The following is a 141964-nucleotide window of genomic DNA, read 5'->3' as shown; positions in this document are numbered from 1 at the left end:
CCAAATTACGGGTTGGCAGGGGCATACCCCTGTACGGAGTACAGAGTGTTCTTTTGCCGTGTGCCACAGGAACATGACCTCTAAGGTCTTACGCCTTGCAAACATTTACTTCTGTCCCATCGAACCTTATTTGAACACACCGACCTTGGACACAGCTTCATAAAGCCTGCACAATAAACGGCTTCACATAAATGGCTCAAATAAATGACCGTCTTGCACTTTCTTCCTTTTCCTCTTTTTCTACTGCTTCTTCTTCTTGAGCTTGGTTTCCATCCAATTTTTTTTTCCTGCATTACATCATTGCAATGTTTGCCCATGCCTGTGACGGCAAGGCCATGGTGTCCAGTCAGGATTTAACTTAACCAAATTAAAAATAAATGAGTTCGGCTGAATGCTTTCAATGATTAAAATACTAAATCCACTGTAGCATCAATCAAAATTGTTACAAAAACACTGAAGATTTATTACTGGTTGAAAATATCTTGTTGAAATGTAAATAATACTGTTTGCCATTTCATCATATTCAAATTATAATGTCTGTAATCATCCCATCGATTTATTTACACTCTGGAGAGTAGATTAATACACTTGATTATTCTGCAGAACAAATGCTGCAATATCATTAATAAAAATAAGGACAATTGTTATATAAAAGACAGCTAAACAACTGTTACTGCACTCACCCTATCCTATTTCAGATTCCATGGTAGTTGGATGCACGGTGTTGTTTTTGATGTGACATGATCAGTGATGGGATGTCTGACTTCAAACTGGAGAGATTAAGTCTTACATTGGATTCAACACTAAGATGCACCTGACCTGACTGCATCGCACTGCTTCAGTTGGAGCAAAAAATGTACACATGGTAAAAATTCCATTTCTTACCGGTAAACATAACGCTACATGTAAACATAACTTCTACAGTTTGATGTCTCGTTAGCTAGCTAGCTAACACATACTTACCAAGCTGATAACGTTGGTTAGTCAGAAGTGAACATTGGTTAGGCATGTGGATAGTAAATGGAGGTCACATTTGCTGGTTAGATAGTTATTGTTTTGCACACATATTGCTGCAATATTGCTGCTATGTTTTTTGTAAATGTTGCACTTTTCGCTTACTCGGCACAGACTAAATGACACTAAATGACAATTAATTAAAGATAATTACACATATGATATGAATACCCCACCTCTAAGGAAATGTGCTGTAGGCACCTTCACATGGCCCCGATCAGAAACGGCCACAGCCAAATTTCATGAAGTAAAAGTAAATGATCAAAAACTATTTAAAAGAAAATAGCACACAGTATGTACTTTTAATTTCACAGGATAGGTAACTTCATAAAATGTGACATATGTATACCCACATTTGTTTGGTTTTGCTTTTTAATAAATTTCTGTTGACTGTCAGCCCACATGGAGAACTAGCGGTGTGTGGACCACACTGTTAGAAACACTGGCAAAAATAAATTAATGTTGCTATGGGATGAATACAGGAGGGGCCAATGGCGAGATGTGTAAGACGGGGTACTGGAGGATTTGGGGTGGTATAATGCAGCAAGAAAATGAAGACTGCAGAATGAGAAAAGGCAGAGAAGAAAGTGAAAACCAGTCAAAGATTTTGCATTAATTACGTGCCCCTGTGAAGTTCCTGCCTGAATTCTGTGTATTCAAATGAGGTTAGGTGGTACAGAAGTCAAACCTCAAGCTCCTTGCAACACAAAAAAGGCCTAACTGTCGGTGCTGTGTATCTACTGGACATGCCCCACCAACCCCTAATTTTTCAGCATGCCTTATCATCCCTGTACATTGTGAAATAAGATGTTTTGCAATTTTTGCATCTGTGTATTGTTTGCACATACAGAAGTGACAACGGATTGCTGTGATCTCTGACCTTAATGTCTTACCTGCCACTGTCTGTCCCTTTTGTGGGCTCTTTCTGTTACTGCAGTTCCGTCATGGCTGACATTGTGACCCTCTGTGTTGTCACACAAGGTCCACTCTTCCTCACTGACAGTGCTGACAGTATTCTCAGTATCCTCTGTGTCACAGGCCCAGAATAGACACATTGATTAAAACTAAAACATATCAACTTGTTAGGACCGAAGATTAAGAAATTCTAACAAACTATAAACAGGAATGAAATTTTCACATGAATGATACCGAGGCAATACAGTTTGCTGACTGTGAACTAAGCAGTTTTGTTGTGTAACAGCTTAGTTTTTAGATAATAAGTTAAAGCTGTGTTCATAGCTGCCATGGAAGGAACACTTTTGCATGTTGTACATCGTCCCTTCTGTTCACAACATTGGTTCTTAATACCAGTATAAAATAACAATTATCATATCCACACATATGATATGATAATAAATGATAATAAAATCTTATTCTAAATATATTACCTTTCCAGGTGCAATCCATGGAATAGCTGCCCACGATACTTCGGGTTGGTTTAAGCATATAGTGGAATGTAAAACAGTTATATACTAATTACAGAACAGTTCTTGTTTCCTTGTATGCGAGTAACCATGAGTCTGTATACACCTGGTAACGCACTCTGGAACCACGAACTGTGACTGCACATACACTCCTCCTATGAGTGCCAGATGACTTATTTGTTATACCCAGCTGGACATGTTGATAAATCTGAGCCAGATGGTTGCTATGTGAGTTAATGTTAGCTCTGTATCCCATAGCGTCCATATGATTATGACCAGATTGGAGGATCAGTAAATATTGAACATGGCCTTCCCAGACTTCTTTTAAATCCACCGCTGGTCTATTGTGGGCTGACTGTTTCAGCTATTAAGCACAGAAAGCTTGTGTACTGATTAAATATATCTATGCTATGGATTGTGCAAACGTCCTCAACTCTTCATTTTGGCTCCAGGAGTTGCTAAAATCTCCAAGCCCACAACAACTTTAATAAACAAATGAATTGTCGAATTAACTGTTAAATACATTTGACTGAAATAATGTAATGTAACATGTGGTTATTATACCACATTTTTTTTCTGAATATTCTTTTTTTCTAAATAAATGGATGTACACTAGCCAGTGGAGTGTTTTTTTTATTATCTTAATATTGTGATATCGTTTTGTTAGGAATACCATGAGGAATACTTGTCAAACACCGCATCTCACATGGATTCTACAGTCCTTTGTGTCACATGTATGTGCATTGCATACAGGCCTCCAGGTTACAGCCACATACTGCTGATAAAACTTTGAGCGTGGCAGAAAGGGGGGAAAACAGGAGTTAAATGGGGAGTTAAAACAAAGATGATAGCATTAGCGACAAAGGCCAACACTCTCTTTATTCGGTTCTACTCGGCAAAGCAAGACCTTGCGGTCATGAGTCAGCAATCACTTCAGCACTCCTTTGAAGAGCTCTAGTGACAGACAGGGCACACTATGAGTAAAAGAGAAAAAACTGCATTGTGTGTCATGTCTTGTATCCCTCAATTTTACTATTCATATGAATATATACATTTTCCCCAAAACACCCACACCATTTTGCCTTTTATTGAAAATCATGCGATCTAATTGGAACAAGCACAACAGCATAATATTAAAAGGTACAGCTCATTTCAGAGCTGGGCTTTTCCTGCTAAGGAAAGTGGTGCAGTCATTTAAATGAGATTTGTTTGTTTTGTGAGTTTTTTTAACCATCCACAGGGTGGCGACATTGCAGCATTCCTATGAGTGGAAGACAGATGTACCAACATTTGCCATCTTCACAGAGGGAGAGCGACGAGTGAAGATGTATGAGGGAAAGGAACGAGAGAAGGAAAAGGTCAGAGGAGGAATGGAAACAGATGGAAGAGATACAGTATGTCTACAACGGGGGCATGGGGCACAGTGCAATCACAGAGAGGAGAGTGAGTACATACATCAACAGATAAATCAATAGCGACACAAACAGCTGAGTGACACAGCTGGAATGCATGAGCTCATGCAAATGAAGGTGCGAGAGTCCTGATTTGATTCAGCTACCTCTCAGACAAATAAGATAACACATGGATGTTATGAAAAGGGTGAGATGACACTGACAAGGGTGATACAGGTGAAATTAGCCAGATAACCATGGTGTCCATAAAGAATTTAGATTTAGAAGTGTGTAAAACCGCTGCTGCTGCTGTGGAGGTGCTGGATGACGATGTTCATGTTAACCACAAGAGGGAGCCCCTTAGCCACTTTTGAGGTAGAAGCTCTGGCAATGTGCACTAACTGCAGACATCTGAGGAAAGGTAGGTCAAAAAACACAATCTCGTCCCACAAATGTCCGAAGATTTTTAAGTCTAAAAAACAGTGTTTGGACAAGACTGACACTGTAACCAGACCTTATTGTGCAACAGGGAGGGTGAGGGTATCTGTGGGCACATGTAGGAAAGCTTCTGGTTTATGTAAGATTGCACCTCTGACACACATGCCTCTCCTCAGCATACAAAAAATGACGTTATTTACATGTACATATTAGATTCTCTCTACGTCTGTAAAATACAAAATAGGCCTACCATTAAAATTACTGACACCAAAATAAAGTGAGATGCACAAATGGAACAAGCACTATTTCAAAGCAGCGCTGCTATTTTCAAAGCAATGCCAAAGCAAGTGTTTACTGAAGACTTTTCTTTAAGTTGTCCCAGCAGAAGAAAAGGAAGTAGTTGAAAAGAACCCCACGTTCAGGTAAATGTTTGAGGCAAATGTCTGTATGGATTCAGAAAATAGGGTCATCATGGATATGTCAGTAGGATCCCCCTGAAAAGGCCTACCTCGCAATGCTGTATAGGTATAGGGCCATTACCCTGCTGGATGGCAGATGTGATCACTGATAATGGCAGTCCGAAGTCCATGGTTGTAGTATTGCTGTCTTCTAAACCGTTAGGCATTGCCAGGCACACCTTGCTTCATGCAAAAAAATTAGGTCATTGAGAGGAAAACAAGTACTCAGTGTGAGGTGTATGAGTTACTTTCATATGAAATGTATTTATAAAAAAAAAAAAAAAACACAGGGGAAATTCAAGGATCGCTTGCAGAGAAGGAAGAAAGGCCAGAGAACCTCTTCTGTTTTCTCCCTAAGCTGGTTGCTGTGCAACAACAACAGAAAAATGCTGGAAATGGTGGAACAGCAAAACATCAGGAAATGAAACGAAGACATTTGGCTAAAACATTTTTCTCTTCATTTGGGAAAAAGGCTCTGGGTAATACACCAAGACACTCAGTCACTTGTTTTTCATTTTCATGATTCATTATGATGAACCTCCTTCAGAGAGATCTAGACAACTATTTTAGTTTTTTTTAATGAAGAGACAAGTTTTCCTTTGCTTTAAAAGCTTTTATTTCTTAAATTTCAAATCTGATCCCAAAACTTTACCGATGTCAGCATCAGTGACAGCTAAACCCCTGTGTAAATTAAATATCAAAATTCTCCATACAACCATAAATAATGCTAATTGAAAATGAACACAATTGCAGACCATTTATAAAAATAAACTCTTGGTAGCCTTTTTAAACATTCCTCTAATGTATTTTTTCATCTTACCTTATGTGCAAGCATGCACACCTTTATTGAATGTGAATAATCATTTGGTATCCTGAAAAGATATCAGAAGTTATTAGGCTGACCCATAGCTTATTCATATTGATTCCGGTACGTCACTACCACAATCTGATCTGCCCTAGAGTAAAGCATCGAATCTGGGCACCAAGTTAGCCTGAGATAAAATTTGTCTATCTAAGTAAAGGTACTAGTGGATAGACAACTATTGCATATTTAATCAAGGGGCCTTCCTGCCCTCTTAACTAGGCCCCTCTTTAGTGGCATATCTGAATGGATCCAGATGCAAGACACAAAGACTTTTTCGTAAGTTAAGAGGTTTACTTATTCACTCTTAATGGGAGTTGCGGTGCAAGCAAGCAAAGATCATAAGAAGCACGGTCCATGCACTGCTCAAACGATCCCACCTGCAACAGTCTTTAATTTCATTAGCTCACAGTCAATGGAGATCCCTTGTGGGTGGGAACCTTCATTATGTGCAAGTAAAACAAAAAGACTGATGCAACCGAGAGGATTTGAGTAGCGTGGGCGTGTTAATCCCTACTGATTCTTTTCTTGCTTTGCACCTACAATTAAGAGTGGGCCTGGTACTTTCCTCACGACTTTACATTATTTGCTGTCTTTTGATCCCATATCTCTGTAGCGACCCTCATGACCTTGGAAGATTCTAACCCCAAACCCAAACCCGAATTTTCCTCACTCCACACACAGCACATTTTGCGTCACCTTCCGTTGTTTTCATTGATGGATTCTCTGCTCCTTCTCCTTTCTGGTCTCCTTTCACTGCACCTCACCTAGACATGAGGACTCCCTGGCCTTGCAAACACCAAATTTGAGAACCCCACTCACCCAATCCCAGCTCAAACTGAGCATCTCTTTCCCCAGTTGTGCCCACAACCAAGTGTTAAAGAGTGTGTCTGTCAATCAGACAGAAAAAACTGAAGAAAATCATTACATCTTCAGGATGTTCGATCTACATTTGTGCCACTCCCCCGATCCAAACTCAAACTGGACACCTCTTGCCGTAGTTGTGTCCACATCCAAATGTTAAAGTATGTGTCTGTCAATCAGACAGAAAAAAGAAAATCATCAGGATGTTCAATCTACATTTGTGCCACCCAGGGCACTCTGATCTACCCTGGTATGATTCACAGGCTATTAGCCTGACTGGAACCAGCAGAGCCAGACACATCTTTCTAGTAGCTAGCCTCCTGTGGCTGAGAGCTGTGATTCAAGGCACATTTTGCAGCCTGTTGGCAGCAGTCCCGTTGGAGAGTGCATTCTGGTAGGCACTGCGAGCCTGTTTCCTGGGACCGCCCAGCAGGCTCCGCCTCTGCCTCTCCGTGGTGCTCCTGGCTATTATTTTTTTTGGGACAGGCTGTTTCTTGGAGGAGCCCAGTTTGGCTGCCAGCTCGGGGAACTGCTTGGTATAGAGTGCTGCCGTGTATTGCAGCTCGGGTGTGATCAGATCCTGGCAGTGCTTTTTGGTGGCATTGTCCAGCCCGGGGTTGAGGTTGTAGCCCTGTATGACCGCAGCGCCATACTGAAACGGCTTCAAGGCCGAGTCTTTCACCTGGGAGGGATCCACAGCCCCGCCCTCTCTGATGCAGGTCTTCATCAGCTGCTTCTGCCTGTCCTGCAGCCGTGCCACCTCCTGCCTCATGTTCTCCAAACCCACCATCTCCTCCACCTTCCTCCAGAAGGTGGCATTGAAGTGGAGGTAGATCCTCCAGTCCAGGGAGTTCCACTCTTTAATCTTCTCCATCGTCTCAGGGGACAGCTCATGCCTGGTACGGTTGCTCCTGCTGTTCAGCTTGAATGAGACCACGTCATCCAGTGACCAGCAGAGGGCGTTCTTCAGCAGGATCATGGACTCATCAAAGTACTCAGATATGAGGATGAGGTGAAAGTTCTGCTCTATCATGGAGACGGACAGGCTGGTCTGTCTCTCAATATCGACAGCAGTGTTGTTGAAGCCAAAGTCAAAGGTCAGGAGATTCTTGCCATAGTGATTATTAGACTGCGATTTGTTGTAGGTCTGCCAGGCATTGTTGAGGAAGTCATCTAAGGTCCTGGCTTTGTGGAAGGCAGGGATACTCTTGTAATAAGTGAAAATGGACTCCATCATGGGAATTGGATTCCTCAGAATTGAGAAGTAGAAGGTGTCCTCTGGCATAACCTTTTTGACCTGCGGATGGCAAGCAAAACATTTCTCATAAGTCATTTTCAAAACACACAGGGGAAAAAAGCATGACTGTTAATACTATTAACACAGGAGTTGTCTTTTAATGTGAAATGAGTATTATTTCTGATTAACAAAAAATCAGAAAAGATTTTTAGCAAATCTAAACAATTTTAAATACTATACAACAAGTTTGCATGATGTGATTCAATGCACATCAGGCAGCATGAAGAGTACATTGAAAAATGCTATCTATATATACAATGTCTCTATACATAAAAAGTTTATATTACAGTATGGTGTATACATGAAAAACATCAGCTATGTTTATGCACAAAAGCATGCATCACACATGCACACACTGCAATTCATACTGCAATACCCAATACTCAAAGAAAGCTCACCTCCGATGGCATGAACCTCATGTGGTTACACATGATGTCGTACTCCTTCACGGCCTTTGATCTGAAGCCCTCCACAAAATGCGCGGCGAAGTACAGTGGGTAGAACAGCTGGCTGTGCTTGTTCAAGGGCAGCGCAAACGTCAGGTTCCTGCTGTCTCCGTACCGGTACAGGATGTTCAGTATGGTGCTGCTGGCTGTCTTGTGGGTTTTAAGGAAGACGATATGAGTCTTTGGCCGGCAGGTGGTGGCCCCGCGATCCACAGCGACGATGGCTGCGGGCTTGACCACGGCGAAGCCGGTGTCTGCTGTGGAGGGGAGATGCAACGTGGTCAATGCCAGAGAGGGGGACTTCCTGCCCAGAAGCGCCTTGCTTTTCGGCCCAGGTTGTCTCTGTGCATTAGGCAGTGGGTCAGCGGAGCGCTGAGGTTCCAGCTGGATCGACTGAGGGCCGCTGGCCCTCCCCTTGGGTGCTAACAGGTTCCCACGTCCTTCATGTGACATGACTACCGCCAGCCCCACTTGAGGGCGCAGAACACCAGAGGTAACAGAGGCTGCAGGCCAAATGGACTTGGAGGTATTCTTCTGCATACCGAGAGGGTGATAATTTCCCACCTCAGGTACAGTCTCAGCCGCAGCAGGTACCAATTTACCCCGGGTTCCTTTCAGTGAAGGTGTGACTTTAGTGGCCTTGCCGATATGTCCTCTGGGCGGAGGAGCATCGTTAGGGACTCGCACAGACAGAGCCCTACCTCTCTGGGGCTGGACTTCAAGGTGAGGTATGTTTCTAGTTCTCTCAGCTGATTGCTGGTTATGTCTTTCCCTTCTCAGAGTCGTTCCCTGGTTTAAGTGTTGGATGTACTGAATGAGAGGTACGTGGTTAGACTGCCGTCGCTCCGAGGCCCGTTGCGTTGTTGTAAGTGTATTCTGGAACGCAATTGTAAACCTCATGCTGAAGAGCTTCTCATTGGCAAATTCCTTCAGAACTTTGTCATTTCTGGAAAAAAAATAATACAAAGTTTTTTTTAGTGTTTTTTAAAACCACATAAATCCATCAAAAGTAACATATACAGTAACAAGTGTTAAGCCACAGAAACTAGCGTAAATACACAGTGATGATGGGTGTATCGTTGAGCTGTTTTGTTTTTTTGCAACATTATTTTCTGTGTCTGTTGATTACAATAAGAAATTTGCAAATTAGCAAAGCTTGTAATTGCCTCTAAACAATGGTAAAGTCCAGAAACAAAGACCAGTGCAGGTGAGTTTGAGCTACATTGCCTTAATCAGTCTATCAATGGCACTGAGTCTTTCCATGTTCAATATGAAAATTAAAAAAATACACACAAACACACACACAATGCATGTAAATCAAATGAGCCACTCTTGAGCCAGCTACTGGTGGCTGTGAGCTGTGTGACCCACCTTGACTGTCGAATCACACCCAGTATTTGAACGGACACACAGAGGACTGTCAACAGCATGAGGGCTATCCACATAAACCTTAGAGGGCTGCACAGCACTCCCTTCAACCTCCTGCAGGGGGGAGAGTTTAAACATGATATGAGTCATGGGCAGCTTTATTCGCTTTAAGGCCACCAGGTGGTGCTGAGGCTGAAGAAATTAGAGATAAAGGAAATGCTCTTTTGATTATAACAGAACTTAGTCATTTGCTATCTTGAGCAGCATAAACATTATGACAGCATTTTTTCCATTTGCACACCACTTTATTAGAAGTGTTTCCTCATTTGATGGATTTGATTTAATCAGAAACATATGCACTGAAACATACTATAGACCTTATTTGTTATGACACCTATCTTACACTAACAGCCTACATGGGGAACTCTCATTCATTCAGCAATTCTCACTCAATTATGATTTTATTAAAAAATAGGTATTGTGGAAGTGTGTGTCAGTGTGTGAGATTGTGTATGGTGTGTGTGTTTCTATGTGTGTGCACATATACCATGTGTGTCCGTTTGTGAACGTACTGTGTATGTGCATGTATGGATGTGTGTGTGTTTCTACATGTGTGCATATATACTATGTGTGAATGTACTCTGCGTGTGTGTGTGTGTGTGTGTGTGTGTGCGGATGTCTGTGTGCGCACGTGCTTTAAGTGAAATGTTACTAAGGCCTTCTCAAGCCTAAAATGCCAGAAGCATTTTAGAGAATCGTTGACCTTTCCCATCTGTTTGTGAGCTTCCCGTTTTAATTAAAGCAATTAGTTGCCCTGTTTGATCCTGTCCGTTGAACACTGATTTGCTAAATGAGAACTCCTACAGTGCTTCAAGACCTACAATAAAACACAGCTCTTTCCCACACCTATCTGTTTTGTCTAAGCCATTAAGTGATACATTAAAACAAGAGAGGAGTTTACTTGTTCTACATAGATTATCAAGGCATATTAAACCCCAGTGTAACCTAACCCATGCTCAAAGAATTATACAGTTTTTCAAATTATTATTCTTTTTTTTTTTTGAGATATATTTTGAGCTGTGATCTGCAGATGACCCAGGTCAGGTCCTGGTTCCAGAGCTACAGGACATACTCCTCAGCTGTTTTAGATCCTCCTGTAGCAACGCAGAGCCCTTCTGTGAGTCCAAGGCAAGAACGAAGGGAGTCCACATTCTTCCAATATAAGCACCACGAGCATCAACTGTCCACCTTAAGGCCCCAATGTGAAGCACCAGCCCTGTATCTGTGTGCATGTGTGTGAGCATGAGGGTGTGGTGTCTGTATCTGTGTCTGTGTCTGTGTCTGTGTGTGTGTGTGTGCGCGCGTGAAGGTGTGAGACATAGGCTGGTTTGCTGAATCAGTGCTCTGTCCCGTCACTGTCAGTCCCGTCAGACAGCGGGGCCGTGAAGACAGTCAGTGACACTGGCCGTCACTGAATGTGACAAGCCGTGCATAATCCTGCTTTGGACTAACGCCTTGTGTCTACTGGGCTGTTTGTGGCCTGTCCTTGCCAGTCTGGACAGACACATTTGGTCAGACAGGTTAGCTAACTGTCTCTATCACATGCATTCCATCGTAAACCATTCTGTTTTGCATATTATATGTACATAGAATAGACACTCTTCTTTCATGTGGGATGGATTGTCATGCCAGGGAGAAAGTGCCTCATTCATGCAGCAGGTATAGATCATCAAGTTTCTACTGCTGTGTTACTGGATTCCAACTGTCTACCCTTGATTACGAACTTCTTCACTAGTAGAATTGTGTTTTCAAAAGGCAATCCTTCATAAACCGCTTTATTCTATATACTATATGCACACAGAATAGACACTCTTCTTTGATGCGGGATGGACTATCATGCAGTGAGACATACAACAGGGATGTGGAATTTGAAATCATGATTTCACGTGCACAGGTCCCGAGCCATGCATTTTAACCATTATACTAAGAATCCATCCCAACAGCATTTCTGGGAGCAGCAATCAACATACCATTTCTGATTTCTATGGTACTGCGTTCCAATTATCTACCCTTGATTTTGAACTTACGGTGATGCCTGGACTGGAATGGTAGCAAACATCTCAACCACATGCTTTCTGTGTGTTTTGGTGCTGGTCAATTCCATTCTCACCAGAATAATGTGCCGACCCTCCGACTGCTACTACAGGACTACCCATTGCCTTATGCTGTGTATAAATGGCAGGGGGAGTCAGACTTCTTCCTGTGTATTGAATGGGCTTTGGCAAGCTGCCACTAAACATCTTTTGTCTCTCTCTCTGTTACATCTCCATTGCTGGAGGTGTTTGTGAAGTGTTCCCGCTGAATCTACACAGCCTGTCCTGTCCTCACTGATCCTCTTCATAGGGTCTCCCCACCACTCTTTCAACTACATTAATTGCAATTGTACGATAAAATATGTTAAAATGGTGATAAAAGACCAAAATAATGAGGGCTCTGGGTAGGACCAAAAGGAAATAAACCCTCCAGAAATGTTCTAGACAGAACCCTTAGAATATAAAAGACAATACAACATGATATACGGGCTCACCCCTGATACAGACGGAACACTGTATCATCTTTATCCACGCTGAAACTACATATCCTTTATGGGCACACTGACGATGTCACTGTCGCATCAGAAACGACGACAAGCCGCCAGTGTAAAAAATGACATCTCCAGCCAAGAATAAAAATCCAGCTAGACCCATAAAAAAGTTTTACTTTTAAACCAAGGGCCTTGTAAATGTATTCTCTGACATGGTGTTGAGCGGTCTCAGGGAAGCGGCAAACGTGTGGGAAGTGAAGAGTGTGAGTCATGCCAGGGGCTGGGACACAAGAGGCAGTAGTCAGGACAGCTCTCTCACATTACATTATCCTTAACATCCCACAATCTGCATTATTAAGACACCCTGGAACAAACTATGCCATAAGCTCCACATATACCATCATCCTCACTCTCATGCATGTATTTTAATGCATTTTAATTTAACGGAATTGTACTGTCTTTTTTATCATGCTCATATGTACTATGACATTTATGTCATGTCATTAAATGAAGGTGGTGTTGATTGCTGTCCAGCCCTTAAGGGTTTATTGTTCGAAATGGATTTTAGGGAGCTGCACTGGGCACAGGCTGGGGAGAATAAAAGCAGTGTACCACCTCGACTCTAAACCCACGACAAGCAAAATGCCATGACCGCTACGCACACAGCCACGCTGCCCCTCCTGTGCAGCAGGTCTATGGAATGCCCCACTGACCCCTCCCATCTGAGGTCACTTCTTGCAGTGCGGTGGCATTTTCATCGTGGAGGCCCACGTCAACAACTGGACACGCCAGAGGCAAGCAGAGCCAAGCCGTGCATCATTAACAAACAGGGCAAATCTCAGCCGTGCTTAATGTGGATGAGAAGAAACCACATACACCCTCACACACACACGTTCAGGACCACACATGCACAAACACAACCTCAGACTGAGGTATACATATACACAAACACCTTCAGAAGCACACGCACACACACACACAAACACTTTGAGGAGGACACAAACTCACACACAAACACCTTGAGAAGCACACAACCACAAACACACGCTTCTGACTAAGGGACATACACGCACACCCACAAACTCATGTACACAAATACACAAACAATTTCAATGGCAAACAGACACAAACACACACAAACCCTCAGGTGTGTCACCTCATGCACTCAAAAAGACAGGCCCAAACAAGCACACGTTTACGAACGCAAAGGAGGCAGGCACAGGTCATTAATGACTGCATGATATACATTTTTAATGATCAATAAATAAAACAGTGAGGGAAAAGGGTAATATGCATGCCTGTCTGCCACGGCAGACTATGTTCTTGAGTTTGGTCATTGCGGTGGCATGTTCTGTAAATACAGCTGGATTTACATTCCGAAGCCTCCGATGGTGCGTCACCTTGGCTTCGTCACAGAACACCGTGACATCAAACTGGAAATCATTACAGCCAGGAAGAAAACTGAATGGGCCTCTTCCGTTGTTTGTACCTCTTCAGTGTTGTTTGCCGCCAGCAGCAATGAACCAAACAATGGCGAACAGAAGGGAAAAACATTGTGGGCTAGAGCACCCCCCCCTCTTTATATTGCCATTCATTACATGTGCAGGTGTGCTGTTCAAAGGTGCAGTAATTGCAGAGTGCAGAATGAGTGTTGGGGTAACCTTTTGTTCAAGGGAAATTTTCCTTTTCTCTCATTCCCCCAGGTGAGGGAGAATTAGCATTTGCATATGTTGAACGCAACTTGGTTTGTAACAGTTCTTTTTCTGAAAAGATTTTGAATTCATCTCATGCGCCATGACCTAGCCCCCCCCCCCCCCCCCAACACCACACACACACACACAAACACATACACACATCACACAAACACTCTCTCATGCTGCTTCCCACCCCAGTCAGTCACACTGCACACAGTGTCAAATGCGTTCAGAAGCTGTGCACAAACCATTCGACTTAAACCAGAGTTTGAGTGCTGTGCTAACACTGCAATCCTCCCCAAAACACAGCAGAAATTACTCTCAGCACTGCTAAACTTGTACTTATTGACTCATTGACACTGATACCACCAGCTCCTTCTTTGCCAGCAAATAGTAGCTGTGGTCACAAAATCTTGGACCCCCTTCATCATAATTAAAGGTTCGGTTTGGATATCGAATGGAATGAAAAACACAGCAAGGCAACGGGATATTTTGTTTCCTTCTGTCACGCTCAGCATCGTCATAAAAGAATATTTTTTTGTTGCTATTTTCTGAGTGTAGTATTTTTCTCTCTCCCCCCTTTGCTCTTTCACATCTCATCCTTCGGTTCTGCCCAAAAAAACAACACAGAGGTGCACTGTACTGTACCTTGCCAATAACTTGTGTTTTAGGAAAATCGTGTTCTGCACACCTCTCACTAACATATTTCTTGCTCTCTACCCTGAAGATTACATTACTGTACGTATGTAGAGAACAATGCCTTTGGGACCTTACAAGACTCCTCAGGGTGAATTTTTACCATTGTGGAGTACTTTGGGGGGGGGGGGGGGGGGGGGGGGGCTTCAGCCACCACATTCAGCCAAGTAAGTGTTCTGCCATTTGCAGCTGTAAATGACAAAAATGGAAAATGATTCACCGACAGAATCTGGGAAGGCTGCAGACTAGGTAAAATTCCAGCATCATAACAATGCTGAGAGCCAGAACTGGTGTGCTAGAGTTGATCTGTCATGGCTACACTAAAAGTTTGTATTGAGCTGGTTGGTTGAAACTTTTTTGTGTCTTCCTCTGACTCAGTTTCATTGAAAGGAAGTGCATTCACATTTAGGCTCAAACTCCTAGACGTTGAAAGGTATTGTGCACTCCATTTCTTTGCTAGACTGTCCCATGACTGGAAACATGAAGCCAGGGCTTTACATACATATCTCAACAAGCTCTGTGAATAAGTAGAGCATATCACACCATTTAGGACTCAAGACTACAGAACTATGGTCCAAGAAGGCCCAAACGACAGAGCTGAGCTCAACCCCAGTCCATGAGAAGTAGAAGATGAAAACAGCCCTACAAACTCTGTTGATGTACCTCTCAACACTGTTCACTTCGTCAATACAATGCTTCAGATCTGCCCATAACTAGCAATACAATTAATTGTTTTAATTAATGTAATTAATCAAGTCTTAATAAGCAAACTAAAACTAAAAAAAACCCAAGATTTGATATAATGGCTTCATGTTCTTTATTTAAAGAGCAAAGGACAGTCACAAAACTAGCAGAAGTAGTTTCTCTACGCTCTCCTGACTGTTATCACATTGGGAATTACAAACATTGGGTATTACAAACGACATTAGAGCATGTGTGCTGCTAGGATCCAGACTGAATCATAAAGGACTTACATGTGTTACAACTTCATATATCTGCATTGATAAAATGCATCATTAAGCGTTTTCACAATCATGGTAAATTACTTTGGATTGATTTCTTGTTTTAAATCACGCCAACAATTCGCCCTTGATCTATCCCAGGAAGGAGCCACAAAGCAAACCTATTAAACATTGACATGATTCCAGCAAAGTCCAGAATTTAAAAATCTGTAAAAATCCAATCCCTAAAATAATGGAGCAATAAGACAGTTGGCACCTCTATAACCCTGCAGCCTTTCCCCTCAATGCAAAGGTCATGTGACATTCAGCTGACACAACTGCCGTCTGATACATGATGGTGACGTGAAAAGAGTCAGTCACATGTAACCTGGGGGCAGTCATCGGCTTTTCTTCATTTACACAGGGCCTCACAATGACTACCTGAAAGGGGCACATCAGACTGCTTACCTATTAAACTGAGCTATTACCTTACTGTAGGCCCCTTTTAATTGCTCTCTGTGGCCATTCTTTTTTTTCCAGTGTTTGACAAGCCACCTCTATGATGTCACAAGCAACACTGAAAGGTCAGTGCAGTGGATCCAGATAATCCTGGGTAATACCCCCCTTAACATGGGTGTCATTTTGTTTTGAAAATTGCTAGGGACAATGACGGGTTCAAATTGTTCACACCTTTTGTCAGTTTCAAAAAGTGGTGGTGACAAAATGGGCCACGACAAAAAGTGGTGGGGACATGTCGTTTTCACAATAATGGTAAATTATTTCGGATTGATTTCTTGTCTTAAATCATGCCAACAATTTTCCCAGGAAGGAGCCACAAAGCAAACCTATTAAACATTGACATGATTCCAGTCTACCAAAGTCCACCGTTAAAAAAATCTGTAAAAATCCAATCCCTAAAATAATGGAGCAATGACGCCTATGCCCCTTAATATCCCTATCCTCTATCTATAATTTTTTAACAGCTTGGTTTCAATATTACATGACTTTGTCAGTTTCAAAGCCTATTTAATATTCTTAGTTTTAACAGGGTCAGTTCTTTAGAAAAAGTTTCAATGTGAATGCACTGCATGTCAATATACTAACAATGTATAGATAGACCTTTTAGCCACAATGTGCACTTGTAATGTGCATTGGTTGTTTGAAGGCATGCAATTTTCACAAAGGCACAGCAAGAGTAATTTGTATAGGATATAGGTGAAACAACCTAATAGTTTCCAAGCAAATATACAAAAAAAACCAACTGTTTCAATCATTCTACCTAACTGAAAGCCAAGTCACATCAATCCAACAAATGTTAGCAAGGACCGTTTATTTTTTTATTATTATTATTCTCCTGTAGAAAGCTAATGACTTAATCAATTGACAGATTTGTCTTCTCCAAACACTGGTGATAATGAAATTGGAATTGCTCCTTTTAACAGAAATGTCACCAGTTCTCCATATATTTTGAATGCTACTTTCTGATAATTACCAGTGGTAATACACATTAATTTACCATTACCAAGAAATAACACATTCACTAAATGAAACGAAATAAAATGCAGATATGAATCTTACCCAGACCTGTTTTTAACCTACTTTATAGAATACAGACACAGGATTTTAACAGTTTCTGGCTGCACATCTTGAATAACCTTCAATGCATTGGCTTATACAGCCCAGCAGCTGTCACAGTTATTAATTATTCTGTTAGTGTACAGAACACAGCGTAATTTTTGAGTGATGTACACAATGGCATGTATACAAAGACTGTTGTATGCAATAGCAAGTACAGTAATTGCATTGAAAATTCTTCATCCTTTCAACAACTAAATAAGCTGCAGATACTACAGACTTATCTATGCAAACAGGGAAATATACCAGGCCTCATTTAGGTACTTTTTTAGAGAGAACTCAAGACGCATTTAATTCCAGAATGCTGGAGCGCTGCCGTACAGGTCAGCTAAATACGGAAACTCACTTTGCTACTTAATGCCAGAATCTTGTGTTAACAAAATAAATCATTCCAACATAACTTTTCCGAAATAACTCCGCTGTTGCCATGAAAACCACAAATGCAGACTGTTGGAAAATTAAACAGTGTGCCCCTTAGTAGAGGGAGATCTATGATACTACCAAATGTCTGATGGGACACTATTGCCACCAACTCCTGTGCATGTAACATTCCTCCCTCGCTTTTTTTTTCCAGTTTTTCTGGTAGAAAAGAGCACAAAATGAGTGCTTCCTACAACAGTGACTTTTTTTCCAAAATGAAAAAGAATATATTCCAGATGAGTATAACTTGTGCACTCCAAAAATCATACTTTCGTCTAATAACTTATCATAATCCAGTGATGGCATGCCCAGTCCACGAAGACGGCTGTATGTACTTGTGTTTTCTGTGTCATTGTTTAATTTCTTGATTCATGTCCTTGTGATCTTGCCATTGATACTGATACTGACTTCACTTAGACTGGGACTGGTGTGCTTACCCCTGGAATGACATGATGTTTTTTTTTTATCCAGTTCTCTAAAATGGAGATACATGCTCCAAAACCAACAGCATGTCACATGTAGTCAGATTAAAGGCATACACTCAGAGCAGTAAGAAATTGAGAGGAAGAATACTAAGGAAGTGAGTTCCCTTTCTTTTTCTCCAGAGCTATGAAGACCTTCTGCACCATAGTACCTCTTCAACAATCTGTCTTATAACCTGACTTATATTCTGCTCACAAAAAGAGCAGAAAATCCACAAAGGAAGCTGCAAGAGGTAAAAGACTGTACCAAACAGCACCTCTCACTTACCAATAAGAAGAAACACCAGGTCACTGGATTACCTAAAGAGAGACATTTACTCCCTTGTTGTACAGGAATCTACAGACCATCCACAGCTGGAATCACCACACAATCTTTGTATGAACTGAGCTCCAAATTCCAAGCAACAATACTACTCTGCATGTAAGTGGCTGACCGGTTAGGCAATGCCCCCAACAGAAGGCTTTCCTGGACAACCAAATGTGAAAAGTAAGAGTGTAGCACACCAGATAAACAACAGCTTGCTAACATGCGGTATAAATAATACACCCAGGTCTTTATATAAGCCTCAGGTTTCCTCTGGCTGTCTTTGCAGACATTTGGCTCATGGCATGTGCCACTTCCCACTCATGCCCCTGTGCTACCCGAGCCAAATTTTAGATGCTCATTCGCGGTTAGTGTTCTCTGATGAATGACACATACTACTGCATTACACTGCAAAAGTAATTTCATCTTAAGACTTCTGTCTGGTGCGGTGGGACTGGCTGTGGCCTCCTAAATCTCACACATTTCGGCTTCATATATCATTGGGCAAACTATAAAAAATACGTCATTTCCAATACTCCTCTATGGATAGCGGCATGTTATTCAACTTACCTCACATGTAATGAATTGCTTTTGTAGAGCTCCCTTTTTCCATTTTAACATTTATGTATCAATCCACTTAACAGTGAAAGAGAAAACTCACCTCCACCATCACCACCAAATGAGACTTCAAAGTGTGGGCTATTCTACAACTGGTACAAAGTGTGCAGTGCAATATGAGTCTACGATAAGCCTTGATTCCTACGGGGAAAAATCAACTTCTGAAGCTCCAGTCAACACCTCTCTGGTGCTTGTGCTAAAGGGATAAGCTATCTGAAAAAGATAAAGTGCAGAGATTATGTATTTTCCTCTACACTTTTTTGTTTCCTCCATTAGCCTGAGAGCGTATACTGTTCCGGTCTATTTGCATTGTCAGTAACTGTATGTATCCAACAGTATTTGAAACAAGTGGCCACAAATGCAATTATCATTTAACTGTCTTCAAAAAAGAACCCCTTCCACATTGTCTGCATTCCTGCTAGCAATCAGATGTCTACGATGCAGAAATGCTGCATGCAATTGACAAAATGTAAGCCCTCTTCTTCGCTGGAATGAGGAGCAACTGGTGTAGATAATACGTTATAGGAGAGATGCGTTTTATTTTTTTTAAGTGATTTTTTCAGGGACTCCGTTAGTAACCAAGGTTCTGGCGAAATTATCCTTAAGAACATTGCCCCTCATAAAGTGTTATGTACCTGCTCATTGTCAGTGCTTCGTCGTTAAACCGCGAAGATCAATTCCACACGAATAAGCGCCGGTCACACGCTACAGGACAACACCAGTTGTTTTCGCCAGTTTGAAACAGATGTGGCAGCTCTTTATTTCTTCCAGTCGAGATTTCTGTGCCAGGGACTTTTTGTGATACAAATTACAGTTGTTATTATAGATTACAGTTACCGGATTTGTATCCGTCATTCAAAATGCGTATTTATTTAACAGTGGTTTTACCAGTGCTGTGCACATAATTATGTTTGGAGGAACCATTTTAAATATGTGCATTTTACAATACGTAAACTTTTCTTTAAGTAAAGTAAGCTACGCCACTTGCAGCTCTTTCGGTTGGAATTAACTTAAATCAGCATTAACGTTAATTTAGTGAATATCAACCATATATGCTACATTTTAATCGCTTTCGTCAGCGATTAAAAAATCAGATTATACATAATTTGCATTTTGTGACAAGTCATACGTGCTCCAGTCGACATGACACTTGTTACATTTTTCCATCAGATTATTATACCCCCGTAGAAGGACAGCGAGAAGAGCACAGATTTCACAGCGAAAAGCACAGATTTTGCAACGTTACATGCAATTGTGAATAGAAGTGTGATCGAGCTGTCATTTTTGTCTGACTTGCAGTGAATTCTTGTATCCTTATTTTTCCCTTAAACTATTCAGAACACAGGAAATGCGTTTAATTCGCTTAATTTTACTAAACTGTATTTGTGATCCACACCTTTAAGAAAATGCTTTCTTTTAATATCAGATCATTAAAGCTTCCACGTCTAATCAATAAAACACAGTAAACATATCGGAACGATGTTGGTTAGGGGTAGATACAGATGGTGGACATCGGCTAGACGAATGTGTACAGCAAACATACTATCGCAGTTAAACAGCTAGCGGTTTGTTACTATTTTATACCGCTACACATACGCCCAAGTAGCCTGCTGTCTCGGTTCTTTTGCATCGCGTGGTAACACACAGTAAAATACCATACAAAAGCCCATGGTCCCATAGTCCTGGGAGACATGACACAGAATGCACTTACGTGGACCAAGGCAGAGTTGACTTCCAGAAATACAATGCTCTTTCCGTAATTGCTTTCCTTTGCATGGAAGGCATCTCGCTTATTTTAGGTTCGGGCACAGCTAAAGAATGCAGCGAGCTACTCAAGTCGCTTTAAAAACTCAGCGCCAACTGACTTCTCTAGGCGTTCCACGCTTCAGTCAGTCTCCCCGACGCATTCTCGCACTAACAGCTTTTTCTGGTTGTAACTCCCCCTGCTGTCGACTGATTGGTCCAATGCGAGGACAAATATGTATCTCCAGCAAAGGAAAGAGCTTGCAGGGGATGAATGGAGAACAAAAGGCGAAGGTTCTTTGTCCCCAGGTGCAGGGAACCTGCGGCAAGACTACTGATATTTCTGCAAAGCAAATAATGTGATGCAAAAAAAGTGTCTGTAAATGTCATCAGAAGGGTCAGAAAGCTTTTAATAGCTCCAGATAAAGCTTGTAATTAATCAGCCTATATAATCTCTAATTACAAGATCTCGTGTTCTTTTCGAGTAATCTCTCAACATTTTAATTAAAACGTCTCAAAATGGCTATTGTATTGAAATTTACGAAGCCTTATTCAACAAGAGACCACACAAAACACCTGTAAACCAGGCTTCCATGTGAGGAGTAGACTGCAATGGAATATTGTGTTTTCCGTACTATACCTTATAAGATGGTGTCCTATTCAATAAAGGGCAGAGCACATGCGGTAACTTGGTGAAGTAAAAGCTGTTATATTGACGACGTGGGGATAGAATCGATGGTGCCTGAAGTGTCATCGTGGTTGCCTTGCTGCGCATACTCAATTCAGATGCAACAGTCACAGCACAAGCTCATGAGTGAAAGTCTTTTGTATTGCTATGCGAGTAATCCCATTGGAGATGTGTGCTTGAGGTCCACATAAGTAACGTTATGATTCTTTGTGTTCACGGGGTGTTGGACGTTATTTATATATTTAATAGGATATATAGTTATTCATGTATTTATTTTTGAGTGTCTGTGTGTGCCAGCGCTTAAGAAGGGGGTACATTACAAAGCACAGTATTTATTTCCCAGATTGCCAGAGCAAAACCGAACGTTTGTCACATGGTACGTTGCATTGGAATTCTGAAACTGTCTGGCTTTGAAGCAGCTATCTAACGTGGGCGTTCCCTCCTAGTGTCAGTCCTTCTTGAGGCGCAAAGGGCAATTGTACAGAAAAGGCAAAAGTTCAGAAATGGGCAATTGCATTACCACGTGCAAAGCAAGCTCACAGTGGCTTCAGCTTATATAATGTAATTTTTTTTAGGAGTTGCTGACCTAACCAAAGAAAGAACATTAGCCATTTATGATGAATGGGGGAAGTGCAACAAGCATAGCCACACCATTTACCTTAGTGCAACACATTGAAGCTGAACTAATTCTTATTCTCCCCTGGGAGCACTGAACTCATGCAGAATAGTATATTTTCCTGCATCCGCTCAGAAATACTTTGTTAATTGAGCATTTTTTTGTGCATGGGGAAATGGGTGATGGTACTACCACATGCAAAGCTAGTGCTCCAGGGCCTCAGAATGTCACTTTTTTAGGACACTAAAGAAGAAAGGCAATTTGCTATTTACAATGTACAGGGTACTCGCAATGGCCATAGCAACAGTAACTATGTACTTTTGAGTGACATGTTGAAGCCAAACTACTTTTTCTTCCTGTCAATACTTTGAAAATTCAAAGATAGATCAGTGTAAGGCACTGTGCTATCCATCAGAAGGCCGTGGTACCTAATAAATAAATTTTTGTAGGGTTGAGCTGAACTCACTTAGTGCGGTCCTTACATCCTTAATAGAAAACATTGCTCTATCTTTGAATTCTTGCATGAGGTCAATTGTGATTGGTAGATGCAGCTTTGTAAACAAAAGGATTAATTACAAATGATTATCTCATTTGTTTCATTGAATTTAATTTAATTTAATATCAAGAGTGAAGACTGGCAATGCAATTGATTAAAATAAGATTTGAATTTAAACTTCCATTAGACACCCATAGACATACGCCTTGTGAATGAGACCCCCCACCCCCAAATTAATGTTAATAAATTTCATTAAATTGAAAGTAAAGTCTAGCATGAGCCTTTCTCTGAGGATGTCAATCCAGAGAGGAATGCTTAATAAAGGGAGGATTGCAAAAGCAAACTGATTGAAAGGTCGATCCATCAACATAAGCTGTTAAAACACTGCCAGGAATGAGTTAATGGCAACAAAACTGAATTGTGAGATGGTTCACAAGTGGCTGATCTGGCAAACAGCTGTTGGATGTGTGTTGATAAATAGGTTGATGGAATTTAAGTTATTACATGAAATCTTTTTTTTTCCCAGTACAGTCTTTGGAGAGTGCTTTCTCACTCCATCACAGCAAAAGGAATCCTGGGAAAAAACAGAAACAAAGAAGCGCTCAAGTTGCTAACTTGAGTTGGCCGTTGTATTGCAGATGAAGCTTAATGCTGACAAGAATTCCACTTTCCCAGACTTAGACAAGGTATACAATTTGTGAACTGTTAATACAATCCTTCCATTCACTAGAAAGGCTGAATTAAGACCAGGAAACCCAGGTTATCAGTTAGCACTGCTTTATCTGACCTTTGTGTGTGGCAGATTTACTTACATTGTAATCAGATCCATACAGCAGAGAGCATTTGAGAGTTCTTAGGCACTGTACTCAGGCCTCTGTAAACCAACATAGAATGACCAGGAGCAATTTTCTTTCTCTAAAATAAAATCCACACCAGAATGTAGAGCCAAAGACCAAAACTTCTTGGGGATGAATGTCCTCTGTCTGTGATTGAATGATCAGATGAAGGACGAATCTCCAAAATCCAGCACCAGATGGCGACACCTTGGCTCTCAGCCGTGTGGTGGAGCTTGCCACCGCCTGGCATGAGGTTCCTGTAGGAGCTTCAGATGAGCCTCCTGTTCTCTTCCCCACCGATAAAAAAGGCACACTCTGGCACAGTTTCGTTTTTTGAGCCACCCAACAAAATGCTTGTTTCCCTGTGGAACCTTTGCTTCCAGGTCTTCTGCACTTCCCCTTGAAATGTTTGCCGTTATGTGGAAGAACAGCTTTTGCATGGGAGCATGGTGTGGAAGGAGGGGGGTTCTACACTACGCAGTGCTAAATAACATGGTTAACAACAATAATGTTTGTTTAAATTCATGATGCATTTTGCTGCTGAACAGGAAGTGTTCATAAGCGCTGCTGTTACAACATGGTTGCATTGATTGTGACATTGTCAGCAATGGTTTGCTTTCTTTGTATTTGTTTGTTTGCATCACATTATTGGTGTGTAGCAGATGCTGTTAGCCAGAGGTTATGATTATCCATTTATACAGCTGGATATTTACTGAGAAAATTGTGGGTTAAGTATCTTGCCCAAGGGTACAGCAGCAGCGCCCCACCGGGGAATCGAACCAGCAACATTTCGGTTACAAGTCCCTCTCTTTACCACTGTGCTACACTGCCACCCTATTTGATTGTTTGTAAATGTATTTATTTTTTGATGTGAGAATGGTGTTGCTAGCATTCCAAAGACAATTCTTCCCCTTGTCTGGTTTTAGCCTGACCTTGGCCAAGTTACTCCTTCCTCCAACCCCCTGCTACACACCTACATGCTCTCTGCCATTTGTTTTCTCAGTAGAAGTTGCAATAATGCCAGTCTCTTCTCAGACAGGACTGAAGCCTCTCATTTTACCTTGGTGTTTTGGAGACAAAGGACACCTTTGTGGGTGAGAGAAACACACAGCGTCCCCGCATCTTGTTTCGTCCAGCACAGGAGCCCCATAGACATCGGATTAAACGCACACTAATCAAGAACAAGCGTCTCTTATTTGAAAATAACTGCTACATGACATAACCAATGTACATTAACATTACCTCTTGTGAACGTAAGTGTCGGTGTAAACAGCAATAGTTCACAGGAACTAAAATAGATAATTGTATTGTTTAAAATGCTTGTGATATTAGCGATATTTTTGTATGCACTGGAACACGATCATGATTTCTTCACGAGTTAGCATCCAGCCTGTTGAGCCTGGTGAGCATAATGAGCTGAAATGGTCCATGGACTTTATAGGCTGCATCTGCTTCCACTTGATATTATGAGCATCACCCATTGTCAAGGCATTAAAAAATGATCATGGGGATGAAGCCATTTAGTCAAAACCTAGGCAGATTTGTGGTTACTCCGAGTATAGTAAAGGAGCCTCAAGGGGAGCATATTCCGGGTAGAACCGGTGCAATGTACCCCAAACATCTACACTGTCGCTGCTATTGGTTGATGTAGAAAACATAATGTGAAGTAGCATCAAGTACAGGCACTTGGCCTGAAATTCTGCAGTGTGCTCTTGAGTTCTGCTAAGTTTATAAGCTGAGCTGAGCTCATATATTATTACCATCTCTAAAGTTCTTTAATTACTGCAGGACAGGGTTCACGGGCTTTCTGGAGTCCACATCTATGTGCAGTCATCAGGTTTTCAGCATATTATATATTCTGAACAAAGCTAACATCATTCAGCTGAAAATACTCTGCCAAACACAAACACAGCATCACCACCACTGCTTAAAAAAGCAAACCGCCAGAGTGTGTGCTTCGAGTCTGCTGCTCTCTAATTCAAAGTCTTCCTTTTTGGGAAACTCCACAGCGCCAGTGGAGTTGTTCTTTTGTTTTTAACTAGAGTCTAAGCAACTCGACTGTGGAAAGGTCAAACTCAACACTTTGCCTGAGAGCAAGGTTTAATTTGATTTCCACAGTCAGATATATTAATATTCATCATGATGTGCCATTTACACTGTGGTTTTGGAACACATATTGTACAAAGTCCCATTTTTTCTCCTCATTAAGTTGTCTCCAAGGAACAGCAGCAGTCTGATATTTTAATCAATTTATTTTAAGACCAAAAGAATTGTCAGCTACTCTATTGTTTCAGCTACTCCCAGGAGGAAAACAGTTATTTGGTAAACTCTGTCTAATGACTATAATAACATCATTGAAAGCTGGCAACATCTTGAGAGAATGAAGAATGGTCCACATCTTCAAAAAAAAAAAAAACAAACACAAGGATGTTTAGGAAAAGTCCATTGTTCATATAACATGCAACTTGTGTGAGTGACAGTAATCTGTAGTTCTGTTGCCTTTGTCTTGACTGAGGTTTAACCTGCCTCATCCAGCACTTTCCAAGCCACCTCCCCCACAATGAGGCCGGAGTGACCTCATCAGTTGCAGTCCATCTGATCTCACGTCAGTCTCCAGCCTGAACTGAAAATGTGAAAAGCCGGGTGGGCCACAGCATGTCCCAAGGGGCAGGAGGTGGAGGGCTCTCAGCTCCCCAGACGGAGCTGCCACACTCTCAGAATTCACAATAATGAAGCTTCGTACAGTGCCCCCCTCCACTTTCCCCCACTTCCCTTCTGGCATCTGTTTATTCTCCCCGCCACCATCACCCCCCCCCCCCCCCCCCCAAAAAAAAACACATGGTCAGGAGCTATTTTTGAAGAGATGTTTCCTCTTTCTCTCCTTCTTGTGTTTTATTACAGATCACTATTTGATGGATTTTCTTAATAGCTTCTGTGTTTTATCTTAATTGGCTGTAACTTGGCCACTGCAATATTTCAATAACATTTATACACAGACATTTTCAGCAACAGGGCTGTCAGAGTGAGATGCTCTAGATTCACTGGTATCACTCTAAGCATTGCGCAGTCCCATTGTGAAGTGGCATTACGTATGACATGAGATGATGGGATATTCCAAGAAATACTAGAAAAGAAAAAATAATTTCCTTTAAACCAACTAATATATACCAATAAACTGTTTTATAATCATTAAAGAAATTAACGAAAAACAATGCAGTGGAATTTTTATAGCACTAAATATAATTTATTCATGTTCTTTACCACCAGGGAGGAATCTCAGGCTGGAAATAACCTCCTATTAACTGTTTACACAGTTGTGCCGGGACCCGGCTTCTGGGTGTGGAGAAAATTGCTTTGGTATGTTCTGAGCACACACAGTGACGATGCAGTATTTATGGGAGTAATTAGTTCAGAGGGAAAACCCTGAAGCTGTGTGGCTTTGCTCAAAGAGAATGGGATTCAACCAACAAACCCACTGGGTATAAAACAAAAGTCTGACTGCAATTATATTATAAATGCAACGTACTCAGGCATCCTTCTTCAGTGGTCTCAGCTGTCCTTCTGGAAGAAAGTGCAGATCAGGAATAATTGTAAATACTTGGACGGTCCTGACTTTAAAAGGTTTAACTGGAGACAATATTTCCACAGCCATGGGCTCTTAAAAAAGAACAATGCATATGATAATAATTATGTTGACTTAAAACAATAAACAAAAGCATATGTAATCAGTGGGCCACAAGGAACAAGAGAAATTACATGAAAGATCATGTGATAGACACATCATGAAGAGAGCGGGGCAGATGAAAAATCATGTGGGTAATTACAACAATACAAGAGTTAAGGTGTAAAAAGCATTAAACGAGGTAGACATTGCCAAAATAAATAAATATTTCTATTTAAAATTAATTAAACCATTTTACTTATAAAACTGAGAAACAGGTAAATGCCATTTGACAGAGGTATTGCTTATGCAAATATATCAAACTCAATAAGAGACTGCACAGTTTTTGTATAGGTGGACAACTACTTCCTCCATATCAAGGCTGGATTAAGAGACTGGTTGTATATTTTGGGTAGTAAAGGCCTGAGATTTGCAAATCTTGTGAGTGAAATTCACAGTTAATGACTCTTCCATAGGGATAATGACAACATATATCTTTTCTCCTGATATGTGTTCAGTTCTTCACTGCAAAAAATAGCCCTTCAAAAATAAGAAATAAAATAATTAATACAAGGTGTTTTTTGCTAGTAATAAGTGAAAAAATCTGCCAATGGAACTAGTGGAAATACACTTGTTAAGATTTCTTGAAATAAGGTGTTATAGTTAAGCATTTTTAAGATAAGGGATCTTAAAATTAGGTGGAAAAAACTAATTTTGATCCATTTTTAACTGGTATTAGTGTTTTTGTGTCATGCAGTTTAAAAACCTTCTGACTTGTCAAAAAGGCTTGGTTAATTTGATATACCACTCAAAGTAAGATGTTTTCATAGATATTCAAGATGAACCTTATATTAAGTGTAAAGAGATATTTTGACTTGAAAAGAGACAAATATGCTTGGTGAGATTTTGATTTTTTGCAGTGTTCATATATGCATGACTGGGATAAATGTATTAAAACTGGGAGTGGATTGTGCAGATTTGGTTAGTTCTACTGAACTTAAATTTCATTTCCATCTGCATTCATTTCACACCAACATATCCATCTTTAGATCAGTTTTCATTTGATCAAAGCCAGATTATTGACTACCACATGTTTTAGAGTTCTACCACTGTATTCTCGAATCTGTATTCCATCAAAATGATCAGACATGAGGTTGTAACTCTTGTCCCCAAGGACTAAATTCCTGGGCGTATATTTTTTTTCCACATTAGAGACAAGATGGTTTGGCAGCCTGCAACATTGATCTTTGTCTTTTTTAATAGGAATGGCACAATCTTCTAAAATGGCCGATGTGTTATTTTTTGCTGGGGGATCCTCCATTGAGTTATACGTTCCTTGTTGACCTTCAGATAGATAGGCTATTTTATCATCTGTGTTTCCTATCACCTCTTGCAATAATAAAATGTGACTGATGTGATCCATGAAGGGGATAACAGATTTCCCATTTGTGGTATTTCTTACAGAGAATGTAAACTGGCCTCGGGGCATGAAAGAATAACAACCCCAAGATTGAGCAGGCAGCAGACGTGTAAAGGCGTACAAAAGACCTTGGATACACCTGTCAGATACCAAATATCAATAGGCAAGCCAACCTCATTATATACAGGCCTCTATGATAAGGTTGGAACATAAACTGGAGGAATATAAATGATCTGGCAGGTCATTTTAAATCTCCATCTTCAATTTCCAATGTAATAATCACCAAGTGGTTTCTATTTGATGGAGGAATTGGCAAAAGCTGCATGATTCTATCTCACAGATTTAATCAAGAGTGTTTTGTGGTGTTTCTGAGATGTTTTAGCAACAACAAGCGTTACAGAAACCTAACAATCACGGGCTAGCTGGGATGCACAGCATGAATACATGCCACCCTCAATAACATCATCATTTCTTTTTCATAGGTTCTTATCCCACCTGAAAAAGGTCAGGTGTTGTGTTGGGGGAAAAAAGAGAGAGAGAGAGAAAAAATGATTGCATTGGGGAAAAGGATTTATTGCTTGCTTCAATAAATGTTTCAGTTTCAGTGTGGTTCTGGCAACATTAAAATGCAATGTGTGATGCTCTAGCAATGGTTTGTCAAATACACCTGGCCTGCTTTTTAAAGTGCTGTTAACATTTTACTGTTTTAACCTGTTGTTATTAGTTGTTGTTATTCATACCCAGTTGTTATTCGCCGTTATTGCTGTCACAGTATTGCAGCATCCTTTGAACACTGCAGTCAAGTGTGATGCGAATACTCTGTCTCTGCGATATTTCCACTTCAGCTGCACTGGCACCTTGTACGGATGGGGTTGCGCGTTGCTTATTCCTGACTCAGAGGATCTCTGTCCTTGACGCTGAGCAGTAAGAATTGGCAATGTGGGTGTTGCACTTTTCTTCCTACGAAATTCATCTCAAGTGACATGGGAGCACTGCGAGCAAGCAGTGTGGGAAACCACTGAAGAATTCAAGCAAATGACCACACTTTTAAAAAGCAACTTAGCTACCATGGGGGCCCCACCTTGCTGCACCATTTTCCCAGGCACTTAACAATCATCACTTAGCGCCTTTTACATTTATGCTAATGTAACGCCAACACCCACATGGCCATTAACAGACCACTATGCTTCTCCCCCATGAGATCTGTATCTCTGTCTCATCTGTGTCTCTCACACATGCATCTATGCTACACATAGCTCAGCTCCAGCCCACATCCCAGCTGCATAGGGAAAGAAAAAAAAAGATATGCCAGTGGCGTTGCCTAACTAATTCCTTCTGAATCAATTATTCAGCACATCTGAGTGGGGTGTCTTTTCTTCCTGTGCACAAGAGGTCCTTCACGGTCCAAACAACTGGAGGGTGATGAGGGATTCACATGCATCTCATAAAAATGGTTTTCTTTAATCAGTCTTTTTTACTGTCCTGTGTAGAATAGTTTAGGAAGAACTCTAAAATATGTCACTCACGCCAAAGGGTTTAGTTTAGTTTAGTTTAAATTCAAATGCAGTGCATTCAAATGATCTTCAAGCTGTCCCCTTAGACTCAGCTGAAACAGAGGCATTTTATTGACAATAAATGGGAACATTAAATCATTCATAGGACCATAGGCATGCCTTGGAGATATTAAACATAACTGAACAATAGGTAAAAAGGTAGTGGTGCAAAATAAGGGGAGAGGGCCTCTGCATCCCTGTTGAAAATGGACAAAGGGTTACGTGAAAAGGAAAGGCTCTGGAGGATACTATGTACAGCGGACTCTTTGAGGGGAGAAATGCAGGGTACCTTCCTCTGGGTAGTGAAAAAGAGAAAGACAGGAAAGATGGGCTCTCAAGGCAGAATTACAGAGTCATTCTCTCCACCTCACACCGCAGCCTGGAGCACAGTGATGATACAGTAAGATAAATGTGGACCTCACCATCTATCTAGCCCCACTCCCAAACCCTATACCAACCCTATACCACCCTATACCATCATACCATCTGATTATGCAAGCGATTCCTGATTTTCTATGTTCATTGTATTCTGAATAGATTTCAGTATTTTAGTCTACACATTTATACAGTATATGTCAATATGTCCAGTTTAATTTTCATTGGTGAAATTCATTCAATTCATTCATGAAAGGATTTTTCAGTTGTTATTAGTTAAAAAGGACTGGAATGTAAGGAGCTCTATTGATGAAAGACAAGGGTAAAATGTCAATTCTGTTTGTGCTGTCTTCTCAAAAAGTGGCCAGTTAAAATGAAAGGATAAATCATCTCAAAAGTGCTGGTAAATTGTGAATACTGACATTACAAGGATATGAATCTCAAATGTATCTTTAAATCTCACATAATAATGAATGTCCTTCCATTGACCAGAGGCCATTAGCACCTTAGTTCTATTCCTTGCCAATGTTTCCATTTGCCACAGAAGTGAGAGGCACTGCCATATAAAGTCAAACTTCAAGCTGTAACTCATCTGACAAAGACAAATGACTTCACATTGCATTACTATTCATTAACGTTAGAGGAGCATTCTTCTCATTCAGCCTTTTTTATAACGATGTGCTGTAGCCAGGTTTTTGTAGTAAACTTCAGTCAGAATGGTTACAAAAGCTTGGCAATGTGTGTATTTCCAGCACAAACATCTTGATTTGGTTGCCTGGCCTTTTTGAACATGTGGTGTGCTTCAGAAGTCACAATTGCTCTCAGCTGTATTCAGGCTTGACCTGGAAGAACACGAAGCTTACTTGGATGCAAAAATCACAAAGGGAAATGCCACATCCTCTGCTTTTGATCCAGAGACTGGAAGAATCGCATCAAAGTGTGCAAAGTGTGATCTTGTTTATATTATTCCACAAAATCTCAGTATAAAAATATATCACTACTAATACAACAACTGTTGCTACTACCACTACTACTAATAATAGTAATAGAAATACATAATTTTCATATTTTTGGTGTAGATGTTAGATACCTTCAAATTACATAGATGTGCCAGGAACTTCAAAGTCAGAACGCCTAAACACAGACAGTGTAACAGCCCGGCAATGGCAGAGTGGGCACAATGACAGGGTGGAACTTTAATTGCCTGCAGAGGCAGTGGGGGAGAGACGGCGCCTGTGGCACGGAGGGAAGAGCTCCCCCAGTTCTCCAATGCCTATTCCGCCTCATTAGCATGCCTGCAAGGCCTCCGCAAAAGAGCAGTCGCGGGTTTGCTTGTTAAGGCGGCGGGCTGCAAGAAATGTGAAGGCTTCTCCCTTTCTAATTCAAATGTTCAGCAGCTCCGATGTTACAGTAACAATCCTTGGAGTGCTTCAGCTGGAAGCAACGCGGCGCACACGTAGAGATCTGGGGTGATAGGGTGGTGGGGGCTGGGCAGCTTGAGGGGCGAGGGAAAAACAGATTGAGAGAGAAACACCAAACATTGACATAAAGTAGTAACAGTAAATTACAGAATAAAGAGGGCGTAACTACTATTGTACCAACAGGATAATATTTCTTCAACACCATAGCTGCAAAGTCTGAGCTACTGCTAACCAAACAGAATCAATGATCTCACTGATCGTAACTTACATGGCAGACTCCTGATCTCTGTGATCACAAGGTCTGGCATTTGTTATTTCTTGGGAGCAAGTTCCTCATATGGAGGGCAGAACTGTTGTTTCTCTAAAGATAGTATTTCAGTAGAACTGAAGATCTGGTTATACAAATGAATAAGAAGCTATTAAAGATGTCATCATCTAACAAGAAATAAACAACTTGCCCATTGAAACAGAATGATAGAGGTAAGCCTTGTGCCCTAATAAAAACATGATCTCATCTCTGTGAGAAGGGAAGGCTTTCTGTGACATTCCACTGCACTGACTGTTTATTCAGTTCTGGTTCATTTGTCTGTGGTGTTTATTACAACCCTCTGCCTACAAGTGAGACGGGCACAAGCAAAGCCATTCGCCGCTTTTGTGACTTCAGAGCAGTGTTTGTTTGACAATGCTGACAGAGAAGTCTTATAGAGAGTCCTAACTGTCACTGTCTGCTGACAAACTGAAGCAATACATTGCAATACACTGATACCACCTGCAGGGAAAAAAAAATGGATGGCTCTTGCCCTACAACACATAAACACCAGCAACTGACTGGAGAGACAAAGCTCACAAGAATAAAAAAAAAAAAACTTTGATAGTCAGGTGCTGGCCACCCTCATCTATGCACCCCCGTCTTAATCTTAAGAAGCATCTGGATGTTTCAAAGCTGCTTAGGCCCTTCATAGGATCAAGGGATCAAGGGCCTTCACTAGTTCTGCAGATTGGTGCTCAGTCAGCTTCCCCGTTTCGCCGGCCGCTCAGACAGTCACTGACAGACATCAGCGATCCTGTAAGTTGAGACTTAAACATTGAAAGTCAGTTCTAGCGTCTTATTTCCTGATCAGGATATTCATTGTTAGTGGTGTGTGGCTCTGCGCTGAGGTACAGAAGCAAGAGGCTTACATCTACAGGGCCAGAGGAGGTCCACTGTCCCCGCCCTTCGTAACATGCTTGAGGTCACAATAACCTCTTTTCCTGGTTGGGTGTGTGCCACTGTTAAGCTTTATTCATCCTACTGGGCTCTGACGTTTGTTAGTTGCATTCAAAGCTGTGCCAGGAGGGTTGGCCACCTGTAGGGCAAACAAACAAACACAGCAGGCAGCTGGCTGTTCCTTTGGTCAGACTTACTTCTACTTTGAGATGCATTTTCCTTTGTTATTCTTCTGTTCTGCTTTCTGCTCCACTTTTGTTTCTGTGGAGAACAACTGCCACTTGCTCTGGGCTTGAACCCATACAGTCCAGACCGCAGCATCACAAGCAAGTGGGAGACTCAGGATTACGCATTTGTCACACAAGAACAGCACGCTCCGTCTCATCCATCGGTATGTTTTTGGAGGGCCACAGACAGTGCATTGCCTTGTGGCAGCAGGGTGTTTCACTCAGCACCCTCTTTTCGAAGCATTTGAGCATACCCTTTGCTGCCCCTGGGTTTTGGCATATCTCAACTCCAGGGCTGGATGTGGCTGTTTATTTCCCGAGTCATCCCGCAGGGCAGTGGGAGCTCAGGCAGAACGCATAGTCAATGTCATCATTCTTACACACGTAGAGTGGAAAAATCTATATAGGAATTTGTTTTTAAAATTACACCCAGACAAGGTAGGCAGGCTGACGGAGAAGTGAATATGAACACACTGTATGTCATGTTCTTCTACTCACATCCCAGTGAGGCAAAAACGAAGCAATAAAACAGTGCCTGAGGAGAATCAGGGGCCTCATGCCATCTCCATATTCCCGGAGAATTCAATTAAAGCAGAAACTTAAAACCCAGTATATCAATGTCCCAGCCTCTGCCGGGTAATAATCCTTATTTGATTGTACGGTGTTGAAGGGGGAAGAGAGAGACATCAAATGAGTTTGCACTTTATCTCGGCACCTCTGTAATTCCACATTTCTAGCATGACTGAACGCTCCGCATAGAACTCTAATGAAGAACAGGCATAAGTCTATTGACAAATCGATAGCATGTTTATAAAGCTCAATACCAGGCACTTTTCCATGGGTCGATATGCTTTATGAATGTCTGCCAGTGAGCCTGAGGGATCACTGCTGCCGTGGCAACAGTTTGACAAATGTGTGGCTTCTATTTTCAGCTCTCAGAAGTGCTTTTACGTTTTCACCTGCCATACACGTTGCCATGTGAGGCAACTGGAGAGTAAAATGCATTTCAGTAATGTGCAACACCTAACACTTATAAAAAAAAGTGACTTCTATCAAGGGCTGCAATGGGTAGCTACGGACAGAGTCAGTGTTTTTCCTTTAATCCTAGTTTCCCTCAGGAGTCTTTGTTGAATCAGGAAAAGCAACGAATTGGACTGGAGCTTGTACGTCTGTGAAAGGCTGGGTGAGAGGAAGCCCTTGATGTAGCTTTCTCAGAATGTGCTTCAGTGAGAGGGTGGGTGTTTCTCTTTTGAAACATTTCCACAACACTGAAACTAATGTGTGATGGCAACAAACAGCCATGTTTGTGAGAGCGTTTCGCGTGCTGGTCTGGGTGCAGAGACCAGCGGAAACACAGCACGCTCCGGCCCCAGACAAATTCACAACACGCTCCACCATTGCGGACCTCGCTGTCAATTCTTCATGCAGCCCAGGGCAAAGGTTCACCCATCTCTCCCATTATCAATGTGAACATCGTCAATAAAACAACATTGAATGCATCCCTGTTAGCACCCACCTAGCCTCTCTTAACCAGGCCTTGCCTCTTACCATGGCTCAGGCAAAGATGAACAGCCAATAAGTGAGGCTAGCGGCCCCTTATTCGCCTCCTCCCATGTGCTTTGGCTGCATCTGCTCCAAACACAATGGCTGAGAGTGGGAGGAGGAGGGAGAAAAATGAGTGCGGACACTCCACAGCAGCCTGCTCTCATGACAGGCAAGGGTGAAGGACAGGTTTTTGCTCCTGTGCTGAAAGGGGACTAGGTTACATCCTGAAGACTGAGTCACTGCAATGTTTCTTTCCAACCGGCCCGGCTTTCACCTTCGAACCCTGTGCTATCAAACCACAGGATGTGCCATGCACTCAAATATTTACATCTGAATTACCTGAATGGATGCCCAGAGTTCAAGTGCTCACCATGCAGCATACAGCATAACCTTGAAGTTCTGAATGGATGAGCATTCTGTGTCGCTCTTCATTCAAAACACATAAAAGAAATCAAATGCAATTACTTCTCTTGAATGAACCGACACTGATGGGGTTTATTTCCCCAATGCCTTCATGAAGTCCACCTGAAAGCGTAGGAGCTCGTGCTGTTCGGGCTGTTGGGAGACACACAAGACATGAGCCATCCTAGCTGCATCAGAGGCGTTCAGCATTTTAAACATTTGTGCAAACTTTAATGCTTCTTTTCAGAGGTTGGAGAACTCACAACCAAATATGTGGTTTGTGCTTAAAATTGGCTTTTGGTAAACTCAGTTGAGTACTTAATGGATTTCATGTGAAAAATTCCCTCCCAGCTTTATCACACTTAACCCAGTAGTATGGTTCATATAAATATGAAGACCTATATATAACAAGATATAAGAGGTATGGTGAAACTATTCCAGAGAAACAGTTATTAAATGAACATTTCCACATCTATCTCCAGACTGGATAGTAAATCCTGAATAAGTTTTGACCTCATGCTAGAAGACATCTTATTAGTTAAATCTTTTGTTGACATTGATGCCTTGGCTGACCTACCTGCAAAATGAGGAGCCCTTTTCTTGCTGACAGTTTTCAAGAATAAAGGGTTAAATTAAATGTCAGAAAAGACAGTCACTGCTTCCATTGAATCAGTCTTTGATTGAAGCCTCACAGAGACAAGTGATACATTTACAAGTGACATATAGTGTGAATTTATGCCTCAAACATTTGGCTTCCTGGAAACGCTCCTGTATTCAACCTCGCGTTAAGCTGTAAGTTTCTTCCCCCAGAAACATGTGAATGGACACAGGGGTAAAACGAAAGCTGTTTCAGCTTTTCTGCAGTGCAGAGGTGAGCTGAGAGAGTAGACGGGACACAGGGAGAAATAATATGGTACTGAAATGTTGTCATTTGTTAGACACGGATACGTACCCATTGCTAACCCGGAAAGCACAAGCATGGGGTCAAAGTGAGTTTGGCTTATCAACGTGTTTCTCAAGTCAACAAGCATCCTGTCCCATTCAGCCTCCCAGCTCTCTCACTCTGGGGTGACATCACTCTGTGAATTGTCACAGATACCTGTGGACTCCTGACGACAGAGGTGCAAGGGAGCTCTCCTGAGAGAAGGACACAGTACAGTACAGTATTGCATTAGTATTCACTCACCAAAAGCACATACTGTAAATCATACTGGATACGGTATCTGCTTTTCCAGTGAATAAAATTAATAATCCTTTGTACAATGCCTAGTCATTACAAATAGCTGAGATTCACAATGTTACATGTAGATCGAATTCAACAGCTACACAGCTTTCTCTGTCATTTTGGGTAAAAATTTCCGAGGGCTATCACAGACTTAAAATTGCAAATTGTAGTTTTACTTGACCGTGAGGTCAATGACTCACATATAACCATTTCAGAAGAGTTCATAACATGTTACAGACATCGAAACCCACATGTTGGAATCTGCATAACACACACACACAGTAAGTATGTGTACTGATAAATGTGTTGGAGTACTAAATTGTCAAGCAGTTGTCACACGATGAATATGTGGAATCCTATTATATGGATCCACAAATTAAAATGTCTAAATTTAGTTAACATTATTGGTATATTTTATATTTGGGTAGTGTAATTTTGCTTTTGTTTGATATTTGTTTGCTTGCACTGTGTCCACACATACATTTGAATTAGCTAGTTATAAAATAGCTTAGGAGCTGAAATTATAGAGTAAATGGAAATTTTCATTGGAAGCTTAACTAAATTCGATGTACTCCATTGTATCTTTTTTGCATTGATTGTGTTCACTATACCCTCACTTAGATGATTGTGCTGCTAAAATGAACAAGTGGCGCAGCTGCTATGAATGTCAGTTTTTAGTGCTGGCCTATGTGCACATGACTCAGACTTACTGAAACATCTGTATGGGTGTCAGAATCAGCAGATACAACGCTGTGTCTGCCAGGAAAAACTTAGTGCACCTTTAACTTTGATCTATTGGGACTTATGCAACAAAAAAGAGAGTGTCTCATAACAATACCACCTGTGCAATTTATTTAGCATATATTGAAATATGCATAATTCAATGCTTCCGTTTTCATTTGCATTGGACAACTGACTAGATCACAATATGAAACATTAATTCAGTAGAATGTACTAGCAAACACATTGATTCCCGTGGCCTTCATAATTGGTCAACTACTTGTATATGATCTTAACCTTTTCTTTCAAAGTCATAAGACAAAGCGAAAGTTAATCTCATTGCTTTGGCTGTGTTTCTCATACTCTCCCTCTACAAAAGAACAACAGTGAGTGCATTAATGGTTCTTATCTGCCTTTGCAAGCAATATTTTGCCCTCTCTTGACCTTGCTGGAGTAGAATTTATACACACGTCACTCCCAAAATGAGGGTCAACTTAAAGTTTGTTAGGGGAGTTAATTTCTACCTCAATATACAAGGTAATTTCAACAGAAACAGAAAAAATGTATGCAAAATTAAAAAGTCAGAATTTTTCAGAACTGCACAATTTGTGTAGTGTTCCATGCAGATTTTAGTGTTTGCTTGAGTTCTTTAATATTCTGGACAAAAGAACTGTAGCAGCCTGGGATCTTAATGAGCATTATCATGCTCCCTGAATTTCACATAGTGAATGTATATATAGCTACATGCGCTGACTGACTGAATTAATAGTATATATATATATATATATATATATATATATATATATATATATATATAGCATATGCAAAATATATGTGGCATAAAATAATATCAGATATATTCAATAAAGTGAAGACCAAGTCTAACCATCTTTGTACTGGTGGGGTAGGAACAGGTAAAGTGCTGTCTGCTCTTGTGCTTCAAAGTGAATATGACCTGTGTAGCACAAGTGACAGGTACACTTGGCTGTCCAGCACTGCCAGATTCTAGTCCACTGAACACAATGCTTTGCTGCAGTTAAAGGAACAATCTCTCTTCCCACCTGCAGCTTGTATAGTGGGGCCTCCATTCAATTAACGCAAATGGTTCAAGTAACATGGGAGCACAGAACACAAGACTCTAATTGATTTCCCCCACAGTTCCAGAAGATGACAGATGAATCAGGATAAAAAACAAATGCCAGACAGTTCACCATACATTAGCGTCAGTGCAGCAGAGCGCGAAATCTCCAGGATAGCAAATCCATATTTATGACTTGCAAAGGAACTGATCTTTTTTTAGACTGATAATTTGTCAGATTCAACTTCAGTCTCCAGGTCCGGTGGGAGGAGGCTGAGCACAGCGGTTGCTGTTCAGTTGTTTCTGTGCACTCAGTCTGAACATAGCACTGGCCTTTCTGGTCAACATCGGGGGGGGGGGGGGGGGGGGGGGGGGCACGCTCATGTGGAGGTGGGGATTTATCCATGACCTGATTGCAAGACATCTTTTCTCCAGCCACGTGCATAGAATCCCGCCCATAACATTCTCACAGTGTTTGTGTGGCATAGCATGATAACATTATTCACTCCATGGAAAGATGTTTGCATCTGGTGTCTTTATAACACATGGCAAATCCTACTACTCCTTCATTTATATCATGGTAGCTCTGATGGAGAGTTTTTTGGGGGGCTTAAAAACAACTGCCAAAAAATTGGAATTTGATGTCCCACAGAGGAAATAACATCTAACTCTCTGAAAGTATATGAAAAATACACACCAGTTCACAATTATTGTTGATGACATCAGAGACATGACTGGAATGTATTGGTTCACCACATTCCTATTTATTCCTATGGCAACAGCAACAGCACAACGTTTAAGAGGTTGATGGATTGTGCCCCCATTTCTGTGTATTGGAATAAAGCTCAAGTTTCAGGTAGTTCTAGTTTTATGATAGTCTTGGTTACATGCACAATAACAGATTGTAAATTAGTGCATGATGTTAACAAGTCCAGCCAAAATGCATTAAGGTAGACTGCAGGCTGATTATATTATTTATAATACTTTATACTGTGCTACTCAGGGTTCTGGAAATCAAGGTCAATGCTCTAATTCAATTGTTTACTTCTTTTAAATGTTTAAAATAAAGCCATAAGATCTGTAAATAATGCAGCTCCATCATGAAATTTTCATAAGGATTATGGAGAGACAGCAGAATTATTTTAGGAAATGATGGCATATTTCCTTATTTTAATAAAGGATGAAAAAAGTAAGTTTTCCTGGCATCTGCACTCACTGCTGAGTAGTGAACTGAATCTGAAAAGAAATGGGAAATTTTCCTCCGCTCCCGTTTGTGACGTCTCAATAAAGAAAAACTCCACCAGAAAACACAGCAGCAGTTGCTTCAGTCTCTTAAATGTGTTTCTCCTCACAATAACAGTGAAGTTGCCCTCCTTCCCAAAGCTCTCCCGGCCAGCAGACAACTTGTCATTTAATGCGAAGCTTTCAGAAATAACGCAGACCTTTTTTCATGGCTCGTCCCTATCCTGCAGATTTGGATTCAATACCAGGATCAGTAACAGATGCTTTTTTGACAGTTACATAGCTCCATTTATCTCCCCAGGAATGTGCTGTAAGTTCTTTCCAGCCTCATATATACTGTAGTTGTTTGCCTGTGTTTAACCTTTCCCTCTTAGTGTCCAGACTATCCAATTTTCCCTGTTGTAGATTCGGCTGCTGAACTGGAAAGCAAAAAGAAAAAGCACTTCAGTAAAAAGGCAAAGGGTGACATAAAGGCACACCATTTTGATGAAGAGACAGGAATGTACATTATCCAGCCTCCCTTGGACTGGACAGCAGGTTGAGTTCTACTTTATCTGAGCACTTAGAGAAAGATGAAGGAGGGAGGGAAGGAGAGAGAGAGAGAACGCAACCAACTGGTTCAAATGTTTTCATTTCTTTTTTATTCATAGTCTTTGCATGACCTTTACAGATTAGTAAGTCAAACACAGTTAATGCGGCCATGTATCCAATGCATGCTGTCCATCTGTATGACTTAAAGTAATGACAACAGATGAATGGGACAACATAATGATTGCCAGACACCGTGAAGCAGCCAGCTAAACAATCATAAACACTGATAGAGACACTGACAACATACATCATGGGTGCTGTGGTGATGATTTGATAATATCTGATCAATGGAATTTCACCAGGCTTCTGTGAGTGTTTGAGTTCTTGGGTATAAAATAATAATCTGTCTTTACCTTACCATCTGCTGAAGGCTTTCTTTCCTCATGATCCATGCAGTAACTGGCCTGACAATAGACAGACTCTTGATATAACCAAAGCAGCCTGCTAGAGAGAGATTGAGAGGCTTATTGTTGGAATGTCAGGAAGAATGAACTTCCTCCTGGACTTTCAACAGACCTCAGACTGTATGCAAGAAAGATGACTTCATACAATGTATTAAGTTTTTGACTGAGATATCCTGCTATGGATCATGACAACCTTTATTTTAATATGGGCCCCAAGCCCCTTAGATGCAAAACATTCCTTTAGTACAGTGTTTCTCAATCCTACTCCTGGAGCCCCCCTGTCCTGCATATCTTGAGTCTGTCTTTGCTCCAAACACACCTGATTGAAATGATTAACATGCTCTTGATTAAATCAAGTGCTCAGCTAATCAAAAGTGCCACTGATGAGTTCAGTCAGGTAGGTAGAGCAGGGAAAGATGGAAAACGTGCGGAGCAGGGGGGCCCCAGGAGCAGGATTGAGAATCAGTGCGCTTAGTAGACCCCCTGTAATGTTTCACAGTGGGCAAGACTCAACATGAATCAAGCTAGACAAATGTAACATGCATGCAGGCAATGTTGAATGACAGTTTTTTACACTTTGTATCCTGAAAATGCCAGTTTGTCTTAGAGATTTGGAATTATAGTTGAGTACAGAACCATTTATCTAACAGCTTGTGGGAGCAAGCTTGTTCCTGGCAGGGTCACCACTGCTTCACTAGGCAAGTATTTCATAATAATGAACACTACATTAAACTTTCTGTGAATTCTTTTTATATATACTCCAAATGAGTTTTATTTTACTACTATCAAAACATAAAATGAGAAATCATCTAAACTACTTTCACTCGCAAATACATGTTAGTTTTTTCAAAATGCTTGTTTAAGATTGCCTGTACTGACTACTCATTGCTGATGATTGATTTCACATTGTGAAAATCCAGCAACGATTTTGATAATCACATAATCATAATCATGTTGCAGGACATGGGTGCAGAAGGAGTCCACAAGCAGGACTGGGACATGATCAAAGAGGTGGGTGGATGGGCCATGGTCAAGGACAAGGACACAGCAGTGGGGAACAACCATGAAGATGAACCGTGTCAAACCACAAAAAATGATTAAACATGTGACAAAGAGAGGCCTTTCAATGTGAGCTGCAAGTATCTTTGTTCCAACCAACCTGAAAGTCAACTATTGCCTCAATCATCATGACAGATTTTACAGAGAACCAGTAAGTATACATGCATCCATGCCCCATACATGCATAGCAACTGGCCCTACAGGTTGGAGTTTTTTCATAGGGTTAACAACAATAGAAAGGGTGGGAAACCAGATTTGTGAAAGATAGTTTAATTGGACCAAAATGCACTGCGAAGATCGGAATATGGAATGTCAGAACAATGAACAATACCTGAAAGACTGCACAGGTCATCAAAGAGATGAAAAGATACCAGCTAGATTTACTTGTTTTAAGCGAGTGTAGATGGGCTGGTACCAGTAATCTTGTACTCAGGCCACGAATCATACCATCCCCATGATGTAGCCTTAATTATTCAAAACAAGTGGGCACAACACCTTGATTGAATGGGAGCCTCTTAGTCCTCGATTGTTGCATGCACACTTCTATGCATGACATTGTAAACTAACCATTTTACAATGTTATGCTCAAGCTAACGACACAGAGCCAGACATCAAAGATGACTGGTATCACCAATCACAGTCTGTGGTCTCACACATCCCTAAGCGTGGTATGGTAATCATGATGGGGGATGCTAAAGTTGGGAGTGATAATAGTTTAACCCCAAGAACAATGGGAAGCCATGGGTGCAGAGAAGCAAAAGACAACGGAGAACGATTGGTCGGATGCACCAGAGTTATCTCTCAAAATTTAGATACAAATAATTTTTTTCCATAAGGTGCTAAATTTTTATATTCAAATTTACATTTACATTTATATTTATTCATGCTTTTATCCAAAGCGACTTATAAGTGAGGTACAACACAACACAAGCAAAAACCATACAGAATCAACAATATTAGAAGTACTGCATGACAAAGTTCCAAACGGTGGCCAGGTGAGGTACCAACTAGCAGGTAAAGCTAGCAAGTGCAATAAACCATTATAACCAAACCATTATGTTAAACTCTTACAGCCAAATCATTACATCTTTTTTTTTTTATATAGTTTAGTAGGAGACGGGGGGAAGTGTTTCAGTTGCTCCGGTGAGAGCAGAAGAGCTGTGTCTTCAGATGTTTCTTGAAGACCGAGAGGGACTCAGCAGAATGGATGAGGTGTGGAAGTTCATTCCACCACCGGAGGACAACAGTGGAGAAAGTCCTGGACAGTGATTTAACGCCACGATGTGACAGGACCACCAGGCGCCATTCGGGGGCAGAGCATAGCAGTTGGGAGGGAACATAGGGTTGCAGCAGTGAGTTCAGGTACTTAGGTGCAATTTTGTTGGTCACCTGGTATGCGAGCATCAAGGCCTTGAACATGATGCGGGCAGCTACAGGGAGCCAGTGGAGTGAGACTAACAGAGGTGTAACATGAGCCCTTTTTGGTTGGTTGAAAACCAGACATGCAGCTGCGTTCTGTATCAGCTGCAAAGGTTTAATAGTGCATGCAGGTAGGCCGGCCAAAAGAGCATTGCAGTAGTCCAGTCTTGAGATGACCAGTGTCTGGACAAGGAGCTGCGCAGCATGCTCAGATAGGTAGGGCCTGATTTGTTGTCTGTGTTTTGTGTTAATTGTTTAGGAACTTGAGCCAGTGGCTTCTTACAGTAAAGGCAGTGAAATTAAATGTAAAAAATGTGAGACATGGTGCCATGATTCCCAAAATGAGGCTTTGAGGTACATAAAAAAACATTTCTTTCCAATTTACCATGTACCATAGAGAGAGAGAGGTCATATTGATCTGTCACAGAGAGCTCAGACCTGTTAAGAGTGGTGACAATAGCACATTCTGGCCTGTGCTGCATGACACAGATGTCTGTCTGAGTTCTGAAGTGTCATTACTGACAAGTTGTGTGAATCTGTGTGTGTGTGTGTGTGTGTGTGAGAGAGAGAGAGAGAGAGAGAGAGAGAGAGAGAGAGAGAGAGAGAGAGAATCTGTTATTTGTGTGTGTGTGTGTGTGTGTGTGTGTGTGTGTGTGTGCATGTGCACATGAGTTTGCATGTATGCATGAGCATTTATACAGTCTAGACAGGCTGCAGATGGAGGAAAACAACTCAAAGTCTACTCTACACATGCAGGCTCGCCACATGTCCTGCACCCTTCAAACACAAGCAGAAAGGGCTGTGGTCCATGTGCTGTCATGGTCCATACGGCTCTGGGAGATAAACTTTGGACTGGTTAAACAAGATATAACTTGAGAAATAAGGTTTAGGAACTGTGGAGGGTTTAATTTAATTGGGTGGAAGAACGGTATCACAGACTTTGATGATCAGCAAAAAAAAAAGATTGCGAAGATCTTGCATTTTCTCTTTCAAGTGAAACGATCATCACAGTAAGTAACATGCTTGATGGGACATGAAATGTACGGCTCCATTTTTTGATTATTAAAAATGGGGATTTTTGGCAGGGGAGTCCAGGGAAGGACTGACAAACCAGTGAAGCAAAAAAGATGTGACAGATACTACACTACATGAGTCCATGCTGCAGAAGAGGAGGAACAAGGCCTTCAGGTCAGTGAGGGTGAGAGCTGAGTCTTTCCTCACGGGCACCACTTCCTAGAACTCCATTACAATTCCATACATAAAGCTAGACTTTTTCCCACTTTCTGGCAGATTCCTTTTGGGGGTATTAGCAGTGTCTCATGTGGGATATCGTGTCACACCAGGTCACTCCCCCGTGGCACAACTCTCACCCAGGCACCAGTGTGGCTTCCTCTTTGCGAGGAGAATAAATGTGCCTATGAACATTTGCATTTTAGTGAGGGTTTTTAAGCTACATACCTGTAGATCTTTGAAAACGCGTCATATCTTCTGTTAGCATGTATCCTTATTGCGCTCATTGTGTGGTGGGGATTATTTTCCTATTACGCATTCAATCGATCTGCAACTGTTTTTCTTTGAATGTCTCTCCGATGTTCTCCAAAGAACATTGTGCTTGATTTCTATTTCAGACATTTCAAAACGTCTTCTGCTTTGCTTTAGTCTATTGCAGTCATTTTGAATGCAGCCAGGTTCCAACGGTTCTTTGTGAACAAGGCATATTTTTCCCTCCACCAGCTGAAAGGTTACATAAAATGTGAGTAGGTGGTGAAATATTCAAGGTCATGTTTTGTGTTTATCAGTATTGATCACCATGCCATTTCCTTCGCCGTGTTTTCTCCATAGGAAAATTGAAGAAAGCCGCAACAAAGTACTTTTCCCCCAGCAGGAGTGACTGTTTTCTGCTTTGAGGGGACTAGATTAGTCCAACTTCGTGGGCAACTTGTTCTAACGTTCATGATTGCTCACAGCTCTTCTCCTGTGAGTGGGCTTCTGAAGTTGGTGGCGCATTACTATTCACGCTGCTGCTGGGGGTGGAATGTATGTTTTGAGCCACAGGCAGTACCTCTCCTTTATTATTAAGCCCATAAATGCATAAAAGGCTTGCTGTTACTGTTGTGAGGCAACAGGATTACAGGGAAAGAAAAACATGAGCACAAACAAACCCTACACAAGTCTTTCATTTCCTCTGCTGTCAATATATGGATTCATATAATTGGCTTGGGGTTGTCAAAATGAGCTGGGTTTTTTTTTTTGGCTTGGTAATTAATGCAGTGCACTGTGATGCAAATGCAAAGTTCTGTACTTCAAGGCCCCCTCCCACCACCCAATGAATCTGTAATGTGTGAATCGGTACTCTGTATTTCAGCATATTCTTGTATCATTATATTCTCACGCCTTCACAAGGGCTTCATGCAGACAGTGGAATGCACACCATGCCATGACTCTAATGGAAAATACAGCTGAATTTGAAGATTAGATAACAATATTGATCTTTAACATTAAAATTTGAAACTATAATTTTATTGCCCTATGCAATAGATCACTGCATGGGAATGTAAAGGTTGCTTGTGACTCACAAATGTGTTTTAAAGCATATAAGCCAAAAATGTATTTACAAGAAGACTATACAAAATCACTGCATGTGTTTATATTTATGTTTTGACTTTTTTTTTCAGATTATTCAGAAGATTCCAGTTATCAAGAATCCAACAGGGTCCAACAGGTTCCCAAAACACATGGTATAAAAGCTATGTACTGGAGTTAGCGCATGCTCTCAGTGTACTTTATTAGAAGTTAAGTTAAAATACACATTCTCAAGCTGCAATTAATTACACATTTCAACCCAAAAAGCAGTGGCGCAAGACTTTTATCAGGTACGAAGTCCTCCATTGGGCTGAGATCTCTGGAAAGAGTGTCAGTCGTCAGTAAGGAGGTCAGAACAGAGAAAGTGTCCCTATTTTTAGCCCTGTCGCGATCTGGTTCACAAACCTGCCCGCAGCATTTTTAGCTACTTTATGCAGTCAGACTATGAGGAGGAGGCGATATGGTGCCCCAGTTGCCAATTACAAAATGTTTCTTTTTTTTTCACAGTAACCAGACAACCCAAAACGAGTTTGAACTCTTATTAGCCCATCAGACAGGGGCGCCGTAAGAATGAGGCCGTAATGGAAGTAAAAAAGTTTCCCGGGGGGGGGGGGGGGGGGGGGGTCTGACACAATCAGTCAGAGGAAGTTTCGTTCATGAGTTTCTATTTTGCTTCGTCAACCTCAGCCTGAAAATGACATAAAACCCAGAGAGAAATCCAGTAGATGGAAATCTCAGACCAGAATTCCTTCCTTTTGCAAGATTCAGTGAGAGCAAAAAGGAGGAGGAGGGCGTAAAAGCAGGAACGGTGTGTGTCCTGCCCCAGATGAGGCAGACAGTGATGGTGATCACTCCTCTGTTTGTTGTTGTGTTTGGGAGGTTTTGTTTTGTTGTTCTTCCTGCAGGTGTGGGCCACTAGGGGGCAGGGCAGATAAGATCCAAAGCCAAAGATTACATTAGCATCATAGTGTGTAATTAATGCCTGCCCTTCAATAAATCAATTTTTAGCGACTCGTAAAAATAAGTCCTTCTCCTGAACTAAGTTCATTCTCCTGTGGAAGTGGTAGAGGGCAGGCGCTGGGTCTAGTTTTTGGTGCTTTGCACCTGCTGTACAGATCAGGTACCATTTTGGGCATCTTTCATTAGGATGAGTGGAATTGCAACAGGTGAAATTAAAGCTGAGAATGGAAAAATACAGAAAGGCTGAAGCTCCCGCCCTGTTTCAGTGATGAAAGGGGAAACCTGACACTTAGATGAGCTTGAACCTCCGCAAGGTAGAATAACACAGGCAGCGGCAGCCTGTAGCACAGTAGATTTTTTGTTTCTCCCTGTTTTTTTTCTCTGTGATCAGAATGCCTTCAGTTGTGCCCCTATGCAAATCGCATTGTTGACCTGCCATTCGAACACAAATCCCCCATCCCTCCCCAGCAGGCACAGCTGACAGGCCTTGATACCCTGACAGCCAGGCTGCGTCGAAGAGCCATCACATTCCGCTGGTGTGGCTTTCTGATGTATGCGCACCAATCCCCCACTATCTCTCTCTCTTTCTCTGTCTGTAAATAAATATGCAAATATGTACATATGTGAGTAGTAATTTTGCCTAGTCAATAAAGGTGAATAAAGGGGCTTAAAAGCCCCCCCCCCCCCCCCCCCCCCCCCCACCTCTTTCCCCAGCCCCCTCCTATCTTTTTTTGAGACGAAATGAAGGTATGTGACCCTACAGACCTTCATTAACCGAGGTTGTGTAGCTCCATGGATAGGAAGGGAAATTATTACCAACCAAACAAACAAAACTGACAAATACCCTCTGCCAGCTTTGGTGGGTCTCAAGGTGAGCGAAACGCTCCACAAAACCAGAGGGCAAGAGAGAAATCAGCATGCAGACACACTGAGAGGAATTTACAATTACAGGGGCTGCACCCTCTCCCCTTGTCTCACAAGGGAAGAGGAGAGCAAGCTTGTCAGTGGCAGGGAGCCTTCGCCGAGACAACGACGACATTTCACAGCTGACATATCTGGTTTTTCTCAACTATTTTCATACATCTGTCAGCAACTGTCCCAGAAGATTAACTCCCTGTTCTCCTGGATTGGCACTGCAGTCAGCCCCTGCCCACCACACATTCTGGCTGACTGCATTGTTTTATTAGGATTTATGACTCCCTCTGTCTGAGCTGGCATGGCTGACACGGGAGCACAGCCTGTCACCTGTCAGCCTACCTCACCAGGTAAAGTCAGCAGCCTAAACCCATGATGAACACACTGCCCATACCGCCTGCTACTGCATGTAAGATCAATCACAGAGGCTGCAAAGAATTTGAGCAGAGCAGTTCTGTGTTAATTATGGGGAGGTGTCGCTCCCCCACTGCAAAATCCCAACTTCAAAAAAAAAAAAAAAAGCAACAGTTTATTTTGTCATTTGAGATACAAAATCAATGATCCTCTGTCCATAATACAAAATGAAACCATTACACTAAAGATTTGCAACACCTTGGCATTAATGTAAATTTGATTATATTTTTTAGTGTTCTATAATGTTCTAGAACATCTATATTCCATGAATTTTGGCAGGAAACTTATTAGTTCCAAAGGGCAGTGCAAACTTCATATGATAAGAGGTCAGTGTCAGGCAGCTAGTTGAACAAACTCAGCATAGACTGATCATGTCCACTAGTGGACACCAAACACTCGAAAATGAATTCTATATATGTAACACACTGCTTTACCTCAATTTTCATAGCACTGTAACTACGCCAGTGATTTCAGTAAGAATCCCTTCAGAAACCCAGATTACAGCGCAGGTTAACAATACCACTCTGTCAGACCTGGCTGCTAAAACTCCTGGCTGTTAGAACGTAACGTGTGCCATCTAGTGGTTAAAAGATTACATTCAAATCCAAGTTAAATTCTCCAGTGTTGAATTATCCTAAAATAATTATATTCAGGCACTGTCTCATCGATGGCAAAGGGTCATCCTAGGTCATGAATAAGTGAAGCCTTATGCTTTCACCAATCCCCTTCACAATGGGAATAGTTAGATCAGGGGCAGTTATCCTGCACCCTCAAGCTCCTATTCAATTCATGCAGCAATTTCTTTGTGTCTTTGTGTCCCAGGGATTGCCTGTCCACATAATATTGTCTAAAGTGTATACAGTATGTGTTAGAGAAATGCACAGGAATTACCAAAAGAAAACTGGAGTACATTTATTGATCTTAATGATATGTGGATCAGTTAGTATAGTGGACATAGTGAAAATGTTAACTCCTCATGCTGAAAACAGCCAGTGTGTTCATACACCATAGTATCAGTGAAAGTCTTGCAGATATTAGTCTTGTTTTTCACGTTCCTCAAGATTTAAATGCATTTTTGAAGTTTTAAATCTTTGTAAACATTTCTGTTTTTGGCAATAACCATTTGTCATGCTGTTTCTCATAGTATTTGGATTGTCATATGGGTTGGCAACTATTTTTGATTTCAACATTTTGGGTGAACCAAAGGGCATATTAGCACAAAATGTAACATGCATGATTTTAGCAGTGTATTCTAACAAATTTGTAGCAGAACTCTTGTCATAAAACATCTGCTATTATAAACCATTTGAGTGTTGCATTTATGTGTAACACATGAATGGGAATGTTGTACTGGCTGCTGGTCCAATCTCCATGACATTTTGCATTTGTCAATCTTTACATCACCTATGAGCTGTACATTTAAAGGTAGTATACCAAAAACCTTTAATCACATTTGTTTGCACCCTGTAATTTGAATTTTTAAATTCTCCCCTGTCATGATTAACACTGACAAGACACTTCCAGTAGTGTTTTATGAGGTTATGGTACTTTGAAAGGGAGGTTTTAAATATTTCCCCAGGCAGAATTGCTCTAGGTCCTTCAGATATGCATTCTATTTAAGAATACATACCTTTTAAACCACAAATGTTCCATTGGACGGAGGCATTGCGATTAAGACGATCAGTTGAGAAAATGTATTTTGTGCTCAGTTATGCATTTTTTATAGTCTTCATAGATTTGGATGAATACTCTGGATCGTTGTCATGCTGGAATGTCTGTTTTTGGCCAAGCTTGAGCTTTTTGGCAGAGTGAACCAGATTTTTGGCCAAAATGTCCTGCTATGCGTCTCAGCAAGGACTTTGTCTTAACAAGGTACAAATGGATAACAACCCCATAATATACTAATAAGTCCCCTGTTAAATTTCACAGTGGGCATGAGTTTTCCTGAAAATGAGTTTTATTCAACTCCAATCTGTGGTTTGTCTGGCCATAAAACACCTTCCACTTCCAAATTCAGATCACCTCTTTTTGTGAGTTTCCCTCAAAGAGTTTTCTACCTATCAGCACAGACATGACTGTCATCTCAGGTGATGCTTTATGACACAAAGAAAAACTTTAAGGTGTGAATATTTGTGAACCTTATGTTTTCTAGGATAAAATTTATGATTTGGGAACAACACGATTTTGTTCTGTGCTATGCTATGAAGCTATAATGTTGCTATGAAGATGCTATGTAATGCTATCAAAGTACAACATTTAAAATGTTGAAGCAGAAAAAATTTCCAGCCCTTTTTTGTACATTTTTGTTATAACATGTTTTTGTTCCTATTTAATATGACCACATTATCCCCAATTGTAAAATGGAAAAAAAAAAACACAGGGACAAGTTAGTCAAAATAATCTAGGAAGCACTCAGCAGCTTTTGAATAATGATCATTTAGTTTGTCTGATGTGATATGGTCCAAATATGTTGCAAATTGATTCTATTTTGATATCAGAACTTGTAATGGTAGACCTATTTAGAGAAGTGTTTCTTACTAATTCATAGGGCATATCTGCTTTATACATGTAAGTAACATGATGTTTTTGTAAATTGAAAGTTTGTGGAGGTCGACTATAATGTACAGGATCCGTGGGGTTCTGTAATCATGGATCCTCTCGAATCCTTTTTACCAAGGAAGCTTTCAGTCTTTATTGATCCGCGGTCTTAGTTTAAAATTTTGTCACTGTGGCAGGTGTTACAGAGAAAGTGTACTGTAAAATGTTGTCTTATTTTCAGATGGACTCACACAACCACATGGAACCTAGAAACACCATATAAAATTATAATTTTGTCCTGATAAAAATCAACAGACACGGTGGCGTGTGGTGACATATTCATACCATATCCTTTGAGTAACCTGCTATCTACAGCACACACATATCTTATATGATCTAATCTGAAGGTGTCTGTATCTGAAGGGAGTATACATTTTGTATAGTAAACACCTGCTGTAGTTGTAGTTGTATATGTCACCACTCAGGTCTGATAATTAATTAAATAAACAATTTAAAAGATAGTTAAAGATAATTAAAAAGAGAGCTATGGCTCTTTACCATATAAAGGGGCCAGTGGTGTGTTTGTCCCCCAGTTGTGTGCGCTCATTGGTTACCCCAGTAAGCCACACATTGAGCAGAGGATCTAGTCATGTTTCCACCATGAGCTTGCTATTTTAGCCACTGTTTAAAATAGCCCCCAGTCTCTGTATCAGGGCACAACTCTAAGTGCTTACAGCAGCGTTGATCTTTCTGTGTTGGGTTTGTGAGGTGAACCAGAACCCTTTGAGTGGACTCTCTTAACGATTTTTTCAGTGTCAACCTTACCAAAGCAGCAGGATGACTTCAGAAGAGATTTCTCTGAGGGGTTTTTCTGCGACGCTGAGCAGGTGACCAGCAGTATCATTTCTACAGCCTTTTAATAGTTACAAATGAAAAAGAAAAAGAGCAGCTTGTTCCAGAAACATGAAGAAGCTATGGAACCCAAAAAGTAAAACAACATCAGAATACTGTAATTGCATGTGTTTACATTTGTCATGGATTTGATCAAAGGGTTGTTTTATGAAATGCAACTTTCAGGGAAGGGATTCATTAAGTTTAAGAACTTTCTACAAAAACAAAAGAATTCTGAAGCTGTTTAGTAAGGTAGATTTGTTCTTCTTGCTCTGGTTAACAATGTCCTTAGGCTCAAGTGAGGACTAAATCTGTTGTACACAGATTTTCTTATTTGTTTGTTTGTTTTTGCTTGACGCAAATGCATCTACTGAACGCTGAACTGTAGCCACTCTGTTTCCAAGAATATTAAAATTTGATGGCATCCACAGAGCGTTCTTTCGGCCGCTGCTCTCCATAAGCACCCTCCTATCCCCATTCCCCCGAGCAAAGATCTTTCCATCTTCCACGTCAGGTTGGAGAGGAGGTTGGAGGCCATAAACACTCAGTTTGAGGAGCTGGACGAGGCGGCTCGGCGGCTCACGGAGCGGCTGGAGCAGCACAGGCAGGACCTGGCTGTTCAGGCCCACCAAGACCAGGTGTGGGGGTCTCTACTGGAGGACAAGTGAGTTCACCAGCCTGGGCTGTGTGTTTCCACCACACCTGGCCGCCGGCAGAAGACAGCAGAGCCTCTGTGTTACGAAGAAAAATGCAAACATTTGCTGTAAATGTTCTGTGCGTTTATGTTTGACTCCGGTTTGCCCACATTCCCTCACAAAACCCAGTGCCACGTGAGTTTGCGGGTTGAACCACTCACTCTAAACACTGTATGTTATATGCAGGCTGGGGTCATCATCTGGTCAGCCCTGTGGATCCTTCCAAGTTTTATTTTACCTCAAAACTAAATAACTGACTGTGAAAATTGGGCTCTAGAAATTAAATGAAAAAAAAAACCCGGAGGAACCAAAAATCTGACACTGACACTCGCTGTCACTCTAATGAAAAATATAATATAAAGCTAATTAAAGCTGGTATGGCAACATAATGATCACGCTGAAAGAAAACAATATCACAGGTTCCAAAATGCCTCCATACCTTATTCAGAAAATTCCTAAATTTATTGATTCTCCGCTACTTTTGCTCTCAGGTTTACCACCGTTGAGACCAACCTCTTCTTCACTTATGTGGCCGATGCTCTGTGCTGCTGCCATGAGCAGGTTGTAAGGAAGCTTCCAGATCTGGCTCAGAGCCTGCCCACCACGGCGTGCATCCTCCGAAGGAAAATCAAGAACCGCAGAATCGACAGGGCATGGGAGTCCACCATCAGGGACCTGGGGCTGGAGCACTCTGACATCAAAGCCCTGTGTGCCTTCTTTGTGACGCACGGTTACCAGGCGGAGTACTACAACCCCTTTCAGAGGCGCAAGCTCGCTGAGGGTGCGGAAACGCTCGTACAGAAGGCAGTGCGAAACCCAGTGCTGAGGGACAGCTTGCTGAGGGCTGTGCAGGTGGTGGAGGAGGGGAAGGCTGGGACCCTTGTGTCACCCCAAACGGAGGAGCAGAAACCATCCCCCTCTATAAGAGAACAACTCTCCAAACAAATTATGGAGAAGTGATCCATTGACCAACAGCACAGACCTTCGCTGCTTAACCTGGAAACATTAGCCCTGCATTGCACAAATTTTAATGGGGTGCATGTTGTAACCCCTTTGTTCCCCATATTACAGTACTGTATATATTACATACAGTTATAAATATTATGCGATAAAGATGCTATCATTATGTTACGCAGACAATATATTGATGACATCTTTCTTGTATTGCACGAGTCAAAGTTTGAACAACTGAACTTTTTAGAAAAACCGAACATAAGAGAAAAGCAATTTTTTAGCACTATTCTGTTACAAACCTTACTGAAAAAATGTCTTGCTCTCTGGGGATATCTTTCACCCTTTTACACTAAAAAGTCTACCAAATAGACAGTTCCATTACATCTGCTGTATTTGAAATTTTCATTTTCAAACACTGAATTCCTTAAGAAAAATTGATTAACTTACAACCCATGATAAGCCCCAACTTCAAATTGCTACACTGTCCCCAACATGACATATAATCTTTGAAATATTGTGTTGAACAGGTTTAATGCCCACTACAAGCAAGTTCTGCATCTGTTCATGAAAGATTCACGAAGAGGCCTACATTAACTCAATTTTCCTCATATCTCCCATCATGGTGGATTTTCACCTGATGAATGTATGCACATCAAGTGAAAATATGCATTGTAAATTATATTATAGTATTATACTTTTGACTTCGAGAAACGTTTTGCTTCTTGCGTGGTAACTGTGTGGCTAACTACCATATTATATGTTGCTATTGATTTTTTTTTCCTCTTTCAGAAACTAAATGCCACATTTCAGGGGTTATTACCACAAATGTGTTGATATTTGTTATAAAAGAATATGCCACTTGTGTTAATTATTTTATGTGAGGTAAAGAGTCCTCATTATTGAGAGAGAGAGAGAGAGAATTTGAGGTTTTTCTTTATGCAAAATCTGACTTTCTGCATTTTGCTCTTCTTGACTTTTTCATTTACTTTCAATAATGTAACATTGTTTGTAATATGTACACAGTAAAAGTTTTGCTTTACGTGTTTGTATTTGTTTCATTTTACTGTATTGAAAGAGAAGTAATTTGGCAAACCTGTTCAATAAATAATAAATAATAAATAAAACAATAAAACATTTGTGGTGCGAATTTCGTGTGTGATAACATTATTATTGACAGAAATAATTAAGTCATAATACAATTACAGTAATTTGATCACCAGTTACATGCGCTCAGGTTTGGCCGTGTCATGCTGATGCTGATATTTGCTATTTTAGGTGTCATTGCGCACGAACAGAGAAAGAGAGCTTTCCATTATGTTACATTTTATAATCTGACGGATTTATTCGCATTTGAAACATTCGCTTTTGCAATCGAAATGTGTTGTTGTCCTGAAACCAGTAATAGTGATAGATACTGTAGAAAGAATTTCAAGGCTGAACGACGCCTGTGTGTAATCCGGCCGGTTAGCTCAGTTGGTTAGAGCGTGGTGCTAATAACGCCAAGGTCGCGGGTTCGATCCCCGTACGGGCCATACATTTTCGACCCGTTCATGGGCTCAATACGCAACCGTGGGGCGCAATGAAACACGTTTAAAATAATCATTCCAGTAGTAATTACTCAGACTTTGCGCCTTAATGCAATTGCTCTGGGTAGGTTTCCTAACCACAAAATGTCCCAAAAAAAGTTATATTGCATAATTTGTATACAAAGGCCCCAGTTCTGAACGACTCTCGGTTTTATGCTTGCACTGATAGGAAATCCAGATTTACACGCCTTGACAAATCTTGCCCTTTTAAATACAAATTCAAAGTGGCAGTCGCTTTCAGTTGAAGAAATTATTCACAGAATAGCACTTTTCCTTAACGTGACAAGGAAGCATTATGCGTAACCAGTTTTAATGAGGTGCTGTTTGCACAACCAGATACGAATTGTATTCCTCTGTCGCGATTTCGAACAAGCATGGCCGATCCCGTTAAAGTAGCGTAATGTGATGTATAACTTATTTATCTCATGCAACAAAAGACGGGCTCGTCCGGGATTTGAACCCGGGACCTCTCGCACCCAAAGCGAGAATCATACCCCTAGACCAACGAGCCCTATTCGCTCAACAGACGTAAGTAGGCCAAATTTAAGAATGCAAACGTAAAATTAGAACAAGGAAAGGGACAAATAAAACAACGAAAGATAGAACCTGTCATTCACCTTTCGCAATTTCAAAAATGGACTGAAGCTGGCCTTTTAGGCTCTCCTTCTTATTCTGCCGTTCGATAAAATTGAAGTTGACTTCTCACCTGCAGCACTGGCCTGGTCATCATTTCGACTGCGGTGCTGAGACATTACATTACCTCATTTAGCTGTGGTCCCTCACAAATAAGTGTATCATTATTATAAGAGTAGTTACATCATAAATATAAATATTCCAACAGTTCATGGGTATGCTCAAGACATTTCTGTTGTTTCTGGATGGTTTTAAAGCACTTGAGAACAGAAACAGAAATATGACCCACATATCTTGTGGTAACCTATTGCAGTAATTTTACACTTGAACCTTATTTTATGTTATATTGTTCCATGTGTACAGTTTGTAATATTAAAGTTATATAATATTAAACTTATTATGAAGCTAAAGGGTCATGTTTACAGTCATGGTATTTAACCTGAAACAATGTATTGGTTAATTACTATTCAGGCCATGAAACAGTGATGTGACAGTTCTCAAACAGAGCCTACAGAATGAAGAAAAGGGGCATACATATGTACAGGCAGTGCTATAGGTTCTGATCAAAACTGGGATTTCAGAAAGGTAGCAGAGTGCAGCTACAAACTTTTAGGAGAAGCATGCAACATTTTAATTGTACTTTCTCAAAAGCAGTGCATTACATACAACATAATAATTGTCCTTTCTTAAAAGCAGTGCATTACATTAATAGGGAAATTATAATTTAATATAAACATCAGGCCACCCCTTTCCACACTGTGGCTGGTGAATGACCAACTCCATGCAGTTAGCATGCCTTGGTGGCTTGATTTTGTGTCCCATTAAAGTGATTGGTGATGGGCAGGCTGCAACACTGGCCTATCTGTCCATTCCTCTTATTTGCTGTTCTTTCACAGTGGCTCAATAGCGGTCAGAGGGGCTGTTCCACAGTAGTCAGCGTACAGTCAGCCTATCGCCTGCAGACAGCCACTTCACTGAATCTTTGATTCCCACCGCTGGGTTTCATTGTATAAAGTATTTAGGTAAATGATTTACATGAGGTGACTTAATTAAACAGAGGTCAGTTGTTTCCCACTCCTCTTCCTACCCCCTTTTTCTAAAGCAGACCCATATAGATACTCATCTATAAGGACTCTGGTTCATTATAATATGTTGAATAATAATGTGTTCACAACTGTAGGAAATAATTCAGTAGTATCATACGTTTACTCTTGCTAAGATTGCATTTGAGGGATGAAATAACATCTGAGATCTGATATGAAAGAAAATATATATTTTATTTTTATTTCTATAAAACAGGGTAAAGCAAAAAAATGACAATGAGGAAGGTGAAGAAACATCCAGGGTGGTCGGTTTAAAGAAGTCAATGATCATGAATTGTTTCCCAAGGGGGCTGATTGATAAGACGAGCCTTTCATAGAAGAAGCCATCATGCACAGTATAGCTCACGGTCTAGAGAAGTACTGTGATATCCAACGCCTGTTACACAGAAAGTGCACTGAAGCAGCTAAGCCTCCAGTGTTAACTGATTTCAGGAGGTTGAAGTTGGTAAAGTCAGATTGTCAGGGTTGCTGTAATCCAGCAGCAAACATCTGACAAACGAAGAGGTGATGGAGCTCAACCAGCTGACAGCGGTGCATGAAAAAGAAGAATCTTATTGAGAACGGCATCACATATAGAAGATGAATGCTGCTCTGATATTTCTTGATGTAGCTTTGGTAGCCAGTAGCTTTAGTAGCAAGAATTTTTCCGGGTGGATCCAAAGACAGGCTTTCATGGTTTCCGTAACGGTTTAGGTAGTTGACCTACCCACCATACCTCACCCTGTTTGGCAATCCCGTACTTTAGCTGCTTCCATCACCTAAGACTACCTGGAGCATAAAACGAAATCCTGCACCTTGTCGACATAGGGCAAATTCCTACACTTGTGTGTCTTCGGGCCTTAAACACCAATCTCTCTCTCTTTCCCTCCTGGTTGTGTTCACTGAGCAGGGAAGCCAGCGCTTTTCTGGGTAGATCCAAACAGGCCTTCATGGCTACCGTAACGGCCCGGGCAGCGAAACTGCCCACCATACTTCACCCTGTTTAGCAACCCCGTACTCTGCCTGTTCCCACTTCTCAGGATGGCAAGCAAGAGTTGGAATTTGTCCAACATGAATTATTCCATAAAAGTCTACCCCTGATCCTCAGCCTATCCCAGTTTATAGCGAGTAAGTTCTCTAACATATTCTATGCTATAAGATCCTTATTAATATATTTGTACATTTTACTGTATTTTCATCTATCTCGTAAATACTACTATTAAATTTAATTTGTATAGTGCTTTTTAAATAGGACATTGTCCCAAAGCAGCTATACAAAGATTCCGGGCCTGAACCCCCAAAGAGCAAGCCTGAGGCAACAGTGGCAAGGAAAAACTCCCTAAAAGGAAGAAACCTTGAGCAGAACCTGACTCAAAGGGGGAGCCCATCTGCCTCTGGCTGGCACCGGGTTGTCCAATTAGGTTTATAGGTATGTACATTCATAGTATTTTAAATGTAATTTAAAAGTAACTATTATTAAAATTAATTATTTTTGCATGATAGGCCTACCTAAAATTTTGTGTATCATGTGCGATAATGTTGATTCTAGCTATCATACGGTCTTCTGATGTGTTTACCAGATGAAGCCCAGTCTTTCCTTGGTTGACTCAAACTGAGTGGGCCTGTACAATCTGGCGATGTCTTGGGCTGTGCTGCTGAGATATTTCGTCATGTCTGAGTAGTTGGCTCCAGGAACCAGATAATTTGCTCTGACTCCTCCAGTGATCGGGCCTAGTGCCGAGACAATGCCTCTCTCTGCAGCCTTGCGCAGTGGGTACGTATCCCTGTTAGCCTCTTCAGCTGCTTTGATCACTCCAGCAGTGTAACGCTGGAACTCCTTCTCTTCCTTTGCAAACAGTTCCGTCTGCCTCTTGTCATAGTTGAGTCGCTCCTCTTTGTCCATCCGGTCTTTGAGGCGTTTTTCGGCCATCTGCTGACGCAGGGCATCATCCATCATCATGCGATTAAGCTTTTTCCTCTCTGCAATCAGCCTCTGGTTTTCCCAGTACACCTTTTCCGCCTCTTTCATGGCAAGGAGCTCCTTCAGTCCTCTCTGTTTCTCCTCTCTTTCTCTCTCCTCTCGCTCAATGCGCTGGGCTTTGCGCTGAGCAGCCATAGCGTTCCGTAAGTCCTTGGCCTTCGCAGACTTGCGGATCCGCTCCTGCATCAGCTTGGCCTCTCGCTCAGCCACAGCTTTAGCCAGAGCCCTGGCATTCATTTCCTCCTCTCTGCGGGCCTTCTCCCGCTCCTCTGCGAGAAGCCTCTCGCCCAGCATCTCACTGCGCCTCTCTCGTCTCCTGTATTTCTCTGCCTCCTTCTCATTGCTCATCTTTGTCCACTGCTCTTTGTCCATTTCAAAACGCCTACGGCGCATTTCCTCCATGTCTTCATTTTGAGCTTCCATTGCTCTGGTGTTATCCTTTTCTGCTATTTGCTGAAGGTAAATGTTTCTGACCTTCATTTTCTCATCATGCTGTCTCTGTTTCAGCATCATCTCGTCTCTCTCATACTCCTTTCGCATTTCGGTGCATGCTTTCATCTCTTTCTGTTTTTCCAGCTTTTGCTGCCTTCTCATGAGCTCCTTCTCCTGAATCTGTTGCTTCACGTATTCAGCGCAAGCCTTTCTCTCCATCTCTCGCTGAAGGTTTCTTTGGCGCTCCTTCTCAGCATCCTCCATCTCTTTGCGCCTAATCTGTGCCAAAAGTCTCCTTTCTTCTTCTTTTCTGGCATTGGCAATTTTTTGATTTTGTTTAATCTGCTCCTCACGCTCCTTCAAGGTCTCCGTCAGCAGCAGGTCTCGATGGAACGATTTCACGCGATCACTCTGGTAAAACTGCTGTCGGCTGACATTTGCCATAGCCATTTCCCTATCAGGCCCAAGAGGGCCTCTTCTTCGGCCCCTGGGCTCCATCCTCAATGGTTTGTTATCAGAATGCATACAAATATATAGAGCATTTTTTTTTACTGATACTATTATGACGTCACCAATTAGGTTTTAGTAGAATACATATGGAATTCATATGGGGCGTGGCCAGAAATAGCTCTACAGTGACGTCACAAAGCAAACGAATCTCTCACGAGCTTTTAGCTAGTAATGCATTCTCTCATGAAGGATAATAATTTTTACGTTTGTTTGTTCAGACTAAACTGTCTTCATCATCTTCAACTTCAACTTCTTCCGGTTTTATTTTCCATACTTTGCAATTTAAAAAATGACCATTTTCAGCCACTTATAAAGTTATGATTAAACATGTCATTGCAAGTCACATCTGAATGAAGTAATGTGCTCTGAAATTATCCCGAAATTGAAAAATAGCATCTAAGTATTAAGCAAGTATTATGGGTATGAGTCCGCTTGTTTGAGACAAAACCATGATGGTGGTTTTGGATGGGTAGGCTACTTTTGTCCGGAGCGGTTTGGGCTCTAAATGACCCGTTTCAATGCAGATCCATTAGTCATGCAGTCGCATCCGCGAAGTGAAAACAGCACCACCCAATGGTGCACATCGTGTAGCCAAGCACCCAGACACCGAGCGGCCAGGACAGGAACAACCGCCCCACAGCAGACCCCGGCTCGTTTTGGAAAACGTCAAGATCTGGCAACCGTTACCTTGTTTACGAAGCAATTACTCCTAAGGCTAAGGGATAGAGTCTCTGCTACTGAATACTTTGAAGATTTGCCTAATTTGTGCTTGCTGAAGATGTCTAAAAAAACATTGTGGCTCTTGTTGTCAGACCTCGTGGCGCAACGGTAGCGCGTCTGACTCCAGATCAGAAGGTTGCGTGTTCAAATCACGTCGGGGTCAAAAGTTTTTCCCTCATGCGTCCCAGTTACTGAGTTACGGTGCCCTGCTCGCTTGTTGTTGTATTCACGAATAATTGTGACAGCGTGTACTAAGTCGCCGATGGCCATAAGTAAACGGAATCATTTGTATTTAGTGAGAATGCAATCTCCACACACGTGTTTATGCGCGGGGCGGTCAAATATACGTATAACAGCCGGGGCCTACAGGGCTTGATCACTCAACGGGTTTTTCTCCGTGGGAAACGGGACCATATCAATAAAAGCAGGGCTCGTCCGGGATTTGAACCCGGGACCTCTCGCACCCTAAGCGAGAATCATACCCCTAGACCAACGAGCCACAGGCGCCAAGAGATTCAAAGAGTGATTTGCAAGGTTACTGAGGGTCTTACGACTGGTATGTATGCTTTTGCACTAAGGCAAATGTTACTAATTCAGATATGAGCTGTGTTGTAATACACATACTACCTACATGGTTAGCATCACCATTTATTATATTTCAGTAGTACTATGCTTCATGACAGAAGTGACTTCAACATGAAGCGTTGGTGGTATAGTGGTTAGCATAGCTGCCTTCCAAGCAGTTAACCCGGGTTCGATTCCCGGCCAACGCAAAAAAATTTTTTTGGTTAGCATCCTATTTGTCGTGCATGATTGAAAGCGTTCTTATTGAATCGGTTTGGGCATGCGTGTCTCCACCTGTAAAGCCCAAGTTCACCGCTGCGGTTTGATAAGCCCGCGAAATGCTGACTAAATAAGTCTCATTTGCATCGTAAAATCGTCCCAGCAGTATGCTTGCTGGGAGCGGAAGGCGTTGATGTCGGCTATATGGTTTGCGCGAAGATGAAACGTAAAGTGAAAGTTCACATTAGAATTGTAGAATTGTGTTCTCTGTGTTGAATTAGTGTATGATTTTGCTGCGATTCTGTAGGGGTGGGCTAGTTTTCGGATGCTGTGGATGCTCCATTGAGCACCGCCCCCTCAAAGCTGTGTTCAGAGTTAAAGCGCGCACGCTGTCAGAAGCAGCTGATCACAAACGTGATTGAGGCAGAATCAGCAGGACAGAGTTACCTCAGAGCACCTTGCTACCTACCCACAATGGCATCAGAAGAGCTGGCCAGGAAATTGCAGCGCAGGTTAGCTGCGGAACAATCCGTACTCCCGGACCCGTGTGTGTTGGATAACCCGATAAAACAGAGTCACGGAGAGTCACAAGAAAAAATCGGTAACAATGGCAATGCAACATCCGAACTCACAGAAAAACTCAACCGAAGACTGGACATTAATGAAGGCAATGCGGAGTCAAAACAAGCAAAGATTTTTAATCCTTACACGGAATTTAAAGAATTCTCGAGGAAACAGATCAAAGATATGGAGAAAATGTTTAAACGGTAAGAGCGTGTATCATTCTGTTCCCTGCGCGAACAATTTAGGCTGTTGTTTTGTCACTTGATAGTGTTGCTGTTGTGCCGCATTCGCTTCTGGTTGGTGTACAGAATTAAATGTGTGCGGTGCCAGCCTGAAAACTGTGTTTTTGGAAAGGGAGTCCACCAGAGAAACACGTACTTGATACCTGCAGAATGATGAAAACAGGCGTCCTTTTTTATAACAAAACTCAATGCGGCTAAATTTCAAGAACTCTGCAGTATGCTCAGCTACTCCTCTCTCCCCTTGACCCCCTTGCACAGGCTTTGACTTTGCGTATGCTGCCCGAGTTTACCTGCGGTGTTGCCTCCATATAGGGTGGCTGGGATTTACTCAGCTTTGAAAACTGGGCTTCTGTGTATGCATCTTTAGTGCCAGGGAAAATGTTTTTTCAATGAACTACTATTGTGCTAGTTTCCTTTTTTATATTTAGGACAAGGGCCACTTTCTCAAATCCTATCTCACTGTGACAGGCGCTCTGTTTGAGTTCCCCCTCTCCTCTCACAGTGACAATGGCATCTTTGTGTTGTATAGTGGGCAGCAGTGAGGGGCGACCATGCAGTATCTCTCCCATCTTTCCTGAGAGAGCCATTCACTTACCATGGCTTTATTTTTTCTCTCTCTGTGCACCTCTTTACCTCACAACAGCTCAGATTTGGAACATAAAGAAAGAGGCAGTCACAGCGAAATGGGTCATTCCCAGGCAGCCCTGAAAGAGAAAAGGGAACCAGAGCTGTGTCTCTTAAGGAAATACTATTGTTTTCATTTGACTGCCCTACTGTAGGTTACATCTAAAGATTGATACCATGTAAATCTGCTGAATGACTTCAGTGCAATCACGCATTCTCTCTCTCTGTCTGTCTGTCTGTCTGTCTGTCTGTCTCTCTCTCTCACACACACACACACACACACACACACACACACACACACACACACACACACACACACACACACATACTTTCTCTCAATCACTCACTCTCTCTCTCATGCACACATACTTGCTGCCCCAGATTCTCCATCCCATCACACCACAAATGATGGTCTCCCTTCTTTCAGTCGCTCCCCCCCTCCACTTCTCTCAGGAGACGTCAGCCCTACTTTCTCACTGTGAGAGCCCCACTGGCTTAGCCCCCCACATGGCCGGGTCTCATTGGTGCCCACTTTGGTACTGTGGATTGTTCATTGCTGATGGCAACCGCATACATCATCCTTGCAAAACATAAGGATGGTCACAGCATGTGCATTCTGCCAAAAAGACCAAGCTGTGTTTAAGCTATTCTCTAAATTATTTATCCATAATGATACTGGTAAGAGAAATATGTATATACAGAGCACTTTGCATGTATTCATATCATGATTAAATAGGGAAAGAATGGTATAACAGTAAAAATTTACATATTGGACTTTCTCTACTTGAACCATTTTACTTTAATCTTTGTAGAACTGCATAGAGCAAAGTCATATTGTTTAGGAATAATTCATTTTGTTTCAGAAAACATGAGGGTTACTTTTATTTATGCTCCTATAGTTAGTATGTTGTTAGTCCTGCTCTGGTATGGATAACACTGAAATGCTTCCAGTAGTACTTTATGAGGTGATGGCTTTTCTGAGGGGAGATTGTTGACCATTTCTCCAGGCTAAATTACTGTAGATCCTTAAGATGTTTTGGTTTTCATTTTTTTTAACTGCTTTCTTGAGTTCGAAACTCAAATACTCAATTCACTTGTGGTCTGTAGATTGAGATGATCAGTTGACTACAGTTGTTTTGATCCTCAGTTAACTTTGTAGATCTCGATAAATTCTTTGGGTCACTGTAATGCTGAAATGGCCATAGTGGGTATGAAGTTTTTTTTTTTTTCTTAAGTGTTAGTCTCAACACTTGAACACCAAATACATCTCTGATGAGTTCAGAAAGGATTCTCGGAAAAGTTACTGGCTGTCTCAGCTGAACAACTTGAACTAAAATCTGAAAATGCAGTATGCAGTCAGCTACTATGGCGAGAATGCCTTGGTCACAGAAAAGCTGCGGGAAATGGTGTGAACTCAGGACATCCATGAGCCTCATGCCTGCACAGAGCATATAAGCCTTGCCAACAGGCTGCCATGCTGGGGATGCCGTGAGGATCAGAGAATGCATTCCACCGTGCTGTGACAGGCCTGGTGTGGGACAAGCCCAGGAACAATGCACATTCTCTGCCACCCCCTGTGGCATAGCCGCAGTGCCAGGGCCAGGCTGTGGGCGGGCCTTTGTGCTAGAATGTGCCAGCCGGGCCGAGGGTATGGCCTTGGCAGCCGAAAGCCCACCACATGCACCTCCTCACCTCTCTTGCGGACTCAGCCTTTTGTCCTGGTTGTTCGTTTTCCGCTCATTCCAGAGCTCATCCACATTAACCTTTTTCACGCTCAACTCTCTGTAAACCTTGTTTACCGCTGTATATCACAAGACATTGTTATTGTTCCCGATCAACCTTTCAAACCGTGATAACAATGCAGCAGTAATGTTGACATATCTATAGTGAAATAACTTTTTTAGTTTTCTCCTGTTTTGTCTTCACAGACTTTGTCTATTTTCCAAAAGAGTTGTGGTTAAAGTGGGTTTGGGCTGAACCAAAAAATTTGGGAAAATCATTTTAGCTTCACCTCTTCTATCATTCTTCCACTATATGTTGATTAATCTGAATTTGTACAGTGTAACAGCACCTCTAAAGAAAGCCAGCACATACAGGAGAAGAAGGGGGGGTAAATGGGTAATGAAATGTGCCAAGACCTGGCATCTATAATTACTCATTCAGGAAACTGTAAAACAATGAACTCTGAAATGTCCCCCACCCCATTAGCTTGAAGTTAACTAAAGGATAAGTTAAAATGTCAGCTGATGGGTGGCTTACGGATTGTTGACAGTTGTTTTCGGCAGTTGTTGTGCGGGTCAGCACTGAGGGGTGACCAACTGCCTCAACCAGACACAGTACTGAACAGCTGTCTGTTGCAAGGGGCAGGGTTTATGGAACCCCTGTGACATGGAGCCTGTTTGGGAAGGGGAGTTTTGTCAGGGCTGGGTTCAGGGAGGGGAGATCAGATTTCTTGAAGGCCTGATGGTGTGAGTCTTAGAGGATGGAAGGGCATGCAGGGGTTTAACTGGTCTAAGGGTTGGGACAGCAGAGCTGAGAGGAGGCAGAGTGACAGGAAGGGTATGTGATTGTACTGGGTGTGAGTACACTGATCTGGTTCTGAGTATGCTCCTCACGATTGGTGATTTAAGGTAAGGGTGTATTGAGTCATAAAAATGTAACAGGTAGGGGGTAGCTGTTCTTCACTCAAGCTGCCAGCTGCACTGAGCTCTTTGCCTCCCAACACCCTCCCCCTTCCATCCAGGAAGAGTGCCCTACTAACAGCTGGGTGAAAGAAGCTATTAATACCCAGCGTCGCAAACACTCTCTCTGGGCCTGGCCTGCATGCTCCAGCCTGCTGCTGCTGCTGCCCTTCAGCTCCATTTAAACTGAAGAATGAAATTATTCCCAAGAAGGGGTCCCAGTGTTTTACCAATGAGCACATCCCTTCTCTAGTCTCCTTAGGCAAAACCGTCACCTCATTAAAACCAAAAGGAAATGCATTGTGTTATCGATATTTAGTTCATCAGTATGCCCCCCCCCCCCAGTTTATATTGTATCTATGTAATTTTAAATAACGGCGTCCCTTAAAGTGTTGCCAGGAGATCAATGTTGACAGACACACTGCACTCCCTTTAAGTGGTATGGCTGTGGGTGTCTGGCTGTGGGTGTCTGACACTGACACCCAGACCTGACAGCCAGGCCATGTGTGTGCTGCATGTCCATCTTGGCTTATCACTGCTTCTATTTGAGTTGTTGCTATCTGTGCTGTCTTGGAGGCTGGACACCTCTCCCTCTCACCTCAAGCACAGCCACAGCCTCAAGAGGGTCAGTTAATTTGACCCCCTAATATATGAATGAATTGTGTTTAAATGGAGCTTTTCATTGCTTTTGAGAGTCAACAAGCACTGGTTGGCAGGGAATGGCAACTCATCTCAACCACCACCCATGTGCATTATACATCTGGGTGATGGTAGGTGATTTTACAAGAGATCAGGTATGAAATAAACATAAGTGACAGATTAGCTCCTTGAAGTGCACACTGAAAAAGGAGATCACTGAAAAAGGTGTCTGCTTGAAAATTTTATTTTTCTGTGTTTTTTTTGATTGATGTATTTTGCTCATGAATGGATATAGAAGGTGAAGTTGTTTTAATCTGACCCTGTCCTGCCTTTGAAACAATGCTGGCTGATCTATTAAGCCAGCTCAATGTGGATGGGGCAAAGTGGATTTCTGCCAGCAGCTGGCTGGAGCAGGCGCAGAGATCATTGTTTATCGTTACCCAAGGGACCACAAAGCCTTTCAACTGCTGATACAATCAGGGTTTGCCCTTAGCTGATTAGTACAGAATGTTATGCACTCCCAGAACTAAATAAAAGACATTCAAGAGACTGAATGGTTTAAATTGTTCAGTAAGGCTTTACATTGTGTCTGATGTGACTTTCACTTTCTGAATGTGCACACTGGTGGTACTGGGAATGTGCACTGGGTTATTGATGTTCTTAAGTCTTAAGGTTTTGGTCTCCACTGTCCCTACCTGCCGTCACAGGTATGACTCCGGTAAGGATGGCTTCATTGACCTGATGGAGCTGAAGATGATGATGGAGAAGCTGGGAGCTCCACAAACCCACCTGGGCCTGAAGAACATGATAAAGGAGGTTGACGAGGACTTTGACGGCAAACTCAGCTTCAGAGAGGTGATTTTATTTATTTATTTTAAAAGGACTTAAACAGCTGGGGTTGGGGGGGGGGTGTCTGTAACATGTGAAAAACAGACACATTAAGTCATGCCACAACATAGGTTCTGCAATTCATATTCCTGAGAGAGCCACATATAGGCCTCCATAGGCCTCCTGTATGGATGCTTCAGAAATGGAGTGCCTTTAAGTGGCTGAAAATGAAGTTCTCTTGTGCCTGACTATTTTTAACCCATGTGGTGTAGAAGTCAACTGTTTATTAAATGCCACCACTAGGTGTGTCTCATTAACAGTAGATACAGTCTGGGAATTCTGACAATGCTGTGTGACAAAGTGGCAGTGTGGTGCTATCTAAAGAGAGGACTGGGATAAGCTGACGGCGACAGGTGCCCCCCTTTCCGTGTCACTCTCTCCTCTCACTCTCTCAGTCTGACTTGGGCATGCCACTGTTTCTCTCCTCCAGGAAGGCTGACAGAAGACAACTGCAGCTTGACAGAAGCACAAAGACACTTGTGTCTTGTGCATATTGAGCTGGCTGAGGCAGTCCCTGCGTCTTCCTCACTCACTGCTGATAGAAGGAACAGGCGGTAAAAAAAGGATAAGATTACAGGGGTAATTCCTAATAAGGCTAAAAGGAAAGGGTGGATTGAAATTCTATAGGGACGTGACAACACAAGGTCACAAACACTGTTAAAGGAATCTGATCTGCTAGCAGTAGGTGAGGAATAGGCAACACGGATACGGGCCGGCCATAATTTTGTTGTAGATTCTTACTTCCTTAGGTGTTATTCACTTAACACCTTGGACACATGGTCAATTGGACAAATAAAGCCCTATGACTGATGGGATAGTTCTTCCTATGAAGTGTTCTCAATGGCTACATACCATCTAACTCTGACTGTGCTCTCTGCAGTTCCTGCTCATTTTTCGGAGAGCTGCAGCAGGTGAGCTGCAGGAGGAGAGCGGCCTGATGGCGCTGGCGCGGCTTTCAGAGATTGATGTGTCCACCGAGGGAGTTCTGGGTGCAAGGGACTTTTTTGAGGCCAAGGTACACTGGAAAATAGGCTGACTTTCTATGGGCCATTACTCCCTACATTTGCATGCTAAATGTGGAGTCACTTACATTGACAGACAGCTAATTGTACCCTGTCAGCGTGTGTGCTTTGCATCCTAACAGTAACCTGAGAGGTAAGAGGAGATTAAGATTCCATCACATGGTGTGGCTGGGCACCCCGCTAAGTGCACGTGATGCTTACCTGTTCATCTAATGCTGTATATATTTTTTATTTTTTGTTCCGGCACAGATTTTTCAATGTATTAAGTCACTTGTAATCAGCTCTGCTCATGCAGATAGTGCCCTCTGGTGGTTACTTAAAGCACCTTATCTTTTATCCTTAGTGCAGAACATTTTTATTTGCTCAATATGATGCATTCTTTCTTAAACCATTGTTGCTGTTTTTTCTTGAGGAAGCATTTCCTAATATGTACAGTATTACAGGATCATTACACCTCTTGTAGGAATATTTGACAGAGAAGCCCAGTTTTTGCTTTGCTTTTTCTAGGTTCAGGCTTTAGCAGTACGCAGCAAGTTTGAGGCGGAGATCCGTGAGGAACAAGAGGAGAGGAAACGACAGGAGCTGGAGAGAAAGCAGCGACGTGCAGCTTTCAAAGAGCTCCAGTCCACCTTTTGCCCCTAAAGGTCTTCCCCAGATGAACCCTCTCCCCAAAACTTTTATTCTTGCATCTAGCTCTAGCAACCATGGCCCTGAACATCTGCTGTGTCTGGAATACTATGACTACAGGACCAACATTTCTTGTTGTAGTGAAGGCTGGTATGGAGTGAGAGGTTTAGGCAGCAGCTACTTTGCTATGTCCTCCTTGTTGCCCATTATTATGTTGCCACAAAATCACCACAACATTATGGTAACCTGCTAGCTGGACCACTAGGCTATTAGAGTACTTACTCGAGTTACAGTCAAACACTTGCCTCTTAAAACATTTTACATCAGTTCATCTCCAAGCTGCAAGTGAGCAGCTTATATGCACAGTAGAAACTGCTCAGATGTGGAAAGGAAAATGCTTTTAGTTAGAAAAATGAAAAAGAACAAAACACTTACATTATAGTTTGAACAGAGGTCTTAAAATTGTGTTTTAAATTATTATATTATGAATTGATTATAGAAATATAGTGTATTTGGGTACCTTAGCATAAATGTTGTAGCTAAGTTAAAATTGATTCACTGGAGCACATGTTTAATGTTGACTGAGATTCCTAAAATGGCAGAAAGAGTTTTTGAAGGGAAGGTTCAGTTTAGTTTTAGTTGAGGTTTAGTTGAAAAGGCTGATTTCACATCACTTTAGATTTTGTTTAAAAGGTTTTCAGTGTGAAACATTCTGTACTCACTTATAAAGGTTTCATATTGTATCCAACAATTCTTATATATATATATATATATAAAGGACAAATATGTATGCCTATGTTTTTAAATATCTAAAGGGTTCAATTTCATTGTAGTAAATATGACATTACTATTACATGTTTAATGTTTGATTTTAATAGCTCTTGATGTGTAACAAATAATAAATCACAGCAGCATATTATTTTTACTGTTCGTGTTGTAAGCATTTAATAATTAAAATGATGTATTTTTCAATAAATAAAATGTTATTATAATTCCGCTGACCTTTTAATGTATTCAGCATTTCTATTTCTATTTCTTTCTGTCATTTGTAACATGAAAAATATTTTTACTGAAGCACTTCATTCAATATATCTATAACGGAAAGACTAATATCACTTTTTTTAACATTGCCTGTGTTAACAATGCTATAAACTGAAGAGTATTTTTTAATTCCAGATGTCAGCTTGCAACTGATTGTACAGTGTTATGGGAAAAGACTAAACGAGATTTTAAAACTAAACTAATTATTTTTCAAAACTAAATGATCTCACGGGTTTACCAGAAACCTTTTAGATTTTCTTTTTTTTTTGGAAATACCAGCCATTTGGAAGCAAACTGAGTTGCCCAAAAATCCAAGATGTGATCAGAAAGATATGGTTAAACTGTAATAATTAACTGTAGTTTTTTTCCACTGCTCCTTCAACCAGAAGGACATACAAATAATGAAACAACTCAACTAAAAATGCATGAAGTGTTATATAGTCGATCACTTATTGCTGTCCAGTTGGTGTATAGCATCTTTTGTTACATTGAATTTCATGGAAAAAAGGCATAACCCCTCAATTTCCAGCTGCATCAGAAGGTAATGCTGTTGAGTTCTTCGCACATACTAAACCATAAGAAAACTGGAGACCTCAGGCAGCCATATACACATAGACTGTCAAGCGAAATGACTAGTCATTTTGAGCTATGATCAAGACACCTTCTAAAGACAAAAGTATAATTTACTATACATTAGAAGCAGTTTGCATAATACATGTAATGTGTTTGTTTGCCCTATTTGATGTATTCTGTGGCAAGAATGAGACCACCCACACATCTGTAGACCATAACCAATATGAGTGGGAAATGTGCATCTAGCAATGTGTTAGAACAAATGCAAAATTAATTGATTAGTTAATTAATAAAAAATCGTTTGACACTATTGAATATGTGCAGGTACAAAAATATTTTGCATTAGTTTTCATACATTGCCAGATGAAAATCTGGTAATGTCTACAGATCCAGAGACCATAAGTGTGCCAAATGTGCGATGAATGAGTAAATGCTGTCAAAAGGATTTAAGGTAAGAAAAATATGTTCGACATGGTTGCTGTCCTAGGGCAAAAATAAACTTACTATTGAACTATTGAACCCTCATCTCAACAACAAATATGCCAAACATGAGGCTCATCAAATGACACTGTGAAACGATATATAAGAGTCATGTTTTATAAAAATTTTGGCATGCCAGGGAGCAAGATCCATAACAAGCAGATTGCATACATATACGCTCCTAACAAATGAGCCAAACATGAGATGAAGAGATGAGTGCGGTGCAACATTTCTGACATGTGAAAAATATTTTCAATGCAGTATTCTGTGTGGCCTTACACGTAGGGTAATAAACAATAGACTGACCTAAAACCAAAGACCATGTCAAATTTGAGTGAAATTGGACAATGCTGTCAAGAGTTATGCACATAAGGAAAACCCAAAGAAAACTACCAGGAAAGGCAGGTTTGTGACAGCCTAAAATATCCCTAACTACTGAGAACTGAAAATGTTTTAGTGTGACTAATTCAAGTGCAGTGGTAGTTTGTTTTGACAGCCCCAGTAATATGTCATTTTAAGCAGGGATATATTTTCTCACATAAAATGTTAATGTCACAACACAATCCCTAATACAGTACTGCCACTTTGAACAACTAATTATCTTTTATAAGTAGCAAGTAACCGCAGTGTGAAATACGGTTTACAGAAGATGATCCCAGGCCATCCGGGTCCCTAGTGGGTTATATGTGTCATGTGACACGTACGCTGCCATCTTGTTGTGGAAACGAAGAGAGACGGAAAGCTCGTACAGAAACCCTGCACTGTCAGTTAAGCAGGTAAGACACGGTTTTGAAATCGACTGTATTGTTGTACAATAAATATATGCTATAAAAATATACATTACTCAAGGCATTCAGCTTTGTCCTTGTTTGATCGGAAGCGTTTAGTTCAGGTGTTGAGAGCCGCATGGTTAGTTGGCCGTGGAGCTTCGGTTTCAAGTACGAGAGGAATACCGTTCTGGGTGGATTATGCTTGCCGTAGAACAGCAGGAAAACTTGGTGTAGCAGCAGGCTGTACAGGCCACAGGAACGGTTCTTCATGGGATAGTCGGAGTTGAGGATTAGGTAGCTTGTTACTTTAGTTCAGTTCTGTTACAATCTGTACCCTTGTTAACACTTCGTATGCAAGTGAACCATATGCAAAACGTGAGACGCCTATGATTGAAACAATTTTGAATTTAATTTAGCCAGCTAGCAAACATTACCTAAATCTTTCGAAAAAAAGTTGTGACAGTTCTGATGATAGCTAGGTGGCTACCTAGCTGTGTTAACGTGACAGAAGCAGTTAGCTAGCGAGCTACAGTAGCTACCATGGTCTTAGCTGCAGTTTGTACAGTTAGTTAGCTAGCTCTACGGCTAACAACGTGAGTCGTAACACTTAACTAACTAACGAGCTAGGGTCGTTAACCTAGATGCAGTCGTCGAGCATTATGTTTTGTTTTGAACAACGCGACGGGATCGCATTCAAACGCTATCTTACACAGCTACTGTTAAGAACTTTGAAGCGTGTTCTTAGCGTGTAGGTAAAGTTAACTGGATAGCAAATTTAACTATGTCAGTTCTTCCGAAAATATAGCGTATTTACGTAGTTGACTGGAATAACTTACCTATGTTAACAAGCTGACGAAACTCTTACATCGGTTAGCTTACCTGCTGTTTTCACAGTCCAACAGTGAATTGTACATAGAGAATAATATGTCGCTAACATTAGCTGGATAGCTAGACTAGCTCCCGGCGAACTGGGTAACGCGTGTAGCGTTAGCTTTTTGGCTAGTCCTTATAGCAAGTTAGTGAACTAGCAACTTTATCGACCCGTAATGGGTAATGGGTATGCGCCTTCTTTGGGTCAGTCTCCTGATAATCCACGTATATCTGTCATAGATGATGTTTTCATGTTGATGGCTAACTCAACATATTTAGTGAACCGATTTGAAAGTTTGTACTGCAGTTATGGTCCAGATACTGTACTGGCATGGCTTGTAGCGTTAGCTACGTAGCTAGCGAGATCCGTATTTTGTTAGCTAGAAAGAAATCTTGTGGATGCAGTCAGTAGTTGTTGTTTGCACTATGTTGTAACCTTAACGTTAGTAAAGTTTATTAGCAGACGATAAATTCGATTTTCAACGTGCTCCCTGTTTGAGCAGTCTTGGGGTAAACTGCGCTGTGGCTACCTTTAGCTAGATGGCCGCGTGTCAAGCTAATTTAGCCAACGTTAGCTACCTGACACATCCATATCCAAAACCACTCAGCTACCTAGTGACTTACAAAATCAAACATGTGTTAGCGTTAGCTCGCCAGCTCAGTGGTTGAGTAGGCACACTACGATATCCTTTGCATTCCTTGGGTTGCAGCAACAGCAGCGCATCACACAAAATCCTTGTCATAAAAATGATCTGCAGCAGGAAGGTGCTTGAATACATAGACCCAGACCTGTGTATCGACGCGTCCCTTTGACCCCTTATGTCGAAGGCGCGTTAGTTATGGTGCTAGCTTGGTACTTCCAGGTGTCTCAGTGGGATCACGCGTTGACGGTTAGGTTGTCAGCTACCAAGGGAAAACAGATGCTGCATAATATGCAATAATAACAAGACACTGTTAAATTTACAGGTGGTAGTTGCTCTTACCGGACCCTGGTTGGGATGGTTCTAGCGTTAACTTTTCAGGAAGCCCCCTCCCCCCGACAAGCATGGAATTTGGGGGACCTGCCTTTTCGTCTGGGTGTGGTGTCATAAAACCAGATTATGCTTCCTAGTGGTGCCAGTAAAATTTGATTGCCTAAAATAGATATTTAGACTGAAATTATATCCATTATCCAAAGTAATAGAGCATTTGGTTTCGACTGCATGTTAGAAATTCTTGTGGGCAGTTCCAGTTGTGATTTATTTTGTTGTCAGAAAATCTCAGAAAATAATTTACATATAAGTCTGATAAGTGAAAACTGGTTTTGCTCTAAATGAAAATTTTTCCTCATACTTTAGCAGGGTGTCCCTTCAGCGTTTATGTACATACAAGATTTCCATGCCCATGGAAATCTTGTTTACTAGAATGGCATTGTCACAGCTGTGCATATAAAGCAATGATGGACTACATTGTTTTAGGACAAGATATTCATAATCATTGATTTGGATGTGATAGTTTGCTGTATGAGACATTTCTAGAGTTTTGTAAGCATAGTAAAAAAACATTTTGCTGTTAATTTGCTATGTAAACGTGTCACCTCTAAGATGTGATGGCACTGCAGTGCCTCCAAATGAGTCTGTGTATGCTACCAGATTCTACAGAAAATGGTTGTTATTCTCGAATTATGGCATCATTGGAATTCACCTGCAGACAAAAGACCTCTAGATGACACTGCGTTTATAAACTTTGGCATTTTGTCACTGGTTATTTGAAGACAGACCAACACATCAGTGTTTGTAGTTGAGACATTTCACAGTGGTTCTGATAAGTTCCTGTCTTGTTCTCTCTTACTAGACCTTGAAGAAAGAATGGCAGAAACCCAGACACTCAACTTTGGACCAGAATGGTGTGTACACGTATTTATTGTGCTTCTTTGGGTTTGTTGTGCGGGATCATACATTGGAACCCTTCTCTGCCACTCAGACCACAGTGGGAGAGAAGGTGGTGTTTTTACGCTTCAGTGGTGAATGTTTGCATGAATCAGTCAAGTATCTCATGGGCCAACACACTGGAACTCCCAACAGCTGGTCTCCACATGCCCAGGGCCAGGGAGCCCGGGGCTGGCTGGGTGTTACAAGGGAGGCCCTATCAATTTGGTCACGTTTCCTCTTGAAGGTAATACTGACAGTTCCCAGTGAAGTGAGCTGCAGGGAAAATAACTGTGTTGTTCATTTTCTCCTCTTCTCTCTCTCTCTCTCTCTCTCTCTCTCCCTTTCCTTCTCCTCATGCAGGCTTAGGGCTCTTTCCGGAGGTGGGAGTGTCACCTCCCCTCCACTCTCACCAGCATTGCCAAAGTATAAACTTGCAGATTACCGTTATGGGAGAGAAGAAATGTTAGCACTTTATGTAAAGGATAATAAGGTAAAGAACATTGTTTTTGGGTTTTCTTTTTATGATTTGTTTGGTGTATTGACATTGTATTCCAACTCGTTACATGAGTTAGCCCTGCAAGTGTTACATAAGTGTTATGCTTTGCTCCTTTGAAATATGATTCATCAAATAATTTTGCATTTATTTTTAAAGGTAGGGGCTGCCAGAAAACATTTTATAGACTTTACCCCTTGAAGCTCTGAAGATGCCTAAATCTTTGCACCATTATTGCTCATGTTGTGACTGATATGCAGATAAGAATGTACTTTTTTCCTCCTTGCTGATAGATTCCTCTAGACCTACAAGATAAAGAATTTCTGCCAATTTTACAAGAGGAGCCCCTGCCACCGCTGGCGCTTGTTCCTTTTACAGAAGAAGAACAGGTGATTGCTTGCACATCTTGGCTTATAGTGGACTCAGTTCTTTTGTTTGTACACAAGCACCTTTACATTTTTGAGTTTGTTCATCCGCACAGAACATGGGACTTTGAGAACGATCTTCTGTTTGACTTTTTTTTTTTGGTTATGTCATCAGACAGCTTTAGAAGGAGAGTTTATGGGAATGTGTGTCTGTCCACAGAGAAATTTCTCCATGTCTGTAAACAGTGCAGCCGTGCTGCGGCTAACGGGAAGAGGAGGGGGAACAGTGGCAGGGGCGTCAAGAGGTAGAAGTTCCTCTAGGGGTCGAGGTGAGTTCATCCAGATGGGCCTTTCCTGTCTGCCATCCACGATGGCCAGTGGGGTGCGGCATTGGTGGCAAACGCTACCTACACTGTCCCTGCGTAGCGAAGACTCGCAGTAAAGACCCTAAGGCACATCTGTGTCTTACACACGTAGGTGATGGGTTCACGTTTTCCTGAAGATATTCACTTGGATAGTACTGTGATAAATTTTCGGTTTGGATGTCCTCTGGGGTGGCCGTCTGAATCGTTGACCGAGAAAGACGTGGCATTTATTGTTGCATTAGGCTTGTGCAGGTTCAACGTCGTGATGGTGCATATTCTGGTATTTATGTAGCTGTATCATTGTGATGTAAATCTTGATGCCTTGCTTCTGGTTTGTGAATATGGAACATGCTCTCCCACCAGGTCGAGGTCGAGGTGATGGCGGCTTTTACCAAAGAAGCTTTGACGATGTGGAGGGTGGATTTGGTCGCGGGGCAAGAGAGATGCATCGATCTCAGAGCTGGGAAGAGAGGTACGGCACTAGGTTTCTTATCAGATGAGACTGCTAAGATACTACTTTTAGGTGAGAAATACAATAGCAGCTCTGAATCGTTTCAAGAATGAAAATTGTGATGAAACAGTCTATGATTTTAGATTGGCCTCATTCAGTTAGTTATCTTGTGCTTTAATGCAACAGGGGTGTCAGAGGTTTGCTTTCCACCCTGTCCTGTACGAAGGTTTAACATTGGCTTTGGATGTGTGGGCTGATGGTGTTTTTAATTCCGTGGTGGGCCGTTGCAGTCTAATGTCAAAAGCCAGAGTCCATTCCTTTTTTGAAAATCTTCCGCCAGAGCCAACATTCATATTTGATTACATTTTCCAACATTGGAAACAGGCTGGTTTCATATTTACTTCCCTGCCAAGCACTGCTGAATAAAATATATTGATGTGTTGATGGCGTGCAAACACTTATAATGGTTTTTTTTCCCCACAAGGGGAGACAGAAGGTTTGAAAAGCCAGGTCGAAAAGAAGCAGGTTAGTAAAATTGTTTTCCTTGTGTTTTCATATACTGACCTGTACTGTAGCACATGATTGTATATACAATACACGCTACACTCCACCATAACATTATACCTGTCTTATGCCTTAAACCGTGGACTTGTAATCATCTAATTCAGTAAGCTTTGTGGATGTATTGTAGTACAAGTGTGTGCAATAACTGCAGTACTAATTAGGAAAGATGGCCTACTTGACGCATTTAAATAAAGTGGAGCGCCTAGCCTAATTAGAGCAATGTTGGCTATCTTTTATGGGACAATAAAGTTCAGGGAAAGTGTTTAGATGTGCCAAGCGTTAATAAATCAGGTCTTGTATGGGCCTTTTGCAAGCTGTGTGCTTGCTCTAACTTAAACACATAATCCATTATATCAGCCAGATAAGATTGTTAAAGGAGGAAGTTAAGAGTGAAAAAAGTGTGGCAAAGGCATTTTGTAGATACTGTATTTTCAGAAGAAAAGTCTTTTCATTTTACTTAAATGTACATTGTACAAGCAATTGGGAAAGTGTGTTTTTACATGGGGAATCGATCTCCCTTAATTACATTTGTTTCATTGGCTTTTAAACCATGTCATGGATATCTGTCTAAAATTCACACACACAATCACAGGATGTTTTACAAATAATTGACTTGAGTTTCATACATGTTTTTACAAGTATAATGTATACAGAAATGTTTAATGAATTGTAGTTTTATTTATAGTAAGTTAATATGCAATGTGCAGAAATTCAGTAAGATATTTGGTGAAACTATTTATAATATCTTGTGATTTTAGTGAAAATTCAACCTATACAGACTGAAGGCATCATTCATTACAAATAAGAAATCAACTTTTAAGGGAAAGCACTGGTCATTTCCATGCTGCCACCCTATTGAATATTCTTCATAAAAAGGAGCTTTTTGCTGCTGAAGGCACTTTATCACCTTGTGGTGTGGTCTTAGTGGTACATTTCAGATTCAGTGCCTTGTGTAGCTTTTACCTTTTAAACAATGTATTTGTGGCATCGTTGCAACTGATTCTTGAAATGTCTCTCTTTCATATGGTGTGGACCTGTCAGAGGCTGCCCCGACCCACTTTCAGTTGAATCACAGTAAGTGTGCTGTTCTTTCTGCCAGTTGAGAACAATGAAAAGCCCAGTCATGAACTTCAGCATTCTTGGGGAGTTTCTAAACAGGAGTGGAACATCCAAGGCTGAGGAAAATGTGCCCCCCCCCTTCAGTTTAATGCCTTGCCATCAGGATAAATGTTGAATCCAAATTTACAGTTCAACCCTTAGTCCTTTCTGTCACTTCCGTCTCCATTGATTTGAACCACAAGCTCTTTGTCCGCTTCCATCCTGGTGCGTGAGGAATCGGGCAGCAGTTTATTGAAGTTGCCCATATTCACTGTGTAGTGGCCCTGCTTGTCCAGCCTCAGGACAGCAGCGAAGTGGTGCTCGAACTCGATCTCCCCTCGAAGGTAGGAAGTTCTCTTCTGGCAGCTTTCGCCAGTGCCCTCCTGGGCAGCTGACAGGAAGACGACCAGTTCGAAGTAGGCAGGGTTGCCCTCTCGCAGGACTGAGTAGAGCGGGCTGTACTCGTTGAGCGGGTGGTAGAAGGTCAGGGGGAAGGTGAAGAAGGGGCAAGGGAGACCCCTTAGGCGGTCCAGGTGGAACTCCACGCTCGTCTGATGCAGGGCTTGGTCCCCACGATCCTGGTACAGCACCGCACTAACGTGCATGTCCACCAGGGGGCGCTGAAGCATGTTCGTCGCGCGGAACATCAGGCAGGTCTCTCCCTCATGCTGACCTACCACGGCAGATGGGCTAAACTGGATGGCACTTCCCCGCTTTTTTGGCATGGCTATCTTCGCCACAAAGGCAGCTGGGAAGGAGGCAAAGATGAGTCAGCATGGTAATAAACTGGTGTGTGAGACACTACAAAGTTATCTGAAGGTGAAAATCCTTTTTCAAGAAGTTTGTTTAGCCGCTTTCAGTCACATCAGCCTTAATGATCTTATGGATCAGCTTTAAAATCCAAGAAATGGGTAAGGAAATTATAGGGAGTGGGAGTTTTTTTCTTTTTAAGGGCAAGTGACAGCCTCTATTCCAAGAACCTTGTTCCCTTTTCAGTTGAGTCCTCACTGTTTCAACTTTTTAATAGAATTGGGTGTAGTCAATAAAAAAAAAAAAGCTGACGGACTAGAAATGGGCAAGGAATGTCATTCCTGATTTATTCAGTAAAATAAGAATGAAGCATTTAACAAATAATTTTCTTTTGTCTTTAGTGTTTTAATTGTATAATACTAAAGTAATTTAATAGCGAATATGAAGGCAGTAAATGTTGATATGTAAATAATAAGGTTCGGTATAACAGGTGTCATTTTGCTGTAAAGATAATATGAATTTGAATATGTAAACATAACAGCCCTACTCCATTGGCTGGAGATGAGATAAACCTTGCTTAAAATAGCTGTTGTACGATCGGAGAACTTTCTCCAAGCGCTTCATTAATCCCACTCTAAACAGTTAGGCGCTGTGCACTAAACTCTGCTTAGACTGGATTTTAGACCTTGTTCAGTGAAATATGGCTAGCCCGCTACTTGCCTACTGTTCCTAGTCTTTCTGCTGTCTGTAGGCAGCTGCTGTTTTGGCATTTCTGTTTTTTTTTCCATTTTCCATTAGCTTTGCTGATACCGCACAGCTCCATATATGTCTTCCTGCAACTAACAGAGCCTTGCTGTTTTCCAGTAGTCTCCCATTATAAACAGATTATCTTGCTGGCAGGTAAAAATGAAATGAATTAAACAAGTTGTCCAAATGTAAATGTTTGCAGCCAACTGTACATTTTTCATTGGCCCTGTTCTTTTCCTTGCTGCTATGCTAACCCACATGCAAAGCATTGCTTTTCTAAACAATTCAATCTAAAATTTGCGAAACAGACAGCATTTTCCCTTGCATTTAGATATTGTGTATTTAACAGATTGAGAGGGATTTTCAAATTTAAATATCTGACCATGCAGGTAATTTTTCATGTTTCTTTAATTTTTTTTCTTTACTCTTTTAATCTGTATTTTGGTGTATTATTACCATGATGTTAGATGGTAGTGTAAATTCTCTACAGCTCAGAAAAGTCACTTAACCTGGCACTGCATCTCAGTAAAAGGAGTGTTTTTTTGTTGTTGTTGTTTGTTTAAATCGTATATTTACTTGACATGACAAGGCAGTTTTGAGTCCTGACCCACAATTCAATGCAGGCAGACTCCAGGACCTGTATGTGTGCAGCTTGTGGGAAGGAGTGGTGCAGGCCTCCAGAACTAGTACTCTACTAGTATATACTAGTATAGTATTGTACTCCACTGAAGTCTAACTAGACTGAGTTGAGCAGTAAGCAGTCCTTACAGCTCCTGTTTGATGTAAACAGGGAGGTATCTTGCTGTACTTTTCGAGGCTGTGTCTCTGGTTAGCTGAGCCAGCCTGTGCCCGAAGTGAACGGCAGTACACGCGGGCGTGAGTGAGGAGGCGCGGCGCTCTCCTTACCTGTGATGACGGCCTCGAGCATGAGCCCCAGCAGCATCTGCACGGCCAGCAGGGCGATGGCGCTGGGGCAGTCCCCGCTGGGGAACATGGTGCCGTAGCCGATGGTCAGCTGGGTCTCCAGGGAGAAGGAGAAGGCCGCCGTGAAGCTGGTGATGTACTTGACGCACACTATGTGGTCGGCGGGCGGGTGGTCGTGGTCCACCTCCAGGTCCCCGTTCAAGTGGGCCAGCAGGTACCACAGGCAGGCGAAAAGCAGCCAGTGGGCCAGGAAGGAGGCGCAGAAGGCCAGCAGCACCCAGCGCCAGCGCAGGGTCACCAGCGTGCCCCACAGGTCCTGCAGGTAGAGCAGCCAGGTGGCGGGCGCGCCCGGCGCACCCGGGGCCCGCAGGGTGCAGTGGCCGTCTTTGGTCACCAGCCGCTGGCGCTGGTGGGCGATGAGGGGCAGGGAAGCCTTCCTGTCCGTGTTGGCAGGCATAGCGAGGGGTCGCCTCTTATCTGGGGCTGCAGGAGAATGTCAGCAGTCGGGGTTGCTAGAGCTGCCGAGATTGTTATCAGAGCATAAAATGAAGCAGTCCCCCCTGTGGGGTGTTTCTGTTGTACAAACCTGGCAGGATTTTGATTGTATCCCGAGGGAGCAGAAATCGCACAAAATACAGCTGTAGGAATGCTACAGTGCTGATGTTTTTACTGTTCCATCAGGAGTCATTATGGCATGGTCGTTACAATTCTCTGTTTGGCAGCTGGCTCTTCTGACATTAGAAATGTATAGCTGTGTCATGCTTTAAGTTCCTTGGTGGTGGGAAGACCTTTACAGAGGAGTTTCTTCTTGTTTAAATGAATAGACACACTATTCATCATCATCCTGAGGCCATTTTTGGTGGAGGACTTTGTAACATTGTTTCATCCTATGTTCAACGAAAATAAAGTCTTGCGATGTCTATATGAAGCGACAACAGCAGAACTGTTTTAACAAGCATAGATTTAAAATTGCCCTCTGTGGAGAAGTTGTGGAATTTGTGAATGGCGTCCCTTACCTGCCGAAGTGGTGATATGGACGTTGGTGAAGGCAGAGACTGAAGAGGGAGCTTCTCTGCTCTGTCTTTGCGGTGCAGCTGCTTTGGAAGGCTGCACTGTTTCTGATATCCTAGGGATCTTCACTAGAACCTGCAGAGAGAGAGAGAGCAGTCTTATAGAACCGCAGGGTAAAGGCCCTCCTTTTCACTGACACTAGCAGAGAAACAAAGGTCTTCTGTTTGCTCTGAAGTTCTGCAACATGGAGTCTTCAGCAGAAGAATTTCAGCTGATCTCAAAAGGTATGGGGGGGATGCATGGGTGAGCTGAATGAAAATGTATCCATTTTCTTCTAAAAGCACATGATTTCTCTGATTTTTTTTTTTCCTCCTAGTGGAAAAGTATGTAATTGTGTACAGAGTGGAGTATACCTTTGCCACCGTATGTGCGCTTTGACAGAAGGTATTCAAAACTAGCTGATTTCAAACAAATGTTCCTCTTGATGATCGTTGATTGGCAGCCTACCACAACCAAATTTTTCATTCTTAAAAAATGTAGTTGCAATCCTAATTTTAAAAAATCCACAAATGCAGTAATACAAGAAATTAAAAAAAAATTCCAAATGCCCCCAGATGGAGAATGCTGTGCATTCTGTGGTGTGGTTCAGTCTGAGATTAGTCAGCATAATTCTGAAGCATGACTGTTTGAGACAGTAAGCAACCTCTGCACCAGTTCTGAAACATGATTGGCTGAGACGATAAGCAACCTCTGGACCTAAGACAGCCTCTGCATTTAGCTGAGACAGAAAAGAATGTATCAGTTACTCAAGTCAAAAGACAGTATTTTAATGATACATTCACCACTTTGCATATGCATTTTAATAATGTACAAAATGAATCCACACTTCCACCAGTATCTTTGGCAAGCTTGTTTGCAGTAATTTGAAATCGTAATACAGCACAAGATATGACAAAATTGTAGTTGCTGTATAGGGAATGTAAGTGAGGAAAAAATGTTTACGTGGTGGCTATGGCAAAATTAAACATACATGTGAATACAGGCTTACACAGATTTTTAGGTTCCTCAGAACTGGTTGTAGTAGTGGCCTGTTGCAATGTTTTTTCAGTAGCCTAAGCATGCTGTGTATTCACACAGGGGAAAGTTGTAGCCAGTCATCTAGCCAGCAACATAACCTTGGTAGCCACATTGCATGTGTTGAAAATGGGCATTTGTCTCGTTTTAAACATGCAAAGGAGATACCCTTTTGTATTGCTTCCATAGCCATAAAACCAGCCTAAACAATTCAAGGTCATCATTGGTGCATCAAAACACAACAGGTCTGGTTAGAAGCATGGTTGGTTGAGACACAAGGTACAACACTGAACACATTAAACGTGAATGAGTAACGAACCAAACCCAAACACAATGCTAATGCATTTGGAAAAGGGAATGCCACTGTCTTATCATGGTGCCTATACAATGGGTTGTTTAACATTTTATTTTGGAACGTCGTCTGGTTGTTTTTTAGTCCTTTGAGTAAATAAGACGTGTAAAACCAAAAGATCAAAAACATGTTGAAAGTAAAAGTTGTGTAGGTTATAAGTTTATATATTTAAAACGCTGCTGCTCAGTAATGGCCTTCCAGCTGCTACCACCCCCCTGCCCCCGTCAGCCAGATTAGCACCATGCCTGATCAGTTTTTTTGGGGAAATGCTACAATAAAAAGCCACACAATGCTGCCACGGTTAAAAAGCAGAAAATCACAAGAGAAACACACCAGTCTGCTTCTCCCTCCTTTGAGGGTGTGGGAAATGTACATATGCAAATCACAAAAAAAAAAAAGCGTGGAAAGCATAGCTGTTTCTCATGATGTGAGGATCACTGGCATCCAGTGAAGTTTGCATTTCCTCATAGTGAAATGCAAATTCAGTTTGAAACTCTGTCTTATACATATTGTTTACTTAATTGAAGAGGTATCTGAGATTAGTTTGCTAATCTTTATGGAGCACATTTAAGGGGTTAGCATGTTTGTAAATGTAACATTCACACCATTAATGTGTCTTGGCGAATTAGCGTTAACTTAATCAAGCTAACCACATTACAACAGTGGCGATTCTAGCAGGCCCATTAAATTCAGGTGTTAACAGAATTTCTAGCAATGTGGTTGCATTTTTGTCCCCCCGATGTCTTGCCCACTATCATTTTCCATACTAATGTATCGAAAGACCGATGCATTGACCCCAGCTGATCTTATAACTGACGATAAACGAGTAAAAACCTCAGTCGTTAAGAAGCAATCCTTTGTCCCGCATGTGGGTGAAGACTTGTGATTTGTTTTCTTTTTTCTTTTTTTTGGTATTATCTTTTAATTCTGTCCTGAGCATCACTGGTTCCATCACATGAGGAGCATGTGCTCTCTCTGCTGGAGGCTGTGGTATACCAGGCTTTCAGGCTTTTTGGGCTTTCCTGTGGGAAGATGAGCGACCTCTCCTGTAAGGCCACAGTTGTAAATATCCCTTATCCTGTGGTCTCATTGGTGTTACTATAATTAACTAAATAAATAAAAGAATCTCTGCATGGAGAATAGATGCTTGTCTCTTTGCATATCTTCTGTATATGGGGTATTTTTTACATTGCTTTGTATGTGTTTGTAGCCAAGTCCCAGGTCTGAAAAGTTAATGGTTGTTCTCTCCCACAGTCGACATCAGTATAAGCAGAATACTCTTTCGGGCATTACATTTTAGCAGAGGAGAGACAGGTGCACAACCTTGCATTGTCAAGGCATGTCAGATTTAGTGCTATGGGAAGGCAGCGGCCAATACGTTTAAGTGGCAGGTTTTTCCACTCAGTTGTTCCCTTCCTGGCACCGTTAGTGACTCAATCTCCCAAAGACTTCCCCATTTACAGCTAAAACACTGAAAGCAAGAATAAATTCACTGAAACAATGCCACTCAGCATCCCATCAGAATGCATAGTGTGTGACATTTAATTGGCTAATCGTGTTACATATCAAAGTCATGCTCCGTAAAATTGGTCCACATTTAAGTAGACAGTGAGGAGTCAAGAAAGTCCATGACTATCTTCCCAAGTATTTTTGTCCCCCCCCCCCCAAATTAAAGTAGCATATTCATATTTAGCTCAAATATAGAAGTGCAAAAAGAGTTGGTCTGGTTTTTGTGATCGGTTTTGAGTTTCTGGCAAAACAGATGCATGTTTTTTTTTGTTTTGTTTTTTTTAAAGTCTCCTTCTGTCTCAGCACTCTTGCCAAAGCAGTGGGCAGTGGTCTCTCTGCCAGCACAAGCCCTACACACCCAAAATGTTACTCACCAGCGGCGGAGCTTTGGAGACGGGGGACGCCCGTGATCGCGATGCCCTTTCACCAGAGCAATGATAAGAGGGCGGGTCGGGGGGGGTGGGTCAGGAAGAAAAAATCCAAGGGGTGAGAATATCAGTGGTAAATCCCGAGGACGTCTGAAGGACGGAGGGAAAAATACCTCCCCAGGATCTCCAAGGTGGTGGTGCGGCGGCCGAGCCGGTTTGAGCCCACCGCTCTCTCCTTCCGATCTGCAGCTCCGGGCCGAAGCTGATTCAATTGGTCACATTACTCTGCATGTGGCCAATTAGTGCTCCTGCAAGGGGGCGGTGGGACAGCCACCTTGTCAGAGTCCATTGAAAGAACCAGTTGTTTTGGAATCCCGTGCTCCTGAAATTTCTCAAACTCCGTACGGACAAATTGAGTTACGAAATATAGTGATGGAAGAAACTGAGAGGAATGAATATAGTGCCATTATTTTACTCTGGGGACCATTTGTGTTCGCCACTGCTGACTTAATAGCAAGGTTGCGGAAGAATTCTTTTGCACGCTTTGCTGAAGGGCATCGAGTGCTAGCTCTGGACGTGTCAGTTCTTGTGTGTTTTTCACCTGCTACTGTCACTGGCAGAAAATGGCTCTGTGATTGTGAAATATATGTGAAATGCTGTTACGCAGATGTAAGTCTAAACCCTCTCTCTTTCTCTCTCTCTCTCTCTCTTTCTCTCTCTCTCTCTCTCTCCCCCCCCCCCCCCTCCCCACAGTACGGTCCAACTACGAAGAGGGCGGGACAGGAGTGGCCAGGAAGCACGAGTTCACGCGTTCGGAGAGCGAGAACTGGCGCGTGTCCCGTGAGGAGCAGAACGGTGAGGACGATGAGGGGGGCTGGCGGCTGGCGGGTTCGAGACGGGACAGCGACCGGTGGCGCCCTCACAGCCCAGGTGCGCCGGCCTGAAGCCCCACCCCCCAACCCACCGCCGTTGGAGCAAGCTCCTCTGCTCAGTCTCCTCTCTCTGTCTGTACCCGCCCCCCCCCCCCCCCCGCATCACGAACCTGCCCTTCCTCTGAGCCAGGCAGATTTGCATTGGGGCAGTGTTATATATGTATGTTGGCTGACCCCAAACTCAAACAAGCAGCATAACAAGTCCAGAATACCGAGTAGAGGACTTGGACCTGTCCTTTGTGCTTGCAGTGCAGTTCAGTTTTGCTTGGTCCTTCTGTAAACCATGTCCTCTCTCTGCTCATGTTTTCCACCCTAAAGTTAGCGGCTTGTACTGTCTGTACTTTCTCATTAGCGGCATAATTATCGGACTGTCGGCTGCAACTGTATGCAGTGTGTTCCACCTCTGTGTGCAGTAAGCAAGGTTAGCCTGCTGTCATCCGATTGCACAATGTGTTTTGCAGAACGCATCCATAATTTTTTTGGCACAGATTCATAGACCTAATTGCCAGATGAGATTTGACACTTTAAAAAAAAAAAAAAAACATATACCAAATGTTACAATAGTCTTTAGCGTCTAAGAAACTGACTGTTCCCCACTGACTAATTTGATTAGACAGAATGGGTTTCGTGGTGGTGGTAGGCCCACAGTGTGGGAGAGAGCACAGTCCGGATAGCCCGGCGTGGACTCAGATACTGCAGAGGGAATGGGCCGATTTCCATTTCGCCACCCTTGCAGGAGTCACAAGGTCGCGCAGCCTTTCATGCAAAACAGCCCACGTCTTGTACAGTTTCTGTAGCATGGCACTTACATTCTTGCAGAATGTATTATTTGCTCCCCATGCACCCTTTGCTATGGCAACTCCTACTGCTTACAGGTAATTCCCACTGATCCTGCCGTGTGTCTCACAGCAGATCAGATTAGATGCTTTGAGCGAGAGTTGAGAGGTTTACACAGCCATCTGTTTCCCAGCTCCATTTCCCGCACTGCTGCTCCTCTCTGTTCTGCATTTTTGGACAGAGGTGGAGCTTTTCAGCCCCGGGGTGCTGCTGCTGTCTGCACCCATTAATGTTAAACTTGCCTGGATACTGCAAGTGGCCAGCAGCATTGATGCAATCGCATCAAAGGCAGCGGAACAGTCCTTCAGATTATTATCATTGGCAAACAACTGAATGCATTTTCCTCACTTGTGGAGTTGTGTCCCTAGTCATATGAATGGTGATAAAGAATGAGTATCAAAGTCTTGATATTTGCACTGGCTGCCTGATAAACTCCACAAGGAGGAAATGTATGGTGACATGATGTCAGGGTCCAGGTAAAGCTGGTTTGTTTGAGGGGGGAAAACCAGTAGCTGGCCCTCCAAATTCAGCGTTTTCTTTCTCCTCACTTTTTTTGAGTGCCCTATCATCCTTTCCCTCTGCGGCCCTATTCTGGTACTGTAAAAGGATGAAGGCGGATCGTAACGGTTTCTCTCCATCTCCCCCCCCGGGCGCAGACGGCTCTCGCTCGTCGGGCTGGCGGGAGCACCCGGACCAGCGGCGACGCTTCCCCTTCGACTCCCGCGAAGAGGACAGGGGCTACCGGAGGGCGCGTCTGGGCAGCGGCGGCCAGGACGAGGAGCGGGACAGCCTGCCCGAGTGGTGCCTGGAGGACGCCGAGGAGGAGATGGGCACCTTCGACTCCTCCGGGGCCTTCCTCTCTCTCAAGGTGAGGGGCTCGGAGCTCTCGAACCTCCCGTCACGCAAGGTAAGCGCAGCCGCGCTCAGCGCCTCCTAGGGGAACCCGGGGGCTACGTCGGGCTTCACTAATAAAAGTGCATATCGGGAGCCCAAATCTGCATGCCAGCTCACAGTGCTGTGGCTTTGTTGAAAAGTTGAGCTATTTATTTTCAGAGATTGTTGAATCTATAATGCATCTGTTATGTAACATTTTTATAATAGGTGTTACGCAATCATTAATTTGATGTCCTTACTGAACTTGTTTTGCTACATCACAAGAAGAGAAGACTGGCATACAGAGAGCTCATACATTGTCACAAGTCTGTTGTTTTTGAGAAATTTAGTATGTGCCGTGTGCCTGTAAATTGCAGTCTGTTTTCATATGCAAGGCTTTATTTTTTAAGTGGTAGTAGTTTAGTGGGTGTAGAGTCAGAGCTGTAGTCCAGAGTCTAGCCGTTCGTCTTGTGAAATATCTGTTGTGGAAGCTCCTCTGTTGTCACAGTGATGACTTATTTATAGAACTGTTGCTGTCTTGTAATTGGCCTGTAAGGACAGCTTTACTGAAAGTCTTAAAACGGTAGGTGTCCGTATTGAAAATCTCTTGGCTTCTTTTTTTGTAATTAAAATTATTGTGAAATACCTCTTCAGTTTTGTTAGCTACTGCCATGTAACCCCTTCTCGACGTCCATAATGCCTTGCTTCATGTCTTCCTCTCTTCCTAAATTACAATTGCGTTTGTGTCTTACTGTGTGGAACATTGTTTCATATCCACTGTAGCTGGTCGCTAGATATGGTAACGGGTAAAAATGGACACAATCCATTTCACAGTACATTCTGGACATTGTAGTCAAACCTGAGCAATGTGAGGGGAATTGGGAAAAATGGCAACATTTCAATAAAAATGTCTTGAAATTGGTCTGGACAACTGGCTCCACATGCTACGAAGGTTGATAAGATGTGAAAAGCTGACTTGTAACGGAGGCTTGGGAATGAGCCGTTTCAGCGTTTCAGAGAGAGGAGGGGGTGCGTCACATGCTGACGTCCGAGCGTGGCATTCTCGTGGGAGAAAACGCTGCTTTTAGGTCAGGCCAGTAGCTTGCTTTTCAGCATGCACACCTACTGAACTGTGATGTACAGAACAGCTTTTTCAGATACAGTTATATGGTGAAGCGTTGGGGGGAAAAAAAATTGTATGCCCACTTGCTGGAGGATTGTCTGTTCTTAAAAAAAAAAAAAAAAGCTCCTTTATCAGTCCCCTTTATCAGTGCCTTTGCCCCTGCAGAAGACTCCTAAGGAGCCTATCTTGGAGGAGGCGGAGCTGGACTTCCGGCCATCGGAGGAGTGCGAGGAGCACATGGAAAAAGGGGACAGTGAACCAGATGAGACCAAAGAGGCAGAGGCACCAGTCCAGAAGGAGGACAGGGAGGAGGGTGAGTCGGGACCACACCACGGACTCCCTCAGCATCGTCTGCCACTCTGTCCGCCTCACCCGACAAGGACGGCGTCAATGTGGCTTTCGTGTCTCCCTGGCAGATTCGGGAAAATCGGAAGAGAAAGTGGCGTCTGCTCCTCCCCCCCCGGCCCTGTGCCTGGCTGAACCGCAGGTCCACGTGCCCCCACCTGCCTGCCAGCCAGAGAGGGTGGAGACGCCCCCAGAGAGGGTGGACAGACCCCCGGCCCCCGAGGTGCAGCCGGAGCCCAGCAAAGTGCCACACCCCGCTGCCGTACCTGCCAACCTGGTGGAGGGTCCCCCTCTTGTCCACACTCCCTCTCTTCTCCCAGGTAGGTCTTTAGAAAGGTGGCATTACTGCCTGCCACTTTAACAAACTACTATGCCTGTTTTACCAGTCCTCAATGCATCAGCAGTACCTTATTGACGGGGTGCCCCTGGGTGCCTGTCTTGCAGAAATGTCTGCCCCTCCCCCTGTAACGCAACAGAAATCTCCGGATATACCCATGGCGGTTCCGGCGGCGCCCCTCCCCTTCCCAGCAGGCATTGCTTCAGGCGGCGGGCCAGGAGCCGCGCTGCCCTTGGATATGGATGACGATGAGGGACTGAAGCACTTCGAGCAGGTGGGTGGGGGTGGTGTAGGGGGTGCACATGTTGATGCTGGCAGTAATCACTATATGTGCCCAATGACTGTTTAACACTTTCAAAGATCTGGCATACAGCCTGTTTTTTGTGGTAATTATTCATTTTTTCCCCCCCAAATTATTATTATGTTCGTCCATGAAAGTGGTACAAAATCGTGGGACTTTGCCCAATGTGTCTTCCCCCCCACAGGAGGCGGAGAAGATGGTGGCGTACCTCCAGGACAATGCCGTGGAGGAAGACAGGCTGACAGCCAAGATGGTGGAGCGGCCAAAGCCCACATCTCTCCCTCTATCCCATGAGGCAGCGCTCAAGTGGTTCTACAAGGATCCACAGGGAGACATTCAAGGTGAGCCCAGTCTGCACCTGGCGCACTGGTGGTGTTACAATCCATATTGTCTGAACTTCGACTCCATTTGATTGATCGTCAGCAATATTAACTGTTCACTCAGTAAAATCCAGCCCTTCATGGATAAGAGGCTTATGCGCTCTTGGAAAAAGATGGCAGGGTACTGCAGTCGGTTTTAGAACCTGGTTACCAAAAAAAATTTGCAGTATTCCAAATGGCAATATTTCCATCAGCCTTCTTGATCCCATGATTACAGGGGAAGGTCATTTCTCAGTGGGAGCCAGGCCTACGCATGCTACCATTTGCACGCACTCCTTGGTCCCTCAAGTTAATAGTAGTCCACATTTTGGTTCATCATAAACCAACTCTGTGTCCTGGTTGTTTTACATGAAATAGGTTGGATTTTAAATGCATTTGAAAAACCTTCACCTGAGAGTGTGTTTGTTATTGTAAAGCGGCAAGGAGAGCAGATTAACTTTTCTATGAAGTCTGCGGTAGACTCAGCCAGTGTATTTATCTGTGGCATATTTACTTTCATTGTAATTCATTCATGTACTAGGGCTAGGTCAGTTTGACAGTGTAAGTTGATTTTATTTCATTTATATTTCATTTAAATTTCATTTATTTCAGCGATATTTCATTTAAAATACCTCAATGTCGTAAACTGTTTACTGGTCTTTGTAAGCAGTTAGCTGCTGTCAATATAAGTACCGGTTGTAGAAAGAACCAAGGCTGCGAATTTTCCTGTTTTGGCTATATACACAGCGGCAGAAATAAAAGTAAAACTGTAAACAGTCTTTCGAAAAGGGAAAGCAAAAACTACAGCAGGAGCTTCAGCAGCAGGAGTTGCCACTGAGGTGGTGCTTTACCTCAGACAACATCCCTCCCTTTAAAAAAACTGCCATACAGCACTTACAAGATTTTCTCAGTCCTACCCTTCATGATGATAATTTATGCTATCTCGGGGATCTCCCACGATGATGATACGACAGGAAATTTTCATTATCAGACCCACCCTATTATGAGCTGCTAAAAAGGCCTTGGGCTATGTATGCAGTTAAACCCAGTCATCCATTCTGCTCTTGAGTTTTCTATCTGTAAAATTTACAAAAGCCTGCAGCTACAGTGAATTTGTATGAATATAGTAAATTGCCTAAAAGCAGTGCTCTACCCAGTTATACCAGTTTAAAGTAAATCATTTGAAAGGGTTACAGAAAGACTGAGCACCTGTTGTGCAGTGACTTCAGTAAAGTGTCTGCATTCACTTAGACTGTATCAGTGGTCTACATTTTGCTAGTCTGAATCTGTCCTCCTCCGCCCCAGGTCCCTTCACAAACCAGGAGATGGTGGAGTGGTTCCAGGCGGGGTATTTCACCATGAGGTTGCTGGTGAAGCGAGGCTGTGACGAGCTCTTCCAGCCCCTGGGCGAGATCATTAAGATGTGGGGGCGGGTTCCCTTCACACCTGGCCCCTCCCCGCCACCCCTTCTGGTACTGTCATCATACTCTGCCTCTCCCTTACCCTCCCCACTGGCCATACTTGCCATCCTACTAGAATATGCTAATTTGTTTCATAGCAGTGCATTATGCCCGTATCATGTAGAACCCACCTCTGTGTGTGGGTCAGACACTCACTGGATATCTCTGGTGTCTGTACAGGGGGATGTGGACCACGAAAGGCTGAAAAGGCAGCAGGAGCTCACAGCCCTCAACCTGTATCAGCTACAGCAGGTCCAGTACCAGTACCTCCTCAGGTAGGTTCATACTCGACCAGAACAGGCCTCTCACGGTCTGAGCCTCATTGTGGAGCCCATCACGATCTCAGCTTGTGTATCGCTGTGGGGCTGCTTTTCTGTTAACCAGTTAATTGCGGTGTGTAGCACGGTGCACGTGGCAGATGCAGGTATAGTAACCGCTAGGAATGGTATTGTGTTTGTGTGTGTGTTATCCTGCAGACAGCAGTATGCCCAGGCGTTGGCCCAGCAGCAGAAGGCCGCTGCCCTGAGCACCCCACAGCAACAGCAGCAGCACCAGCAGCAGATCAGCCTCCTGCTGCAGCAGTACCAGGCCCTCAAGATGAGGTAGGAAACAAAGCCTGCAGACAGCAAGGCTGGTGTGTTACACTGCAGGCAGCGGACATCTCCCTGGTGTAAAGCCGCATGTTCAGTTCAGTGCTTTTCCCATCAGTGATACAATAGCATATTTGCTGTGATATAAATTTCTTTTATACAGAAATGGAGCTTTTTCTCTAGCATTTTAAGTAGGGAAACCGTAGTACTAACTGCCTTTCTAATCTTACGTTTCCTCTCTCCCTGCTCATCTTTTGTTGATACAGAATGGCAGAACCGCCTGTGACCCGGTCCATGTCCGTTCCCGACGCGGGTTCTGTGTGGGAAATACAGAGCCCGTCCACGCAGCCCTCCGGTTCTGCCAGTGTCCCGCACGGGGGCCACAGCGGTGAGCAGCTCGATGTGCAGGATGCCAACCACTCCTGCTGCAGTGCCGCAGAGCTGGCTTTATCTGTGCATCGCAGGGCCGTTTAAAGAATCAAATGCACTCAGCCAGAGGATGGAACAGTAGAGCAGACTCCACTTTTCATCTGAATTTAATATTAATATAATGTGGGAATGTTCAAAAATGGTGCAGTGCATGCGCCAAAGTTGTCTGAAGTAGAACCCCACCCTGTGTTTGAGATTATGTGCCACAGTTTGGGCAGTTTGGTTCAATCAGAGATACGCCTGCCTCCTCGGTGAATAAAAGATAATTGTAGCACCTGCATCTGTGTATTCGTTTTTCAGCGTGGGAAACTGGCAGCGTGTGGGATTTGCCCATCGATTCTTTGGCAACAGCGCCAACAATCGAGCAGATTCAACAACTGGAGAAGGCAAAAGCTGCTAAGGTAGGCCCTCTCTTTCAGGCTATTGCAGCGGGATTACTCCTCTTTACAGTATTACAGCGTTTGACTGTATTATACACTGCCATTCAGTTCACTCCATGATATTCACATGTGAACAGATTCTCACACACCTTGACCTCAGAGAGCATCCAGTACATATAATAGCATACTATAGATTACAAAAGCATCTCTTGATTCTTTCCTCTGGAGTGTTTTGAGCGGTTTAGCTGTGGAGTATTTGTAGTGCATTTGAGTGGAAAAATGCAGTCTGTCCCTCCCTGTCAGCTGGAGCAGGACAGACGGGAAGCAGAGCTCCGGGCCAAGAGGGAGGAAGAGGAGCGGAAACGGCAGGAAGAGATCCTGCGCAGACAGCAGGAGGAAGAGCAGAAACGCAGAGAGGAAGAGGAGCTGGCACGGCGCACCCAGGTGAGAGGGATTCAGAGAAGGAATGGGCAGTTAGGTCAAGGTGGGCAGTTAGCATCTCCTAAATCCATGAAGCTCTCTCGTCACATACCTCCTCTGTGCCGTCCCGTCGGATCTCCAGGTGAGCAGGTGTATTTCTTAGTGTGCGTGAGGTGATGTTCCTCGCAGTGCTTTTCTAGCATGCCTGGCTTACGTATTTAAGCGCCTTGTTTTCGTTACCGCAGTGAATGATTGGTCAGTCTTTGATCAGTTAGACTTTGCCCTTACTTTGTGGGTATCCTGCTCATTGCAGTGGTCTGTAATAATCGCGCTTACTTCAATTACATTCTGCTTTAAATGTCACACCTACAAGTTGCAAATTAGGGTTGTCAACAATTAACTGCTTAAGCTGTTTTCCACTGAAACCTGTCTTAACGGTAATGCTTAATGATTGTAAGTATTGTGAACTGTAATGGAAAGAAAATATATAAATAAATATATATATTTAATTCCAGGTAACACGAGCTAAAATTTTAATGTTGGGGTAACTAAATTCTTAACCATACCTTCTTCCTAGAAAAGCATGGAAAGTACTTATATTCCAAAGACCCTGAAAAGCTGTGGAAAATTGCTTTAATCTTTACAAAAAGTTTGTCATTCTGACGGCTTGCAAAATACATCTGCCTTGAAGACCTTTTTCAAAAGGCTGGAAATGTCTGATTGGAGATATTGCTAAGAAATTGGCTTTCTAATATGCCCAAGTGCTTTAATTCTTGAAACATAACTTATCGCATCAGTAGAAGATGACATTGGTCAAATCCTGCCCTCGTTGCTCTTGCGGTGTGCAAATTTCTACCTTTTTCTGTTCAGTGCCAGGCGTCACATATATTGAGGGACTGACAGCAGTGAAGGAAAAATAATCAATCCATTAGCATAATGTGCAAATAAAAAAGCTGTGAGCCGTTATGTGAGCTGTTAGCTTTACCTGTGGCACCACAGTGAAAAGTGGTGACAACCACAGGAGGTCGGAATGCAAATTACTTGGGTTCCGAGCCAAAAATTCACTGGACAGAAGCAGGAAATGAAATGAGCTGTGACCAGAGCATGCGGGTCTTACTTCATGTGTGTGCAAACAGCTACCACCACAGACATTAAAAGGTCATGAAGTGTATAGAATTGCTACTTGATATAACTATCCTGTTTTGAAGATATAGTAAGTGATTACAGTGATTTATATTTTATAGGGCACCTTCATTGACAGGTGGGTGGCTTTGTAATTGTTGCCAAGTCAGGTTGAGGTGTTGACACATTTTATGATTTCTCAATTCCAAGATGCGAGTGTGTCATCACTGACTGATTCTGCAGTAACGTGTGTGAGTTTCACGCATGGCACATTTGCCTGAAATTTTCTCACTGCCAGAAGCCATAGATATTCTGAAGGCAGTATGTGTCTTAAAAAGTTGGTTCTATCAGAATTCAGGCTTCAGAGTTTGTAAATTTCACATGTTTGACTACTGCAGCAATAAAAACAGTCTTAAGCAATCTGAGATTTATCCATGAAATCTTGAGTTCAGGAAATAAAAATCTTACTTGAGCCAGCGCCCTTCTTTTCGTAAAACTGCTTGCTTCTTGGATAAGATAAAATTAACACTGTGACTGAGTGCACTTCTCCTGGTGAGAGAGCCCCCAGCTGTGCACATTGGATTGCAGTGGAGAAATGTGACTGAAACCAAGGGTACAAAATTGTATCAGCTGTGAATCCCTATGACTGGAGTGCAAGTCAGTGGAATGTACTTCCCAAGGCTAGAAACAGAGCAGAATGGAATCTGGGTTTCAGGAACACGTGTACTCACTGAATAGCTCTGAGGTATGACAGCCTGACACTCTTCATGTTAGCATGCTGATTTTCCTGAATAGAAATTCCTCTTCGTCAGTTTAAAAAAAGTGGCTGGTTGTTTTTTTTTTTCCATTTTCTTTGGCTGCAGTTGACGGACCTGCAGCTTTGACTGACTTTAGACCTTTTCTACATCTGTGAAGAGACATAACTGCATCCTAAGAAAGCTGTGTTATTATTGTAACAAAATGAGTCTATATTATATTCGGTTCAAAAGGCGGCAGGAAAACTTACACTCTAACAGTTCTTTTACTTGCTACTCATGTTTATAGGTATTCCTTGCTTACCAAAGTATATGCATCACATGAATAATGGTGATATGATGAGTAATGCCAGATGCACCTTAAACATGAAATAAACATTTATTTGGTAAACCTTTATGAACATAGATTCACCCGGGTGCAGTAGCGTTAGTTGCTCTCCAGAGCTAGTTGATTGCCACTGTGTTCGCTCCAGCTGTTCTCTCTGTCAAGATGCACCGCTCACCTTTTCTGCATGAGTTAAAATGGTTTTTCAGTGTCACCTGTTTCTAACATAATTAAACGCATGGCTTCCCTTTCATTTCTCACCATTCTGCCTTGCCTGTGACTTAGATTTTAGCATTTTGAGAACTTGAGAACATATTTCCCCTTTTGCCCAAGATGGCCGCTCTCAGTAGCATTAGAAGGCCATTTGGATGGCACAGTGCCATGCCAAGTGTGGGATGTTTTCGTGTGGGGAAACAGTTTTCACACAAGTCTGTCAGTGATACAATTCAGAACTGGCAGATTGCCCCATTGGTGGAGATCTCGGGAGCATATCCCCCACAAATGGTGAGGATTGCCCGTACGGTAATAAGAATTACAGGAAACATCTAATATTTATATGCTGAAATGGGTTACAGGGTCACCTGGCTCAACGGACCTATAAAATCTAAGTCATTTAACAGATGTGTGAAGGGGGACACCCTGCAGATCTGACAGGTGCGAGAGGGGGTGGTGACAGTGTGACAGGTGAGAGATTGCCATGCGTGTCTGCAGGAGGAGGCCCTGCGGAGGCAGCGGGAGCTGGAGGCGGCCTTGCAGAGGCAGAAGGAGCAGGAGGAGGAGGAGAGGAGGCAAAGGGAAGAGCTGCTCCGGAAACAGGTGGGCTTGCCAGAGACCGAGCAGCTCTCTCATTATTATTATTATTATTATTATTGTTATTATTATTATATTCATTTAGCAGACACTCTTATCCAGAGCAGCAAGAGAACTGAAGGGCATCCATTCAAGTTGAATGAGCAACGGTGTCAGACCAGGCTAACAACACTCCCAGACCAGTGGGAGCATAACAGTATTTGAGCTGTACCGCAAGTTAACTTGTGCAACTTGACAGTACAATGGAATCAAAGTATGCTGCCATACATCATCATATATATATCTAAACCCTGTATACTCATGGTCAAATCCGTACTGCCAGCACCACCACCATCCCTCTCATGCTGCTGTTCTCTACAGCAGTCTAAACCCTGCTGTACACAGGCATGTACACATCTCATGTCAGGTTACCTTGACCCAGACCACACATTAATATCGTACATGTCGTGCAGTCAGTAATGTCACTCACTCATCGACATTCACTAATCACTCCGCACTGCAAAACCCTGCCTGTACTTTATACACACTGACCCAGCCCCACTCTGCTCACTCAGACATACCTTCCACCTTTCAGTTGTTGATGAGCATTTAACTTTCTGATGCTGTTTCCATTTCACTTATTTGCACCTGGTGAGTTTTATGTACACCAGATGCTAGGCCTGGATTTGTATATCGAGCTCTGAAACTGTATCTGTGCTAACATACAGTTTCAACGCGTACGGGAACGTGTGGTAAGAAGGCGGTCCTGCAGAAAGCAGTTGCAGCGGTGCTGACTCGTGTTGTCTGCCTGTCTGCCAGGAGGAAGAGCGCAGAAAGCAGGAGGAGCTAGAGTTGCGGCGGAGGCTTGAGGAGGAGAAGCGCCTAGAGGAGGAAGCGGTGGCGGCAAAGCAGCGACTCCAGGAGGAGCAAAAGAGAAAGGAGCAGGAGCTCCAGAGGCAGCAGGAGCTCCAGAGGCAGCAGGAGCTCCAGAGGCAGCAGGAGCTTCAAAGGCAGCAGGAGCTTCAAAGGCAGCAGGAGCTTCAGAGACAGCAAGAGCTCCAAAGGCAACAGGAGCTTCAAAGACAGCAGGAGCTTCAGAGGCAGCAAGAGCTTCAAAGGCAGCAGGAGCTTCAGAGGCAGCAAGAGCTTCAAAGGCAGCAGGAGCTCCAGAGGCAGAGACAGCAGCAGCAGGAAGCCCTGCGTCGACTGCAGCAACAGCAGCAGCAGCAACAGCTCGCGCAGATGAAGGTAGAGCAGCAAACAGCAGGGGGCAGCACTGTGTGGAACAGGTGGCCTGGCCACCAATCAGTGGAGTTTTTAAGTGGATATACTAACTTTCCTGAGCTACATATTTTGACATAACTTGCATTGAATGGATGGCACTGTATTTGTAATCTTCTGTGAAGAGTTTACTGTAGGTCTTCTGAAAGTCAGAACGTTCCATGTGTCGGCTCACCCGCGTTTCCTTGACTCCGTAAGCTCCCGTCATCCTCAAAGTGGGGCCAGCAGTCTGCCGCAGTGTCGACCACAGCCCAGAGCCCGCTGTCGCTGGCCGAGATTCAGAAGCTGGAGGAGGAGAGGGAACGGCAGGCCCGGGAGGAGGTGAGGCCCCATGCAACCTGCATGACAGATTCTGCAGTTGATCGATTGAAATGCTATTAGCTGATATGATACTGGCTGTTTTTCAGCTGGTCCACGGCCAAAAATATTTCCATGGCTCACCTCTGTATTTCCTTCCATTGCTCACCAGTAGCAGCTGCTTCCCCTTCACTAAGCAGGTACTGGCCTACCAAGCTGTGAAGGGAATGAGCCCACAAAGATTCGGGCGGCCAAGTCACTGGTCATGATCTACACAAACTGAAGATCCACCTTTTTAGACTGCATCTTGGCTCCCTTGAACACTTATTTTGTTCTGTATGGCACATTAAGGGGCAGTGTTATAGCACCGTTTTATATGTTTATACATAGGTTACGTTGTTGTTTTGATTATTCCGGGAGAATTTTTGCCCTGTTATGTATTGATGCTGTACAAATTTTGTACATCTGTACTGCTGTTGATTTAATGGTCACATGCACATCTGTGGGCATTAGTTTCTCTGTATAGGAGCATCTGCCAAGTGAGTAAATGTATAAGCCTCTTGTTTTTGAGGGAGTACAGCCAGGGATTGGGAGAATGAGGCTTTGTGAACCCTAAAATGAGTGTAGCTGTCACTCGCTCACTTTTAGCCACTGAAGACATTGCTCTCCTCCTTAAAATTGAATAAATGGATCAATTCAGTTGTGTCACCAATAAGATATGATCGCGGCCCTTATTCTGAGGTGTGTAAAGCCTAAATTTCCCGTTGCTAGCGTAACATCTGACCATGGGCTTTCCTCATTCCTCCCTCCAGAGACGGCAGCAGCAGGAGCTGATGAAAGTCCTCCAGCAGCAGCAGCAGCAACAGCAGCAGCAGCAGGCCAGACTCCTGGGCTGGGGCAGTGTGGCCAAGCAGCCGGCTGCCACTAAGTCCCTGCTGGAGATCCAGCAGGAAGAGGCTCAGCAAATGAAGCAGAGGCAGCAGCAGAAGAAAGAGCAGCAGTCGACAGGCTCCCAGCAGAACCGGGGCCAGAACCGCGCTGTGAGTCCAGCACCCCTCCCTCTCGTACCGCCCCGCCTCCCGGTCCTTTGCTCATATCTGGTGGTGTTCTAATGGAGCCTTCGCCTGCATGAAACACTTCTGTCTCCTGTCATCTGTGATAATTGCTGAGTGAAGACACTGAGGTCATTAATGCAGCATACGCATACACCAGATCTCGAGACCAAGCCTGGGATTGTTGGGGAAATTTATTTTTGGATGTGCTTTGTGCTTGGCTTTTGGAGTCCTTCCGGATACGAGCATCTGCTGGATGTCAAAAACGACAATGTAACATTACATCTACTTGCAACTTATGTGTTACTCTGGATACCAGTCTGCTAAGTAACAAAATATGAATGTGAATTAATTGGTATGTGTTTTTGAAAGAAATGATTGTAGGTCTGCCTGAGCTTAGGTCTCAGCGACTCTCAAAAAAGAATGGCGTCAGGGAGTAGATTTTGGACTCTCATCCCCCCACCCACTGTATCGAAGCTCTTGGGGGTTTTTTTTTTTTTTTTTTTTTTTGGAGCAGCTTGGAAATGTACACCCAACCCTGCAATTTGTAATCTCACCCTCTCCCCACCTCCACTTTCTTCCCTCCAGCCACTGGAATGTGGAAGCTTATTTTTGACCATTGTTTAACTAGTGTTTCCACCTCCCCCCTGTAGATCATTTGTTATGACCACATATCCACAAGACTACGATTAGGTAAAGAGGTTATTTCTTCAGATTCTTTGTCCTAAGCATACATATTTGTGTTGGATTTGTTATTCTGATCTTCAGTTTTTAAATCATTATACACTTTTCCCCATATTTTTAAGAGTTCAGGTTGCCTGCCCTCTCTCAGAACCCTCATTCTGTCCAATTAATCCTGAAGAGAGAAATGGTGACACTTCCTCCGGCCTGCTGGTCGAAGCAGCAGGACCCTTCTCTCTCTCTCTCTCTCTCTCTCTCTCTCTCTCTCTCTCTCTCTCTCGTACTCTTTTTTTTTTTTTTCCTGCAACACTCCATAACCCGCAAGGCAGCAGGTCTGTTTTTCTATCATTCATTCGGCCCCCCCCTATTTCTTTAACCATGTCCTCGGTCAGGGTTCTCTCATAGGGTCACCTGTGAGTTTGGCAGGTGGGGACAGGGTTGTACAGCAGGTCAGGTGCGCCTGTCACACCCTGCTGTTGAGATGTTTTCACTGGCTTAACCGGCCACCCCTTTCGAGAAGCGGCAGAATGTTTGAACCCTGCCAAGAATTCATTACCTTTCCCCGAACCTTCAGCCCCTACTGCTCATTACGACAGCTTGTTGTGGCTGGTAACCAAATCAAAGACAGAACTCGCTGTCTGATGAAGATGTCCAGTTGAATTTGAGACTGTGTTCTTGAGGAGCTTTTATCCTACGCCCCCACGAAAATGCTTAGCTGTGTTAAAACGGGGTGTTGACCAGGGCTCCTGTGGCTGGTTAGGTTTTAATTTTGGAACACCCGCCTGGCCTAACCCCCACCCTTTGCGTTCCTCCTCCACAGAGCAGCGGCACTAACTCGGTGTGGGGGTCGGTCAGCTGCACCCCGCAGTGGAGCAACTCGGAGCTGGGCAGCAGTATCTGGGGCAGCACAGACGCCAAGGACTCAAACATCGGCTTCTGGGACGAAGCCGTGAAGGAGACCGCCCCGCCCCCTGCCAGAAACGCCAAGAATAACAAAAGCAACGCCAATCTCAGGTGGGGCTTTCCGCATGCGCACGCGCACACTCATACGCGCGCACACACACACACACACACACGCAAACTCACACCCACCCTCTCTCACGCACTGAACTCACTGGTGTCTTGCGTACATTCCCTTTCACGGTTGACAGACTCAACTGCCGGAAACTTTCTGGTTTTTCTGTGGTGGTGCTTGTCATGTCATCGAGGTACAAAGCAGTTAATTACTGTAAAACCAAAGCTTTCATCCATTTTAATCCTGTTCACTTCATCGAGGGAATTGAGCGCCGAGGCTCCGATGGTTGACTTCGGATCTCAGAAAAATTCTGTCACTGAGCGCCCTCTCTCTGTCTGTGCATGCAGTAATTCTTTGAGTGGACGGGCCAATAAGAAGGTGGAGGAGGAGAAGAAGCTGCTGAAGCTGTTCCAGGGGGTGAACAATAGTCAGGACGGCTTCACACAGTGGTGCGAGCAAACCCTGCACAAGCTCAACACGGCCAACAACCTGGACGGTGAGTGCTGCTAAAGTCACCATAGCTCTCTTACACCATCTTGGAGGGAGCAGGTTAATGTCTGTGTGCTCTCTGAAGCAGGAGTGGCCTTATAAGTATACAGTGATGGCTGAGAGCTGTACGTGTATGAGGGGCTGATTGACTCTGTCCTCTCCCCCCGCAGTTCCTACTTTTGCTTCCTTTCTGAAAGAGGTGGAGTCTCCCTACGAAATCCACGACTACGTCAGAGCCTACCTCGGAGACACGCCCGAGGCCAAGGAATTCGCAAAGCACTTCCTGGAGCGTCGTGCCAAACAGAAAGCCAACCAGCAGCAGCTGCAGCGCCAGGTGCAGCAGCAACAGCAGCAGCAGCAGCAGCAGGTGAGTCGGGCCTCTCCCATGCCTGCAGGAGAGCGGGTGGGCTCTCGTACCTGCAGGGCTGGGTAAGCTGAGTTGGTTTAGCAAGCTGATTGGTTTGATCAGGGTTTGTGAAGGATGCGTGGAGTAACATGCACAACCCCCCTTGGTAACCGGGGCGGGTTGCACATAGCGGCAGTGTAGCATAGTGGTTAAGGAGCAGGACTCGTAACCGAAAGGTTGCCGGTTCGATCCCCGCTGGGACACTGCTGCTGTACCCTTGGGCAAGGTACTTAACCCACAGTTGCCTCAGTAAATATCCAGCTGTATAAATGGATAACATTGTTAAAAAAAAAAAAAAAAAAAAGCCTATGTAACCTATGTAAGTCGCTTTGGATAAAAGCGTCTGCTAAATGAATAAATGTAAATGTAAATGTAACCGGGGGTTGAGTAGCCCTACGGACTCTATCCCTCTGTGACTATAGAGAGAGTAGCCCTGGTTTGCAGAGTGAAATGTCAGAGTTCAGAACCTGAGCCGCAAAACTCCAGGCTTTGTGCTATATCGTTATGTACGAACACGGTCTGCATTTTTTGAAGGATCTGAGAAGACCAAGTACTTTGGTCTTACTGCTGAGTTTGTTTAAATAATTTCTTTGTGAAGGATTTAGTCGTTTGTCTTTCAACAGTATGTAAACTGTTATGGCCTTGCAAGGTAAAAAGGATATGCTTTTCCTTACTTTTATTTACCTTTATCTTTTATTGATAGGAATCCGTCTGGGGGGTGAATCAAACTGGACTGTCAATCTTTCAGTCAAATCACAACAGTCTGCAGCAGTCCAGCTTCGAGACGGTGCAGTCTGGCAAAAAGAAGAAGAAGCAGAAGATGGTACGCGCCGACCCCAGTCTGCTAGGTGGGTGCAGTCTGCACGGAGACCCTGCACTGGGCCTCCTCATTCCAGCTGTGTGTTTGAGGGCATTTTGAGTGTCAATACTGTTACTGAGGTGTCTCCCTGACTCTCCCCAGGTTTTTCAGTGAACGCAGCATCGGAGCGGTTGAACATGGGCGAAATCGAGACAGTGGAGGACTTTTGAAGACCCTGTTAATGCTGCCTACCCCACCAGTGACCAGTTTTGTTCAGAACAGCTACAGTTTTACCCTGTCACAGATTAAAAAGCTGCAACCCTTTTTTTTTTTTTTTTTTTTCCCCCTTTTATTTTTTTATTCCAAGAAAGGGGGTAGAACCCAACACCCCCTCCAACCCGTACAGGAAACAGCCCACATGAGTTCCACCCTGTGTCAGTGGCCAAGTGATAAAATAATCAACTCGACAGTGTTGTGTGGCTCAGGGTAGGGGCTGGGAGGGGGCAGTATGTCACGTGAGAGCGAAAGACCGGGGCAGCTGGACGTCCCAGGTACGATTTGTCTGCTCTGCCTCTCACTGACTGATTCTGCACGCCCAAGAAGGACAGTCCCTCTCCACTCACTTCTGGTGCTTGAATCCTAAACTGACCTAACAAGGGAGGCAAGGTTTTGCCATCTCACTTGGACTATTTTGTGGGTGTGGGGGAGAAAGGTTCTTTAAAAAGTGAAAAGGAAAACAAATATAACCCCTCATATTTATTTAAAGCTTTTGATCTTCCCTCTTGTTTTTTTACACTCTCCTTCCCATCTCTGCAGGGTGTTCATGGGAACATGAGCTATGACTCTGTGATCGAGGATGTCCTGTTTTAAGGGCATGTTCAATAGTTCCAATTAGTTACCCCTATCTTGTAAAATACTAGCCTGTTTAAAGAATAAACTTTAAATTCTGCAACTGTATTATAAAATATTGAAATCATTGTTTGAGTCCTACTTTTTTTAATCTTTTATTTCCAGAGGCACCCTCCTCGTAGGCGTTTCTACAGCTGCCTTGTGCCGTTGTATAAAAATATCTCCCATATAGTAGGCGTGGGTGTGTACAATTGTATCAATAATTGTTCATTTTTTTATCTGCAAATATTTATTTTCCGAAATGGAATAAAAGTTTCATTTTGGGGAGCCACTTGGAGGTCTTTGTAAAGTCACCCATAATGGAGTTTTTCAGCATGTGGAGGGGTTTGTTTGAATCAAGAAACATACTGCCATATGTGGAATCTGAGTGTAGAATATGTGGAATGTGAGATCAAGTATTATAACATGCTCCAGGCCAGCTGAAGGGTATTGTGTTGCATATGGCAGCATGTAGGTTCCAGTAAGTTTTTCATACAGCATACAAAAAATTGAAGAAATTAAGAGTGGTGACGAAATGTCTTTTTTATTGTTATTTTTTCAAGGCATTCAGTCTTTTAAAGACCCAGGTCCATGGAAACGAGGTCCACCCAGTGCTCTTGTGAAAATATTAAAGTATGCAAGATAACATGAAGCTTTTCCATTCCCTTGCTTTTCATACACATAACTGCTGACTCTGCAGAGAGGAAACTAAAATAATACCCTCCTTCAAGACTGGTCCGTGAGTCTCGAGTTAGTGCAGTGAGAACTGCCTTACCTCACCGCATGTTGAAGAAACTTACTTGCATTGCCGCTGCCAGTCACATCTGCAGCTAAAAGTCTTTATTTTAAGGACAATATTTGCAAATTTATTGTCTTCAAATCTTGGTGTTTCAGTACTTGAGACCCCTTACAGCACCACAATCAAGTTACCGAGGGACACACTTTAGCCCAAGCCTTCACACATCAGTCCAAGTCAACTAAAGATCCTTTACAATGTTGGGTGTAAGGGGAAAATCCTATTTCCATTTAAAGCAAAGCCTATGCTCTGAACTCACTCTCTCCCGCCCCCGTCAACAAAAGAAGTGTATTCCATTTGCAGGGTAACAAGCTGCTGACTGGTACTGTTCAGCCATTCTGTGTGAGACAGTAATCATGGCTGTTCCTGCTTTTCCTACCTAAATCCTGACTATGTCATCAAGTACTAAAATCTTAGTTTGACTTGGGCTCACTAACAGATGGGATTTGGGGCTTAAGTAAGGCTGCCTTCCAGGGTTTTTTCTCAGCACCTATGCTAACTTACCACAGGGGGCTCAGTATGGTGGCCGGTTCTGTGCCGCCTATGTATGTCTGTTTTGTGGCATTGCCCATATTCATCTCCTGACCCACATGTAGATTGCCAGTCTCTCCTGCACGGTCAGTTCGGTGCTACCAGCCCCTGGAGAAGGGAGCAGACATGGGTGTAGTGATGCCCCCCATCTGGGAGCGGTGGCTGTCCCTGACCGAGGGCAATGAACAGTTAACCCCACTTTCCTGCCTGGGCTGCCCCTCAGACAGGGGGAGGGAAGGGAGACCAGGAGGCAGGCAATTCCAGCTGACCAGAACGCACTCATTCCTGCGTGTGCGTGTTCAAGGGTTTGAGGTGGGTGGGCAGCCAGAGGTGTCGACAAAGTCTGTATTGTACAGACACTGGCCCTTATGCCCCCCCCCTCCCCTCTTTCCTCCCCCCTCATCCTCCACCCTCTCTCCCTCTCTCTTTTCCTTTCCCTCTCTAACTGCTCCTCAGGGTAGTCTCCTTTAACCCATGCATCGGAATCAGCTGAGATTCCCTGCAGGCTTCACACAGGAACCATGGCTCACAGCAGCATCCACAGCCTCTTCGCCCTCGCTCTCCTGGGCCTTTGCTTAGCTGCTGTCCACACAGGTAGGGTTCTGGGGCTCCTTGTGGCCTTAGCCTGCCTTGCCGCAAGCTCCATTTTACTGAGGTCACATTTGGGGTGTTTGTATTCATGTAAATATGGGGCTGTGTTCTTTTTTTTTATTTTACTTTGGAAAGTTTTGAGTTTATCTTGACATTGTGGTTAATATCTTTAAGGGAAATGTGTTTTTTTTTTTTTTTTTTTTTTTTTGCGCAAATGTAGGTGCATGTATGTAACTTGTGAGGCGGTCTTATCCGATGATGAATGTTAGAATCTAACAGCATTTTTGTTAGATATGAGAGCAGTGTGCACAAAAATTCATTGGAGTCTGAGGTTTGTTTAACAGAAGTGCAGTCAATGTTAAAGGTCTGTTACCCTCAAAATATGCAGTTATATGTACTGTACATAGTTTCAAAGCCAGGCTTGTAACTATGATAATTGGGTCACTGTCCAAGTGTCAGTATCATGGCATTACATTTTACAATATTAGAAGTGCTGCATGACCAAGTTTCAATAGTTGCCCAGACAAGGCACAAGCTTCACACTAGACTCCTTTTGCAAGATGAAGTCTCTAGGAGGTGCTTTTATGTTCTCCAGAAACATTTTTATGGTTTGTCTTGTCAAAGTGCAAGGGGAAATTTAACTCGCTGAAAAAAATACATATTTCTTCTGGGTAGACTATATTCAACGGCTTTATGGGAGAAATACTGTTTTACACCACTAACATTAGTCAGGGATTTGTGCATCTGAATGTAACTCCAGACAAGAAGGCCAGATCCAAACTGCTTTGATTTAAGGGAGACCCCGGGTATCACACTCCCTTGTAAAGCCGTAATGAGTGACACAAGGGAGAGGACAGGGTTTTGAACAAAGCCAGGGACTGTGTAGCTCAATTTGAGGGTCGAAAGTAAGGGTTAGGGCACAGGTTAACCTAACAAAGTTAGCTCGTATTTTCACAAGAATGCCCGAGAATGGAGAGGAATGTCAAGAAAGGTCCTTATGCTGTCTCACACTCTATAGACTTATCAGCTGTGTTGGTGAAACTGAGGGCAGGCTTGGGCTGTGTCAGCAGAAACTGGCCCAGTTCAGGCTCTCTCTCTCTAGGACAATTACAGTAGAGCTGCAAGGCCAGGAGCAGCTTTATGATCAAACCATTATCTTGATTTAGATGGTACTGCAGGGCACAGAAAGTGAAACTTCAGTAATGTTCTAATATATTGCACAAGAATGAAAGGGTACCCTCTGAGCCTTTTTGCAGAAAACGAAACTCTTTAATCAATCATGAAGTTATCATTCTCTTAGATATTAGTTTGTCTAATGATCATTGCATCCACACGTACTCTCAAAACACTGGCTTTGATTATATGCCCACTGCTCTCCCTTAATCCATTTTTAATTTAGCTCAGAATGGTTTTACCACTGAGTTAATTTTACACCCACTCCCAATGATAAAGCCTAACAAACAGCCGATGTGATGAACAGAGGGAGTGACCTTGGTGTGGAGAAGATGACGCACGGACACCGAGCCTCAGACTCCTGGCTCGCTCGCGCTGCCTCACTTTTAGTGCCCACTCACAGGGCAAATAACACTCCTCCAGGAGACAGCAGGCCGCAACTTGCTCTGTAGATCTGTATTTTTCGCTCAGTTATTTGCTCACCTTGACCAGATGCTTCTGTGGCAGTTTTGGATTAGTAAGCGGCATAAAGGAGTGTGGCAGTGGAGCGAACGCCACGGCTCCACCGACCTTGTGGCACAGTGAAGGGCCGCAAATATTTGCAGCGGCTAACCTGTGTTGACACTGACCGGCCGAAATTTAATTTAAGAAGTGACTCCGCCCTCCACAACAATGCAAATCTAGGATTCACATTCAACGTGAGGAGAAAAGATGGATATAAATGCTGAAAACAGACAGCCCACCGGCCAATTTCAACTGTGAAGTTTGCTTTCGCGGCACCAGGCTGTTTATTGTGAGGCTGGTCCTGAACTGAACTTATTTCTAGGATTGACAAAAATAACAGTGACCTGTAGTACCCTCACTGGATTGTAAACTGGAGGTACAGTCAAGGAAGAGCTCTCCAGTGACACACTCGGCACCTCAAGGTCCATCGCACATCATGTCATTTCTGAAGTGTCATTGAGTTGAAACAAGCTCCAGTCAGGTATGAGCGGTGGTGCTCAGTGATCAGTGGGAGAGTTCCCAGCAGCTGTAAATGCAGATACCTCTTGCTGCTAGGTAGAGGTGAACGATTCAGACTATTTCCCTTCAAGAGCTTCTGAAACAATTAAGGGTTCTGTTTGCCAAACTGTGGTGAAAACCACAGTACTGACAGGGAGGTGAGGTAAGGACATCAGGCATGGTCCTGCCCTGCGGCGCATGTCACCACGGTGATGGAGTGGTTTTGCCGTTCGCATCTGCCTGTTTGCTTGCTGAGTCCTTACCCTTCAGTGTGTGTGAAATCCTGTCCTCGGAGCCATCGATACCCATCAACACACACAGGGCTGAACTAAGGCAGCTCCAGTTCACCCTCATATCAAAGCGCACTGAGTGCTAGAGAGATCCTTAGCAGGCCACGCCTCGGGACATTTCCAGACCACAGTAGGCATTGCCACCTCAGAACAGTCTAGCCTCTGCTGTGAGCTCTATGGTCCTCTGGTGTCTGCATTGTTATCCATTGTGTTACACTCTCCGAATTCGACCGCAAGTCGACCAGAAGTTCTCTGACGATTCCGCACCATTCCCTTATCCTTGCCAGCTAGGTGCCCCCATTCACCATAAAACCACATGCTTGTGCCAGTATACGCCTTCTCTAGGCATATACTCATTACCCTGGGAACTGAGAATCAAGTTAGTTATTAATTCAGGGCTTTTGAAATGCTTCATCCTGAAAGGAAAGTACTGTAGAGGCCTTGCTTTAGAAAATGCATTACAGCAAGGGGCTTCCATTCAGGAGGTCTGCTACAGCTGAGGATGCTAGACTGGTGCTGAAATGGGTGAGGTGTTTCAAACAGCGGTTTTGACCCTGAACCCTCATCCTGGATGAAAGGAGGAGAGGTAAAAAATCAGGCTGACATTAGGGAGTACATAGCAACAAATACAAACAGAAAAACATCTCCTTTAGCTGTCTCTCTCTACCCCTTTTCCTCACACTACTAATTTCTCTTCAAGGAGGAGAATTTTTCCACAGCTTTTTCATAAACAAGTTTGCTCAACAGTTAGTGGCATCAGAGAATTTTGGCCCCTCCATGTTGGGACCCTCTGCCACCTCAGGCCTCATAAAGCGCCCTTGTGTGCCCATCCAGTGAAGGCCCCATTGATGGGGCAGCTGGCTGGGACCCAGGGATCTGTACCTGGGGCATGTTCCAGGACAGGAAACCTGCGCTTCAGAGAGTAAACAACTATTGGTTCCCTGCATGATAAAAATACTCCTAAGGCAATGAATAAGACTGAATCTAAATATTAGGCCAACCTTTTCTTAGGGGCTTCTGGTTGGACCATTGAAGATCTTTATCACTGAATATTTGGTCACAAAAATAAAATGTTTCAGTGCTACTGAATGCTGTCAATTATCAATTAAGCAATGACAGAGCGATAGTCTTGTTGTAGGATGTGGAAATTACTGATCTCCGGTCTGTAGCAGTGGAAAGACTGGAAAAGGAAACATTAAATCGTTTCATTTTGATCCGCCATTAGTGGTGAAACAAATCTAATCAAAGACAGCTGATTGCATAACTCTGTGTGTGTCTGCTGCAGAGTGGTTCCGTGTACAGCCATGTCAGCAGGTTTTATGTCTTGTACGAACCGCCATCTCCTGGAAACTGTGTGTCTGTGAGAGCAGGAGAGTAGGGGGATGTCGCCTTTGTTCCGAGTCTGGTTTCAATGGCTGCTGCGTGGGTGTGAAAAGTCTTGTGGGACATGTGGAATGTGAGGAGCAGATGTGAGAGGGCGAGAGCACAGTGAAGGTTACCTGCAATCAGTGCTGAACACTTCTCTTCCACAAAGACGCCCATTCACTGGCAGAGCTGGACAGAGTGTGGGGGGGGGGGAGGTGGGCAGGAAAATTAGGGTCTCTCCACTGCATCATCAAAGACCTTGATTGAGGAATTCAGAAGCATGTTCCCTTCCACCTTTGATGATGAGTAAAATGTTACCATTTCAGTAAGTCTCCTCCACCTAGCCGTTTCTGCTCATAAAAGCATCAGTCCCCCTCTTAAATTATCTGTTTTTTCTCTCTGATGGCTGGATCAACGTTATACCCGACATGAACAATGCTTTGTCTGATGGAGTGTGGAGCCTTGGAATGTGCTGCCCCAAATCGTGATTAAATCGGCATGATGACGGTGTTTCCATAGAGACCGTCTCCGATCTGCCTCCCACACCGCAAAGCGAGAGCTTAGAAACGTCATCAGGGGGAGGGCCCTATGATGTCACCACCAAGGACCCCTTCCAGGACCTCACGGAGAATGCCTTCACCTTCGAATACGATGACACCACATACTCCCAGCCCATCGATGAGGAGGATGGTAAGTGAAGGCTTTTTTTAAAAGCTGCATTGCTGGGCTCCTGAGTGGCTCAGTAAAAGCGATGAATGTTTAAGTGCAAGGCTGAGAGCCCTATGGCTAGGGTTCGATCCCAGTTAGCCAACAATGACTGGGAGCTGGCTACAGCAGAACAAAATGTCCTCCTTCAACGCATGTCTGCACAAGCTTGGCACAGAGATTGCAGTGTGTGTAGAAGGGGAAGCTGACATCCTGATGTTGGGAGGAAGGCACATATTTGTCTCACCCTCCCGGATAGTCGGTGTGAATTGCAGATATGAGAAAACTGCGACACGATTCAGCATTCCAAAATGGGAAAAAAAATCACTGGGCATTCCAAAATTAAAAAAAAAATGTGCTGCTTATATGCCACGCCCAAACTCAATGGTAGAAACAGTCCTACTCGTGCTGCAGCTAGGATTATAACATGGAAAGCACACCTGTCTCTGTGACTACTAAGCATGCCTCCTGGTGCATGCAGGTATGTTTCCTTTTGAGACAGTGACTCTTATCTCTTTGATCTCTGTGTAGGAGTGCTGGGTCCCGGCGCCATCACTGCCATCGTGGTCGCGGTGATCCTTGGGGCCTCTGTGCTCATTGCCCTTATTGCTATCACTCTCAAGAAGTTCACCACTGCCTAGAACTGCCCCTCAGGCCCCCCTTCCCATCAGCCCCTCTTTCTCATTGCCCCAGGACAAAGGCACAGAGTGCTTGGCAGCTGTCCAGTCTCAGGTGTGATGTGCAGCAAGCTCTCCTGGACATGGACAATGACGCTCACCATTGTGAGATCTCCTGCTCTGTAACGGAGAGCCTGTAGCATGCGAAACCTGACGGGGATCCAGGTGTTTCGCACGGTCAGTCATGACTGTGCCCCCATCGAATGCTGAAGATCTCTGGGAGACAGTTCATCCTCCTGGGAAACCCGGAGGACAAGAATTAACATGTGGATTCCATAACCCAAAACCCCGGCTAAGGCATGCCTCACGAGTTCAAGCGCCTTATGAAGAACATCTGCTTGAGAAGTTTCCTACCATACAGTGTAAAAGTTAATAGTGTGATCCTATGAAGGGAGGGGCATGTTCAGTTGTAACCTAACAGTTTGTAGTTTTTCAATATATTTACTAATTAACTTTTTTAATTCCAGGTTTTTGCTTGTTTTAAATGTTGTTTCAGTGTGTGGAATTGTTACATTGTCACTCTCAGTATTGTCCTCGGTAACACAACCATAACATTTTTGTGGCCTCAGCTGCAACAACTTTTAAGGTGTGCACCATTGGCATGAATAGACACCAAAGACAAGAAGACTTTGTTTCCAGGTGTGCTGGAATGATTTCATGGGGTGATTTTTCATTTTATTTCCCATCCTGTTAAACTGACGTTTTGGGCACTACAAATAATAAAAGGGAAAACACCCTTATAATCCCTTACCTGTTACCTTTCTGTCTGGTTGTGTCAGTTTTGAATTTTACTTTCATACCATTACATGGCGGGAGTAGCCATTATTTGTAACCATGACAACTGACAAATCTCTCAACCTGTTGGCCTTTCTTGTATTTGGAGGATGTCAGGGAGAGAGGGAACAAACATTTCTCTTGACATATGAAACTTTCAGCTCAAGCAGAAAGGGGAGTCTCTGATAATCAGGGATCAGTTTGGGTCCTGGGTTGCACCATAAGCAAGCTCATTTAAAATACAAAACCAGATTCAATATGAGTTGATAATATTACAAAGCTTCATCAACAGACAATTTAAATTTACAATTTAAATTGCATTTGCAATAGCCACTACCCACTCACTGAACACAAGTAATTCACTGAGTTACACTGAAGGCATTCAATAATATATTTTTTTTCTTTATCAATGCTGGCATTAAAGTTAAACTTCTGCAATAGTTATGTATTTTTCCCAAGTGTAAATATTTAAGCATGTTTCAGGTGTTATGTGGTCGTTATCAACATAACCACAGTCTACATAAATATAACTGCAACTCAGAAAGACAATGTAATTTTTGTAAGTTCATTACTTTTTAATCGAACATACTTCAATTTTTTTTGATAAATGCCTAGAAAATATTCATTTCTGATAAAACAATGGCTCCTTTATTTTAAGAACCATAATGTACATTTTGTTTTGAGGTTAGATCAAATAGATCATTTAATTTGAAAGATCACACTATGCTTAGTGGCAAGAAGGGTGCATAAAATTGTCTGTAAGCAAGATTTAGAGTTTTATAGACAGATAAAACATGATAATTAGTCTTTAGAATGCAGTGATAAGACGTGCCTTCAGCAAACCTTCAGTAAGTGGCTTGCTGAAAATGAATGTTTTATAGCTTACATTTCTGTATCCGGGAGGAATCAAGTAATTGTCAGTTAAGCCAAAAAACTATGTTATGGGAGAGAGTTTACATTAGACAGCTTCTCCGATTTTCTATGTGTATAATGGAAAAGGCTGCAAGTAAATGCCTGTTTAGAATGGCTTTCCCTTCTTGACGATACATCACTGATGTTGAACCTTGTTGCAGTAACACAGTGTGCGCTACTGGTAAAGAAGGACCACTTGAGTCGCATGCTGCATTGCCCTTTCATTATAGTGTTCATAAAATGATTACTACTGTGGGAGAAAGTTTGTCCCTCCATCTGTAGCTATTTATCATATACAGCAGCAAACTCCATGGGAGGGAACTGTTCATTTAGGAAGTACTGTATGATTACATTTAAAATACACACGGAATTTCTGTACTTGATTTCTTTTTTATTAACAATAAATTACTTATTACAAAATGGAACAAGAGGATTGTTTATAGTTTTTTTTTTTTCTTCACACATTGACAGAGTTCTATACACGTACACTCACACACTCGTTCTCATACACTTTGTACAACTGCATCTGCATTCTGGCACGTTCTGTCCTGAGCGGCTGCCTCCAACTGGTTGTGCAGGATTGTCATCACTGGATGTGTACGATGTAGACTGTTCTTTCTCACTTGCAGGGGTCCCACCCCCAGATACATGGTTCTGTTTGTGTGTCTCTCGGGCTTGTCTGTGCTCCTCTCCTGCAAATTTTTTGTATTCACCCCCATTTTTTTTTTTTTTTTACAGATGCAATGAAAAGCAATCACTATATCTCCATTGGATAACAGGCATTTCATAGTAATTTTGCATTGTTGACATAATTTACACAATTTACTGTGAATGCACTCACGCTGTGTAGGAATTAAAACATTTTGCAGTGTTGTCTAAAATGAAAATGCACGCGAATAGTTTGTACATTATGTTCATACATTATTCATTCAGAAGAAAATGCCTCCAAATGTCTCTCCTCTCATCTCTCATCTCTCTCTCCTCTGACTGGTGCTTTGCATCCACCGAGTCCTGTCTTTAGTGTTTCTGCAGGGAAGCTATAAATCTTCAGTGCCAATGATCCAAGTTCATGAGGCAATGCGTTCAAGGTCTTGGAATTGGAAGACAATGGCTTCTTCCCAAAGACTATGATGAGTGCTGTCATGTGACATAAATTCAGGAGTCCAACTAGAAATGAAGTCCCTAGACATGGCATGGATGGAGTTCCATCATTGCGTCATTTCTACGTTTGCCCACATGACAATCTTTCATTCCTCTTCAGCAGTTCCTGCTTTGCCCCCTCAGGGTGTCCCAGACGGTTATCGAGGCCAGTGGGAGGGCGCTTGCAGTTTCACCCTGTTCTGATTGGTCAATTCAGAACCAATTAGAAATGAGTGACTCTGGCCGTGCGCCTGCCCCTGGAGCTCGTTGCAGCGGAGCCAGAACCCACTCCCTGGGCCAGCTGTATCCTCTGGCACTCCCGCAGGTTCTGTGCTCGCACTTCCTGGTTCTTGATCTCCTCCACAACCCGGCAGGGGAACCATCCCTTCTCCCCGTCGTGAAGCCGCTCCCCCATCATCCAGCCTATGTTGGGGAGCAGGAAGGGTTAAAGGGAGAGTTGCAAGAGCATGGAGGAGTAGGTCCAACCATATCTCATTATAAGCATGTAATTATGCCATGTAATTCACCCTACCTGTGTCAAGCCAAATGAGGGGGGCTTTGCTTTTTTTTTTTCTTGTATGTGTGAGGAGCGAGAAACTGATGTGCTCTTACGTCAAAGTGAATATTTTTGTTCAGGGAAATGAGGCAGGTTTCTGTTTTTTCACAGTGCGGTGTGCCCATTTCCTGTAAGATCTTGATGAGCTGTGATCACTGAGTGACTCACCATCATCTGTCTTCTCCAAGACGTTGAGGACGTCGGCCATCTCGATGGAGAGCTCGTCAGGCTCCTGAGATGAGTAGGACTGTATGCATTGCACCTGAGGAGAGTCTGAGAATCACAGAGCACTGCTGATTATAGTGTTTCGCTATTGCTTACACACCTTTCCTGAAACACCATCTACAGTCTCAGAACAGTGAGTGCAAATCCCACGATAATAACACATTTCCTCAGAACACTAATGTCATTTCCTACTGCTTTTACACAAAATGCAAATGTACAACTCATTTTCACAAAAGAGTTAACAGACATCTCTGCAACAGACGCAAAAAGGAATCGCGTAAGCTCTGCTAACTAAAATGGCTAATATTGTTTTTTATTGCTATCTCCCATATTTGTTTATCCAAATCCTCACATCCTCCTTGTTTAAATCCATTTTTGCAAAATGGTTCACTCAACAATCAATGCATCAATTTACATGAGGTTATTTGAGGTTATGTACTCATATGAGTTGCATGGTGTTGAACAACTGAAAAAAATCATTTTGGTATTTTTGGAGGCAGGGTGCTATAATTATATGAGTTATGTGGAAGAGAAATGATGAGGTCAGACTTCCTTGAGATTTATGACATATATTATGTCAATATATTACTCCATATTTCAGCTTCACAGAATCGGATGTGATGTGGAATAAAGAGACCAGATAATCAGTTTTTTTTTTTTATTTTATGTTACAGTAAAACTGGTTTGACTTTTTTGTATTTTCCTTTATACTACTACAGTTTGGAAAATTTGCCGTGGTTGTCTTTTTGCTTTTACTGTGTTTAATGTAACACTATTATTTGTAAAATACAGTAAGATTGTTTTGCTCTATGCATTTGTCTTTGCCAGCTGAAACGTGTTGTTTTGCCAGTTACATTGTTGTGAAATTTGAGCTCACTGTTCTGAGTATGTGGGTAGTGTTTCAGGACATTCATTTAAGCAGTTGAGAAAAAATGTGCCCCCATCCATTACAATAAGGCAGTTAAGTGGAGTCTAACACAAGGTGCCGTCTTAAATGTTACTTACATAAGAATGTGCCCTCTTCAGGTTTCACAGAGGGTTTTTCACTGAGATTTGTGGGCGTGAAGGAATATTGCCCAGCTGCACTGATTTTCACAACATTTCTGTAATGTAGTTGTAAATTATCTAAATCTGACAGGTTAATCTCAGATATTGGGGGAGCATCATGCATTAGCTGAGTGCATTTGATTGTGAAAAGGCATCGGTCAGTAAAACCCCTGGGGCCTGGGTGGAAGGTCAGAGTGTTAGCACTGATGGGGGAAGCGAAAGCAGTCAGTCGCTCAGTCAGCATAGCTTGGCTGTAGATTAATTGGCGGGCTGTAAGGTTGGGCAGTGTGTTTCTGAAGAGCCTCGCCAGGTTTGTTGACTGTTCCCTGGCGCAGCGGGCAGCATCGCTGGAGACGCGGTGCCCAGCGGGACGCCGTACGGAAAGCGGCTCCTTAATTTCGCCCTCAGACGGTGCCTCATGGCCGGAGCAGAGGCAGGCCACTCTAATCCTCTGAGGAATTCAGCTGCCCGCTCTCTGAGAGAGAGTGCAATTACTGCGAAAAAAGAGCCGGGGGAGGCTGAAGTGGAAGGATGCTTTCGGGTGTAGAGGTGCCTTTTTCTTCTCTTTACCTTTTGTACGAGTCCCTGTGAGCTACTAGGACTGGGGCTGATTTTACCTTAGGGGTGATGGTAGACACAGGTATGCATGCATACTAAAGATTCAAATTGCACTGACAGTCCAATTCTTCATTTACTGGATTAGCAGCCACCCTTACAGTGCTTACCATATTGCATCCTAGGCCACATACATCTTGAGATGACAGGATCAAATGAGTAATGGGTGGGTTATAGGGATAGAGATTTTTGTCAGGTGTTTAGGCCTCATTAAGCACAGAGGGGGTGTGACTCACCTTGCTGGTGGGCGCTGGTGGATAGGAAGCGTGTGCGCCGGTTTGGAGTTAGGGCACACATCCAGCGCAGTTTGTCACTCCTGCATGGATCAGGACAATATCATGACGGATATCAGGCCTCGATCAGCATCAATCATACAACACACACTGAACAATGAGCATTGTAACACCCCAGTCAGTGTGCTCATAAACCATCTTCATTTTCAGTTACCATTTGTTGTCTTGTCTCATTTCAGGACTGTGTGTGATTCTGACTTTGCATGTCAAAAAGAGTTTTGTCTTGTGAACATTCAAAAAAGCAAAATGAACTGGATTATGAAATGTACTTGATAAAAATTAAGGATGAGTGGTGACATGATCCAAGGGCGACTTTAAGAAGATGCTATCACACTGAACGAGGAGCAGGGAGTGGACATAAAGCCGTGATCAGTGATGTTCAGGCTGCACTCACATGCTGGAGGACTTCAGCAGGTAGGACACCTGCCGCTCCTCCTGATTCTCTAGCAGCTTCAGGCTGAAGACGTTAGCTAGCATCTGACCCTGGTCCTCCAGGTCCTCTGTCCGGAGCATGGCCCTAGCACATGAGTCCAGCACCTGGAACTTCTCCCCACTGACACACACACAGAAACAGAACCCACATAACACTTAGGTTACTCTACCCTTCACGAAGCTTGGATTCACTGCCAGCAATCTTGGTAGCTCACTTTCATGAACATTTCTGAGACAGAAGACATTGCACTGGGACAGGCTATGGAGAGTTCATTGATGAATTCAGCATAATGAATATGTAGAAGAGACACTCTGTAAAGAAAAGACGGCATTAGCTCAAGGTCCCTTACAGTCCGAATTAAAAATGGACTTAAGCTATGTATGACACAGGAAGTAAATTGTGACCTCATCCTCAGAAGCCCACATCAGCTGCTGCGATGATGGCACCGGATCAGTCATAGCACTCACTTGGAACTCCTCTTGGTGATCAGCAGCAGGTTGTTGAACAGGAAGAGGTAGACTGGCTGGTAGAGCTTGCGGCTCTTCATGGTCCTAGTGCTTTTAGGCCCAGACATGTGCTGCAGCTCGCCCTTCTTCAGCAGCCAGCGAGAGTGGGAGATTATCGGCACCGACTGTGGGTGGGATAAGGTCAGGTTACACAGCAGCAGTGTAAAGAGTCTGTGTCGAGCATGACTGTGGGATCTTGCGATGGGGAAGGTGCACAGTAGCTCTTTAGCATTCTAGGCTGTCACACTACGTGCCACTGTCTCGGCCTCTAAATCAATGGTTCCAAAAGAATGGGATTAGACAATGATTTTTTTTAGTCAAATAGTAAACAAATTTGTAAAATATGCATATATACTTTCACCATATTTGCATTTCAAGTAATCACCTGATACTTGAAATTTTCAAAACAAGCAAAAAGAATAAACCTTAACGGTATGTAGTTATTAAAATTTTTAATGTATTAAAACTCTTAATGTATTTGTAATATCTCTTTTGATAAAGGGTGAGTAGCTCCCTTTGGTGTGCTTATGATGAGTATGTAACAAGCACCATGTTCTCTCTCTCTCTTTCTCACTATGACACATTTACAGTTTACTTAAGAGCCGATTCGGCAGTACATTTTTGTATTTGTTTATATGTGTTTCTATAACTCAAAACAAAATATGAAGCTACCTTGGCTGTGATAGAAAAAATATTTCTATCCCTGAACATCCCAAAGTGCAAACTGCTGTATATTTTATAGTAATTATTAACATAGTAATAATTGACTTAACAAAAACTATTGCTAACTTAAAAAGCAGATGAGGTTCCTGACCAATTTTTCTCCAGCTACATTCTTTCTCTGTTCAAGATGACTCAGCAGTACTGATGTCAGACAGGCAATCACACTCCTGCCGTAGCTCATCAAGTTATTCTGCACACTGTGAAGCTCAAAAACTTCGTCTTCACTGTCATTTCTTTCCAGTTTGAACAGCTTGTCATTTGTCTTCAGTTCTTATTGCTATTGCAAGTTTTCACAGGGTAATCACCTCAAAGCGCCTCTCACACTTCACGGTTATATAACGTCAGGAAAGAACATTTCTGACATTCTGTCAGAATTTCCTCTGGATGTCTTAGAATGGGTGGGACCTTGCTGAGGAAATTTGACACTTAGACATCCCAATCATTAGATCTGACATTTAAATTTCATTCCAGTTTTGAAAAATGGGAGGTCATGCAATGGGGTAAAATTGTGGCAAAATCCTACAGTGTAGGTTTAAAGCAGGCCTCCACCAGGTGTCACTCAAAATGTACAGTTCTTCTGTCATCTTCTGTTCTGTTCACACGCATCAGTGCATTAATGACCCATTTATCATACCTTCATTACCTGCTCTGCTCACTGTGAAATGACACTGGCACCTGTATCTAGCGTCTAGAGCACACAATGTGAAACCAGAAGTGGCTCTTGAGTGCAGGTACCTTGGATTTGAACTCCAGTGTTTTCTCAATGCTGATCAGCTCCTCCGTGCGGCTCATCTTCCTCACCCCCTCGTTGCACTCTTTCACTATCTGAACACAGACACACCCAAACACAGCTAAGGGATGAGAGTATATGAGTGTGTGGGGGTATCCACACAGTCACTGTGAAAAGTTGTCAGAGAATGCACTCTCCTAATGTAGGCAGTAAAAAAAGAAACTCTGCTTCTTCCTTAGGCCACCTCAAATTCTGCAGACTTATGCTCTGTACCTTCTCCAGCTGACAGTGAGCCTTGATGGCGTTGGCTTCCCTCTCGGAGTTCTCCTCTGCCTTTTTGAGGATGTTCTGTAGGGTGACGGGGACAACAGGTCACTGGGTTGGGTCATATCTCACACACAGATTATATTTATTACACTGCAGCTCCACTACATACTGGGTTATTATTCCATGAAAAATAGAATGTGGAACAGTTCTGTTGAGCAGGTAAAAAATTCAGTTTAACTCCAGCCATTTCCATGGTCCCTCCCTAAAGTTAAACTTCTGAGAAAAATAACTGTCTCATCCACAGTTGATTATCAACAGTAGTGTTCAGACATTTTGAATAATTTGCTTATCCCCATCTGATTGGAGACCAGGTGCAAGTGTGTGTGTGTGTTGAAGAATTCTGCCATTTGTGGCCTTGGTATTCCAGGAATATCTGCAATGTGTACCAGCTCCTCTGACCCGCATTCCCCCCAACCCGCTCCTCACACACAGACAGAGCTGCACACACCTGCACCAGCAGTTTAAGTCGGGTGATCCTCTGGAAGGGGAGGATGAGGAAGGAGGTGAAGGACAGGCCTCGTACCCTGGGCTGATTCTCCAGCTGGGCCATCATCTCGCGGAAAGCTGTGTTTCCCTGTCTGGGGCAAAACACAGGCACGCTTGACAAAGGACCCGAAGAATCAATGGCAACAATAATTGCTCATGCAGTTCCCCCATCTTCCCAGCAGAGGTCATCTATTCCAAGTAAATACGACAACACAACTCGTGAGCAAAGTTTGCCTGTCTGAAAGCAGTTAATTTGTTAGGTTTAGTTTTGTTTTGAAAAGATTAAAAGGCGTGCTAACGTTTTTTTTTTCCCCTCTAAGGTAACTTAAATGGTATTCAAAATCTGAAGTGGAATGTAAATCAAGCCAGTTTTCAGTGAAAACTTTCTAAGAAGCTCAAAGCCTTAGGGGACATTATGCAAGGGGGAGAAAACAGCTGCTTATGGTCTTAAACGTCACTGGCATTTTTCACAAAAGTTTCACATTCATTTAAGCTGACAGTGTGCTACTGACAAAGAGGCTAAGAAACTGACAGACTAATACTGTGGTTCCTTATTAAAGATCCTTCATCTGACCACAGACATGCAGACAGATGCTCTGTTTTCTCTCCCTCCCTCCCTCCCTCCCTTTCCGTACAGGTAATGTTCAGAAATCGAGTACATTTCCCTTATAAAGGAGGGCACTGTGTTGCTAGTTAACCTTGATTTTTATGTTGCCATGCACCAACAGTTGTTTTCTCTTTTGCGTAATTTCCTCTGTTCATTGTCAGTGATCCATGAAGGGATTTTCCATGTATCATTCCTATTAAGGTACTGGCAGAGAAGTAGTCTGAGTTTCACTCTGGAGGGCTTTCCCATTCGAAACTACCTTGAAAGATGGTCACAGTTTAAGTGTCTGGTATGTGGAGGTGACAGCAGATTACGTGTCCAAAGCAATGCTGTCTGTCAAGCTGAACTATCGAGATCAATCGATCAATCTTACCTGTGGCAAATAATAAAGAACTAAATAAACTATACAGTGACATAAAGTGACATGTATGCTCGCAGTTCACAAGTGGTACACTTGTTGAGAATTTTTGAAAATGAAAGTATGTGTTCTGGTTTTAACTCAAGTAAAGCATTGTTTTATGCTCACACCCACTGGTCTGAGGGTGTTGTTCAGCCTGGTCTGACACTGTTGCTCATCTAACTTGAATGGATACACTTATGTTCTATGGAAGTCACTCTGGATAAGAGCATCTGCTAAAATGTATGTAATGTAAATGTAATGTAACAAACTAGTTCAACAGGCTTCCTCTTTGGATGATTCAGTCATGCAGATATCCATAAAACTCTCTGGGCCGCATTAATGCTCTCCAGTCCTATACCAATACAGGTTGTTTCATTCCTATGTGTATTTAGCCCATTTTAGTTGCAGTACGCACAATATTCGCCTGTAGTTTTTCTCCTGGTATGCTTGGTTGATGACGTAGGTGATGAAGACATGGAAGTGATTGACAGCGTGGTAATGCACAATGTCACAGACATCCGAGATCTGGATGGACTCCTCCACTCGGTTCTCCAGGTCCATCAGGAACCTGTGTGGCAATGACACCATCGTTCAGGGACAAATTCAGTTAGATCCCCCAGTCCTTCCTGTTAAAGTCTGACTCCTTCCAAAACCTGGGGAACAGTGATTCTAATTGTAAGACAGATGAAAACAGAAGCATATGACAGCATCAGTGGCTCCTGGTCTTTTGTACCAAAAATGCTGGCTATCTTGTAAGCTAATCTGTACCTCTTATCTTTACCCTATGCTTTAGGTAAGATTTCCAAACTAAACTAACCCTCATGCAAATTATTAGGAAAAACTGGGGAAAGGTCTTCATAGATTTAAATCCTCTCATATTACAAGGAGAGTAAAGGAGAGTTAATGATGTTGATGGGGAAAATTTAGAGGTACTGAGGTGGTTTAAAAATGCTTTTTTAGTTGATTCTGCCAAAATGTGTGTGTTGCAGAGTTTTCAAGTCGTCTCTTTGCTTCACCCACCTCTCGCTGGCTTTCATGACCTCCTTAATGTTGGAGAAGATGAAATGCATGTCTGATTGGCTCAAGGTGTTGACCAGAACAGGATTCTTCAGGAAGTGCGTCTCCAGTAGCTCCAGACTCTTATAGTATGATGCCTCTGAGGTTACCAGCTCAAACATGGCCTTCAGGACAAGACAGTACATACTGTGTGATTGAGTGAGCCAAATGGGCAAAATGATACATAGCAACTTTTCAGGGCTTTGCATTTTCTATATCAAAAGGAGAATTTTTTTCTCACTGCTCCTCTGTTCTCTTGTTCTCCTCCTTTTCCCTACTGCTCTGTCCTTCTAGTAGCCCTGGTAGCTTGCCGTGATCGTATAGTGGTTAGTACTCTGCGTTGTGGCCGCAGCAACCCCGGTTCAAATCCGGGTCACGGCAGGATGCAAATCTTGGCACAGCATCAGGGTGGTAATTGTTTGGGGCCCATCTGTGGTCTTTTTTGGGCAGCAGTGGAGCATATAGTGGTTAAAGAGCAGGACTCGTAACTGAAAGTCTGCCGGTTTGATTCCCCATGGGTACAGCAGACCCATGGGCAAGGTATTTAACCCAAGATTGCCTCAGTAAATCCAGCTGTATAAATGGATAACATTGTAAAAGCAATGTTAAAAAATAAACCTGTAATTAATGTAAGTCGCTCTGGGTAAGAGTGTCTGCTAAACGCCAATAATGTAATGTAATGTGGTGTCCTCACACAGTACCTGATGCACTCCCTAACACCCCCAGAACTGGATTATTTCCCTTTACTCTGATCCAGTGGCCCTTTCACATGCCCGATGCAGTCTGTCTCCACTCTGCTGTAGCTGAGGAGACTCTAATAATGAACCCTCACCATATTTCCTTCACCTTCCCACCTGGCTCCCTCCCCCTCCTCCCTCCTCCCTCTTCCCTCCTCCATCCTCCCTTCTCTTCTGCTCTCCCCTACCACTTACCTCCTGCATAATGATCTCCTTCTGTGTGAGTTCGGACAGCAGACCACTCTGCCGCACCACTTCCAGGTTCTGCCACAGGCTGAGGGACTGTGCGCTGTTCCTCAGCTGGAGCTGCAGGGTGGGCGGGGCCATGCCTCCGGCCCCGCCTCCCGAGCCCAGCTGCATTGCGTCCTGCTGCCTCCTCTGCTGGATCTCCTGCTGTTTGGACGTGTCCCTGTATTCTTGATACAGGAAGCCTGAGGCAGAAAATGGGAGAGAGGTCACACTACCACTATCATATCCACAGGTGAGAGCCTTCAGACCTGGTATGAGGAGTGTGTCAGCGCTGTAGCTGCTTTAAACCAGCTACTACAAAACCTTATCAGAATATTTCTGTTGTCACATCACTGCAGCCTTAAAACACTGACATTGAGAGAGATGTTCTGGAAGTCAGCTTAACTATGAAATCTACAGTGTGATGGATTATGGCTATAATTGAAAAGATAGGAATGAGACTTCTTCAACTCTCCTTGTCAGTTTGTAGTTTTCATATCAGTTTATACCCACAGGAAACAGAGTAAGAATGAAGTCACCACAGGAAGATACTTGGTTCAGAATGATTCTTTTCCATGTATTTTTGAAGGATTGAGGCATAAATTAATAAAAACTAGCTGGTAAGACAAGTATATTTGCCTTTATTTCTTTTAGGGATGCTAGAAGGTGACATTGAACAGTCTGAAACAGTTGCATAACATCCTTCAATAATCGAAATGCTACTCATATGTGTCCAGAGGTGGGTGTATTGAAATAGCTGTTACATAAGGGAGACTGATGTCTTTCCAGAGAATGGTTGCAGTTTCGATATCCACTTTCCTTCAACAGCCTTCTGACATGCAGAAAAGGAACGAATTTGGCCGCTTCGCTCAAACCGCCCACGTCAAAGACGAATCTCTGCATGACCTGTCACTCTTACACCCACCTCACTTCTGGATACAGGCTATTCACATCAGAGAAACCTGACCCTACATCACTTTTCCTGCCTGATAATAATGGAAGCAGGAATGGGTACTCAGGATAGCTGGTTTGATCATTCTCTTAAAATTTCCCTGATGAGGTTTAGGTCTGTATTCATATGCGTATTGCTGTTGCCTAATGTTACCCTTACCGTTTTTTGACCTCCTTTATCACACATGCATGCGGTGGGTGCAGTTTACCACATGTTCACGGCCTGCTGTTTATTTTGTCCCATGGGTGAATGCCATCGCCGACATTTCAGCAAACTCACCAATGTTCTTGATGATTTTAATGCTGTGACAGGCTGGAGTTTCTCCTCCCTCTGTCTTGTGTGAGTTCTCACCATTGTTCACCAGCCTGCTGACAAAGAGAGAGAGAGATGGGGATAGAGGGACAGAGAGAGGAAGTGAGAGGCAGGGACAGTTGGGAAGAAGACTGATCAACTGATCATAGGTGCCAGTGTAGCATAGTGGTAAGGAGCAGGGCTTGTAAGTGAAAGATTGCCGGTTCAATTCCCCACTGGGGCATTGCTGCTGTTCCCTTGGGCAAAGTACTTAACCCAGAATTGCCTCAGTAAATGCCTAGCTGTATAAATGGATAACATGTATAAATTGTAACCTGTGTCAAGTTGCCTGCTAAATGGAAACAATGTAATGTAAAAAATAGGAAGCCAGTGAGAGACAGACAGCATGCAGTAATACAATGACTATGCAGCAGCATAATCCACGATGAGCAGATTGTTTGAGTTTGCTTGCAAATATTGCAGTGATTCTTAAAAGTTGCAGAATATATCTCCGATTTATCCCCACAACTTCGCTTCTTGAGTGTCAACAGCATGAAAACAATCAAGCACATATGCATGGAGACATGGCTTTTATGGCACGCAAATAAACCTCTATGAACCCGGGCTGTGGGCAGAAACATCCTGTTGTGAGAGAAAGCTCTTTGTTGCACGTAGTTTTGTTTTCTTGAATAGAGGCCAGCATGGCAGTCCTGTAATACAGCGTGTTCAAAACAGGTCTGGAAATGAAAGGCAATGTCTGGCCATATAAAGACCCTGTGCAGGATCAGGTCACTGTAAACGGCTTCCTTCCTCCCAGGAGAAAATTTGTCTGTGTAATGTTTTTGCTTTGTGACTTCAGAGCTTACAGTGCGGCATCGGAGGCATCTTTCACACCTAAACGCTCTTTGACTGTCACACACGAAACAAATTCAGCCTGAATTTAAACTGGGCACCTTTTTCAAGCTGAAACAGGACTTCAGGTGTCAGATACTTTAACAAATGGAATATTTTGTGAAGTACTGTACTAGTCATGTTGCTTGTAAGACAAGTATTAATTTTGTTTTCTGGGTGATAGTTGCTGAGATAGTACTGCTTTTGACAAACACAGTTCTAATGGTGCCTTTTTGATGTAACAACTGAAATAAAAGTCAAGGGAAAAATCCAAGTAGCAAATAACACGAACATAGAAAAAAGATCCGTAATGAATTGTACATTACTATAGCCTAGACCAAAATTATAACAGACAGATTTGTTAGTTTAGAAACATCTGTTGATAGGTGGAAATGCAGGAATACAGTTCTATAACCATTGAAACAGTCCCTTCATCTCTCTGTCTTTCATATGTAATTTAAGTGTATCTGCTAGCTTTTCTGTATTTTTTCCTTATAGACTGTATGATGCATGCAGTCCGTGATGGATGACTAAAATACCATGACAGAGATGTCTGCTGCAACAAGCTCCCTACCTCAGCTTTATGGCGTCCAGGTCTGCTTCGGCTCGCGTGTCTGTGGGCTGTGAGAGCGTGCTGCCTTTTGGTGGCTGAATGGAGCAGACAGACACGCTGTTGGTGAGGCTGTCCATGTCTGCACTGTGCCGCTGCGGCCGGTGGAAGCGTCCGCCTGCAGACGAGGGTCCGCACTGCCCGTCACCGGGAGATAAGCCCGTCCCCCTTGAACCCCCCCTGAGTTCCGCAGCTGAGGGGGACATCGCCTCACTCTGTAGTGTGTGTAGGCTCCTGGGCTCCCCGTTGCTCGGCAACGCAGCTCCAGAATGTAAGGGTGAGGTTGGACTAAATATAAAGACGAGAATAAACAACAACAAGACAGTTAATTTCTATATCAAGATAAGAGAGAAGCTGCTGCTGGAGCAATATAAACACCAGTGGCTAAAAGGCACAACAGTCGTCACTGAGCTTGACCTAGCCTTTATTGTTCAGGCTACCGCTGTTTCAGTCTATCAGAAATCTTAAGATCAGTACCTTCTCTGTTTATTTTGAATGTCTTTCTCTGTACCCCTGATACCTCTGTACCTCAGATTAGATTGGATTAGATTAGATTCAACTTTATTGTCATTACACATGTAACAAGTACAAGGCAACGAAATGCAGTACTCAGTACTCCTATGTACCCCATGAATGGAAATTTCCTTATGTGAAAATAAAGGCAGCCATGTCCTCTAGCTATTGCTTGACCCACGGATAGGTGTGTATGTTTTTCTGAGGGTGGTTGTATTTATGTGTGTGAGTGTTTATCTGGGCATGTGTATATACGTGTTTGAATGTGTGCTTGTATGTGTACATATATATGTGTTGGGGTGTGTGCACATATTGAGAGGGGTTGTAGCATAGCTCACAGGCGTTTGTGCGGAGACAGGGGTGATCTGTGAGACACAGGGACTCCGAGGGCAGATGAGGGTCCCGTCCTGCCACTGGGGGTCACATCCTGAGCTGTCCTGGGTGAGGCAGCAGAGCCTGTGGTGATGGGGAAATAGAGATGAGAGAGCGCTCCAGGGCTCCCCTGCATACAACATGCCCACTTTCATGCTGAAGTGTGCTTGTACAAAAATAATGACATGGAAATGCAAGTTGGAGAAAATCTGTCGCTGTGGGCCTCTTGAGCTGAGATTGAAACCCTCAGTGGCTTATACCTGCAGAACACGTGACTGAATGTTTTTGCAGCCCGGTTGTTTTATTTAGAGCGCCAGCAATACGTTTTACTGGCTCGTCTGTTGCTCTCAACTCTGTCAGGGCAGGCTGGCATAACCGCCTCCACGCGCTTCCACAGGCACCTCCAGCCTGCCCTGGGACAGGGTGGGGTCTGGGTGGCAGGGTGGAGCTGCAGGTCTCACTGGTAATGCTTTCAAGAGAGTGAGGGAGTGCCACAGCATTCTTCTTCCTCAATCTTCACACACGGAGTCCTTTCTCTCTCACAAACACACACTTGTTTTACCACTGGCACACGCTCAAACCTCGGCCATCTGGCAGTGTGGCCTGTAGAGGCTGGTCTGCTACAGGGCAGCAGTGAGCATGACAGACAGCTTCTACGCCACCACTTCCACCTGTTCGCTTCAGAGTGAGGCCTTTCTTGGAATCTCTCAGGCCAGAATGTTCTAATTCAAAGGAACAGAGCCTGACTGGCCAGGGTACCTTTCACTCAACAGTACATTTTCATTGAGGGCCTGCAGTATTGATAGCATCAATAACACAAAACAGTTCCAAAGAAGAGTGCAGGGGATTCTCAGAACTATTCCCTGATACTCACTTTTTTGCTTTTTAATCTATAAATACATGAACAGTTATAAATCTGACAAACAATGATTAACTTTCTTTGAAGAAACATGATTGCAAAGGCAGGCTGGAAGTTGTTTTGAGATTGCTGTTCTCAGACATTGTATGGAGTTCCTGTGTTCCAGGCCTGTGCCACACAGGCAGCCACCAATGAGGGAAGAGAGAAACTAAAGGCCAAAGAAAAGCCTGGCACCAGCACTTTGATGATACACCCACATAATGATGCATCATAAAGAGCGTGAGTTACTACCAAACTTCTGCCATCGACAAGCCAGCACTTGTGCTATTGTCTTATTTAAACTTAATGGTAACATACAAATGAGACTATTGTCTTTTTCCGCTGAAGACTGCTGTATCCCATCTGAAAAGCCAAGAAAATGCAAATGCACTGTAAAACATGCATTCAATTTCAAATCTTGTTTTTGGTTTCTAAGGCCTTCTTTGCTACCAGCCTCACATACCCACTAAACCTTACATGAATTAATCTTGCGCTTGCTACCCCAGTGTAACTGTTCCTATGTGCTTTAACTATTTTATAGTATAAATGCCCCCCACTGTCCCGCAGTGTCATCTGCCAGCACTATGTTGCTGCCACCCTGCACCTCTGTCATGGCCTATGCTGATCCTGGGTACTAGGCACTTGCTACCCCTATGTGACTCCTTCTTTGTACCTGCTCTGCTTGTATTGTACTGTTGTGTTGCTGCTGTCTTGTTGCCATTATATCGCTGCCCTATAGTATTACTTAATGTCTACCTTACATGTGTTTATTGCTCCTCGCATTGCCTGTAAATCCCCTTGAGACGTCTTTGTATGTGAAAGCCGCTACATAAACAACATTAAATGTAGAACTTGCTGTTATGGATTAATACAGAGGGGCAAAATACATACAAACAACAGTATATTATATATATATATATATATATATATATATATATATATTATGGTTCTGTGAATTTGGCTCAGGTTGTTTTGTATGCTGAAGATCCCCAGTAAAAATAGCACAAGGCAGACTTTGCACTGAATGACTACTGGGAGCGGGTGGTTGAATACATTGGCTGTGTACATTGCACTGAAGCTTGTTATGTAATTTTGCCGGGACAAAAGAAGTACATTTACTACATGTATTGAAATGTCCACTGCATACTGTACTGAAGCACCTCCCATTGGAAAAAATGCCTGCGCAGTAACAATTTGTTCTGGCTAAGCACATCCATAAAGAACACTATAAGCCTTTCAGAAAATATGTTTAAACATGAAAATGTGTGTTTAAATGAAGAAGAATTATGTAAGAGAAACAACTTTCCAGAAAAAACCTCAATCTATGTGCGATAAGATAAGCTTATCAAAACAGCCAGTTTTGGGCAAATTCTGCCTCTCAGAGGGCAAATCAAGCTGATGTTGCTTTAGATCATTATGTTGTAAGTGGGGTTTAAAAGTTTTATTTTATTTTAGAAACACATTTGAAGATTCCAAGTGGGCCAAATGTGACAAATTCACACCAAGAATGTCAAGCTTGTATAATGAAATGAATATAATGAATAAGTATAATGAATGATCTTCAAAATCGCCTGCTGTTGTCAAATATTACATTTGACGGAAATCCCCACAATCAGATGCCCTGTGTTAAGCTTGGAGAAAGGATCAAAGGTGAAAGAGGAAAAGCATAAAACACTTACAAACACACTCAGCTCTGCCTCTCTCTTAAAGTCATCGCCAGCGCAATGGCCAGACAGAATACAAAAAAGCAGCGGTCCCCTCAGTCATTAGGGTCACATAGTCTACAGGGTGCACCTTACCCCATGAGAGCCTGCAGACATGTAATTTGGAATCAAGTGGGCCATTCAATTTAGTGCACAGCCTTTAGCTGTAAAAAATGTGCCCCTGATTGAAGATGGCACTGCTTTTTCATTTAGATACAGACAGCATAAAACTACAACAGGAAACACCTTTTTTTGCTGCTGGTTTAGTAAACGTATTCAGCATCTTGGAAAGGCAAAGCATGAAAGCAGCCCGGGCATGTTTCAGGCTAACTGTTGACATGTGAAACAATGTGAAATTTGTCAGAATCTTTCTGATTCCAGTTTCAGGATTGTCAGTTCAGTTTTCAGAAACCTTAGTGAATGTGAAACTGCATGGTAAAGCTCTTGAGTGCTATTTGTTTTCCTGGAGCACTCTGACAGCACAGGTATTCTGCTGCACAAGGATAGGTTGATGACTCAATGCTGAGAGAGTAGCCAGGACAGCAGGCTTCTGGGTGACAGCACTTAAAACAAAGGAACCGGTTCCTCTGGATTCAGACGTCCTGGGCTGCAGCATTGATTTGTACAGCCAGAAACAAAACACTGAGAGGCTTTTTTCTGTGCATCTTTCACAATTTTTGAAACAAACCATACAGCAAGGCCAAAGTGCTTAGATATGGATTAGGAGGAATGCCTTGTGATAAAATGACCCCCAGCATGTTATGTTATATATTCTATATATATATATTTGCATACGATATAAATATAATCTCACATGCTGCCTGTGGGACTGGGGCTTTTCTCATGCGTCTGTTTGTACTGCAACGTACTGTCAAACAATCATCCTCAGGATGTATCAGACTGTATTGCAAACATAATGTTCTCAGCCCAGTATTTGTGACCAAATGCGAGGATCACCGACCCTTAGCCAGAGGCAGCAAGGAATCACAGAAACATTCTCACTTTCACTGAGCTGATCAGGCGCAGATAGCTGATCCCGCGAGAGCCTCTTCTTCCTCATGGACCTGTAAAACCTGGAGTTCCTGCGTATAGGCGTGTGTCTCCTGCCGCTTCCATCCTCGGTCACATGATCGTGGTCATCGTCGTCCTCCTCGTCCTCCACCTGGCTCGGCTGCACCGCCGTGGGTCGCTTGTCCGGGGCGTCCTGGGGCTTTGTCCCCCACTTGCCCCTGAAGAGGGCAGTCATTGCCATGACAATCCTCTCAGAATCCTCTCGGAACCGGACAGCCAACCCTGCCCGGCCTTGGCTTTGTGAGAAAAGAGACAATCCACAGCGTGAGAGACATGCCCTTATCCACCAGGAGCGCTTTTTTTTGTCCCTGTCAGTTCGCAAATCCACAGCTCCCAGGGCTCCCCGACGTCCCCGTCATCAGCCCCAGCTCCTGTCACAATGAGCACCTGCGCCGGCGCCTTCCTCCTCCCCTCCCCTCCCCTCCCTTCCTGTCACGGCCCTCACAGGGCCACACCTGCGCAGGCCCCCGCGGCCAGTGAGGCGAGAGTGTTGTTAGCAACGTCGAGAGCCGGAGAGCGAGTGAAAGCCAATCTCTTGCTCCACGCGCTGCATTTAGTGTGTTTACCGCGCCACAGCCTCGCTCGACGCACCACCCCGCACTGCTTTCCACGTCAGGACATTCCACAGCACACGGGCCAGCCTAGCCTGCCTGCCTGCCTGTCTGCCTCCCCTCACAAGCGCCCTGCCCTCTCCTACCAGAACAAGAAAAGCCACTCACCTCTGCCAGCAAATTCTTCACCATGGTAATTATTGTTATTAGTTAGTCCCTCCCCCCCAGGTCCGCAGGGTTAGCGCTGAGAGACTGGACGGACGTGAGCCTGCCCCCCGGAAAGCCACACAGCTCGCTGCATGTGACAGGCTCTCTGACCGTGCCGCTCGTGGCCAGGGCCTTATCTCCAGTCAGCTGACGTGCAAAGTTCACTCTGTAGACTGCTCTCCTTTTATTACCTAAATGAGGAGCAAGGAACCGGCCTAGCTAAATGCCCCCCAGTGCCCATGCCCTCATGAGCAGCAAGAGTGGTGCACACAGCCCCTAATCCAGGGGTGGAGAGGGGGCAGTCAGAGGGTCAAACAAAATCACACAATATCCCAGGGGAAAGGGGGGACACGACTGGGGACACACTCTTCCTAGAGCTTTGTTCTAATTTTGTGCACCCACTCTCATGGACCAGCAGCTAACGTGCAGCTCACTGAAAATACTTCAGAGGGAGTTAAAGTCCCGGACCTGATGCACATTAAGTTTTGGGGATCCATCAAAAATCTGACTTGACAGAGTACTTGAAGTCAACATTAGATTCAAATTGTGCAACTCTGACATGCACATTCCTTTACTAACATGCATAAAACTATTTTGGGACAGGCATTGTTACTCACCGTCAGACTGTACAAATGACTTTTGTGATTAATTCACCTGAACAGCCTATTGTTTCGGACTGAAGGGTCAAATGCTGAAAAGCAGACATACGCCCCCTGCTGTCTAAAGTTTGAAGGCCAGTGAACCAAAAATAAAATACATCAGGGTAAAATGGCACGGTGTAAAGCACCTTATCCGGCACCCCATTCAGCACCCCCATGTACTTTGGTGTGAGAGAGACACTGTAAAGCGACGGCGGTGCTTTTGACTTGGTTGAGTGGCTGCAGATTTGCAATCAGATCAGGATGGTTTACACTGCGTGATATCAGCACCGGGGCAGTGGGGCCCGTCACTCGCCCATAGCAAACAACACCATGGGCGGGTCGGTTTCTGTCTGCGTGTGTGTGTGTGTGTGTGTGTGTATGTGGGGCAGGGAGCAGTTGCTTCTTCAGTTCCCGGAACACCGTGCAAAATAGGGATGGGTCGCAGAAAGGAATGCGATTTCCTCATTTCACATCCGCGACATCTGTGGTATGCTGCGTGCTTCGCATCAATTAGTGACTTCAGCATCAAGGGGACCCAAACACGTTCAGTTCACTTGAGAAAGTGTTGTTCTGGAAACAGGTCAAGAATGCAATTCTTTTTCAAATGAGCCACAGAAGTCACAACCTGTTTCTTACCCCTTTTCTTCTGTCAGATCAAGATCACATAAACCATAAAACACTGTATCGGGTGCTGGGGTGCAAATTCCAAACTGCGACTGATAAGGCCTTTGGTGTCCCTGTACCATTCACAGATGGTTAAACATTAAGCTGTCCCTTTCTTCAATTGCAAAAAAAAAAACTTTCTCAGCAACTTTCTGCTTTTAACTTTTTTACATATGATCAACCGTCTGACTTCAGAAACAACAATAATATTCTAACTTTTAATATTTTCAAGTTTAAGTGCACAAAAATTTAGATGGGGCAAAACACAGTCTACGTGCAATTGTATAACCAGTAAGATACACTCCACTGCGACTTTGGTTTTTCTGAATTCTGAGTCTTTACAGATTCAGTCTACATAGATCAATGCACAGTAATGAATCAGTCATTTTCGTTATACTGCTGGGCTGGTCACTGTGTCGGAAGAGTATATGACGTACTGTATATCCTGACTGGATGTTTAATGTGGAAACAGTGTTGATGTTTGTTGGCATCTTATTTTGTTGCACATTTTCCGCTCCTGTAGAGGGAGTTATGGGTGTTCAGAAGAGGCCCACTCTACAGGCTACCTTGTTCACTCCACCCAAGCAGGTCTATCAACCTCCACATCGCTTGGTAAGTATTCATTCGTGTTAAATTACGTGTGGGCAATTCCATAGCTCACCCTCAGCCATGGCCGCTCCTCATTGGCTCAACACTTCAAGGCAAGCTACAGTGAGCGCCAAGCTCTTTGATACTATGTGAGCGGGTGAGGCATTTGGCTGATGCTTGCATCTGACTCAGGCTAACGAAAGGCACGTCAAATTGAATTACATGGTAAACTGGTAAAAAAAAAAATACTGGTGGAATATGGAACTGCAAGCCAATGAAACCAAAGCAGAACTGAACAGCAAATTAACCTGACAAAAGACAGTCCAGCCATTTCATTGACTTCTTTACTTTATTTTCAAGATTTTAATTCAGCACAAATTATACTGACTTAATCAGCAATTTTAAATTTTACTTTGGTAGCACACTTATATGATTCTGTTTAATGCAATACAGAATTTCATTCCATTTACTTTTGATCCAAATATGAATTAATTTGATTCACTTTTGCTGCTTCCAAATAGCAGTGAAATCAGTTTTTATGTATTTTTACAACACAGCCAGTTCAAAATAGCAATGCTCTATATTTGCATGCCTTTTAAGTAGTTCTAATGCCAATTTTTATGCTTCAAAAATGCATGCAAATTAACTTTTTCCTGGAAGCATTCGTGCTATGTTGTGCACTTAACAGTAGCTAGCTTTCGCACTAAATGTGTTCACCGATACATCGAAGCTGATAGACAACTATCACTTTAATTTTGCAGAAGTTGGTCAGAACATACGCGGCTGAACTCTACACGGGGCAGCATCTGTGGGTGCTGTCAGTAAGCAGGCGAAGGGAGCCCCAGTTCTTTGTTCCCTCAATATAAAGTTGCACATCCTCATTGTGATAACAGACAGTTGCATAAGAAAAGGAACGCATCCTGCCAGAAGGCCATTAGAGCACACGCTTCTCCCGCTGATTCGCTAGCTGATGTCTCCTGGGGCTTCCGGTGCCAGTCAGAAGGAATCTGAGGTCCCATGTATTTCTGGGCCTATACATATCATTCAACCAGGGCCTCTTGTTGTGGTGCCAGACTGGACCCAGACCGGATGGTGTTCACAGTTTACCGTAAATAGCCTACGTAAGGAAAAGTGCAGAACTGAAAGTTCCAGTGGAGCAGCTTTTTGTGTTGAAAGACTCCTATTAATCCTGTTTTTTTTTTTTGTTTGTTTGTTTGTTTTTTAAGAAAGGAGAATTTATTTCTGTGGATGCATACAGATTGAATTAAATGTATTCATGATATCAGTTAGGTATTCAACTAGTCAGAATTAAGTCAGGAAATTCCATTAAGACTAGCAAATAGTTCTAGTAAATCTGTTCAGTCAACCAGTGATTGGAACTATGGAGTTTAACACACAGGATGTTGATATCAATAAAGGGAATCATTACTATAAAAAAACAATTGTTAACATCAAGAACTGAATTGTTGTTACCAAGTATATACGCTAATGAGGTTCGTTTGTATGCATTGCTGATATTAGAATGCATGCAAATTAATTTGCATACATAGCTCGTATCGAGAATTCATACAAATTACTTTGTAAGCATTCCTTATAACAGGAATACATGCAAAGTATTTTGTGTACCTTGTTGATTTTGAGAATCCATGCAAATTTATCTTTTTTTCTTAAAGATATAATATTCACTTATACCTATAATTTAACTACACGTTTTATATCAACAAACACACGGGCATGCAACACATATGGAAAAAATAACATATTCCATAAAAAAAAGAATATTTATTAGTGGGACTGTCGTAATTTTTTTATTTACGATTAACACTTTAATTTTAATCACTGTTTGCAGCTCCAGACACTCTCTAAACCGTGTTCGCTTGTTTTCTTCAGCCAGTTGCTCTCTTTGTTTGTCCTTCGATCGTTGTACTGAAGCGTCACACCACCTCAGAACTGTATGCCCGCCATCACCACTAGGGGGCACGAAATTCTTACAACAGGAACAAAAGCAAAACGGTAAACAATAACGGTAGGAAAGGAAAGATAATGCAAGAAAATTATGCCATGAATGCAAAAAAAAAAGAGAAGTGGTTAAACAAAAGCAACACCATAATCAACAACATGCCACATCTTTATTTAAACATGTCTTTTCACAAATATTTTCTGTTTAAATCTACAAAACAATGGCGCGTTATTGTTATAATATATATAATATATTATGTCATATATATAACAGCCTTAAGTTGTATTGTTTGGCAGCCCACTGTGGGGCTATCACATTTTCCTATCTCCCCCTGAATACAAGACGTGAAGTTGGTTAAAGTAACTTGTTTCATTGTTCTTAGAAAGGGAATGTTGACGCACTTTTTACTCTCTAAAAGAAAGATTTTGACACTAACTTCAAACATACAGTATTGTACAGTCATGCAAAAATGGGCTTGAACTGAGTTGGCTGTTCTGTGTGGGCCTTTGCAGATATAATGTTCTTATTACAAAAGCCAGTGTCCCCATTTGTTCTTGCAATTTTCAGTTTACAGCATCAACACATCAATTTTATATTCAGAGCTCAGGGAAAATAAATTCATCTTTTATCTTTAAAAGACCTTTGTGACAGTTTGATTGAAACTTGCATCAAGCTTGTCATGAATAATGGCCTTTTCTGTGGAGTTAGATTAATCTGATAGTCATAACAATAAGAAAAAAAAATCAGAAAGCACCTCCAAAGCTTATTTCGGGAAATTCACTGTGAGCGTAGCGTAAACAATTAAAGAAAGGTACCTTTGATACGTAGAAGCCACTAAGTACAAAACTCATCAGAAAGTTTCATTCTAAATCAACACTACAGAATTAGAAATAGAACTTGTGTACAAATTTTAAGTAGAATAATTGATGAGACATACTTTTAAGGATTAAAAACATTCTGATAAATAATATCTCACATACACATCTAAATATGTATGTGTGCACAGATATGTAACATACAGGGCATGAATTTCCCTGTGCCAAATTTGATACACCAAGAGGGGTAAGGTTAACCAACATGAATACTGTATGTTTAAAGGGAAGATCTGGCCATCTGTGACATTACTAAAGGTAGTGATTGCAACAGGGTATGGCTGTTAAACTATTCCTGGGAATCCATAGACTCAAAGAGCAGAGCAAAGCCAAAAGAAACACAGAAGTATGTTCCAGGGAGGGTGTATGACCCTTTGTAGAAATACAATGACCTAGACAGGGAGTATGGCCCCTGTAGATCCTGAAATGACTGAAGACTTTGTCTAGCAAATGAGCCAGTCAATGTACAAACTTCTTTTTTGAACAAAGGGTTCCCCTCCCTTTCAGCGGCTTGGATCCTATCAATAAAAAAGGGTTACACAAAACAGAGGTAACAGAACATAGGAAACATCATGGAAATATTCAGCATTAAGTCATGTTCTCAGAGACCTCAACTGAGAGGAGCAAAAAAAAAAAAATAATAAAATTTGGTCATTCTAAACCATAATAGCAATAATACAGTAAAGTAATAATAAAATAAAGTAAGTAAACCATAAAAATAATTTGTGTTATATGTTTTGTTTTGGGTTTTTTTTTGTTTGTTTTTTTCAGAGAATACTGCTTGAATACAACCTAGTGTCTGGTCTGGAAGAAGCAAACTGAAATGAAAATTGTCAGATTGAACAGAACAACCGGAACAAGATGACATTTTTCTCTGGGAGTTTGCAGTGGTTGTAAGTGCTGTTTATGGGTTTCAGTGTAGTCAAACTAGTGCTGTTGCTAGCAAGAGGTTTGTAGTGCATTACTGCAGTCTGATTTATCGCTCTTTGTCAGGAATGCATGCACTTGTATCTCTGCCACGTATAGCTTGTACCTTGTCTGGCTAACTATTGAAACTTGGTCATGCTGCGCTTCTAATATTGTTGCTTCCTTATGTGGGTTTTTGCTTCTGTTGTACTCTGCCTCGCTTGTAAGTTGTTTTGGATAAAAGCATCTGCCAAATGAATAAATCTAAATGTAAACATATAACAAATCAGGATGTAGTCCGTTGAAGGAGTAACGCTCTTTCTCCTGGATGTGTGTTTTGCACATATAATTTGATGTTGAAAGGAGCATCTATAAAGGAATGAGGTTTCCATAGCAGCAAATATACCCACACTGGCTACACAAATGTGCAATATTACCTGGTTTCTACTTGATAGGAGAATGTCCTTTCTGTCTCATCCATCTGAGCTCACCATATCAGTCATTTGGACACTTGTACCAAGTTGTACCAAGCTGATTTAAAAACAATTATCTTGTGTCCTGATGCATTGCAATATCATTGCAAACTTTCTACTCAACAGAGTTCTCTGTCAGCAAAACATGGAAATAATCTTCTTTGCTCCTATTCAAACTCAAGCTTCCCATTTCTTAGAATTCCATCAAAATACGGGAAACAATCTTTAATTTATCATGGACCTTGCTGCCAATGATATTGCTTGGACCAAATGACATTGTAACGGCAAGAGACTATAATCGTTCAGCAAGTGTGGTAAATGATTACAATTCTGATGACAGCACAAAATCTATAACTAATCTAGATACTATACCAGTCTGTTGTCTGTGGGTCTCTACTATGTCTCTACTATGTCAATACTATGTCTGGTCTTGTGCTGTAAGCTGTTTGTCTTTGACTTCTTAAATTTATGCAGTATAAAGATCTTGCTGCTGTTTGTGTTCAGATATTCTGAAAAAAAGTGATTTTATTGTCAGTTGTTGACTTCCTGGTGGAAATGCAGGTTAATAAGTAAGGAAAAGATAGGTGTGTTTTAACACTAACAGGTTGCACTCCTTTACTGATGCTAAAGTCAGCTGTAAGGCAAACCGAACGCACGATGACCATTGCAGAGTGCACCGATGCAGTGTACTGTATGCAAGGACTGAAACAATAAGTCTACACAAAATGTTGTTACTTTTTGTTTTCATGGTTGGGCTCTTAAATTGGTGGGTGGAAAAAAAACTGCACAATTAATCATGACTAGGTGACAGCAAGCATACTGAAAGGATGCAGAATCCAACCACAGCTTTCGAAACTGCTGTCACACTTTTGACCTCTTTCAACTAGTGTGCAAGCTAAAAGGCATCCGAGCTTCAGACGTTAAACCCTTACATCTGGCTGATCTTATCTGTAAATTGGATTTGCAGGGACAGAAAAATATTTAAACGAAGCCAATACATTTACGATATATACAAAAAATGAACTGCAAAAATATGTTAAGCCGCCAGTTGAGGTCCACTTAATTCTGAGGCCAAAAGGCATCAATGTTTGGAAGAAGTAACAAGCAGTCAATATTTTGTCAGCGTTTCGCAGGGGGTTACAGGATGGCAGGAAAGTTGTGGCTTTGAGTGATAGACAAAGACTGAAACTGTGACCTTCGACAGACTACGTTGGAGGAAGAGAACTGAAGCTGTAAATCTCTGCTGTGTTGGTGAGTTTCCAACAAACATCTTTATACTCTTCCCTGCTGTGAGCGGGTGAGGCAGAGTGTCAGGGTGCCTAGGCACCCACATCACATACAGTGAGATTGCACTTGCAGCTACATTTTTAGAGAGACCTGCCTCAACTCCACACTGTTTAAAGTCTGAGGCCTTCTGAGCGGTTGTGATAGTGTCAAAAATGCCCATGGGGGATTACACTCAAAGGCTCCTCAAAGGCTATCACGGCAACAGGAGACCAGGCACCTGGGAGGAAACTGTGGCAGATGGATTCAAACTCACCCCATTGCAGTCCCCAATATGAGCACTAGTGCTCAGCCAGACCTCAGACTATGAGCTTGGGTCTTTATCTTGGTCTTCCAGTGCCGCCCAGGCCACACGCTGACAGGAAATGCCGGGCGACATCGCTGCAGCTGAGACTGCACTGACTCTGCCGTTTCCGCAGGTGGCTGTGGTGCAAGCCTGCCTGCTGAAAAACAAACTCTACAGTCTGATAGCGATCCATGACCGCTATCCCTGTGGTTGGAAACATTTGTCATTTTGATTACAGCACCACACATGCACAGCAAGTTGTATGGCATGGCCCAGTTAGGGGCAGACAGCTCAATCAGTTCAGTTAAAACAATAGGCCAAGCATATCACTTGTGGCACAGAGCTAGTGATGAGTCAGCTCAGTGTCCATGCATGAGTCAACAGCATTGACCCTCTATGACTACTTTTGCACATAAAGAATTCCAGCAAAAGTTATTTTAGCAAAACTGCATGATCCACTCAGTTCAAATGATCCCTTTTGGTTCTGTCGATTTTACTCTCACTCCCCTTTGAGTGCACTTTTAGGTTATGCACTTTCTTTACCTCTTACCAACACCTTTTTAAAACATTTTTATGACACATTTCTTCAGCATTTCCATAGGTGGCATCATACAGTTTATCATCCAAGAACAAATCCTTCAGTTCGTTTTTATGCTGAACTCCTCCTACAGCTGCAAACAGTGATTTTACATTTCACGCATCACACATAGTATAGCATGTTTTTGCTACAGTCACTCAGTGCAGAGCAATTTTACAATAAAGTCTTAATGTATTGTTGATTTGTTTTATTGTTTACTGTTTTGAAGAGTTGAATTTAAAAAGGCCACAAAAGCCATCGTGTACAGGTTGAAAGTATGGCTGAAATAACAACCACACCTATTTCTTTTTTCTCTCCTTTTGCCTGTATAGTATCTTTGATCTCTCACAAAGGCATTTCATAATTTCAATAGCTGATTCTGTGTTGTTCTCATCACTAATTACTTGTGGAGTTCCACAGGAGTCATTTTTATGCGTTACCTCTTGGCAAGGTCATATGGAGGCAGAATATCTCTTTTTACTTTTATGCAGAGGGTACCCAGCTTTACTTATCAGTTAAACCTAGTGTAATTGGCAATTTAGTTGTTCTGCATGATTTCCTAATTACCATTAAGTGTTGGATGTCTCAAGTCTGATGTCTGAAGTTCTGCTTCTTCAACCAACGCATGAAATTGAATTTATCCAGTCAAATCTGAGTTCCCTGATATCATATGCAAAGCATATATTCTGAAACCTTTGTGTTATCCGTGACCCAAATCTGTATTTCAGCTCCATACAAAAAGAGATCCCACTCATAAGACTACCGGCTATGAAATATCTAGAATTAGATCAATTCAGTCTTTTAATGATGCTGTCAAAGTCAGTTACGTTGTCATATACTCTCAACAAGACTACTGAAACATACGTTATATGTGTTTAAATCACCAGGCCCATTCCATCCTCAGCAGGTGCAAAATATGGCAGCCAGGCACTTAATTAAAACAATTAGGAAAACATATATTACCCCAATTCTAGCCTCTTTGCACTGACTTCCAGTCACTTCCAGTCACCAGATCTTAAAATTGTGCTCATGACTTCAGATGCAAGCATGGATTAGGACCAGAATATATTGCTGAAATCTTTAACTTGTACATACCAGGTCATACCCTGAAATGTGTCAGTGTCTTATTATCATTATTATTGTTATAAAGATAAGAGATCAGAAATTCTCATTCAAACTGGTCTAAAGTCTCAGGTGTAGCAAGCTGTCTATCTGATGAGTATTTTAAAGTATCATTATTACATCGTACATTATGAGATGTTGCCTTGCTTTTCAGGGGGAGGAGTTACTTGTTCAGCGCAGTGCAAGTGGTGAATAGCTAGACGGCATGATTCAACAGTCACGTAATGAGCTATAAATCACTCACAAGAAATTTAGTTACCAAGGACAGACCTGGTGGGCAAACACCATATCTGTCGGATGGGTAGTTCAGATTTTACAACATTTTCAAGTAAAAATGCCGTATAGGAATGTAACTATCATTTCAGCATACAAGTGTTAATGTTACTTGAAATGGATGCATCTGCAATGAAACAATATAGAATATTTTAAAACACTGTAACAATGTGACACAGTTGTCTTTAAATGAGGGGAGATGTTGTTAGGTTCAGGGTAATAATAACCATCCAGTTCAGTCTCACAGAAAACACTTGTGATAAATAGCTAATCATATGTGCACATATATAATCATACATTCATGCATAGACAGCTAGCTGTGTTTGCTATACACATTTTTTAAGGATACATATGTTTCTTGCCAGCAACTTTTACTCACTGGCAAAGAATAAAACAGTTATAATTCTTTTATGAAAAAATAAACTCCATTCTTCCAGACAGACAGACAGGAGACCCTTGCAGTTTACAGAGTTCCCATTTAAAACTGCAAATGGAAAGTCAGGAGTTTTGAATATTCACACCTGGCAGCATTCCCTGTTCCCAGCTTCATTCTCTGATCCACAGAAAACAAGGATAAAACCTATACTCTTCCATGTATTTTAAGTAATACTTTGTTATTACTTTTTACATAAATACACACATTAATCACTTGTTTGTTGCATTATGACATTACACTGAATGCATGTATGTGTGTGTTTGTGAAGAACACATCGCCCAAAATAAGAAGAGGAAAACCCAAAACCAAAGGTGTCATCTGCACTGCAAGTATCCTACTAGCACATTGGAGTGTTGAGTTGCAGCAACACAAAACCCTGTGGTTGACCTTTACCTATCTAACCACGTAGAGAACATCGGAGTAACGGCCGTGCTGCTTTCTTGTGCCCTCTTCCCCTCAGTGCCTGCACCTCAAATACTTTTCAGGTTAAACAGAATTCAACACTGGGTTGCTAGGTAACAGGCCCAACTGCAAAAAGGCACCAAAAAGTGTGCAACATTTGACACAATTCCTGTGTTTAAACAGGATAATCACAAATAAAACAGTGGCAGTATCTTCAGTTGAAGAATTGTGAGTTCTGGGTTGGATTAAAATGGTCTTGCATGAAACTAAATCTATGTTGATATGAGCATGCCCAATATCAATGACAGTAAATGGTGCCTTCTTTAAAAAAAAAACAATTCTTAAAAATCAAATATGATGCCCTGTTGCAGGGGCTGCCGTACCAACATCGAAAATAAAAAAGAGGAAGTGGAAGAGAAAGCCAGATGTCAGATCATCAAGGCAGACTGAAGGCATCATACAGACATGGTTTAACCACATGCATCCATTGTCTTCACAATCAGCACACAAGGCTATAAAATCAGGCATTGCCACTGCAAGCATTGGCAAAGATTCAATCCACAGAATTAAAGTAAGGATGTGTGCAACCTAGATGAAGAACAAGACAGCAAATGAAGAAACAGATCAACTAATAAATAAAATGGAAGACTGAATGATAAAATAGATCAACACAAATATGCAAAAATATATAAAAAGTTACATTTGAACACCTTCACCCACAAATAAGGTGACCTTCATTCACTCTTGTCACTATTTTAATCATAACCTTAATCCATAATTTAACCTATAATGTTAAGTGATGATACACAGAATTATCACTTAACACTTATCACTTTTACACAGTATCTTTTACTGTGTAAAAGATACTGTGTAAATAAATGCTAAAAAAACATTTGAGATGCAATTTGTTACACTAATCTAATCTATTTGTGGTATGTACGTGCTGATAGGAATCTATGCCCTTCTGTTTGGAAAGTAAGTCATATTATAATTATGCTAAATTCCCTAATGTCATCCTACTCAGGGTTTCAAATTACTGTGCAATATGTTAATGTATATAAGTATCAGCATTCTCTAATTACCTTCCATCTTTTCCGGTTGACCTACCACCTTTTTATCTTTTCTATAGATTTTATTTCTCCAGTTCTTGTTTTGCCCAGATCTTCATAATTTGAATATTAATTGTGATTATTTTAATTTTTATGCCTTAATTCAGAATAACTTATAATAATCGCAATTAAAACAAGTGGGTAAACACTTAAAAAAAAACGGATACCATCGTGTGTATAAGTGTCAAAATAACACTAAATAAAATTTAAAAAAAATAACACTAAAATAAACAAAATGACAAGGGTGGCCTACGTAATTTATGGTATATGCATACACTACGACGTCATTATGAGTATTTTGTAGCAGGAGATACAAACCACCAGCCACAACTGAAATGTATGCATCTGGATCAGAACATAAGAGGGGAATTCATTTTGTCCTTTTTATCAGATTTACTTGCTCAGTCATGCCTTGAGATGCTTGACTTCCTGGCTGAAAATGGAATTGCTGCGTTATTTCTGCATTTGTGTTGATTGTGATGGTCTGTGTGAAGCAGCAACGTGTTCCCTTTTGAAGATTTACATTTCCTCTCAGACCCGGGAGGCATTGCCAAAGTAATGTTAAGCAGTAACGAGAAATCATCACCAAGTTTAATACTCTTTATTGTTATACACGATTCACATTTGTTACAAATGTAGAGTTTTAACATAAGCAGAATCCATTGTATGATTACCTGCTTAAGCAGTCAATGAGAGCTCATTTGCCTCCTACCACCTGATAAAAAGAAAACACACTCATTCTGTGCACCCTACTGACACCCACGAGGAAAAATCTCTGTGACCACAATGACATCTGCTGTCACGCAAACCTTTTCTCAGAATTAATATTGGCTGTAAAAATGAGATTTTTCTTTACACTACGCCGTATGTTTGAATAATTTTGTCAGCAATTCAGTTTGATGACATCACAAGGGAAAAGTTGCAGAATGAATTAAATGGAAGCAGTCTTTTAAGGATAGAAAGTATGCATTTTATGCGTGGTGCTGTATTGCCTCTCATCTGAGATTTCATCATTGCCTCAGAGTACACTTTTTCATTGTTCTTCATATCAACTGGAGTTTAATATTTAATTTTGTCTTTATAAACGGAGTTTATAATGACAAGAACCTCATAAATAAACAATACAATGTTCTACGCTATTTATGACAGGATAATGAACCTTTAGGTACGGTATACAATGCTGTGCAAAAGTCGTACACACGTTCAGGAGGTCAGGTATGTGCATGTATGAATGAATAAGACAAGCACTACAGAACTGTGTAACTGAATAAAGATGTAACTAAATTTTTAAGGTGTGGTGTATGAAGCTTCTGTAATTAATCAACCCAGGACAGAAAAACAAGGGATAGACAATACATGAGGAAGATACCCTTAAGTGACTCAAAGAAGACAAGCATTGAATTGACAAAATGAGTAGCAGAAGGCTTCGATGTCTGTGCTCTTCCATAAAGAGTGCAAAGTAATACCTGAAATTAGGACTTAAAGGATGTGCTGCTGTAAGAAAACTTCTGTTAAAAACAGGGAACTAAATGTACCAACGTAAAGTATGTACAGATCGTT

The 141964-nt window shown here is 42.6% G+C and overlaps 8 protein-coding genes and 6 non-coding genes across 18 annotated transcripts; 8 read left to right on the top strand and 6 right to left on the bottom strand.

The window, feature by feature from the left end:
- Window positions 1-6135: 6135 nt before the first annotated feature.
- Window positions 6136-20729, bottom strand: gal3st2 (galactose-3-O-sulfotransferase 2). The gene is made up of 4 exons (XM_036537276.1): window positions 20648-20729; window positions 9566-9676; window positions 8147-9140; window positions 6136-7748 (listed from the first exon to the last, which is right to left on the bottom strand). The coding sequence occupies exons 1-4, from the start codon at window positions 20719-20721 to the stop codon at window positions 6792-6794; spliced, it is 2136 nt and encodes a 711-aa protein (XP_036393169.1). The 5' UTR covers window positions 20722-20729; the 3' UTR covers window positions 6136-6791.
- A 30297-nt stretch (window positions 20730-51026) lies between these two features.
- Window positions 51027-53424, top strand: LOC118782574 (single-pass membrane and coiled-coil domain-containing protein 1-like). The gene is made up of 3 exons (XM_036535928.1): window positions 51027-51161; window positions 51680-51829; window positions 52352-53424. Exons 1-3 carry the CDS (start codon window positions 51112-51114, stop codon window positions 52818-52820), a joined length of 669 nt encoding a protein of 222 aa, XP_036391821.1. The 5' UTR covers window positions 51027-51111; the 3' UTR covers window positions 52821-53424.
- An 848-nt stretch (window positions 53425-54272) lies between these two features.
- Window positions 54273-54346, top strand: trnai-aau. The gene has a single exon. It is a non-coding gene; the product is annotated as a tRNA-Ile (tRNA).
- A 493-nt stretch (window positions 54347-54839) lies between these two features.
- trnap-ugg lies at window positions 54840-54911 on the bottom strand. Its single transcript has one exon. It is a non-coding gene; the product is annotated as a tRNA-Pro (tRNA).
- Window positions 54912-57688: 2777 nt separating this feature from the next.
- On the bottom strand, window positions 57689-58978 carry LOC118783637 (coiled-coil domain-containing protein 173-like). The gene has a single exon (XM_036537590.1). The coding sequence runs from the start codon at window positions 58976-58978 to the stop codon at window positions 57689-57691; it is 1290 nt and encodes a 429-aa protein (XP_036393483.1).
- An 871-nt stretch (window positions 58979-59849) lies between these two features.
- Window positions 59850-59921, top strand: trnaw-cca. The gene has a single exon. It is a non-coding gene; the product is annotated as a tRNA-Trp (tRNA).
- Window positions 59922-60185: 264 nt separating this feature from the next.
- trnap-agg lies at window positions 60186-60257 on the bottom strand. Its single transcript has one exon. It is a non-coding gene; the product is annotated as a tRNA-Pro (tRNA).
- A 202-nt stretch (window positions 60258-60459) lies between these two features.
- Window positions 60460-60531, top strand: trnag-ucc. The gene has a single exon. It is a non-coding gene; the product is annotated as a tRNA-Gly (tRNA).
- A 386-nt stretch (window positions 60532-60917) lies between these two features.
- On the top strand, window positions 60918-68478 carry efhd1 (EF-hand domain family, member D1). Its single transcript, XM_036537254.1, has 4 exons — window positions 60918-61308; window positions 65999-66146; window positions 67060-67194; window positions 67709-68478. The coding sequence occupies exons 1-4, from the start codon at window positions 61016-61018 to the stop codon at window positions 67841-67843; spliced, it is 711 nt and encodes a 236-aa protein (XP_036393147.1). The 5' UTR covers window positions 60918-61015; the 3' UTR covers window positions 67844-68478.
- Window positions 68479-70622: 2144 nt separating this feature from the next.
- On the top strand, window positions 70623-101998 carry LOC118782692 (GRB10-interacting GYF protein 2-like). Of its 4 annotated transcripts, XM_036536163.1 has the most exons (30): window positions 70623-70698; window positions 73396-73447; window positions 73833-73962; window positions 74259-74354; window positions 74551-74659; window positions 75059-75167; window positions 75631-75671; window positions 76752-76784; window positions 84297-84398; window positions 85969-86219; window positions 87474-87621; window positions 87725-87973; window positions 88098-88264; window positions 88476-88632; window positions 89956-90122; window positions 90291-90385; window positions 90587-90712; window positions 90967-91088; window positions 91430-91530; window positions 91813-91953; window positions 94843-94947; window positions 95740-96038; window positions 96075-96168; window positions 96400-96522; window positions 97311-97538; window positions 99052-99245; window positions 99594-99742; window positions 99906-100102; window positions 100845-100989; window positions 101103-101997. In XM_036536163.1, the coding sequence occupies exons 2-30, from the start codon at window positions 73410-73412 to the stop codon at window positions 101168-101170; spliced, it is 3984 nt and encodes a 1327-aa protein (XP_036392056.1). In that variant the 5' UTR covers window positions 70623-70698; window positions 73396-73409; the 3' UTR covers window positions 101171-101997. The 4 variants fall into 4 exon arrangements, with proteins under 4 accessions (XP_036392056.1, XP_036392059.1, XP_036392058.1 ...); XM_036536166.1 differs by having other exon boundaries at window positions 84297-84473; window positions 85969-86180; window positions 95740-96168; window positions 101103-101998; XM_036536165.1 differs by having other exon boundaries at window positions 85969-86180; window positions 95740-96168.
- On the bottom strand, window positions 76967-80765 carry kcnj13 (potassium inwardly rectifying channel subfamily J member 13). The gene is made up of 4 exons (XM_036536057.1): window positions 80748-80765; window positions 80246-80375; window positions 79212-79712; window positions 76967-77556 (listed from the first exon to the last, which is right to left on the bottom strand). The coding sequence occupies exons 1-4, from the start codon at window positions 80763-80765 to the stop codon at window positions 76967-76969; spliced, it is 1239 nt and encodes a 412-aa protein (XP_036391950.1).
- Window positions 101999-103676: 1678 nt separating the features above from the next.
- On the top strand, window positions 103677-108969 carry LOC118783636 (protein SNORC-like). The gene is made up of 3 exons (XM_036537589.1): window positions 103677-103749; window positions 108096-108266; window positions 108813-108969. The coding sequence occupies exons 1-3, from the start codon at window positions 103677-103679 to the stop codon at window positions 108920-108922; spliced, it is 354 nt and encodes a 117-aa protein (XP_036393482.1). The 3' UTR covers window positions 108923-108969.
- Window positions 108970-111984: 3015 nt separating this feature from the next.
- On the bottom strand, window positions 111985-128403 carry ngef (neuronal guanine nucleotide exchange factor). 2 transcript variants are annotated; one of them, XM_036537547.1, is made up of 15 exons: window positions 127986-128403; window positions 124349-124466; window positions 123462-123785; window positions 121985-122073; window positions 120721-120956; window positions 119753-119913; window positions 119148-119300; window positions 117688-117817; window positions 117186-117260; window positions 116918-117007; window positions 115421-115584; window positions 114915-115073; window positions 114464-114543; window positions 112509-112613; window positions 111985-112207 (listed from the first exon to the last, which is right to left on the bottom strand). In XM_036537547.1, exons 1-15 carry the CDS (start codon window positions 128233-128235, stop codon window positions 112008-112010), a joined length of 2334 nt encoding a protein of 777 aa, XP_036393440.1. In that variant the 5' UTR covers window positions 128236-128403; the 3' UTR covers window positions 111985-112007. The 2 variants fall into 2 exon arrangements, with proteins under 2 accessions (XP_036393440.1, XP_036393441.1); XM_036537548.1 differs by having other exon boundaries at window positions 121985-122070.
- On the top strand, window positions 120098-120169 carry trnah-gug. The gene has a single exon. It is a non-coding gene; the product is annotated as a tRNA-His (tRNA).
- Window positions 128404-141964: the final 13561 nt, after the last annotated feature.

This window comes from Megalops cyprinoides, chromosome 9, assembly GCF_013368585.1.
Source record: "Megalops cyprinoides isolate fMegCyp1 chromosome 9, fMegCyp1.pri, whole genome shotgun sequence".
NCBI lineage: Eukaryota > Metazoa > Chordata > Actinopteri > Elopiformes > Megalopidae > Megalops > Megalops cyprinoides.
Note: the sequence above shows the minus strand (reverse complement) of the source record. Positions and strands in the feature narration are given on the sequence as shown.

What these genes read in the sequence shown, in the direction of transcription:
- gal3st2 (XM_036537276.1), bottom strand. Translation starts at nt 20,721, where the DNA reads ATGCCTTCCATGCAAAGGAAAGCAATTACGGAAAGAGCATTGTATTTC. An exon ending in TCAACTCTGCCTTGGTCCAC is followed by an intron (nt 9,677 to 20,647) that starts GTAAGTGCATTC and finishes TCCCCCCTGCAG; the next exon opens with GAGGTTGAAGGGAGTGCTGT. An exon ending in GGTGTGATTCGACAGTCAAG is followed by an intron (nt 9,141 to 9,565) that starts GTGGGTCACACA and finishes TTTTTTTTCCAG; the next exon opens with AAATGACAAAGTTCTGAAGG.
- LOC118782574 (XM_036535928.1), top strand. Translation starts at nt 51,112, where the DNA reads ATGACTTCAGAAGAGATTTCTCTGAGGGGTTTTTCTGCGACGCTGAGC. An exon ending in TTTTCTGCGACGCTGAGCAG is followed by an intron (nt 51,162 to 51,679) that starts GTGACCAGCAGT and finishes CTTCCACGTCAG; the next exon opens with GTTGGAGAGGAGGTTGGAGG. An exon ending in GGGTCTCTACTGGAGGACAA is followed by an intron (nt 51,830 to 52,351) that starts GTGAGTTCACCA and finishes TTTTGCTCTCAG; the next exon opens with GTTTACCACCGTTGAGACCA.
- LOC118783637 (XM_036537590.1), bottom strand. Translation starts at nt 58,978, where the DNA reads ATGGCTATGGCAAATGTCAGCCGACAGCAGTTTTACCAGAGTGATCGC.
- efhd1 (XM_036537254.1), top strand. Translation starts at nt 61,016, where the DNA reads ATGGCATCAGAAGAGCTGGCCAGGAAATTGCAGCGCAGGTTAGCTGCG. An exon ending in ATGGAGAAAATGTTTAAACG is followed by an intron (nt 61,309 to 65,998) that starts GTAAGAGCGTGT and finishes CTGCCGTCACAG; the next exon opens with GTATGACTCCGGTAAGGATG. An exon ending in GCAAACTCAGCTTCAGAGAG is followed by an intron (nt 66,147 to 67,059) that starts GTGATTTTATTT and finishes TGCTCTCTGCAG; the next exon opens with TTCCTGCTCATTTTTCGGAG.
- LOC118782692 (XM_036536166.1), top strand. Translation starts at nt 73,410, where the DNA reads ATGGCAGAAACCCAGACACTCAACTTTGGACCAGAATG. An exon ending in CCCGCACGGGGGCCACAGCG is followed by an intron (nt 91,089 to 91,429) that starts GTGAGCAGCTCG and finishes TTCGTTTTTCAG; the next exon opens with CGTGGGAAACTGGCAGCGTG. An exon ending in CGCCGACCCCAGTCTGCTAG is followed by an intron (nt 100,990 to 101,102) that starts GTGGGTGCAGTC and finishes GACTCTCCCCAG; the next exon opens with GTTTTTCAGTGAACGCAGCA.
- kcnj13 (XM_036536057.1), bottom strand. An exon ending in CCATATCACCACTTCGGCAG is followed by an intron (nt 79,713 to 80,245) that starts GTAAGGGACGCC and finishes ATTCTCCTGCAG; the next exon opens with CCCCAGATAAGAGGCGACCC. An exon ending in GCTCGAGGCCGTCATCACAG is followed by an intron (nt 77,557 to 79,211) that starts GTAAGGAGAGCG and finishes CCTCCTTCCCAG; the next exon opens with CTGCCTTTGTGGCGAAGATA.
- LOC118783636 (XM_036537589.1), top strand. Translation starts at nt 103,677, where the DNA reads ATGGCTCACAGCAGCATCCACAGCCTCTTCGCCCTCGCTCTCCTGGGC. An exon ending in CTTAGCTGCTGTCCACACAG is followed by an intron (nt 103,750 to 108,095) that starts GTAGGGTTCTGG and finishes GTGTTTCCATAG; the next exon opens with AGACCGTCTCCGATCTGCCT. An exon ending in GCCCATCGATGAGGAGGATG is followed by an intron (nt 108,267 to 108,812) that starts GTAAGTGAAGGC and finishes ATCTCTGTGTAG; the next exon opens with GAGTGCTGGGTCCCGGCGCC.
- ngef (XM_036537547.1), bottom strand. Translation starts at nt 128,235, where the DNA reads ATGGCAATGACTGCCCTCTTCAGGGGCAAGTGGGGGACAAAGCCCCAG. An exon ending in CTCACTGTCAGCTGGAGAAG is followed by an intron (nt 117,008 to 117,185) that starts GTACAGAGCATA and finishes GTCTGTGTTCAG; the next exon opens with ATAGTGAAAGAGTGCAACGA. An exon ending in CACTGGAGTTCAAATCCAAG is followed by an intron (nt 115,585 to 116,917) that starts GTACCTGCACTC and finishes TCCCACCCACAG; the next exon opens with TCGGTGCCGATAATCTCCCA.